General features: G+C 38.7%; 1 protein-coding gene and 1 long non-coding RNA gene across 4 annotated transcripts; both read left to right on the forward strand.

Moving 5' to 3' along the window:
- The first annotated feature begins 32,140 nt into the window (after positions 1-32,140).
- Positions 32,141-100,717, forward strand: LOC6494135 (39S ribosomal protein L3, mitochondrial). Of its 3 annotated transcripts, XM_001965935.4 has the most exons (4): positions 32,141-32,300; positions 32,359-32,464; positions 54,402-54,943; positions 100,263-100,717. In XM_001965935.4, exons 1-4 carry the CDS (start codon positions 32,263-32,265, stop codon positions 100,681-100,683), a joined length of 1,107 nt encoding a protein of 368 aa, XP_001965971.2. In that variant the 5' UTR covers positions 32,141-32,262; the 3' UTR covers positions 100,684-100,717. The 3 variants fall into 3 exon arrangements, with proteins under 3 accessions (XP_001965971.2, XP_032312002.1, XP_032312000.1); XM_032456111.2 differs by lacking the exon at positions 100,263-100,717 and having other exon boundaries at positions 54,326-54,530; XM_032456109.2 differs by lacking the exons at positions 54,402-54,943; positions 100,263-100,717 and adding an exon at positions 45,633-45,734.
- On the forward strand, positions 74,745-75,722 carry LOC123257574. Its single transcript, XR_006507682.1, has 2 exons — positions 74,745-74,898; positions 74,961-75,722. It is a non-coding gene; the product is annotated as an uncharacterized LOC123257574 (long non-coding RNA).
- Positions 100,718-144,179: the final 43,462 nt, after the last annotated feature.

Below are 144,179 nucleotides of genomic sequence, written 5' to 3' on the forward strand. Positions count from 1 at the left end.
AAGTTTGTGCTGCAAACGGACGCCAGCGACTACGGCGTAGGCGCAGTGCTGACGCAGGACACGGATGAGGGCGAGCGAGTGGTCGCTTACGCCAGCCGAACGCTAATAGGCGCGGAGAAGAATTACTCGGCAACGGAGAAAGAGTGCCTGGCAATAATATGGGCCATTCGGCAGATGAGACCATACCTGGAGGGGTACCAGTTTGACGTGATTACGGATCACATGGCGCTGAAGTGGTTGAACAATATAGAGAGCCCACTGGGAAGGATAGCGAGATGGGTCTTCAAGTTGCAACAGTACGATTACGTTATCAGCTACAGGAAAGGCAAGCTGAACGTAGTCGCGGATGCACTTTCCCGCCAGCCGATCGTGGAGAAGCTGAGGAGTGCCACAGCAACCGAAGACGCGGAATGCATTTGGATAGGCTCATTGAAGAAGAAGATAAAGGAAAACCCACAGAAATATCCGGAATACGTCGAGGAGGCAGGCCTGATTTACCGACATGTTCCACACAGAGCCGGGAGCGAGGAAGTGGCATCGTGGAAACTATGTGTGCCGATGGATATGAGGCAACAGGTGCTGAAAGAGAACCACGACGCACCAACGGCGGGACATCTAGGCGGAAGGAAAACGATTGCGAAAGTAGCAGCAAGGTACTTCTGGCCAGGGATGCAAAGGGACGTTAGGAACTATGTTAGAAAATGCGAGACATGCTTGCGCTATAAACCGAGCCAGATGCAGGCCGCAGGGAAAATGTTAACACAGGTCCCAGAGGAGCCATGGGCGACGGTATGAGCAGACTACGTGGGACCGTTGCCGAGGTACAAGGTAGGTGTCAAGGTAGGCACGCAGGTGTTTGGAGGCGAGTGGCGAACGCGACCGGGGGCGTGTCCTGCACGGTAGGAAGGCCCTTCGTGCCCTGATCCGGCCGCTAAGCAGCGAGGAGCATATCCTGCCCGGCGTATGCCTGGGAGGTGAGCCACTCGGTCTGTTAACACGGATTGGGTGCCGGCCACGGCGAAAGGGCAAATCCAGGCGAGCCAAAGGTTCCGAGTCCACGGCACCCCCAACGGAGAAACTGCGACGGCAGCAGCGACGACGAGGGAGCAGCGGCAGCAGTATAGCAGCGACGACGAGGGAGCAGCGGCAGCAGTATAGCAGCGACGACGAGGGAGCGGCGGGAGCAGCGGCAACGGTAGAGCAACGACGACGAGGGAGCAGCAGCGACGGACAGGCAGCGGCAGCAGAAGACGACACGCAGCAACACAGGCTCCGCAACCAGAGTCCGTGAATCCGAACGGAGGGAACCGAGAGCCGTTTCGGCGCCAGGTACCAAGACCGCACGACCTGCCGGGCGCAAGCTTTGGCACCAACCCGGAGCGGGGATCGGGGATCGACGGGAGGGCGAGCGGTCGGTCGGCTATGCCAGACAGCCGGTGAGATTCTCTTTATTCCTTTGTAAATTAATTACAATAAAGGGGATTTATTTGAAAAGAAGCAATAACGTGTTATTTCTGGGCTCGGGCAATCACGTCGAATCTATAAATTCGGTGGAACGTACCCTCAACCTCTGTGAGCTAGCCGCGGCGTTTGTTGCGAGCAAAACATAGCAAAACAGTTCGTTACAACAGGCATTTAAGAGAGCCAGACTAATTCTAGAATCTCATAAAATAAAACAAAAAATTATTTACGACAAAACTAGTTTAGATTTTGAGTTGAAAATAGGAGATAAGGTCTTATTAGAAAATGAAACTGGACATAAGCTAGATTTTAAATATACAGGCCCTTATAAGGTAGAACAAATAGGAAATAGGGATAATATAACTGTTTAGGAATGGACTATCGATACATAGTTTATAAGTTATCCCATATTGTCATCTTTTTATTTTCTATACCTACTAGCTTTAGAATCCACAATATGTATGCACACACACACTCCTATCGTTAAGTTCCACAAATGTAAATTTTCTTAGTACCAATTAGACAGCGAAACTGACAAGAACATATAATTCTACAGTCCACTGCTCATTCGTCTCATCGGTTGGGGATCATTGTTTGGTCCTTCGAGCCGGATTTGTTTTGTAGTTTTCTGTGCATTGGTTCTCATTTGTAATTGTTTCTCGGCATGGAGCAATTAAAAACATTGACAAAGGGGCGCGCCAGACTCAAGGCCAATATCACACGGAGCTTGGCTTGTGCTGAGGACGCGCAACATTCGAACGCCACACGGGCAGAGGTGTCTTCGCGGCTGGAGCATCTCAACACAACATGGAAAGAATTCAATAGATTTGGTGATGAAACAGCTATGCTCGACGAAGTAGATGGCTATGTGGATCCAGAGAATGACAACATATTCTACGAGGAAAAATATCTAAGGGCACATGCATTACTTTCGGCGATGGTAGGTACAAGACCTAGTCCATCATTTGTGAATAGTGAAAACGGCAGCGGCGTGCTGCAAAACAACGACGCAATAATAAGTTTCAACAACAATAACAACTCTTCGAGCAGTTGGCGGCAAATCGAGCCACTGCAAACATGTCGAGACCTGAAGGAGGAGACGCCTACGCGGCGAATTCAGGTAGTGCTCAAATGGTAGGGGTATCAGCTCAAAGCGAATTGCCTAAAATTCAAATTAAACGGTTCGCTGGCAATTATTCAGAGTGGCCAGCTTTCAAAGATATTTATGAGAGCACAATTCACAATAAGGCGAATTTAACAAATACGCACAAATTTCATCATTTGAAATCTCTTCTGATCGACGAGGCTGCGAATCTGGTACGACATTTGGCTATTACGGATTCAGCATACAACACTGCGTGGAAGCGACTTAATGAAAGATATAATCGTCCACGGCACATCGTGAATTCACTATTGGAGCAGTTTATGAAGCTGCCAACAACAACCAGGTCGGATTAAACAACATTACGGAAGGTGTCAGACGGCGCAAATGAAATAGTGCATGGTCTGGATGCCATAGAGGAAACAGGACGAGACTGTTGGATCATCTACTTGACGCTGGAGAAGCTGTCATTCTACAGAGCATCGTCTTTATGGATGCCAACAATTCTTGGATATGTCAGCAGGACAGAGGTTTTCGTTTGCCAAGGAACACGCTCTATGTTACAATTGTCTGAATCCTGGTCATGGGGTCAGAAAATGCAAATCCACGTTCAAGTGCAGACAATGTAAAGGTCAGCATCACTCACTGTTGCACCTGCAACGCACGCAACAGGCTATTGGAACAATCGCTCAAACTGGTGAGGATCAGGAGGATCCTAGCGCACACATCTCAACGGTGACTACGAGTCACATCGCACAAGCAGAAGGTTCTGCAGCAATGGTATGTGCACAAGGCTGTGCAAATTCGCAACAATCAACTGGATGGAACAGGAGCACCTTGCCTACGGCCATGGTCAACGTTCGCAACGCAAAGGGAGATTTGGTAGCATGCCGACTCCTATTGGACACGGGTTCAGAACTGTCGTACATATCTGAACGCTGTATACAAACACTTGGTTTGGCTCGTACGCCATCACGCATACTGATTACGGGAATTTCATCAACCAAAGCAGATACTACAAGGGGATGCAGCACTATACGCATCCAATCCCGTATTTCTCAAGATCAGCTGATGGTCCAGGCTCACGTGCTTGGAAAGATTACATCGTCATTGGAAAGGCAGGCCATCGACGAGTCTTCACTTCGAGTTTTCAACGATCTACAACTGGCAGATTCACAATTTAGCACAAATGCCCCAATTGACATTCTTTTGGGCAGCGAACACGTTTGGAGTGTTATAACTGGGAGAAAGATCTACGACGACAAAGGAAAGCTCATTGCTATATCATCAATTTTCGGATGGGTAATTACATCACTGCTTTCATCACGCGCATGCAGCGCTACGGCACTTACAACAACAATAGACATCGATGCTCATCTCAGAAGGTTCTGGGAACTGGAAGGCATACAACGCAAAGCAGAAGTTCAACCTGAAGACGAGGAGGTGGAGAAACACTTTCTTGCAACACACACTCGAGATGAACAAGATACACTTCAAGGAGCGCTGCAGAGGTTCAAATCAGTTGAACGACGTTTGGCACAAAATGAACAATTACGTAACGACTACGTAAAGTTCATGAGGGAATACCAGGAGCTAGGCCATATGCGAGAAATCTCACTGAGCGAAATTCCCAAGGGTAGGAATTTCTACCTGCCACATCATCCCGTATTGGGTCGGAAACTTCGAGTGGTTTTCGACGGCTCATATTAAGACGCCAAAGGCATGGCGTTAAACGACACGCTCTCGATCGGACCAAGTATTCAACGAGACCTATTTGCTGTGTGCTTGCGATTCCGTATGTACAAATACGTCTTTTCAGCGGACATAGTTAAGATGTTCCGTCAAATCTGGGTGAGCGAAAAACATAGAGACTATCAGAGAATAGTATGGAGAGAGGATCCGTCAGATCCTATCAAGCACTTTCAACTATGCACGGTGACGTATGGAACATCATGCGCACCATTTCTAGCAGTCAGAGTGCTAGAGCAACTAGCTGCTGACCATAAGCACGAGTATCCGAACGCAGCAAAAATCGTGTTGGAGGACTTCTATGTCGACGACGTTCTCACTGGAGCAAATAGTGAGGATGAGCTGCTACGCAACAGGGACGAACTCGTCCAACTGATCTCCTGTGCTAACCTAGAGCTCGGAAAATGGGTATCGAATACCAAACGCATCAAATCTGAGGATAACACGAATTCCTCACAATCACCAGTCAAAGTGCTAGGGCTGCATTGGCACCCTGGAGAGGACACATTGTCGTACAATGTAAACCTATCGAAATATCCTAGCCGAGTGGTTAACGACGATGGAACCATTTCGGTCGCCATACTTGCAGCAAAAACAAGAGTGGCACCTTTGAAGCAGCAGTCTTTGCCGCGCCTGGAACTATGCGGCGCACTTCTACTGAGTCAACTTCTGCAATCCATAAAAGCTGGACTAATGAACAACGACGAAACGATCTACGCATGGAGTGATTCGACGATAGTCCTGTCATGGTTATCGTATTTACCAGCCCAACTCAAGACGTTTGTTGGGAACCGCACTTCAGAAATCCTCGAAACCATTCCGAAGCACGCATGGCGGCATGTAGACTCAATGTCGAACCCAGCGGATTGCGCATCCCGTTGCTTGGGAGTATCCGAGCTCATTGACTTCCAATTATGGTGGAAGGGTCCGTCATGGCTGAGGGACAAGGATTAATTCTTGGTGAAATTGAACAATACTCACAACTGTACTTCTCTTTCAGACAAACGCATACAAGACGAAGTCAAAAATACCTGCCTAGCTGCGCAGACGATTGTCACGACGGACAACCCATGGGATAAGCTTCTCAATCGCAACTCATCTTGGCTGAAGCTTATACACACACTTGCTTACGTTTTGCGCTTCATTCATCGCATGAAGCACCCATCTTCGAAACAAACATCGAACTCCCTAACATTCGATGAGATCAAGGCAGCAAGGATTCGATGGCTGCAACACGCTCAAGCTGGTTTTCAACAGTTACTACGCGCAAACAAGGCTCTTGGGAACCAATCTCAATTGGTCAAGCTCTCATCGACAAGGACAACCTGCTAAGAGAGGGTGGACAAATCCAACCTTTGCAGTTGTCAGCAGAGGCGAAGCATCAGCAGCGTCCTAAGTGGACCACGACAACCCCTAACATTTCGATCGGCAGCTTTGCGCTCGTCAAGGGGTCCAACAAACCACCAGCATTATGGCATCTAGCGAAGGTGATCGACACTTTCCAAGGAAAGGACAATATGGTTCGAGCAGTCAGGATCATCCGGCTCAAAACCCGGCCAATAACGAAAATTGCGAAACTACTCAGTTCAGAAACCGTGTTTCAGGGTGGCCCGGGATGTTTAGGAATGGACTATCGATACATAGTTTATAAGTTATCCCATATTGTCATCTTTATATTTTCTATACCTACTAGCTTTAGAATCCACAATATGTATGCACACACACCCATCGTTAAGTTCCACAAATGTAAATTTTCTTAGTACCAATTAGACAGCGAAACTGACAAGAACATATAATTCTACAGTCCACTGCTCATTCGTCTCATCGGTTGGGGATAAATAACTATATCAGATAATAAAAATAAAAAAAAATAGTACATTAAGATAGATTAAAACTTTTTATTTCATAATCAATCAAAATTTTATAAACATATCACTTATGGCCATACATGAATAAATACATACATAAATAAATACATACATAAATAAATACATAAATACATACATAAAAAAAAAAAACAAAGACCAAATAAATAAAAAAATAGAGAAAAATAAGCATACCTAAAATAACCCAAAAAACAAAACAACAATTTTTTTTTTATTTTTATCTTATTGTTAATGTTATTTATTAAATTTTGTACAATCTATGTTAGAAAATAACTCCATTAAATTATGTTATTTTTCAAAAGGAGGGAGATGTAATATGCACATATATGCACAATTAATATCTTATATATATATATCAACCACCCACTGTACCAAGAGTACTTAAAGGGTACACACTGTCACACTTTGTCGCAGTGTTTATATTATTCAAGGTCTCGGTCATAAATCTAAGTGCACCGAAATATGAATCGCCCGCTGTGCCTTTGCTGTACGCCGAAAAGTGCATATGTCCGCATATACGTAACACGAGTGGACCTTATGCATGTTCACATACCTCCGCCTAAGCTAACATATATACATAACATAACAATATACTTAAGAATACATAACCGTCTCTCCGCTGCCGCTTTGGGTAGCGCAGCTACGAGACTTAGACCTCCTTTAACTCCTAAATAAATTTGTAAAATCAGAAACTCCTAAGAGCTCGGAGCGGCAACAACAGCTGCTCCTGACCCAAATATAATAAAGAAGAATAAACTAAACTCCGGCTGTTTATTACTTTAAAATCATTGGGACCTTTGATGGAACTTTGATACACCATAAGAGAATAATATTGGACATATGTCGAACTACAATGGGTAAGGAGTAGAGGACGAAAGTTTCTAGTTCTTCCACTAGGAACATTAAAATGTTAGCGTGTTAGTAAATTCTGGCTGTCTACATTACCATAAATAAGATTATATAGAAAAATGACACGCAGCATCGTTCTGCGGCTTTTTAGTGATGGTAAGTTAATTAATAAAAGTCTACTATGATACTATGAAAGGGGAGGTGAAAATTTGCATCCCAATTAAGTCCCCTAGGAGCGAAAGACAGTTTTTTTGTACAAATTCTACGTGATCTCGGCATACTCCGTATTGATGACTTCAGACACACGATCCATACTCAAGAATCGGACGGACCAATGATGTATATAACGTTTTAGTTATCTACGGGACATTAAATTCTTTTGACCTTCTTTTAATAAAACCCATAGCTTTATTAACCATGGTAGATATGTATATGGTCGGTAAATTTAAGCCTGGTGAGGACTAGATCGGTAAAAACACATAAGTTTTCGTTTCGATCCATTAAGCTTTAGGTTATTTGCTAAACACCAATTTTGAAGTTTATCCAAATCGAATTGAAGTCTAGGCTGGTTATACAGTGTAAAAAGTAAGGGTCCAAGATGGCTTGCTTGGGGCACCTCAGATGTGGCGCGGACTAAACGCGAGGTAACATCTTCAAAGAAAACACGTTGGGTTCTTCCAGATAAGTAGCTCGAAATCCAGATAAGATGAGTCGTTGGGAGTCCCAAAAGACTGAGTTTACTTATAAGAAGCGAATGGTTAACAGAGTCAAATGCTTTACTGAAGTCAGTGTATATGACGTCTGTTTGTAAGCCATTCCGGAAGCCATCCGTGATAAAAGATGTTAGCTCCAATAAGTTGGTAGTGGTGGAGCGAAGCTTCATGAAGCCATGCTGGCACGGAGTTATTATTGAACTACATAGGTGTTTCAAATGTGGAGTGATAAGTTTTTCAAAAAGCTTTGGAATCGCTGACAATTTAGAGATGCCTCTATAATTTTCAGCGTCGGATTTTGTTTTCTTTTTTATGCAGCATGAATAATGTAAGATTTCTTCCACATAAGAGGAAAGATCGAAGTCTTAAGCTATATATTAAAGAGTTTCACGAGCGGTTTAGGGCCTGGTGGAGCCGCGAATACGCGGGCTTTACCTTAAGAATATCCGATAACACACCACTTTGATCGAAAGATTGGCAAAATATAAGGTTGACTGATTGGATATTATAAGTGTAAGGCTGCAAGTGTAATTACTGCTGATAGGTGAATACGTTGTTGGAAAAAACTGAGCAAAGAGATCGGCCATTGCCTGATCAGTGTTCGCATATGAGTTTTCAAACGTAAGCAGTGAAGGAAAAGATACATGTTTGATCTTATTGTTTACAAAGTTATAAAACTGCTTCGGATCCTGAGTAAACTGAATCCAACAGCGGCGAATATAACTCCTATAACATCCTGCGTTATATACGGTGAAATTGGACCGAGCTACTAAGTATCTTTAATAACTAACTGTACAGCCACATAATTTATATTTATTTAAAGGTGTTTTGTTTACCAAGGTGAATTAGTTAAAGCGGACGGATATATCCACGGAACGCAATTGTCGAAAAATATGTTCAAGGTTTAATACAATTTTTGTAAGGCAAATTCCAAAATTAACCTACTTAATTTATTAAATTAAGCCTTACGGAAGAAACAAACTTATTGGGATTTAAGTGTAGACTTAAGGTCAATTAAGCTATTCATTTCGATTAAAACCTCAAGAGTAGGATGATATGTATCCTCAGGGCTAGAAAGGGGCAAAGTTCTGGAAAGAGTAATTCCATCAGGACCAGAAACGAAACATAGGTCCAGCAGCCGACCGGAAGACATGCTCGCAGGGAAGTCGCGGTTCGAGTTTAGCTGTAAAGACGGTGAATTATCAACATTAGACGATATGAGTTCTGGGATATTAAAGTCACCTAGAGCTATCAGTTGGTCACCATCAGACAGACGATCAAAAACGAAACGAATAGCGGACAAATGTTGCCAGTGGGGCGGTGGGAGCAGATCGGATTGACCGGACAAAATGATTTTAATACAAATGAGTTCAATGTCACCACACTCTTGTGATTTTACCTCTTCAGAAGCGAATTTGGAGTCTACAGAAATTAACAGTCCTCCTTCCTTTCGCAGAGTTCTATCACATATAAACGTGGTGTACCTACTAGGAAAAACTTCGGAGCTTAAGATCTCCGGCTTTAACCAAGCTTCTGTAAAGACTATAATGTGAGATTCAAAGGAACAACTATCAGAATACAGTTTAAGAAGTTCACTACGTAACCCTCTTGTATTCTGAGGTAAGTGTTAGAGAAGACATTAGTTTTTTAAAACAGAGGAAGATGAAGTGGAAGGTTGGTCAGTGGCCGTAACATGTGGGAGTTTTACACCCACAGGTTTGGTTATTTTTTTTTTCACCGTACTTGGCTGATGTTCTTGGACGAAAATATTGGCCAAAAGCTGGCGGAAAAAATCGTCTTGCACATCTGCAAGGGCACACGTATTTTGAAAGATGACGTGTGCCTGGTGTATGAATATTTAAATTTTGTAATATCAACCACCTTTATGTCGGCTTTCTTGGTGACTCGGTGACTCTTAAGGAGGTTTAAATTATTGGGTCTGGGATCACTTGAAGCGATGCCACAGAGAACATATCAAACAATTGCTCATTTATTTTTAACGATTTCATTTTGTCCTGAACAGCATGATAATCGCCACAGCAAAAGTGAAGACCAGACCTACGTGAAATAGCATCCGAAACTGAGGCCGTGTACCCGGCACACTTAGCGTGTAAAACGTTTCCAGAGCCAGCAATGGATGGGAAGAGGAGATTGTCTTATTACAACGCACAGACAAGTTTAAATTCCATGATTATTAAATAATTAAATAATGGATTGTTAATATTATTTTTTTTATTATTGACGCATCTTGAACCACTGTACCAGGGAAACGAAAAAGGGAGTTTAAAGATAGCGATTAGTGTGGGTTAGTAAACTGCAAAGAATAGAGATAAGAATCTCTATAGAGCGAGAATAGAAGCAACGCCGTAAAAGATGAAGAAACAGAGCTCGGCTATGTTTGGAAGAAATTTAATAAAATGGTTATTTTACCTCCAAATATATCACTGCACACGCGAAGCGTTACGGATGTTTGAAATGCAAAAGATTGTTTTTGTAAATGTAAATAAATAAAAATAAACCCAGGAATGTTTAAAGTTAATTTATAAAAGAATTTTTAATAAGACTTCTAATTTGAGAAGACTTTCTCTCTTTATCTTAAAGCGGACGGATAATAAAATTGATAATTAAAAAATTATCAAAAAGCGAATAAGCTAAAGAAAAATAAGTAAAGAAGAAGAAGAAGTAAAATAAACTATTAATACAAATAAATTATAGAAAAAAAAGTATTGCGATGAACAAAAAATTGTGTAGCCAAAATTTAAGAAAATATAAATATAAATCTGATAAGACCTCAAATATTAAATTTAGAATAGCTAAAAATAAAAGTGTGCAAAGACACGAGGTACAACATAGACTGGTAGAAAGTATGTAACCAAGACAATTAAAGTTCCAGCAACATAGAAACATAAACGAACATGTAGAACGTCATTTGTGAAACTTTGGCAGAACAATTGCCAGCATTGATCCAACGGTTGACTACTAAACAAAGGGACTTCACTCACTCTCTAAACCAGGGATATCCCGGATATCGTCAAGTGCATTCGTGAGTTCAATTTCGTGAGCTCCTGGAAAAAGGGAATAGATAGAATACTGGAGGCCTGCACAGGTCGGCCAACAGACTTGCCGTCTGCGCTGCACTTGGACCTCAAATTAGAAAACCAAACATATTATAACGTCGGCGATAGGTCGGCAGAGATGGCAACACGGGGGCGGGGGTTAAGTAGCCTACGTGGAAGCCCTATTTCATAGTAGGACTTTATTAAATTGCTGGCTTTAGCGATCTGGCAATAGGCATGAAGCTAAGTTTAGAAAACCGCGTGGAAATAGCTTTTACGTTTCTGCCACGAAGTGAAGAAGTTCATTCGGTCAATATAAGGCAACGAAGAAATAAAAAAAAAGTGCTCAAGAAAGTTAAAGGTTACCCGCTCAAGGATAATCGTGCTGAAAGGAGTTGTCGCGGGACTGGAGTCAGTCGGAAGACCACAAGCGGCTGATTTCTGCTGTACAGGTGTTTGGTGCTATGCCAGGGTGATGCAAGTGGTGAATCGCACAGGCAAGGTGAGTTGTTAGTCTAGGTTAGTCTAGGTAGTCTAGGTGTTAGTCTTTGGTTTATCAGGTCGAGGATCTCAGTGAAGGAAGAAAAAGATTTTTACCGGCATGGAAGCAGGTGAGCTTAGAGGACCGGTGGTAGCAAAGATCGTGTCTCGCTACTTGGTGTTCGTGTAAGCCAGCTTTGAGCTCGGCTAAGAGCGAGCCCAACAGGAGTAGTCATATAACGTGCAGGAGCGACAAGTACGATGGAGGAGTCGGTCCTAACCTTACGGAGAACATTGTGGAGTATTCAGAAAACAGGGACCTGGAGACCTGGAAACAAGATCGAAGTAATCGCGGCGCTTAAGGGGCGTTCTGCCGTGGAGAGGGGCCGATGTGTTTAGCTAACTGGTGGCCTAGAGGTGACGCATGACGAAATAATGGAGATAGTGTCCGGAGTTGTTCGACTTTTTAAAGTCCAATATAAATTGACAATGTATATTGTATTGTTGCTGTCCATGGGTTTGGCGAAAGCCTTCCCAACATATTTTTCCCTTCCAGCCTCAAGCACGTCGAAGCGCTTCAACAGCTTTTCGCTGATATAGAGGGGTGAGGAAACTTTAGTCGTTGCCCAGCCAATTGAAGCGATGCGGAATTCTCCGATCATTACCCCGTTTAATTTTCCGTACTCCGGCCCAAGGGGCTTCACCAACCAGATGATTGTCGTCTATAATACCTTTGAAACCGAAGCTGTGTCTTCCTTAGGAATGTATCGCGCAAAGAAGAAGGGGAAAGATCCTCCAAACTGGATTCCGACCGGATTCGAAAGAGATCAGCAATCTTACCCCGGCATATTTAGGGCGATGGTGGGCCTCGCCACTGAAATGAGTCGATCTTCTATATCTAGTGCTAAGAAATAGTGAATACCGTGCTGTCCCGCCACATTACGTCCTTTGTAATATCTCATATATTGGGCGCAACCAGTCCTTCACTATGGGATGGTTTAAGAAAGTGCATTAACTAAAAATCAGATGTATTCATTTTTCAAACACGATGATTATATTTGATCTTATTTAGCTTTTAGAGTTATACGTGATAGGATTAACCACACGTATATATCCACCCGTAATAAACTCATATTGCTTTTAAGTAAAAGTAGTGATAAGTTATAAATAAGCACAGATAGAGAAAATACTGGATTGTTGGTAGAGATAAGATATAGGGGAAGAATTCCCGTTAGAAACGTAAGGATCATTTTTAAGGAAAAATATGGAATTTATAATTTAGCTTTTAGAGTTATACGTGATAGGATTAATCCCACGTATATATCCACCCGTAATAAACTCATATCGCTTTTAAGTAAAAGTAGTGATAAGTTATAAATAACACAGTGTTACAAAATAAACAAAAGTGAATGAACTTTTGAAGTGTCATAGTAGGAATTGTTTATTGGGTCAAGTATATCACAAAACCATGTTTAAAATATTTGTAACACCCTCAAAATCTTGATTTATGGATAAAAACCGTTTTTCGGGACTTTTTTGAGCTTAAAAATTCCTGAACGCATTTTTTTCAACCGATTTCAAAACTTTCGGTGTTTTTCAATAGTTAAATGTTGTAGCTTTTGAAAAAAAATATATCTTCTATTTTGTTAAACAAAAAGGACAAAAATTTTACACCTGAAACTGAAGATTTCGACTTTTATTAGTGTAAAAATTCTATCATTTTTGCCACATATTAATGTTTTCTCATTAATTCTGAATAAATCGAGACAAATTTCATCAAATAATAATGAAAATTGTTGAAGTTATAACGCTTTTCCCAAAAAAAGTCATTTCAACCTTGCGTGCGCTTTGGAGACAAACGGGGGGCGTGTACCGCTTGAAATTCTACACTTATAACAGAAAGCTGATCACGCCTGAGGATTGACAGCTAGAGCCCGTCATCTCCTAGAAAAGAAGAAGGATGCGTGGAGTTCAGTCGTAGCGGTTACGAAATGACCACGTCCGAAGCGTTTCAACTAGGGAGTCGCATTGCATGGGAGTCAGCAGGACCTGCAATAAATAGCTGAAATGGAGAGTTTTTCGAGCAGTCTCCCGAACGGAGCTGAATGAGAAGCAAGGGTGAAAAAAGAAGAACTAAAGGCAAAGTGTAATGGCGGTAGCCAGACTAAAAACGAAAGCCAAAGTTTGGTTTCAGAGTTTCTGTGATCGAAAAGCGATTATAATCGCTTAAAATAATTATTTTTCAGCTTTTTTTTTATTTTTTGCAATAATATAAGCAGGGCAGCGATAGTCGTGAAGGTTCCAGTCTGCACGTTATATAATAAAGAAATGGCAGCTGGCAGGGCCAAGACCAAGAGCGGGCACAAATTTGACAAAGCGTGTATAACAACCCATGTCAAGTCGAAGTCGTCAAACATGTAAGGTAGTGTGCTTCGAAGAAGCACAAGCGGCCAGCGTTATGACCGCTGCAAGTACGAGCCAGCAGACTCGCAGGGCTCGCAGGGATTCACCGCAGATGTGCATCGATTATGTTATTAAAATTCGAGTTAAATTCGATTATGTCCTAATCGATTGGTGACATGTATGCGACGTTCCTGAAACTGCTGTCAGCACGGGTTCTCCAAGATGGTCGAAGAAGACGTATGAAAACGCCCAGAGATGGGAAGACAAAAGGTCACAGGTACGACTGCTGCGCAAGCAAGTGAAAAGTTTTCTGTTTCGAGTGCGGAGCACCATATCTTTACAAGTCATTGTACCCGAAATGTCTAAAAAGCGGCAAAGCGAAGGCGTCCGATCGTTCAGCACGTTCCGTAAGGTTTAAACAAGGACAAGTAAAAAATTATTTCAGAGGAGAGTAAGGCTAATGTAGAATGTAAGAATAGGTCTAGGAACACTAACAGGTTCGATAAAAATGATTGGTTGGAAAACCATTGGTGATGGTTTTGCCGAAAGAGTCATAAGAAGCGGGGCTGACTTTAAGCGTAAAGGAACGACCATGAGCACTCCCGATGGACAACGACAGAGTCAGCTGGGTCAGCTGTTTGAACTGTTCCATCGTTCGCCAAACTAGGATTATATTTGATAAGTCACAGCATTGACGTCGGGGAAACTAAAACGGTAAAGCAGATACCCGGTTTCTCCGGCAGTAGAGAAGCTGCTTTTCGGAGAGGTGGAGAGGATGATGAGACTAGGGGTGATCGAGGACTGCAAGGCGCTTGGTCGCCGCCAGGTAAAGTCCGGTTATGTCTGGACTGTAGAAAAGCGAATCACCCAAGGCGATGTTTATCCACTACCTTAAATCGACGCCATCCTAAGCAATCTTCCTTAAGCCATGTTTATCTCGAGTCTGGATTTCAAAGTACCAATTCAAAGTTATGCCATTTGGGCATACGAATGCATCTCAAACCATGACACGACTCATGGACAAAGTGATTACAGCCTAATTACGAAATGAGGTTGCGGAGTTTTTTGCCCATGACAGGGTGGTACAGCAAATTCATCAGTGATTACTCGGATATAGCAGCACCTATTGAGGCTTTCTCAAAGCGAATAAACGCGATGTGTCAGGCTCATGTTTTGCATAGCCCGGATTGCATAGCCCGGTTATTTATCCACTGCAATGCAAGCAATGCAAGCAGTTGGTTCAAAATACGGAAGGAGACAAAGGGGACGAGTATCCGTTTGCCTTTGCCTCAAAGAAACCGAGTAAAGCCCAAAAAACTACTCCGTCGCTGAGCAGGATTGCCTGGCCGCGATTGTTTGTATCAAGCGGTTCAGACCATACGTAGAGGGTCATAGGCTTACAATAATTACGGATCATGAGTCAGTAGGATGGCAACCTACAAATATATATTGAACATCGAAAGGGTAAACTGCATGTGGTTCCAGACGCGTTGTCTAGGGCATACGAAGGAAATATAAATGAGGAAGATAAAAAGGTATTTCAGCGGAAGAAACAAGTCCGAGGGCTATAGCTGACGAAGAATTTAGCTTGGAAGTATTAAAAGAGATGGGAAGGCCAGCAGAGACACAAGGATTCTTTCAGAAAACTTATGTGGATTTTCTGGGGTCGTATCCGAGATCAAAGAGTGGTAATATTGGGATATTCATCGCGCTATACCAAATTTTTATTCCTCAAGCCGATGAAAAAGCTTTCGACGGATGTAGTGGTGAAATACATGAGCCTGGATTTGTTCCACACGTTTAGAGTTCCGGAGACGATATTCTCAGATAACGGAACTCAATTCAAGGCATTTAGACATTTAGGACGCTGATGCGGGAGAATAAGGTGACGCATATTTTCACTTCTGTCCATTCACCGCACGCCAATGCATCGGAAAGAGTGATTAGGTCCGTTTTCGCAGCAATAAGATCGTACGTAAATGCAGACCAACAAAATTGGAATGAGCATTTCAGCGGGATCTGTTGTGGTTTGAATCCCTTCTTTACTTTAGAGATAGAAGCGATCGCTGCGTTTTAATTGGCGTTCCATCGGATAGAGGGATAAGAGCAATATTGGGTTGGGATAGCAATAAAGATCTGCACTTGGCCGTTCCCGCACTTGGGGTACATGATTATTAAGGAAAGAAAGACCTTATGAAGCATTTAACAATATAGTAACTAGAGTAGAGCGGAGATCTCTGGAACAGAGATCAGAAATACGATTTAGACCAACAAACGATAAACTTAGCAACAGACGCTGGCTCGAAGCTGCAGGATCTCATTAATGTGAGATTTGAATATTAAACGCCGATTACAAAAACGATTGCACAATTGGCCAGGAGCCACATCGTAGTTCGCGTCAGTAATTTCCAGTGCTCTCACCGAAGGCTGACTCCCGCAGGCATGAAATGAGCCACGGGAGCTTTTCCATTTTTGTTAGGTGAGGATGGCTGTCAATCGTAGTCTTAAAAAGGGCGTAGAAATGTGGCCAGTTGGCAAAGCCGCCGCTGAATGTTGGCATCGGCAACGGTGGCAAGAAGGGGGTTGGCTTGTATGGCGATAATTTCAATATTTGATACTAGCGCACGTCCCAACCAACCAAGTCACTCTTGCGGATAAATGTCCGATTCTTGAAATTAACGAAGTGCTTGCCCAATTGGGAAATAAAAAGCTCTTCTCTGTTCTTGACATTAGAAATTGATTCCGCCAAATACCAATAAAATTTTCGACAATGCGCCATCTCATCGACGCTTGTGACCGACTATTTGACCAAAAATCACATTTTAAGCATCAACCACTCCCCATATTCACATGATATTGCACCGTGCGACTAATACCTTTTCGGAAAAATGCATTTGCCAATGAATAGAAAGCGTTATGCAGACGTAGAGGCCATTCAAAAGGCTTGCACCGGCATACTGGCGGCCATACCGGGCAACGAGCTAAAACCCTCGTTCGATATGCTTTTGGACCGTGTAAAAAGCTGTATTAAAGCAGAGGGAGACTATTTTAAATAAAATAAATTGATTTTGCCGAAAAAATATGTGTTCTGTCTTTTTTTTTAAAGTCATGTTTACTTTGGAACGCACCTTGTATATAGAGGAATACGATTATGAACTATTGTACAATCCAGGAAAGAGCAACGTAGAGGCTGACTCACTATCAAGGGTCACCCATATAAATTGGATAGCATCCACTCAGCATAGTTAAGATAGCTCAGGGGAATATTGAATCCTCAACATGAACGTCCCCATCAATGTGTTCAAAAATCAAATGTTTTTGACTATAGGGAAAAAAGAAAATTATAAATTCAGCACTCCCTCTCCGACATACCACAGACATAAAATAACAGAACCAGAACATTTAAACGAGGAAATTTTAAAACTACTAAGAAAACACTTCAACCGTTCTGTAAAAAATAGTATCATTACTACATTACTCATTAATACCCCTGTTACTGCAGAAACATTAAATCTATATTCACACCAATGATAGTTCAGGATCTGCTATCAGAAACAGAGCAAGAGGAAAAGATCTTGGAATGTCACAATAGGGCGCATCGCAATGAGTAAGAAAATGAGAAACATCTTGTTGAAAGTTACTATTTTCTTCAAAATGAAGCTCAAAATTGCAAATTTAGTTGCAATGTCGGGTTTTTAAGAAATCCAAATATGACAGACATCCCCTTACCCGAAAATAAGAGAAATACCCATTTCAGAATTCGCCGGTCAGGAATCCGAAAACACACTTGTATTGACGGACATAGACAATTTTTTAAAATTAGCACAGGATAGGATTCTTAAATTAAAAGCCATACAAGACATAAAGAACCTTCTGTATGAAATGTCTTCTACTTCGGAGTGCCTATGTGCATCATGATGGATAACGAGAAGTCTTTGAATTCCGCGACCATAAAGATCATGCTGACGGATCAACTAAATATTCAAATTTATAAGGTACCTCCTTTTAGGAGTTCAGTCAACAGGTCGAAAGGTTGCACTCTACCTTATCAGAAATTATGAGGTGTCTATAAAAGGACGAGAGTACATTTCGAGGAGCTATTAAACAGATTAGTTTACGAGTGCAATTACACGATACACTCCGTTACGAATAAAAAACCACATGACGTATTCCTTGGTAGGACTAATACAACTGAAAACAGTATAAAACAAGAAAGGAAAGCTAACTTCGGGCGGAGCCGAAGTTTATATACCCTTGCAGTCCGCTAGGTGGCGCCACGCATCTTATATTATTAAATATATAGCGGATCGTATATAGTCGGCCGATCCTTATGAAATTTGGCATATTGAATTATTTTGCCCAAAGAGTAATCTGTACCAAGTCCCATCTTTCTAACTTAAAAAACACCAAAGTTATGCCAATTCCGATCGTTCTATGACAGCTATAGGATATAGTCGGCCGATCCTTATGAAATGAAATTGTATATAAGATATTTTTGTCAAATAAAACATGTGTGGAAAGTCCCAATCCTCTAGCTTAAAAAACACCAAAGTTATGGCATTTCCGATCAATAAGTTATATGGCAGCTATAGGATATAGTCGACCGATCCCGGCCGTTCCGACTTATATACTGCCTGCAAAGGAAAGAAGGGTGTGTGCAAAGTTTCAACTCGATAGCTTTAAAACTGAGAGTCTAGTTTGCGTAGAAACCGACAGACAGACAGACAGACAGACAGACAGACGGACAGACAGACAGACGGACAGACGGACATGCTTATATCGACTCAGGAGGTGATCCTGATCAAGAATATATATACTTTATAGGGTCGGAGATTTCTCCTTCACTGCGTTGCACACTTTTGACCAAAATTATAGTACCCTCTGCAAGGGTATAAAAAGCAGACAAGACATAATAGACAGTTAGAAAGTTGAATTAATAATCCTACTAGAATTTCCAATTCGCTTGCCAATTCAATAAAAAAAGATCATTTTTTGGGAGACGAGATAGCATTAGGATTACAAAATGAAGTTAGATTAATAAAAGAGGAAATTTTGAGAATCAGATACCCTATTAAATGGGCCAAGCTTAATTTAATTAACTCCGCGTTACTAAACGAAAACGAATTAAAATTAGTGTGATACATCAATTTTACGTAACTAAACTACACTCCTTCTTAATTAAAATTCCAAACATTGGTCCAACTAACCACCAAAATATAATAATAAATACATTAGTAAACAAAAATTTTATTGTTCACTAGTAGATAAAGTATTCTTTTTTGAAAAAAAATATTTGAAATTTTCAATAATTGTCAACTTTTTTTTTGATATTCTATTAAATTCCATTTTTTATTATGAGATGATAATTGTATCCTTAGCATTTCTTACCCTAGGTAAAAAAGCATTTTGTAGATTAAGTAACACAGTGTTTAGAAACCAAAGTCGTTCAGTAACCAAAGGTTGTAGAAATGGGCAATGGCATAATTTCGCTGAATGACTTCAATGGCAGCTTAACAAGGAATCATACCACGAACTAACTACAGGGCACTTATCTAATCCATTTCTGGAATACTAGACAGTTTGATGACGTAAAAACTACATTTTGCAAACCAGGTGCACCGCTCATTAGATGGTGACAAAATAAATCGCTCGACTGAGAATACTATCATTGGAAGCGCTGGAGGCACTTCATGTTAACAACACGGAACAGTTGCAATACCTCGGCTCTGCTCGAAGTTATCTTTCCTTCCTTTTTTGATATTCTTTTAAAGTTTTTTGCAAGAAAGTGCTCCACAGTTTCTTCCTCATCTTCGTTCCTACAGCTGCGGCAGAAGTCGTCGTGGGGTGAGTTCATTCGCCTAGCATGTGTTCCCACTTGTCAGTGCCCCGTGATGACTCCTTTAGCCGTGCTGATGCGGGTTCTATTCATCCTCAGTAATTGAATAGAATTGAAAAAAATATCGACTAAATGGTGAACTATTATAATAATAATAAAAACAATTACAAAATTCTTCGGGAAACTTCCAAAGACCATTAGATACTCAGCAGTACACGTCAAACTTCACTCTATCAATCTCAGTCTAAATACATTCGTAACCTTCGGAAATGTTGCAACGGGTAAAAGCTCATATTTTCAATAGACATAGGTGCCGAAATATCAATTTTAAAAGGAGAATCTGATGTCTTTCCATACGTTAAAGCTAATCATAAAATAAATATACAAGGAAAAAGCCAAGAAATTACCAAATGAAAGGGGTAAACTTCTCTTAAAAAAAAAAAACACTAAATATATAATTCAACCTTACTTTCATATTGTATATTTAAAATTCTTAAATAAATAATTCCTTGTGAGGGAATACCGGAAATCGATTCATTAAGATATTGAACTGTCGATTGGATTTTTAGCCAACCGAAGTCTTGCTTATTATTAGACCAAACTATTTAAAACTCCCCTAAAAAAAATATATTAATTCCAAACCCAAAAATTCACCACGGTATTTCCCGAAGCATTTTCCCGAAGTACCTTTATAAGTACAACTTTTAAGTACAACAAATACCAACCAAGTAGTCAATATTATTGGAAATTTTCAGAGTAAAACCCGCGGTTTGACTTCATAGGATAACCTCTTGTTATGCTCAGCGGCGATGTTTCTAACTCATGTTAAGTCGCCCTACCAGCGGTGTACACAGTTACGGAACGTGAGGACTCACGCGTTATTCTCCTTGTAGTACCGTTGGCTGATGGTCGTATTCACTTTGAATCTTAAAGATTTTTTCAAATTTAAAAAGTGAAAAGTAAAGTAAAAAGTGTCCTGATTTCCCATAAGTGCTGGTGACTTAAGTGCTCTTTAACGGCTTCTTTAATGGAAGGGAACCCTCTGGTCCTGGGGTTTGCGTATGCTACTCCTCCCTAGAGGGGATGCCAACTTTATAGTTTATGGTGGATTGATTGCCGGGGATACAGTAGTCTGTACCTCCTTCTGGCATGAAGTGGTGGTGGTCCAGCTTGGTGTGACCAAAACTGTTGCATAGGTTCGCCTCACGTAGTCTTATTGCCGAAAGTGTGGCAAGCTTAATCCCTATAAGTTCCACTGTAATTAAGGCTAGGATGGAGTCTAGGGCGTCGCTAGGCGTAGTGCACAGAATGACTGTGATGCATACCTCCATCGTGCGCTGTATCCTCCTAAACTTTTCTTAGCATAAGAAGTTTTCCAGGGCAGGTCACTATACCTGCTTTATTAAATTGGTCTAATGATCGGCGTGTAACCATCTGACTATCTTTGGGGACATTCCCCATTTAAGGCCTACCGTTTTGTGGCAGGTATAAATCGCATTTGCCGCCTTAATTACCTTATCTACGGTGTTGAGCTTCCAGTTCAGTTTCCTGCCTAGAGTTATGCCTAGGTTTTTCGCACTACCCGTCAAGGTTAGAGATTTCCCTAGGAGCTTCGGAAGCTTAAGGTTTGGTATTTTGTACTTCCTAGTAAACAGAACGAGCTCTGTCTTGGACGGATTAACTCCGAGCCCATTCTTATCCACATTACGAGAGCACTTTTATAAGGTGGCACAGCGTTTGAGGGAATTTCCCGACAAAGGCGATAGCAACATGAATAGATCGATCATCTATTCCAAGTCCTGTTAGTGCGTGGATGATTGAGCGTGGCAGGATGTTGTTAAAGGCACCTTCGATGTCTAAAAAGGCAATTATTGCAAATTCTTTGTTATCAAGCGCTTGTTCGGCGATCGTGGTAATCTCGTGTAGGGCTGTCTCTGTGCATCGGCCCTTCCTATAAGCATGCTGTGAGCATGAGATGTCGTTTGGGTTTCGTTTGGCCTCTCCAGTGTCTTAAGTTGTAAGAAAGACGAGAAACTTATAGGTCTATAGTCCTAGGGGGTGCAGTGGGACGGTTTTCCTGCCTTGGGTATGAAAACAACCTTATTACGCAGTCACGTCTCTGGTGCCCATGGTGCCCATGCCATAAGTGAATTCAGTGCTGAAGATCTTTTTTCTCTATCGCCGCAGATAAGCCCCGGTCATTAATAGCTGAGTAAAATTCCGTCCGAGCCCGGAGATTTGAAGGGTTTAAAACTTTTGATCGCCCATTTGAGATTCCTATTACTGAGGAGGTAATAAAGCGAGCCCTGCAGTACTTGGCTACGCATCTCCAGGGTTGTCCTGCCTTCGGAGCAACCTGGGAAGTGTGCGTCGGTAAGAGCCTCAAGGTATTCCTGGCTTAACGTAGTCCACCGCCCATCCGGCATTTTAATATAGCCTACGTTGGGGGCCGTGTTTGAGAGGATCTTTCTTCGGCGAGAGGCATCTGAATATCGGTGTCCCCTGGATATTGGCGCAGACACTAGATCAGGCAGCTCTTTTTGCCCCTCACAGTCCCTTGTTGTACCGCATGAGTTCACCCTTATATGTCTCCCCTCCTCGTCTGTATTGGTGCCATAGGCGTGGATGAAGGCCCTACGTGCATTTTTCTTGAAGGGTGCTAGCGCCGAGGTCCATTCTCTTTATGGGAAAGGCTTTATGGTACGCTTTGTTATATGATACTGTAAGTGTTTTTACCATGGTGTTAATTCCCATATAAGTCGCAGCAATCCCTAAAGGTGGTTCCCTTGGATTTCGTACTGCCAGCTTAGTGAAGTTTTCTAAGTTTACGGCTATCTCGACTTAGCGATGGTCCGAAAATGAATGCTTATCAAGGACCCTCCACCTGGTGACTGCGTCTGCTAAGGAGTATGAGCATTCGGTTATTTTAAGGACTTGTCTCTTGACGTTGAGCCAAGCAGCCAAAGCACACTAGCTTATCTTGCATTTGTGTGCTTTCCCTGCCTCGCCCCTTGCCAACGAAATGATAAACAAATGCATTGTTCTGACTTTCTATAGCTAAGCTTTCTTTGACTTGTATTTTGGCACTGATTTGAGCGGCTGAGAGTTTGTTGGTTAGATTGAACCCTCAAATTAAAAAATTGAAATTGATTGATGAACCGTGTCTATTTATTTGGGCGATATTACAAAATATTAGTAGCTTAACATTTTGGTGACTCCGACGTGATTTTATCCCGATTGATTATTGTGATCAGCATTAAAAGTGCCACTAAAATGCTGTTGTTTGTTGTCACAAAGTTGCATTTTAATTTTATTGCACCTTGGAGTCGAGAGCTGATGCTACTTTGTCTGCTGCGTCAAGTACGGAAAGCTGGCTACAGACGTGCACGTTGACATCTAGGTGGAGGTTGCCAAGCGTTCCATGAGAGTTGCTGCGCACTCTACGCTTTTGGATGGTACCAGTGGTGATGGGATTTCACCTACTCCGTTATGTATGCTCCCTCATTGCCCCCGATGCCGATGCCAACATTTTTTGGCGGCTATACCAAGTGCCCGGATTTCTGCGCCCTGTTTAGGACAATCATTGACAGTCATCCGCACTTTACCAAAATGGAGAAGCTTAGATGGCTCATTTCATGCCTGAGGGACTCAGCCCTGGAGACTGTAAGAGCGCGGGAAATTACTGACTTGATCTATTGCGCAACCGTTTCAGTAACCAATGGTTAATCTTCCAGTCTCACATCAACGGGATCCTGCAGCTAAGGGTGGTTGAGCTGGGATCCGTTGCAACTCTTCAGGAGTTATACGACCGATTCAATGGTTATATGCGGGCCCTCATGAGTTTCGGGACGTCGACCGAAATTCAAGGGTGCCTCCTCATGCAAAGCATCTTCCAAAAGATGGACCTTGCCACAAAGGCCAAGTGGGAAGACTCTCCGGCAGGAAGTAGTGATGACAGCCTGCCAACTGGGGAATCTATGGCTCGGTTCCTGGAACAAAGGTGCTGTACCCTTGAGACTGTGGATTTGGCCTTAGCTCCTCATTTACCAATGAACCAGGCGGGCCGCTCCACCTGCTTCGTGTGCCCTGTGCGGCACCCTGGTACACGCTGTTTCTTCTTGTCCAAGGTTCCTCGCCTTGTCAGTTGAGGAACGATACAAATCGGTCAGGCGTTTTGCCCTCTGCTTTATTTGCCTTAAGTCAAATCACTTAGCCCGCGGATGCTCATCCTCCTGCTGCTCAACGTGCAATCGTGCGAACAATTATGTCGCATTACTTCCGTTCCCGCTGCCGGTTTGGACCCGTAAGTGAAGATGTGGTTGCGAATTTTCCGGTTCCTCCTGCTAATACTCTTGTTACCCAGGATTGCTGCGCTAAAGTACTGTCCTTGCACACCACCAACATTCTCGTCCGTAGCCAATCAGGAGCTTTTCTTGCTTGTCGAGCACTATTTGACTCTGGCTCATAAGTTCATCTCATCACATCTCTGCTGACTAGCCAACTTCAGCTTAATCGGTTCAATTCTCTGTAGCAGTGACTCACCTTGGAGACACTGAACTCGCTACGGATGGAGCATCGGTTAATGTTTGCAGTTGTGGCGTGTCACATCATAGAACTTCAACCTGGCCTGAAGATAGACCTGGCCTGGCCTGCCACTGTAGTAATGGCTGATCTGAACTTCCACAGACTACAGCGTGTGGATTTCCTAATTGGAGCAAGCCTGTTTTTTGATCTGCCCTTAGTTGGGCAAATTCAGCTAGGAGACGATCTGTCTTTTGTGCAGAAGATGCGTTTTGGATAGGTAGTTTCTGGAGGAGGAGGCACCCCAGGAAAACCTCGATTGGCCGCTTCATGTAAGATGATTCCTGCTGACTCTGCAAACACTCTTGACGATCGCCTTGATTATCCAAATCCTTAGGAGGCCCTACAAGGTGGGCTCAGACAACCGGTGGTCTGTAGATCCCAAAAACAAAGCGGCGATCCGGTGCTGCGGGGCATTCATCCCAACTATGCACTCGATGTATGGTGGCGAGGGAGACGGCAGGGGAGAGATCAGTGGCACGTTAATGTATAGATGCTACCTTGCACCAAGCATAACTCTTAATTTTTTTCAACCAACACACGTTCAGCAGAGCAGGGTAAGGGTCAGACCTTACGTACGCCAGTTCCTCTATAACGGCCGATTTTAACTGGTGCAATTTTACAATCAATTACATCTAGTAATTTTACAGCTAGCGACCAAGAGGCATTACTCTGCTCAACCGAAAAATCGAGGTTTTAGAGCAAAAAACACCAAACAAGGAACTTTACCGAGATAGCACGCGACATCGGCCAAGTCGTGCCACCTGCCGGCGCTGTTATAATGTCTGACATTTCAGAAGCTAAGCTCGAAGCGGCCTGTACGGCGGGTTTACAACAACGAAGCCATAATCGAAGGCATCACTCCCCGGTGTATTAATAGAGCACCGAAAAAGCGAAATGCAGCGACAGTTGGAGGAATCGCTCCTAGCCTTTAGGGATCGGCGAAGAGACTTTAAGATTACTATATGGGATAGCAAGCGCAGGTGCTTGCCATGGGGCAACGCCTACAGACTGGTGGCATGTGGATATTCTTCACCGAGTCACACAGCTTCAGAAAGCACTTCCGCTGGCTATCCCGTATCTTCAGGTCTCCGAGTCAAAAGACTGTGCGTCGGAAACCAGGCCCCCACAGACCCGGACGTGTTCAGGAACATCGTGGCGTCGCTGTTCCCTGCCGGCAGCCTTGTTCCCCCACAGAGCTGGATTGCCTTGGTTATCTTCTCCACTAATTCTGGGAACTTGAATCCTGCACTGCGCCTATCGTTCAGACTACTAAGAAAGAGCTCGATTGCGATGCCCACTTTGCCATGCACTGCGTCCGTCTTGAATCAGGTGCTCATTCAGTTCGTCTTCCATTCAAGCACAGCGTGGTGCTGGCAGGAGAATCCTACACACAGGCCTTGCGTCGGTTCCATTCACTTGAGCGCAAGCTGGATCGTCATCCTAATTTAAGGACCCAATATACGTCGATAATCAAGGAATGCTTGGATCTGGGTCACATGTCTCTGGTGCGGCAGGAAATGCGAGGTAAGTGCCACTATATTCATCCCCATCACTGCGTCTTGAAGGAAGACAGCTCCACTACTAAGCTTAGAGTTGTGTTCGACGGTTCGACTGCTACATCCTCTGGTTATTCCCTCAATGATGTCCTGATATCCGGTCCCGTGATTCAACCTAAGATTTTCCATACTTTGCTTTTTTTCGGTCTCACCTTGTAGCTTTGACTGGAAACATGTGCAAGATGTACCGCTGCTGTTTTTAAGCTCGACACCGTGACTTATAGCACAAAGTCAGAGTCTTTTCTATCTTTTCGCTCAATGCACCAGCTGGCTAAGGATGAAGGTGCCGGTTTTCCCGTTGGCCGGCTCTCATGTCTCGTCTCCAACAGGACTTTTATGTGGACGACCTCATCTGGTGCCACAACGAAGACTGAAGCGATTGAGATAATGGCTCAGACATCGAGCCTGTTGAACACGGGTCAGTTTCCATAAGGGAAATGGTGCTCTAACATCCCAGAGATTTTGAAAGGAGTACGATGGTGATAGGGAGTCATACTTAAAATTTGATGATGGCAGTCGGTTCACAAAGACTCTTCGATTAGCATGGGATCCTTCTGCTGACCTTCTGTTGTTTTTTTTTTTAAGCTCTTCAGCCAACCGCAAAACCAACCAGGAGATCTATACTATCTAAAATCGTCGCAAGGTTTTATGACCCGATGGGCTTGGTAGGTCTTATCATAACCAGGGCAAAGTTCTTAATGCAGAAGCTGTTCAGAGAAAATTTTTCATGGATTGAAAGCTTTCCTCAATCCCTTCTCTCCGAGTGGTTGCAATTATGTTTCAGTTTTGACCAAACTCAGATAATTAAGTTTCCTCGTTTAGTCATTCCCTGCCAAGAAAGATTGGCAGTCCAGGGATTCTGCAACGTTAGCTTGGATGCGTATGGAGCTTGCGTATATGTATTGCCAGGGTCGGATTGAACAATACCGAAGCTGGAACTATCTGGAGCTGAGTCTAATGGCTGAAGTTGCTGATCTTGGAACATAAAAGGGAGATTATTATTGATGGTGTGACTTCTTGGTTGCTATGGATTCAAGACAAACTAGCTAGACTAGATCTAAACTAAACTAGATGACGTGTCAGGAGCTTACCAAGGCATTTAAATGGCGTTATGTTCCTGCTGCCTTTAACCCAGCCGATGTACTGTCCAGAGCTGCTCTTCCCACTGAGCTATTGAATTCCCAGCTTTTATCCTATGGCCCTCCTTTTCTTCGTGCCCAAGGATGATTGACCCATCGATATTGTGGCCGAAAGGGCAAACAGTGAACTTCGCGACAGGACCTTTCGGCCACGGCTCCATCCAGGGACATCGCCTCATTGTCAAAGCTTGCCAATTCATTTCCCGCCCTACGGAGAGTGTTCGCTTACATTTACAAATTTTTCCACCGCATCCGTCACGAAGGGATTTCTGTCTAGGATCTGCTGTTGCGCGTCGTCCAGCTTACCAAGTTTACGGAAGAGATAAGCTTACTAAAATCACGCAGATTGATTCCACCCTCAAGCCCGCTTGCCTCGCTTGCTCCCTTTTTAGTTGATGGGGTTTGCATCGTGTTGACGGGCTGAACTCTGCGCTGGATTTGATGGACGTCATCCGATCATTTTTCCAAGAGGCCATCCCGTAACTTCGGCTATAGTGATTCACTTTAAGGAGAAGAACCTGCATTCTGCCTCTCGGACTCTAATTGCGAAAATCCGTTCTCAATACTGGCCCATTGAGAGGAGGAAAACCCTTTTAACGGCTTGAACAAATGCATAGGCCTCGTCTACTTGCGAGGATGGTTGGCCCATCGATATTGTGGCCGAAAGGGCATCCATTGAACTTCGTGACAGGACCTTTTGGCCACGGCTCCATCCAGGGACATCGCCTCATTGTCAAAGTTTGCCAATTCGTTTCCGCCCTACGGAGAGTGTTCGCTTACATTTACAAATTTTTCCACCGCATCCGTCAGGAACGGATTTCTGTCCATGTCGTGGCTCACCTTGAGACCGGTAGAATTGAAGGATTCCTAAGCGTTGATGTAACAGGTGTGGATTTTTACGGACCGGTTTCTACAAGGCAGAGTTTCGGAATAAGGGCCCTATCGAACGTTACGTGAGCTTATTTATCTGTTTCAGTACAAGGGCAATCCATTTGGATTTAGTCACAGCTTCCACTTCCTTTTCACGGCTTCGTTTCTGAACTCCAACGGTTTACTTGTACCCAGATAGATATGGTCGGATAATGCTACCAATTTTGTGGGTGCCAAAAATGAGCTGATCGAATTGAAGCGAAGACTTCCCTGCACGAGTTTTGCCTGTGGGAATCTGTGCCTGTGTGGCGATTTATTCCGCCACGCTCTCCCCATTTTGGCGGTCTGTGGTGAGATGAGAATCTTCCCCCAATGAAGTGGCTTCTGGCCATAATACTGGAGTTGGTTCCTGGGCGTGACGAAGTGAACCGGGTAGCCATACTGAAGACAGCGGTTGGAGCGACTTAGAGTGCGGTGTCAAGGTTGTGTCTACTGCCCCTCAAGGATTCTGTTGATGGTCCAGTCTTCAACAGGGGGAGGATGTTGGGCCAAGCAGCCAAAGGCAAAGCTTTTTGAAATAATTTATAAATTCTGAAACGGAGAAACAGTGGCGGTTTTATCAGCAGGTTCTATTATTGTTTGTTTCTCCCCCGTTCGCATGCGCTTTGGTGGTATTTGTAGCGCATGCGATTTTGCACACTAACTCATCTTGCCTTTGTGTGCGTTTCCCCACCTCGCCTTTCGCCAACGAAATGATAAACAAATGTATTGTTCTGAGTTTCTATTACTAAACTTTCATTTACTTATATTTTTGGCACTTTTTTTGATTTGAGCGGCTGCGAGTTTAGGGTTAGATTGAACCTCGAAACTAAACATTGGATAATGTATTGTAACAGAAGGCTCAGAGCCTCTGTTACCCACTAGGCGCTTAAAGATTAGGATGAAATTGAAGATCGACTCACCCCTGTCAATTGTGTCACCCCTGTCATTGAAGGTAATCGTATCGGTTAGCGTCGCATCCTATAAGTAGGCTGATCTTTCTCCTTTCGTTGTCTTGTACAAGTTGTATGAGCAGCGTGTGTGGGGGAGGTCCAACATGGACGTGGCCCAAATTCTAAGAAGGCCGCCTGGGCCCTCTATATCTACGGCTACTATATCAACGTGGTCCTCATTATTAAAATTTGGTAGCAAGAAGGAGAAAAAGATGGAAGAATAAGGTTCTTTTTTGCGAGAATACAAACTCGCTTCTTACCTGTTACCAACCAAGAATCCAGGGCCCCCAAACCAAGAATCCAGGGACCGCAAACCAAGATTACAGGGCTCCCAAACCGAGAATCTAGGTTGGTTGGATGAGGGCCACAGGGTTAGCGGGTTCCTCCTTACTGTGGTGGAGATTGATCTGCATGAGTGTCAGGGACTTCCGTTAGATTCTCCCCCTTAGTAACTTCCGCCTCGGTGTCAGACCCCAGCAGCGAGTCCACCTCCATACCGACACCTCCAAGTGCCTTTGTCAAGTCACTTTTTTCCGAGGTATACCCCTCCAGAATGTCCTTCTGCACATCTGACATTCCTTCCAAGTCGATGCCTCCTAATTTACACCTCGCATCCGACTGGTAGATCCTTACTGCTACTTGCTCGAACCCGTATTTTATCCGGTTTGCAGCCATACGCGGGCCCTCAATCTGGCACCTGGGTAAACCTCTCCCAGTCCTCCTCCATGAAACACCCATGCAGCTCGTTAACCACCCTCCGCCTAACCTCTCTGGGGATCAGACCATCCTTGGAGCCATTATCAATGACCCCAATGATGGTCCTACCCTTGGTAACTTCAGCTAAGGATCTGTTCGCCGGTTTTGTCTGCACCTCCTTTTTCTTAGCTAGGCGCGTTCCACCTTCGGTCGACCTCTGCCATTCCGCACTCGGTGCGATGTCCTTGGTAGAGGCGTCTACTCCTGTCGGCTTCATAGGATCCAGCCTAACACCCGCCTTTGCCGGCTGAAAATCGGGAGGTATCTCTCTTGCCGATTTGATAATCTCAGCCAACCCCTACGGATTCCGTCGCCGGGTCCGCCCTCATCACAATAAAGGCCGCTTTTCTCCTTTCCTTGTAGGAGCCCTTCGGCTGTAAAGGGTGTAGCCAGCATCCTCGGCAGAGACATGACCTTACCGGGATCTGTTGCCAGCCGTTCTTACGAGGAGAGTATAGTCGCCCTACCAGCGGTGCACACAGTTACGGCCCATGATGATTCACGCGTTATTCTCCCTGTAGTACCCGTTGGCTGACGGCCGTACCCACTCGGAATCCTAAAGATGTTTTTCAAATTTACCAAGTAAAAAGTGAGCGCTTTTTGATCCGCGCCGTTCACTTGCGCCGCATTTGTGTATTTTTTTCAGCTGAACACTTTATATGGTGACTGCTATACATAAAAAAAAAAATTTTAAGATCAAATGGTACCACACCTATGTCCATACACAAATATACGGATCACTCTTTTTCTTACTCGACTCTTTTTTTTTATTTTCTGCAGCGGTGGCTTAACTTTTACAACCAGCTGATACAACGCTTTTCTTAGGAAAATATAAAAAAAAGTTTTTGAATTTCTTGGATTTGCAAACGTTTTGATACATTAATTTTATACAAATATAAAAATACATTTGATTGATTTTACTATTTTTAGAATTAAATTTGAGTATTTTTATTCATTAATTTTTCATCAAATTCATGCATTGCATTTGTTTAAAAAGCGAATTCACAAATGTAAACAAAGAATTATTATAGTGATAATGAAAATAAAGCGGGTACTCGGTAATTAGTTTGTAATGATTATCTTGATACCAATTAAAAATCTTTTCATTTCTACAATTATACTATTATAAATAAAATTCAAAATTTAGTTTTACAAATTTTTAGAGTATAAAAGATCCTTTTAATCAATATGAAACTTATATTATTCTCTCAATGAGAAAATCATGTTCTAGGTAGCCGGTATTCAAGTTCAAAAGGAATAGTATGTTACAATACAAAGCCAGAAAGTGAGATTTCCTGGCGGGCCCAATACATCGCTTGCTAGTGCATCTAACTCTCTTGCCATTTATCGTATACTATTTTTCTATATCCCCATTCTAAAGTACGTTCAATAAATAATGCTAATTAATAGAAGAGTGTTGTGAGTTACTGTACTGTGAAATTTTACTTTTGTAAAAGTCGGACTTTTGCCCGTCTTACTTTTGTATGTGTGCTTATGCATAGGCATGAAAATGTATACAAATAAAAAAAGTTTATTACATGTTATTCGTCGAAACAAATCTATGGAATCTAAAAAATTGAGAAAGATATTCTGCATATATTCTTAATTAGGAGTTAAGATACTATATTCAGGTTAAAACAATTGTGTTGCTATATGCACCAACCGATTGAAATAATCAACAATCCGCAAAAAATTTTTACCCAATCAAAACATGTATTTTGTTTTAACAAGTCTCGAAAATCCATGTTTCTAGAGAAAATAGCGGCCAGAAAACCATACTTTCGTGTGGGGCTTACAGCAAATTTCTCTAGCTCCAAACAAGCTCTAAGCAACTGATAGCGGTGAATTGATGTACTCGTGGTGAATCTTACGACCAACTATTCGTCGGCAGCTTCGTATGATTGTGTCGAAGCAAATAAGTTTTAGAAACAAATAAAAGAAAAGAAAGTTCAAGTAAAGACATTTACACATTTCTTTCATCAATAATGATATTATATTGGGAGTACAAGTAGAAAACAGGTTCGCACGTGAAGAGACGCCTCTCAATGTCCCTCGACCGCAACTCGTACGGTACCAAAGTTCCCTGCTTTTCCCTGCTTTTTAATCACCAAGCTTTTTAGGCGAAGGGAAATGGATTGTTGAGTCACACCCAAAGAATCCGCGAGTTCTTGTTGTGTCTGACAAAAATCTTCATCCAACAGAGTCCCGAAAGCTGCATCTTCAAACTTTTTCACGAGACCCGGCCGATCCTTGTCTTCCACGCCCAGTGGAAAACGGCGGTTTTCTACTTGTACACCCAATAGTTACACGCGAGTATGTGAATGCGTGAATACGCATATATGTATACAATGATAAATTTAACCGGAGACCAGCCTTTTTGTTGATGAAAACGTTAAATGAGAGAACCAGCCTAAGAACAAGAGTAACAGAAAGCCGAAAATGGATACGAATCTCTTTGGTTTCAGCTGGGATATGACCAAAAGATATTCCTGTGCTGATACATAATAATTATATATTATATTATAGTAGTTAAATACAATAATATATGTACCATATTTAATTGAAGTATTTTTTATTTTATACATAACGAAAACACTTGGTACTTTAGCAATAAATATTAATTAATGTAAAATAAATAGAATAAAAAACAATTATATTATGGAATTAACATGATGTAACATAAATAAGTACACTGTCCTTCTATTTCGCCGACTCATTTCAACATAATTTAATCGATGTTATGTTGACAGACAATGAAGCAAAATTAAAGCAATTCAAACTTGGTCACATTAATTATATTTTGCAGTCCCGGCTATTTATGTAATTTATAATGTTAGGCGGTGTCGTTTTTAAATTAAGAGATCTAGGGTACGTATTATTATTATGAATGTTATTATGAATTTTACAATTGTGTGTCCTACATCAGCCTAATGAAGTTAACCGGGTCTATGGTTATTCATGTCCGTGGTAAAGGCCACCTAAATCGGCCTCGAATTAGAAACCCACACTGGTTCCTGCGCAAAAAACTATCTGTAAGTTGTCGACAACTAAACTAAGAAAACTTATTTTCATATACTCTTTTTTTTAACTTGAAGGCCATTTTTAATAAAACATACATGTCGTATGTACATTTTTATTCCCTAACAAAAGGTATTATAATTTTGGTCAAAAGTGTGCAAGTAAAAGGTGCGCAGTAAAGGAAACATCCTCTACCCTATAAAGTCGTACCCCATAAAGAATATATATTTACATATTCTGTGTCAGGATCACCTCCTGAGCCTATATAAGCATCGACTTTGCAAACATCTTTCTTTTATTTGCTGGCAGTATACATATGTATATGTAAGTCGGAACGGCCAGAATCGGTCGACTATATTCTATAGCTGCCATATAACTGATTGATCGCTGCACTTTGTTGTTTTTTAAGCTTGATGGATGGGACTTTTTACGGATTCCATTTTGGGCAATTTACAATCTGCCGATCTGCCAAATTTTATAAGGGTCGGCTGACTATATCCTATAGCTTTCATGTAACTGAACGATCGGAAATGGCACAACCTTGCTATTTTTAAAAATGCTTGGCACTGTTTCCAACGTTTATATTAGAAAATTGATTTGATGGTAAAAATCTCATAAGGATCGGACAAATATATATATGATCCGATATATATATAATAATATAAAATAAAAAAATAATATAAATAAAATATAAGTTAGGTAGGAAGTAGTTATATATACTACGGCTCCGCCCAAGTTAGCTTTTCCTGAAATTGAAATATTAAACCGAAATGGTTATAAAATATGTGTCTCACACATTTATGTATAAATTTATATCCATAAGCCATTACTCTTCTATAACATTTATTGACGTATTTCCGTTAAAGTATCGTTTGTCGCTTATTACCATGCGAAAGTTGAATTTCAAATTATTACATTTTTATACCCTTGCAGAGGGTATTATAATTTTGGTCAAAAGTGTGCAACGCAGTGAAGGAGACATCTCCGACCCTATAAAGTATATATATTCTTGATCAGGATCACCTCCTGAGCCGATATGAGCATGTCCGTCTGTCCGTTTCTACGCAAACTAGTCTCTCAGTTTTAAAGCTATCGAGTTGAAACTTTGCACACACCCTTCTTTCCTTTGCAGGCAGTATATAAGTCGGAACGGCCGGGATCGGTCGACTATATCCTATAGCTGCCATATAACTTATTGATCGGAAATGCCATAACGTCGTTGTTTTTCAAGTTAGAAGAATGGGATTTTCAATGGGTTCCTCTTTAGACAAAATAATTATATATACGATCCGCTATATCTCTAATAATAAAAGATGCGTGGCGCCACCTAGCGGACTGCAACTCAACTGCAAGGGTATATAAACTTCGGCTCCGCCCGAAGTTAGCTTTCCTTTCTTGTTATTTATTATAACTGAAAACACAATAATTGCGCTGAAATTTAAAATTCATTATATTTTTGACATAAAATTTACGATAATTTTGCGGAAATGTTTCGTTATGTCAAAAAAGAAAAGAAAGCTAACTTGTTGCGTTGACTAGTTTTAGAAATTGACAAATTCATATAAGAAATTGATTTAACTTCTGATCAGAAATTCTCATTGGCACGCCGATATACACTGCGTGAATATCCTGCTAAAATTTGCAACAGCCATTAGAACACACCGGCCTTTTTTTTATTTTACATATTTTGTATACAAATTAATAAAAACCGCAAAAGTCGAAGACCTAGTACTCTTTTAGTATTCTCTTTTAGTATTCATGTTGTCTAGATGTTTGTAATGCATTGAAAGATGTATATTTTAATAAATGATTATCTATTTCCTAGAGACAGAAAAAATAATAATAAAACCCGCTAAAAACAGGCCACTATACGGGTCTTCCTTAGAGACACAACATCAAAAATTGCCGGTTGGTTCGCCAACTCTGGCGTCACATCTCAAATGGAAGAACATATTAGTTTTTATGAATGGAAAAGATACTCATCAGCAGTGCACTAGCTAATGGAAATGAACTCGCTCCACTACTGCCGTAGCTACAGGGGAAAAGGATGAAGAATAAACTGTAGAGCAGGGGTGTCCAGTCCCATTACTCTCGATCCGCCTTTGTTGTTGGATTGCTCTTTTATGTGTGCTTCCAGCATAGGCAAGGCAAATTACAAGAACAATTTGGCAAGGTTTAACAGTACTTAACATAGTTATGTTAAAACTTAACACTTTTCTGCCTAGTGCAACAGCATTTTGTTCTAGAATTGCCAAAAACTTTTCATTGCAAGAAATCACTGAAACCAATCAGTTTTTGAGAATCTTTTTTTGAGAATATATGTATACCTTGAAAGCAGGGGCGGATCCAGGATTTTGATAAGGGGGGGTCCTTTCCTTTCTTCTTTTATTTGATATTAGTTAGTTTTTGTTAAATACGTTATTCTTAAAATCAATTTTTTTGATAATGGTACTAAAACCATAAATATAAACAAAAATATTAAACGATGACCTGCTCTCTTCATCATCCGTTACGTTGTTCTTCTAAGACCCGAATTCTTTGCGCCGCCATTTTAATCTTGATTCTATTTTCCTAAGTTTTTTACACTTTTAATTTGTACAACTAAGAAATGCGAGTTTGGAGTTACACTATTACAGGTGACTACTACTTGTACTGTTGACTTTGCCATAATTGAAGTGACTGTACCGTGATGAGTTTTGAATAAGTTTTGATGCCAAAATATTTCTAATTTAACTAAACTAAAGAAAATTCAGCCAAATCTAGCTATTTTTAAAGGAGTTGCCACAGTTATCGCTTCCACTCAAAAACTCCCAAATTGATTTAGCTATGATTAAGTTTCCACTCTCCCTTGAACAAAATCTAATCAATGACTTAGGAAATTTAATCCGACAAGGTGTAAGTAAATGTTTGAAAAGGATTAACGTTTATATTTTGATTCCCATACTAGCTTGCTGTATTTTTCAACGAGTGGATCGCAGAAACTAAAAAAAGGAGAAAAATCAAGTTTATGTCAACATTAGAGATAGATACATTCTTTTTTCTCAGCCATAGAAAACATTCGAATGAAATAGAATGAATTTGTTTGCAAATTGTTAAAAAACATTGTTTTTTTTAAATCACAGTGCGTTTTTATTCAAATCTTTGTTTTTGTTTAAAAGCAACAATTTGTCGTCGACGGAAGAGGTGACGGTAGGAAATAATTTGACCGGCTTGCTAAATACGCGTTCTGATTCACAGGCGGGAATGCAAAAAAACTTCTTCGACACGATTTTGAAGAATCCTGCGGTGGAGACATCTGAAATAAGTGATATGGTGTTAAATTCATAGGAAAATGTATTTGCTTATACATTTTTACCTCCCGGAAAAAAAGAAAAGAGGGTCGCATTTTTCCATCTTTATGGCGTTCTGGGTGCACGTGCCTTACATGGTCAAAGAGGTTTGTTGTGTTTCAGTATCACAGTTTTTTAACATGGTTCCATGCAATGGAAGCTTCTCCCTTCTTTTTCGGACCCTGCTCCTCCACTTTCTTATCTGAATTTGATGTTTCTTTAAAATAAATATTTTCCGCGAAAACGTGAAAATGTAGGTAAATTTTTTGTATATTTACATACAGACATGCAATGCGCTAACGTGCAAGCCTGCAATGCAAGCACATACATTTACATAAATGAAATCATCGCTTTATTTTAAATGTTACTTCTTTCGGCATTTCTTTTTCGGCAAACACTATTTATTGTTTGCAACAATATAAGTAATTCGATGTTAAAATCCATGTTTCTTCACCTCTGGAATTGAGTAAGAGAGTAAGAAAGCATTTTGATTCATGGCCATTCTCTTGTTTTGAGTCCCGCTAAGTTGGAATGGAAAGGAAATAGAGTGCTGTTGGAATGCCGAAAGCAGCCGAATGACTCGAATGGTTTTTGAATAGCTATCCATTCGTACATTTTTGTTGTCTATACTTTTTTTTAGATGTCACAATGGATTGATGCGAAAAACCCAATATTTCTAATCTATTTCCTTAGTAAACTTTTTTAGTCTCAGTGCACACTATGTTTTCCGCCAACCAAATAAACGGAGCTAAAAAATATATTAATTCAAGGAATCAGAACACCTTTCCAGTATTCTTAATCAAGAAATTTAATTAATTTAAAAAATTATAGTTTTTCATTCAAATTTCAATAAATTAGAGGAAATCTCTAAATAAATGTAACAAATAAATCTCACCCAAAGAAAAAAAAAACCAATCGACGCGTATATTTTGTCTGGGGACGACAACAATGTCCCTACTATCTTAAATTTGGTGTATCAAAAGTGTTTTATATTTATACAAATTTCTCCCAAGCCGTTTGGCTTTTGGAAAATTTGTAGATAAAATTGATCTTATGAAAACAAAAACTTTCATTTGGTACATCTTTTTAAATCCCATACCTAAGAGAAGAAATTGATAAAATTTTACCATATATTGAATTATGTATGCATGTAATTGCGTGGACCATCTTTGTTTTTAGTACATATCATTTTACCAAATAAAATAAAAAAAATCATCATCTACTCATTCATCTACCAGTTATATATCTTTGGAATAATCATCCATTTACTTTTTGCTTTTATGATTTTTCCACAAAACATTTTCTTATAGAAGATTTGCTTTTCTTATTGAAATCAGTAGATCACACCATGTTTTAATTTTGGATTTAAGGAAAAACTCGAAATAAATTTTTTGAATTTATCATAGTTAATTAATATTTTCTTTCATTAAATAGGAGTTTTTAATCTCATTTTTTTACAAAGTCATGGCTATCTACAAAATCTGTAAAGACTAAACCAGCTGAACCTGCAAAAGATATGTTTTCAACATAGAAACAGTTTCGATAAAACAATTATAAACAAATTTAGATAAAAATGAATTGAGTGAGAGTTCAGGCTTATAGTCGAATGTATTCGAATGCATTTATGAATGTACGAATGTACGATGCATTTATGAATGTTTACGTGTATTTTTTGACACTAAAATAAAAATAGAAGAAAAATAGAGGCATGTCAATGTTATTTGGTTTGGTAATATTCATAATTTTTGATACAGAATGGTTTGTGACTTCTACAAAAATTTTCTTTACAAAATCAAAAATTAAAAATTTTTTTTACAGTAATATCCTGTGAAAGTTTCATGTCGATCGGACTAAAACTCGCTGAGATACCGATTATCTAATTACTTTCTATTTATATACATACAATTGCTTTTAAAAATTTAGACGTGTTTTACTCAAAACAACTTTTTCAAATCGGTGCGTAATGTAACTTCAAAAGTAATGCTCGGATCTAAATAAAATTTTTCACACATCTTTTATACAATAAATACTTGCGGATGAACGATCGCATTTATTAAATATTTTTTTTTACCATTTTTACTGGCAATAATGGGCTGATTTTTATGTAAAAATGGTACCTCCGACTTTAAAACCGCGCCAAAAATTCAAAATCGCATATTTTTCAATATTGCTTTGTTCATCCGCACAAGAAACTAATATTTTAAATAAATCATTTTAATTTTTTTATTTCCGATAAAAGGCCAGATTTTACGCACCGCAAGATAATAATTTTTTGAAGCGACTCCGGCTGACTGCCCGTCACAGGATAAATAATAATTATTTCTTAACACAAAAATTCCTAGATACTCTCCAAATATAGCCATTAATTGTTTAAAAAAATTTAATAATTATATTCACTTAGAAATGAAAAAAAATCGCAAAAATATGTTTTTTTTTCAGCTTTAGGATCAAAGTCAAGGGTTGGGCCGAACACGTCGAATACGGCGCATAACGCTTCAAAACTCCAAGGTAGACTCCAAGGTTACCGCATTATCGTTTTGGCCGGGTGAAACAAATTCTTTGTGGACAATACCCTTGGAAACATAAAAACAAATCAGCATTGTCTTCACTTTTGACTTCTCCAGGCGCGATTTTTTGGGTTCGGCTCGTCCGGCGCCTTCCATTCAGCACTCTGGCGTTTCGTTTCGGGATAATATTGAAAACACCACGTTTTGTCACCAGTCACAATCTTGTACAGGAAGTTCGGGTCTTTTTTTGCCTCTTTAATAATGTCCATCGAATGTTGAATTCTGAGCAATTTTTGGACGTCAGTCAATTTGTGCGGAACAAACCGTGCACACACCTTTTGTAAGCACCTTTTGTAAATGTTCGGTCAAAATGCGATAAATCGATATTTTGGAGATGTTCAATTCTATTACCATGAATTTCAATAATGATTTCGTCCGATTTTTTATGAATTCACGCCCAGTTTCAATGGAATTTTCGGAGATCACGGATTTTGGTTGTCTCACATGTTCGTCGTCAAATATGTCCTGACGACCACTTTGAAAACGCTGAAACCCCTCGTGCACTCTGCTACGGGATAGGCAATCATCACCATAAACTTGATTCATCAATTGATTCGGTTTCGGTAAAAGTTTTATCAATTTTAAAACAAAATTTAATGTTGGCTCTTTGTTCGAAGCTCATTTTCGCACCGATGACAAAAACATACTGACACTTAAAACGCAATAACCTCACTTCCAATAGATGAAATGTCATGCAAATTTTACTGGAAGTCGATAACGGATAGCACCCGTTGACATATAGATGGCGACACTAGAGAGCGCTAGATTCAAAAAGTCCTGTTTACTTTGGAACGCATCTTGAATTGGAATCTTGAATTGCGAGCTTACGCACTTTTATGTTTAAAATGATTGCTTGATTTTCTGTTTTTTCTAATTTTTAATGGTTTGGAGGAGTGATTGCGGACAAATCAGAGGGTTAATTTGGACCTGTAAACTTGATCTATGGTCATTTTTTATTTTTATTTTTTCGCTCAGAAAATAATAATTATTTTGTGATTTTTAAAATTAATTTACAAATTGTACTTAATTTAAATTTAAATAAAAAAAAAACTATGTATCATTTTGATAAAATACCTAGATTAGTTGGGGTACAAAAAAATTTATTTTGAGTAATTGAATTTCTTGAATAAAAATACTGGAAAGTTTTTCTGATTCCCTGAAATAAAATATTTTTTAGTTCCGTTTATGATTAAACTGTAAACATAATGCGCAATAAAACTTAAAGGAAAAGAGAAAATAGAGCAGAAATATCTGTCTGTTATGCTTACTCAATATTATGTTTTCCATTGTGACATCTATCAGTGTGCCTAAACAAAACAAAATTTACGTGCGTCGAAAACCATTTGAGTCATTCGGCTGCTTTCGGCATTCCGAAAGAACTCTATTGGCTTCTCACTCTCACTCATTTGGACTCAAAACAATAGAATGAAAATGAGTGAGAATGTTCTCTTTCCCGCTCTCCCCCACTCACTTTAATCGTTCTGTCTCTTGCACTCATTTATTCTTTTCTATTCGAATGTATCTATGGCTGAGGTAATAAGAATTTATCCTTATCCTTAGACCTCTATTAGGTATGAGCCAGATCTCCCAAGGCTCGAATCTAAGCGCGCTGAAAACGCATATTTCAGTTCTAAGGGAATTGCTCGAAATTTATTCTGACTCTCGGAGTCACCAAGACGGTTGTCTGCATCAAATCGCAGTTTATCGGACTTTGATAATATAATATAATTTTTCTAGTCTAGATAAAGCCCCTAGTTTTGACTCTATCTTGACTAGAAAAATGTTTTTCTTTCATTAACGTTACAAGTGACAAATGGTAGAAAGGAGCTACTGATCGACATAAGCGTGCACTTTAAAGCTTTATAATCTAAGCTTACACATAACTGTTTGTCAAGGATGCTTCTACTTAAGTATATATGAATATATGTATAAGTATGTATACGCATGTGGAAGACATACATAAATACAAGCCTGATAAATACTCAGTTTTAAACATAAATACTCAGTCCCTTATCTTTTCTGATTCTTACAATGTGTCTAAGCCTATAAATTTCAACCAGGAACGTCAAATTATAGTATTTACAATACTTTTTATCATTGTTTTTATTTATGTTAAAAATCACAAAATAATCATTATTTTCTAAGCGAAATAAAAAAATCAAAAATAATCATTAGAAAAATCAGAAAACAAGCAATCCTTTTTAATATATTTTCAATATTAAAAAATGTATCAACATTGCTTTCATCATCATATTGTATCATACAGTTGTTTTCAAAATAATAGGAGTGCCCATTACAAATGTGAAAAACGGTGAAAAAAACTATGTCAATACGATTTAAATTTTTTAAATTTATTTTTTTTAACAAATATGACTTGTATTAAAAAACTTAAAACTAAAAAAAACTTACTTCATTGAATACATACTTAGTAAAAAAAATAAAAAGGGAATAACACCCAATATGGGTTTCTCAAAATAATAGGAGTGTTCAAGCAAACTCGCTCAAAACTTATGAAAATAATATATAACGACAAACTATGGTTATATGAAGTAATTTAATGTTAAATGCAATAAAAAAAACTATAATTAGTACTTCGTGGCACCACCTTTATTGGCTATCACTGCCGCACAGCGCCTTGGCATGGAATCCACCAATTTCTGGCATCTTTCGGGACTAATCGAGGTCCAAGAGGCCTTTACAATTTCCCAAAGCTCGGAAACATTAGTTGGGTGCCTTTGTGCGACCGCCTTTTTAACGTCTGTCCACAAATTTTCGATCGGATTCAGATCGGGAGACTGGGCGGGCCATTCTAGTACTGCAATCTTATTTTCTGCAAACCACTTCTTAGCCACTTTACTTGTGTGCTTTGGGTCATTGTCTTGCTGGAAGACCCAAAGCAGTGGCATTTCTTCGCTAGCATAAGGCAGCATTGTTTCCTGCATTATTTGGACATATCCAGGACCATCCATAATATTTTTAATCCAATATATGGGACCTACGCCATAATACGAGAAACATGCCCATATCATTATATTATGTCCGCCATGTTTAATCGTTTTAATGCAATATTTGGCATTAAATTCGGTGTTAGGTGGTCTTCTAACGTATTGTCGAGATCCTTTCCCACCATAAAGGACTATTTTCGACTCATCCGACCACAAGATGTTACGCCATTTTTCAACTGACCAGTTGACATGGCTCTTTGCAAATTTCATTCTTGCGGCTATGTGCTTCTTGGTGTGGAATGGAATTTTCCGTGGACTGTGGGCTTTCAAATTTTGCTTCTTTAAAAGACGACTTATTGTTGGGATACTTGCGTCCAAGTTAAGCTCATCCTTAATTTCTTTGCAGCTTGCAAAAGGATGCTTTTTGGAGTACCTTGCGACACGTGTAGCCAGTTTATCGGCTAGAACTTGGGGTCGGCCGCGGGTTTCCGTCTTGGGTGAAAATTTTATTGCATTTCGGATCATGGAAGCACCGTATCCAATTATTTTTTGCACTTCCTTGTACGTTTTCCCACTTGAAATCAAGTTTTTGATCAACTCACGCCGCTCAGGTGTGCAGTGTTTGCCACGACCCATTGCTTTAAGTTTTCGATCTTAAACGTTAAATTTGTAGTTGGAAATTAATCTTTCTATACTTTTAAACCGTTTTTTTAAGAATAATTACCTATTTTTTCGCTCTGAGCAGATTAAAATGCCACACTCCTATTATTTTGATGAACGCAAAATGAAGTTTGTTTACGAATTTGCGTAATTCTCAGAAAACGAAGATAGTAAAACGAAAAAATAACGGTACCTTAGAATGTGTACCCATAAACAAATTTGGAAAAAGAAATAAAATTGAAAAAAATGAACGCCTAACATTGCTACAGAAGGGACAAGTGCATATGCAAAAGCACTCCTATTATTTTGAAAACAGCTGTATGTATCATATTGCAACCTGGCTTTTGGGTCATAGTCACGCTTTTTACTTCATCATAACATTTTTTCGTTAATTTAGGTGAGGATTTGAGGTGTCTATCGATAAAGTCCTCAAATGTTAAAAGTTTCCTCAAATGTCTTGTACTACTACCACTCCATTTTGAGTTTTTGATAGGTTTTGAGATAACAGAAAGCTATGAACATTCTTTAACAAATATGATATTTTGTAAAACTTTCGGTCCTTTATTTTCTGTATTAATTCTCTTGAGCACCTGCCGTGCTGTCAAAGTATTCTTACCCCGCGGTTCTTTTCTTGTTATTCAGAATACCTCTTATTTCTTTCCTGCCACACACTGTTACTCCTTCAATTTCTTTTTCTAACTTTTCTCAGATCATCGCTGGTTTTTCCTTTATGCTCCATTATAAAATAAATAAAGGATTTGTCTATAATACTTCATTCTCAATAACGGATTTAAAAACTGGATGAAAGGTCAAGTCCACCATCCTACCACAATCGGAAGCTCAAGCCCCCTATATATTATAACTTAAAGATATCAAATATATAGAATATATAGAATCAAATTATATAGAATATCAAATAAAAAATCTTTTGGCGAGGTCGAATACCGGTGATGACCTGCCAAAATACGATAAATTATACATACAATGGCGAGCACATGTGGATACATGTTTGCCATTTCTAAGTTCAAAGTGTTAAAAGTTTATTAATCTTCAAAATTTATTTTTTTTGCGAATAATCTCTATTTATTTCTACTATACATAAAAACAAACAAAAATTCAAATAATAAATTATTTATATTTTATATTATTTTTTATTTAAAACAAGAAAGGAAAGCTAATTTCGGGCGGAGCCGAAGTTGTATATACCGTTGCAGTTAAGGTTGTGCCATTTTCCGATCGTTCAGTCATATGGCGGCTATAGGATATAGTCGGCCGATCCTAATGAAATTTGGCAGAAAAAATAAGATTGCCCAAAATGGATCCGTAGAAAGTCCCATCATTCTAGCTTAAAAGACAACAAAGTTATGCCAATTCCGATCGTTCAGTTATATAGCACCTATAGCATATAGTCGGCCGAAGTTATACCAATTCCTATCGTTCTATATAAGATATAGGATATAGTCGGCCGATCCCTATGAAATTTTGTACGTCAGATATTTTGGTCAAATATAACAAAATGTGTGGAAAGTCCCAACCCTCTAACTTAATAAAACACCAAAATTGTGGCATTTCCGATCAATCAGTTATATGACAGCTATAGGATATAGTCGACCGATCCCGGCCTTTCCGACTTAAATACTGCCTGCAAACAAAACAAGGATGTGTGCAAAGTTTCAACTCGATAGCTTTAAAACTAAGAGACTAGTTTGCGTAGAAACAGACTGACAGACAGACAGACGGACATGCTTATATCGACTCAGGAGGTGATCCTGATCAAGAATATATATACCAAAATCGGAAGCTCAAGCTTCCTATATATTATAATTTATAGATATCAAATATATAGAATATATAGAATCAAATTATATAGAATGTCAAATAAAAAACCTTTTGGCGAGGTCGAATACCGGTGATGACCTGCCAAAATACGATAAATTATACAATTGCGAGCACATGTGGATACATGTTTGCCATTTCTAAGTTCAAAGTGTTAAAAGTTTATTAATCTTCAAAATTTATTTTTTTTGCGAATAATCTCTATTTATTTCTACAAACAAACAAAACATCAAATAATAAATTATTTATATTTTATATTATTTTTTATTTAAAACAAGAAAGGAAAGCTAATTTCGGGCGGAGCCGAAGTTGAATGTACCGTTGCAGTTAAGGTTGTGCCATTTCCGATCGTTCAGTCATATGGCGGCTATAGGATATAGTCGGCCGATCCTAATGAAATTTGGCAGAACAAATAAGATTGCCCAAAATGGATCTGTAGAAAGTCCCATCATTCTAGCTTAAAAGACAACAAAGTTATGCCAATTCCGATCGTTCTATATCAGATATAGGATATAGTCGGCCGATCCTTATGAAATTTTGTACGTCAGATATTTTGGTCAAATATAACATATGTGGAAAGTCCCCACCCTCTAATTTAATAAAACACCAAAATTATGGCATTTCCAATCAATCAGTTATATGGCAGCTATAGGATATAGTCGACCGATCCCGGCCGTTCCGATTATATACTACCTGCAAAGGAAAGAAGGGTGTGTGCAAAGTTTCAACTCGATAGCTTTAAAACTGAGAGACTATTTTTCGTAGAAACCGACAGACAGACAGACAGACGGACAGACGGACATGCTCATATCGACTCAGGAGGTGATCCGGATCAAGAATATGTATACTTTATAGGGTCGGAGATGTCTCCTTCACAGTGTTGCACACTTTTGACCAAAATTATAATACCCTCTGCAAGGGTATGAAAAGTCAATCTATCTACTTTTGCACGTTTGTGCTTTTTGTGCCAAATATTAGTACTTTATCCAAAGGCCCTTAGCTTTAATGACACTTTTAATGCGCCTAGGCATACCTACAACCAAATTCTGCAACATTTCTTTTGAAATATTTTTCCATCCTGTTTTCAACCTGACCCACATTTCCCCAGAGCCCTTCGGTGCAATATCGTACATTGCCAGTCGTGTTTTAGCAGATTTTAAATCGGATTCAAATCTGGGCTCTGAGCTGGTCACTGCATAAGCTGAATCTTCGATTTCTTCGCCAATTTTCTTCGATTTTAGCAGTCTGCTTGGGGTCTCCACCTTATTGAAAAATGATTTCTTCAATGGGGTAAGCACATTTGTTTCCGAAGTCTGGGAGATTGGTCGCCATAATATTAAGATAATGCTACTTTGAATTGAACATCCGGCATCGATTATTTAAATTTTTATTATTTGGACTACATTTTATTAATTTGACTTAATGTTGTAAATGATATTTTTTATAAATGAAATAAATTATTCCAAATAGAAAATTACATCGTCGTTATGCTGCTGGCAGAAAAATATCTCCCAAATAAAAAAAATTTTCATATTAGAGACTATACGTTTTACAGAACAGACTATTCCGTATGCTAAAGCGCACGATGCGCTTTCTAACATCAATAATAAATGTGGTAAACAAAGTGGATTTTATCTGTCCGGATAGCCGAACTTACTGGCCTGCAGACTTAAAAAAACTGCCTGACCACATAGACTTTGGTGTGACTTACAACATCCCATCCAACTTAATATCCTGATCATTCCTGGACCTCTTAACATACCAAACCTGTACTAATAGACAAAATAGTCTATTCTGTAAAACGTAGCCTCTAATATGAACATTATATTTTTTTTGCGATTACAGAATAGACTATTTTGTCGGAAAAGCGAACAGTGGAGACAAATTTGTCGGCTCAGCTACCACCGCAGACCACTACGCCGTCTCCGATAAACCATCGGCGTAAAAATCTAGTGCGAGTTAGGCTTGCGAATGAAAAAACCAAAATTCAAACTAAATGAAAAACGCAAACGAAACTTCGCTGTTAAAACAACGATCTGGTTTTGTGTTTGAATCATAACATACAGATCATATATGAACAAAAATCACAAGGTAGACTTGATAGCAGAATGAATATATAAGTACATATAAGTGTAGAATATTTTAGAAAATTGTGATTAAAAAAAACTTAAAAAAAAAATCATAGAATAAATTCATTCCTCAACGACCAAAAGGATATTATCAGACGAGAGAGACAGAGAAATCTCGCTCGAAATCTAACACATTTACAACGCAACGACCTGCAAACCCATCAATAAATATTACATATAAGAAGCACATGTAAAATACAAACTGTCAATCAAATATGTAGTTAGGTTATACATTTAAGATTTGATAACTTAATGTTAGTCTCCAAAGGAGAAATTCCATAAAAAATAGAAAAAAAATGTATTAAAAATTTCCCAAAATAATACATTGCAACCAAAATTTCTTTAGGGCCGCTATCTTACTATTCTCCAGTGCTAAAAGCTTCGATACTTATCAAAATGGCATTTAAGTCTTGGAAGGAAAATTTTTTTTACACTAACAAGTGTGTTCCCGCCGTAATAGATTTTTTGCGTAATTTTAAATCATTAGAATAAGAGTGGCTAAATGTTAGAATAAGCATATAATATAAACTTGTCGATAGCTTTGCAACGGCCGAGAACAAGGCAAGGCCATCGCCAGGCAGAAAGAAAAACACTATGAAGAAAACCACGACCTTTTTTAGCACACACTCTCAGATATTGAAACTAATAAAGATTACAAAAAAAGAAAGATTGGTGTTCACTAAAGAAACGTGAGAGCCACATTGCAACCCCGCGACGATAGGATAGCAGCAGTTAAAGCATTCAGCTGCCTGCGATGTACGCAATAGATGCCGAACCGGCAACTGTGGAGTTAACGGATGTACAAGGAGGCACCATGAGCTACTTCACACGGAACAAGTCAGAAAACAAAGTCTCGTGAGTACGCATCAAGACGACAACCACGGAATTCAATTTTTTCGCATCATTCCTGTTAAGCTACGATCGAAATCTATGCATTCCTAGACGAAGGATCATTCGTGACCTCAGTAGACTCATCTGTATTCCAAAGATTAGGAATACAAGGCCAAGCTGCGCCAATATGTTTACAGTGGACCGCAGAAACAACTCGATTTGAGAGTGAATCCGTGAAAGCATCAGTCCAAATTTTGGAAATCAATTCCGATAGATTTTATACGCTGAACAACGTCCAGACCGTTCAGATCCTAGCATTGCCAAAAGACGTAGGTCAAGGTCAAAGGTCAAAGGTCAAAGGACAAAGGTCAAAGGACAAAGGTCGAAAGTCAAGATCAAGGTCAAGGTCAAGGTACGCAACAGATTCCAGAATTTGAAAGACTTACCGCTAGAGTCCTATTCTGCCCAGCCGACATTGCTAATCGAGTCGAATAATTGGAAGCTAGCAGTCCCTCGCAGGATCCGAGAATAGAAATGGAACGAACCGATAGCATCGAGGTGTATGCTAGGATGGACCATCCAAGGATCGACGAACCCACAACGATCCATTGTCATGCATCACTGGGACTGCGATTGGCATGAGCTTTATGACGACATCAGGACCATTAAATCCTTGAGACGCTCGTACCACGTAAGCTATATTCAGCCGAAGATAAGCTATCAGTCAAAATATTAGAGACCACCTGCCAAGAGAAGTCAGGAAAATTCGAAGTCGGTTTTCCGTGGCGTGGTGGCATCGACAAACTGCCAGAGAGTTGCGGTAACTCTCTGAAGCGCCTAACCTGCATAAAGAAAAAGGTCCCTCAGGAACCTGATATGTACGAAAAGATTGACGCCCAAGTCAGGAACCTTCTAGACAAAGAATACGCGGTTAAGCTATCCAAGGAGGGAACCTGCCGTGTGAACAGCTGTACATGGTATCTGCCGATATTCAAAGCGCCGAGTAAGCTAAGGCTGGTATGGGATGCAGCCGCGAAGGCACACAGACTACTTACTCAGGGGACCACATTGCCTGAACCTACTCATAGAGGTCTTACTAGCCTTTCGTGTCGACAAGATTGCGATTTGCGGAAATGTTTTACAGGATTAACATCCACGAGGAGGATATGCACGCGCAACGATTACTATGATATGACAGAAGCAGCGGGATTTTGGGATCAGTTGCGCACCATTCATAGCTCACTTTGTTCGAGATAAAAATGCAGAAGCCCATCAAAAAGATTTCCCATTGGCATTAAACGCCAATATAACGGCATTAAGGCTTGGGTTTACATCAGACGCCTCCGAGTGTTGTACAAATCTGTGCGGAGTACATGCCAACAATGCGAGGTTGACAGTGCAGTTCCCAGGCCACCCCAGATGGCACTGATTCCGAGAACGAGAATAGGAAGCTTCCAGAGACCGTTTACCTACACAGGCGTCGATTATTTTGGCCCGTTATTGGTGAACGTCGGCAGACGCAAGGAGAAGAGATGGGTAGCTTTGTTCACCTGCCTCACGTTGCCCGCAGTGCATTTCGAGATCGCCTATAGTCTTGACACAAGTTCATGCATCATGTGCCTATCCAATTTTATGGCGCTTCGAGGGACACCAAAGGAAATATTCTTAGGCAATGGTACGAACTCTTCAGAGCCACGGAAAAATCCGTGCGAGAAGAGCTGAAAAAGATAGAGCTTGATAATATCACCATTAAGTTTGATGGCATAAATATATTCAACCCACCAGGAGCACCACATATGGGTGGAGCATGGGAAAGACTCGTCCGGACAAAAAAAGGAATTTTGAAGAATATTGCCCAAATTACTCCTTTAACGACGAGGGCCTGAGAAACGCATTGATGGAGGCACAATTTATCATCAACTCGCAACCGCTCACGTTCTTAATTCTGGGCAATAAGGATGACGCTGCTCTGACCCCGAACCACCTTGCTGTTGGGGTCAGCGAATGGATACAAGCCACTGCCAAAAGAAAGGATGAATCTGCAGGGTAGATGGAATAAGTCTGCTTAGATGTTGGTAACTGACCACGAACCGGGATTAATTACGAGGGAGGGAATATTGCCGCCTTAATATATTTTTTGCGTAAATTTGAATTATTAGAATAAGTGTGGCTAAATGTTAAATAAGCATATAAAAACTTATCGATAGCTTTGTAACGCCCGAGAAGAAGGTAAGAAAAACACGGTGAAGCTAACAAGTGGAAAGAAAAACACGAAGTTTTTTAGCACACCACACACACACTCTGAGATATGAAACTAATAAATATTACAAAAAAAGAAAATTGCGTCCCGGCAATAACAAAGTGGATGCTATCAAGAAGGGTCTTGTCTATGTTATATGTATACAAGCAAATAAATTCTTTGGAATTCGCTCATGTATATTCTGTTAATTTTCTTGTGTCCAGGTTAAATTACAGTGCCCTGTTAAACGTACACATGCTTTCTAATTTGTTTTGCATTGCAAAAATCAGTGTTACCAAAATAAATATAATATAATCTTATCTTTTTTTTTTAAGAAACTTGAGAAAATATCCACAGGCAGGGTCCCACGAAAACGCTTTCCTGGTACTGCGGCTAAAATTTAATTTTTTATCGGATTTTAGTCTCTCTAAGGGATGCTTCACTTTAAGGGATCAACTCCTTTGCAATGAAAAAAAACAACTTTTTTTTTGCTAATTCGATTAGAAATATACCTAAAATAATATGGTGAAAATTTCAGCTTCGAATTCGAATTAATTCCGGAAATATTTATTCTTAGATATATATTTTCTAATAGTATATAATTATATTCTTTTGAAACTTTGAAGCGCGTTTTCTCGAAACCATGTTTTTTGCAATTTGTGTACACGATTATGCAAAAACTATTATACCAAGAATTCTGAGTTTACTTTTATTTTGTGAAGCAAAAAAAAAAAGAAACAAAAATTTATTTTTCATATGTTCAAAAGTAATTTTTGGCTTAAAGTTACTTGGTGTATTCGCTATAGATTTGTTTCTTTGTTTGTCTATTTATATTTTGTTTCTGCTTCTAGCCTATGTATTGATCTATTCCATCGCGACTCAGCTTTGTGAGGGTTATACCGAAGCCGATTCTATAGACTCCTTTTACTGGACTAGCCAATCGTGGATCACGGTTCACTAATCACTCGCGCTTAAGTCCCGTACTGCTAGCAGTCAGCAGTCTCTTAGAGTTAGTGCTTTTCGGATCGCGTTGTTTGTATTCCACCTTATGGAAGGCCACTCCATAGGTCGTTAGGTCACATCTTGCTTAACATCTAAAAATTGCTTCTATTCATATATTTGTAATCAAATTTTACTTTAAACATAAGCATAGAATATCTTCGTTTATATTATTTATTACTATTTATCGTAAAGCGTGGCCTGAGCGTTTTCATAGCGGCCGAATTAAATAGACGAGGTTTAATTTCCATTTCAATATTTATTATGGGTCAATTTAATCCCAAAACAAATGCAGCGACTGATTCAAAAAATACCGAATAACAAGTGCATAAAACTAAGAGCTTGCGAAGAAGCTCCACCAAAGCTCGCAAAGGGCATGCGCTGCAAAAGAACAACAAAGCGCATGCGAATCTGGGAGAATTAAAGAATTTGAAACTGCTGATAACGGGCAATTAGTGGACCGCTGCAGCTAGTTACACTGAGAGAATAAATTAGTAATAACTACGGTATTTGATGCTGGCACAAGTGCCAACAATCTACTAGGAGACACACAGGTAGCCAGTTCTGCTGTTACACTGTTCGTCCGTAGAGCGGTGTGCGGCCACTACGTCGAATTTGACCTCGCGTGCAAACAGGTAGGTCCCGGAGTCCTTGTCATATTCTGACTAAATGTACCTGGATTCTTCAAGGGACTGATCGGGTTGCTGTGATCAGGATAGAGTTGATGTGAGATACTTGAAGTCCTGGGTTGGCTGATTCCGTATCGGCAAATCCTACTTGTGGTCCGTTTCACGGGAGCAACACTCGAAGTAGATTAGATACCGAAGGTCTACTTGTGGTCCGTTTTACACGTTTTACACGAAGTAGGTTCGATGACGTAAGTTCTACTTGTGACCCGTTTACACAGGAGCCACTCGAAGTAGATAGTTTTAAGAGAGTCCTACTAGGTTTGTTTTTAGAGAGTCGTACTTGTGGTCTGTTTTACACAGGATCACTCGAAGTAGGTTGGTTTTAAGTGCTGTACCTTGACACTGAGTATCAAACCGATGTACTTTGTATTCGCAACTATCTTTATTTCAGAAGAACAATTCTTATATAAGGTGCTAAATTATACATAAAATAAGTCTAGGAAAGGTCAAAGTTATAAACGTGTTAATACCAGTGTCACCCACCTCTGAGTCTGCTCAGGTTGCTGCTTCATGCATTTCGGCTAAGCTAGCAGGCTTTGCTTGCTTCGGTCAGTCGGTCATTCTACCCGCTGATACTGCTGATTTCTGCTTCTGGCGCCGTCTACTAGTGCTGGGTTATTAAGTTGGATATTGTTTCATGCTTATTGCTAATTATTACTAGGTGTGCCAATAGGTTAGTGGGTCTGATTATTGTTTGTTGCGACATGCTGATGGCCGATGATAAGATCAGATTACTAAGTGTGAAGTAAGTAGTAAATAGTCTTGGCACTAGGTGCATGTACTTGCATGCACATGCACTTTAAAACAAGAAAGGAAAGCTAACTTCGGGCGGAGCCAAAGTTTATATACAGTTAATTATTAGATATATAGCGGATCGTATATAGTTGGCCGATCCTTATTAACTTTGGCATATCGAATTATTTAACCCAAAAAGGAATCCACTAAAACTCCCATCCTTCTAAGTTGAAAAACAACGAAGTTATGGCATTTTCGATCAATCAGTTATATGGCAGCTATAGGATATAGTCAACCGATCCCGGCCTTTCCGACTTAAATACTGCCTGCAAACAAAACAAGGATGTGTGCAAAGTTTCAACTCGATAGCTTTAAAACTATGAGACTAGTTTGCGTAGAAACAGACAGACAGACAGACAAACAGACAGACGGACATGCTTATATCGACTCAGGAGGTGATCCTGATCAAGAATATATATACCAAAATCGGAAGCTCAAGCTTCCTATATATTATAATTTATAGATATCAAATATATAGAATATATAGAATCAAATTATATAGAATGTCAAATAAAAAACCTTTTGGCGAGGTCGAATACCGGTGATGACCTGCCAAAATACGATAAATTATACAATGGCGAGCACATGTGGATACATGTTTGCCATTTCTAAGTTCAAAGTGTTAAAAGTTTATTAATCTTCAAAACTTATTTTTTTTGCGAATAATCTCTATTTATTTCTACAAACAAACAAAACATCAAATAATAAATTATTTATATTTTATATTATTTTTTATTTAAAACAAGAAAGGAAAGCTAACTTCGGGCGGAGCCGAAGTTGAATGTACCGTTGCAGTTAAGGTTGTGCCATTTCCGATCGTTCAGTCATATGGCGGCTATAGGATATAGTCGGCCGATCCTAATGAAATTTGGCAGAACAAATAAGATTGCCCAAAATGGATCTGTAGAAAGTCCCATCATTCTAGCTTAAAAGACAACAAAGTTATGCCAATTCCGATCGTTCTATATCAGATATAGGATATAGTCGGCCGATCCTTATGAAATTTTGTACGTCAGATATTTTGGTCAAATATAACATATGTGGAAAGTCCCCACCCTCTAATTTAATAAAACACCAAAATTATGGCATTTCCAATCAATCAGTTATATGGCAGCTATAGGATATAGTCGACCGATCCCGGCCGTTCCGATTATATACTACCTGCAAAGGAAAGAAGGGTGTGTGCAAAGTTTCAACTCGATAGCTTTAAAACTGAGAGACTATTTTTCGTAGAAACCGACAGACAGACAGACAGACGGACAGACAGACAGACGGACAGACGGACATGCTCATATCGACTCAGGAGGTGATCCGGATCAAGAATATGTATACTTTATAGGGTCGGAGATGTCTCCTTCACAGCGTTGCACACTTTTGACCAAAATTATAATACCCTCTGCAAGGGTATAAAAACAAATTAAACTCTTCTCCATTTGCTATCAGAATGTGCCCCTTTCAATTTTGAAGCTATAGCTCTAACCGAAAACTGGCTTATTAATATGTTAGAAAAACGTACTTTTCCCCCTAGTTGATTTTTTGCCATAACACACCTGAAATCGAATTTGTCTCGGTTAAGATTCGCGTTCGTTTCTCAAAATAGTTTGTTGGTTAAAATAGTCCAGCACAACAGCAGTTCTTTTAAAAATTATTTTCATTGGTATCAGATAGTGTTTTATGAGTATGGATTGGAATTTTCTTTTCAGTATTAGTAACATAAAAAATGTCACTGAAGCTTTTAATGAAGTTCTCCTTGATACTATTATAAACAATTGTGTGCCTGAATCTTCGTCCACGACGTCATCTAAACCACCTTGGTTTTCTAAGTAACTTTGAAGGCTTAAAAATATTAAAAGGGTTCTGATTTTAAAATCCGAATCCGAATCCGACTCCATTATTCTGAATATATGTCTGTCCGTTACCACTATAGGGTGCGCCATCTCGAGCTTCGGTATGACAATATTGAATAACTTTGGAAAAAAATAAAAATTCATGGAAAATGTTTTATATTCCTTTACAATTCCGACTCCATTATTCTGAATATATGTCTGTCCGTTACCACTACAGGGTGCGCCATCTCGAGCTTCGGTATGACAATATTGAATAACTTTGGAAAAAAACAAAAATTCATGGAAAATGTTTTATATTCCTTTACAATTCAGTTAAGTTAGTTTTTGAACACAATATCGAATAAAAGACTACCTTTGTTCTTGATGGCAAAAAGTGTCCTTTTTTCGAGCATTTTGCATGAATTTCTGGAGCATATCGGCCGAGTTTTCTAGACCCTTTCGACGCATCTCCGGGCACACCTTTCGACACATCTGCCGTGGACGGTTTCGCCATTTTTTAAAAAGAAAGGGCCGATGATGGTTGAGACCCGCCCAAACTCTCTCTCTCTTGTCGTATAATGGTTCCTCATGAATGACGTTACGATTTTCAGTGCCCCAGATACGGCAGTCAGTTCTGTTTATTGACGCCATTAGACAGGGTGAAATGCGCTTCGTCTGTTATACAAATGACATTCCAAAAATTTGGCTCAGTTTCTGTATTTTTTACGGGAACATTCCCAATGCCTTCAAAATATTCTCAGCCAAATGACGAATAGTATTGTCGGAAGGCGCTTCCTCTGTACTTTCGTCGATACGCACGCTGCGTTTTCACTATTGAACGCTCATTTTCGATAAACAAAGTCGCCACTTCGATATGTTCTTTTGGTGTTAAGTTATTCATGGTTCAAATTGAACTGAATTGACGTGTTCAAAACATACCTACAAAAGCCAATCGCTTCACAAACATCAAAGCTATTCTATTTTTTTTCTCAGCTGTATATCTTATTAGCGTTAAAATATTTTTTTTCAGGCGCTGTGCAAACTATTTTTAGTGACTTTGACTACATTTTAAAGTTCTGCTGAAACATTTTTATTCTATATTGCAGAATATCGGAGAATTAACAACATCCGACAACAAAGTTTTTATAAATCAATTAGTTCGTGAAAACTACAACGAAGCAGATGTTTCCAACAACTTAAAAGTTTATGAACAAAATTTGATGAAAACCGAAGCCTCCATTTCAAGTCCTAGTATCGTGATTTCTCAAAATAGAAGATGTGGAACAATAGCACGTAAAATCGGAGAGTATCCGCTCTGGCTTAATAACGGCGAAAAGATACGTACTACGTTGTTGCAGATTATAGACAATCATATTATTAGCTACATTCCACCAGAAAAATATTCACCAGCTCATTATCCAAATGTAAAAAATGTTAATAAATTTGGTTGCCTTCTTGTTGGAGCTGGCACTATAAACCCTACTTGGCTAACTAAAGAATACTGTGGAATATTTCATGAATCTAGAGTGATGCCAAAGAAAATGTTAGCACGATTTTTAGTCTCGCCGGAAGCAGCCTTACACCCAGGAACGGCGCTGAATGTCGCTCATTACCGCGTTGGTGAATTTGTTGATGTTCGTGGCAAAACGTAAGTAAATTTTTAGTATATATTTTTAAAATGAAATTGATCACTGTTCAATTTTTATGCAGTTTTATTCGAAATGTACCTCTCTCTCATTATAACCTCTATATGTTAATAAATAATAGCCATAATATATCCCAACCTTCTTTTAACATTGCTAAGGAGAGGAGGATTGCTGCACCATTATCTCTTCTAGGATTAAGGATGGGGTTTACAAGTACGTTGTTTGAGTGTCTTGCTGCCGATTATCGGACTCAGAAGCTTGTTTCTACACGACAGCCAATACTCTTCATAAATGGGGAGAGACCATGACTCCGTAATGATGTTATATACGGTCAAAATTGACAAAGTTATGAATACGCTATGTTATGAGTTATGAGTATGAGTTAGTATGAGTTCTGAGGGGCTTTTAGTAAGTGTTAAAAACTTTGAAGCGATATAACTTATGTTTTCAAAGTAGGTGGCCATCATTGCGCCAAAACTTCGGGACCTATTGTTTCGAATTGAGGAATACAGTTTCTGTATAATGCTGGAGTTTATATTAATTTATATTAAACCCTATTTGTACATCAATCCATAAGGACTTGTGACAAGGCGGAGTTGAAGCACCATCTACTTCGTTTATCATCACCTTGGTAGCAGGTCATGTAACTTAACGAAGCACTCCCTGTTTTAGATACCATAAATCTCGGGGATCACCCCGGCGGTGCTCGAAATCTGTTCCATGCACGTATTTTGTCGATCCTAATTTAATCACAATTCGCCCTGCTCTAAGGACATAAAAGGAAATAAAAAAGGACACATAAGGACACAAAAATTACCGCAAAAAAAACTTGCAGTGCCTTTTTAGGGACAGTGCGACACACAGGCATGCACCCCAACTAAATCACACTATGGATTCTCATTCTGCCCATAACTCTTAATACTGTCCTGCTTCACACAAGCGATCCGCTTGTTTCTCAATCGTTTCTGCAGATTGGCAAAGTTTGGTGCGAAGCATAACCGTTCACCAATGGTCACGCCCAGTTATTTTACCTGTGCTTATGCTGGAGACGTCGAGCCTGATATTCGGGGGTCTAATGCCTCCCAGACTTCGACTGGACAAGCAGCCTTTTCACAGCATTGACAATAATATGAATAATCTCTAATAAAATTTGGGTAAATAAAGTTAATTAACCTTAGAACGGGATATAAAGTTTAATATTCGCCAAATAACATCTTGCATCGCAGTACCGAAAAAATACCGATTGAAATGTTGTTTGGGGTAGAACCGAAACAAGTGATAATTTCAAAGACAAGTTCGAGAAATGTAATAGCACGAAAGACAAGCTTACTTAGGGTAGAGTTGAAGTTGATATGCCTCTGTAGTTAATTGAGAGTTTATATTTAAAGTTATATATTGGATTCGTTTCTTTGAAATTCAAAAATCAAAGTTTGGTTTGGAATAGTATCAGTATTGAAATTAAGCTCATTGGAGTAGTACAGTTTCTTTATTGGAGCTCTTTTTAACATATCTCTATCGACCCCTTTTTGCCAAATGACGGCGGTTAAGACCATTTTTGTCCAAATTGACTTTTTGCAGCAATATTCATTGTTGAGCTATCAGCGTTTTGATAGCGTCCGAATTAACAAGACGAGGTTCAATTTTAATATTCAATTTATTATGGGTCAATTTAACCCCAAAACAAATTCCGCGGCCGATCCAAAACAATGCCGAGTAAAAAGTGCATAAAACCTAAGAGCTTGCACAGCAGCTTCAACAAAGCGCCCAAAGTGCATGCGCTACAAAAGAACAACAAAGCGCATGCGAATCTGGGAGAAACGAAGAATATGGAACAGCTAATAACGGGCAATTAGTGGACCTCTTCGGCTAGTTACACTGAGAGAATTAAATAGAAATAATTATGATATTTGATGCTGGCACAAGTCCCAACATCCTCCCCCCGTTGAATTCCATCTTTCAATAAAAAATTTTTAGGGGCATGGGACAGCTTCATCACATAATATTGCTGATGATCTCAAGGTCCATAATTCTCAGTTGCAGGTTGTCGTGTCCATCCAGACCCAGAGAGCGCTCGAGCCAGGCGCCAATAGAGTGGCGAGAGTGGAGGGAAACTTCTTTCCGAAATTGCGCGTAGGCGCACCTTTCGATTGCAGGATTGGCAGCCTTAACGGCTGGAGCAGCAGCCACTTTGGCAGCTGCAAACGGCGGCAGCAGCGATGCGGACCCCCCCCATTGGAAGGGTGCAGGCTAGAATCCAGAATGGAGTCAGACCTGGGCGCTGACTTAATCGGCAACGGTGACAATAAACCAAATCCCGGCCCAGATGAGGAATTAAGAACAGCAGGTTTAGAAAATCCGCTTGGATGTCGCGGGCCAGCGGGGAATCCTGACTGCATGAGCGACGATTTTTCAACAGACCACCATGCACCTTCATAGCCGCTATGGTTGGTTCTGTCAATGTCGAAGCAATGGGACCATTGGTGCCGTCGAGACGAGTGGAGTGTGCAGGTACCCTCATGGAGTACTTTGCCATTCCCACCTGAATATCAACGCGCACATCAGCGGCGAGCTGGGAGAACTTCCAGAATAATTCGCTCCCAATTTCACTAGAGCTCAATTGCTCTAACTCATCCTGGAGTGTGGTGAATTTCTTGCGCAACACAATTTCCAACGGCTCCAGTACCATGATGGTCAAATCGTCCTTTTGCCCTGCATCCTTGACCTTTTTATGCAGGGCTTCCATCTCCTGGTAGGTCACCTCTGCTCTGCGCGCCAACAGCCTTTCCCTGCTTGCAGGAACCGAGGCACTAAAAACGTCTCCAGACTCCATTATGTAAGATTTTGTGTAATGTAATGGAAACAACAGCAACAAATTTTCCATTACAAGGTTTCCTTTATGCACTTTAATGATCACAAATCAAACCGGGCGCGATCACGTCGGGGTCACCCATTGTTGAGCTATCAGCGTTTTGATAGCGGCCGAATTAATAGACAAGGTTCAATTTTAATATTCAATTTATTATGGGTTAATTTAACCCAAAAACAAATTCCGCGGCCGATCCAAAAAAATGCCGAATAACAAGTGCATAAAACCTAAGAGCTTGCGCAGAAGCTCCACCAAAGCCCCCAAAGTACATGCGCTACAAAAGAACAACAAAGCGCATGCGAATCTGGGAGAAACAAAGAATATGGAACAGCTAATAACGGGCACTTAGTGGACCGCTGCGGCAAGTTACACTGAGAGAATTAAATAGAAATAAATATGATATTTGATGCTGGCACAAGTCCCAACATTCATAATACTTTACTAACTTAAACTTATATACTTACATACATACGCCGACTTATGCTGCGTGTAAAAGAAAGAAGGTTGTGTGCAAAGTTAAAAGGTGATAGCTTTAAAACTGAGAGATAAGTTCGCAAAGAAACAGACAGATTGACAGCTTATATTGACTCAGGAGGTAATCCTAATCAAGAATGTATATACTATATAAGCTCTGGCTACACAATAATACCCTCTGCAAGATTATAAAAATACATAACAGGTTGAAATAAATGTTGTGCAGACTTTTGTAATGCACTGAAGGAATCGTCTCCGTAAATCGTCTCCTACATAAATATATTCTTAATCAGGACGACGAGATGATGGAAATAAAGCATGTCTATCTGCTTCTATTTTGTTCCATACAATTTAAATAACAAAATTTACTAATAACTACGTTTTGTTCTAGGTTTTTTTTAAATGCCTAATGTATACGTTAAAAAATTAAAAAAAAAAAACTTTGTTATTTAAATTATGCATATTTGAACATGCAACCCAACGATTAACTATTTAAATCCACTCTTGGACTGTCGCATAAAGCATGGCGTATCGTTTTAGACAGCCCTTTGCAAGAATAGCGAAAGCCAATTTGCCAAATAAATGATACCAGCTACGCACAACTCGTAGTGCTATGGACACAAATGTGTAATTTATCACAAAAAGCCCTAAAAAATAGTTCAAAGTGAAAATGATATTTCCGATTGATTTCATTTCTTTTAAACGAATGGAAAGGTTAGGGGTTCGACCACTCATTTCATAAAACGAATATGGTCGCAAAAATTTCTTGCGACAGGCCCCAGAGAGCATCTTACTCTCTTTCTTGTTCTTATTCTTATTGAAGGTTGTTCAGTCGCAGAGAAGCGATTTTTTACTAACAAAAAATCATCTGATTTTGTATATTACCCCTAACAATCATCCTTTAGAAGGGGATGCAAGCACCACCCGCTTGCAGAAGAACAACTACTTTTCCATTATTAATATTATTATTATTTATTGGATGTAAAAATTAACTGTTATTTATACAACCATTAAAATTAATTATAATTAAGAGTTAGGCAAATTATTCTAATAGAAAAACAATCAGTTTAGATTTTATTACATCTAGGGATAATTCAGGCGAAAATATATGTGACAATAGGTTATAATTTTTATAGATAACGTAAAAAGGATCATGATCCGCAAAATTAGATCTGCAAATTGGTAACCAAAGGGGTCGGAAGGACCTGGTTGACCTGTTTGAAACACAGAAAAGTATCTTTTCGAGTAAAAGTTTCAAGTCAACTTGACCAAGAATAATTTTATGAAGGAGCATGGCCCCAGCACAAGTACGAAGTACCTGCAATGGTGGCAAGTCTAATAACTTTAGCCGACAACGATATGGTGGAACAAGATCATCTGAGTCCCAGTTTAAATATTTTAAGGCAAATAAAAGAAACTGATTTTGCACTGATTCAATACTTCTTTGATGAACCATATACTGCGGACTCCAAACGCATGATTAGTATTCCAGGATCGGTCGAACCAAAGAGATATAGAACGTTTTAGTGGTGAAGGGATCATCAAACTCTTTTGACCAACGCTTGATAAAAGCAAGTACTCCTCTGGCTTTATTAACTGTTACAGAAATATGTTCGTTAAACGACAGCTTGTGATCGAAAGGAACTCCAAGATCATTCATTAAGGAAACCCGATCTAAAACGAAATTCCCGAGTACGAGATGACATGAGGCATGCTACGATGAAACGTCATAACCTTGCACTTTGAGCAGTTTAGTGAGAGGAGATTGTTAGAGCACCACAAGAAGACTTCATCAATGTCAAATTACAGATGTCTATGAAGGACACTTCCTTCAGAGAAAAAAAAACAGAGCTAGCCATCATCAGCATACATAAGTGTGTAGTAGCATAGCTTGCGACACTAGGTAAGTCGATAACAAAAAGGATAAACAGAAAAGGTCCTAAGTGGCTGCGTTGCGGAACACCAGCTGTAACGTTTATAACTTGTGATGTGATGTTCTTGAACAAAACACGCTGCGTACGATTTGAAAGATGTGAAGTCCTCCACTGTATGATATTTGGAGAAAAACCCATAAGATACAGTTTCTAGAGAAGGAGACGATGATTTACAGAATCGAAAGCTTTGCTAATATCAGTGTAAACAACATCGGTTAGCATTCTCTTTAGATAACCCTTTTGGACGATCGAAGGGAATTCAAGCAGATTGGTTGTAGTTGAACGAAGCTTGAGAAAATTCGGGGGTCTAAAGCCTCCCAGACTTCGACTGGACAAGCAGCCTTTTCACAGCATTAACAATAATATGAATAATCTCTAATAATATGGGTAAATAAAGTTAATTGACCTTAGAATGGGATATAAAGTTTAATATTCGCCAAATAACATCTTGCATCGCAGTACCGAAAAAATACCGATTGAAATGTTGTTTGGGGTAGAACCGAAACAAGTGATAATTTCAAAGACAAGTTCGAGAAATGTAATAGCACGAAAGACAAGCTTACTTAGGGTAGAGTTGAAGTTGATATGCCTCTGTAGTTAATTGAGAGTTTATATTTAAAGTTATATATTGGATTCGTTTCTTTGAAATTCAAAAATCAAAGTTTTGTTTGGAATAGTATCAGTATTGAAATTAAGCTCATTGGAGTAGTACAGTTTCTTTATTGGAGCTCTTTTTAACATATCTCTATCGACCCCTTTTTGCCAAATGACGGCGGTTAAGACCATTTTTGTCCAAATTGACTTTTTGCAGCAATATTCATTGTTGAGCTATCAGCGTTTTGATAGCGTCCGAATTAACAAGACGAGGTTCAATTTTAATATTCAATTTATTATGGGTCAATTTAACCCCAAAACAAATTCCGCGGCCGATCCAAAACAATGCCGAGTAAAAAGTGCATAAAACCTAAGAGCTTGCACAGCAGCTTCAACAAAGCCCCCAAAGTGCATGCGCTACAAAAGAACAACAAAGCGCATGCGAATCTGGGAGAAACGAAGAATATGGAACAGCTAATAACGGGCAATTAGTGGACCTCTTCGGCTAGTTACGGCTCGGCTCATGATGGCTTCGGCAACGGCTCCAGTACCATGATGGTCAAATCGTCCTTTTGCGCTGCATCCTTGACCTTTTTATGCAGGGCTTCCATCTCCTGGTAGGTCACCTCTGCTCTTCGCCGCAACAGCCTTTCCCTGCTTGCAGGAACCGAGGCACTAAAAACGTCTCCAGACTCCATTATGTAAGATTTTGTGTAATGTAATGGAAACAACAGCAACAAATTTTCCATTACAAGGTTTCCTTTATGCACTTTAATGATCACAAATCAAACCGGGCGCGATCACGTCGGGGTCACCCATTGTTGAGCTATCAGCGTTTTGATAGCGGCCGAATTAATAGACAAGGTTCAATTTTAATATTCAATTTATTATGGGTTAATTTAACCCAAAAACAAATTCCGCGGCCGATCCAAAAAAATGCCGAATAACAAGTGCATAAAACCTAAGAGCTTGCGCAGAAGCTCCACCAAAGCCCCCAAAGTACATGCGCTACAAAAGAACAACAAAGCGCATGCGAATCTGGGAGAAACAAAGAATATGGAACAGCTAATAACGGGCACTTAGTGGACCGCTGCGGCAAGTTACACTGAGAGAATTAAATAGAAATAAATATGATATTTGATGCTGGCACAAGTCCCAACATTCATAATACTTTACTAACTTAAACTTATATACTTACATACATACGCCGACTTATGCTGCGTGTAAAAGAAAGAAGGTTGTGTGCAAAGTTAAAAGGTGATAGCTTTAAAACTGAGAGATAAGTTCGCAAAGAAACAGACAGATTGACAGCTTATATTGACTCAGGAGGTAATCCTAATCAAGAATGTATATACTATATAAGCTCTGGCTACACAATAATACCCTCTGCAAGATTATAAAAATACATAACAGGTTGAAATAAATGTTGTGCAGACTTTTGTAATGCACTGAAGGAATCGTCTCCGTAAATCGTCTCCTACATAAATATATTCTTAATCAGGACGACGAGATGATGGAAATAAAGCATGTCTATCTGCTTCTATTTTGTTCCATACAATTTAAATAACAAAATTTACTAATAACTACGTTTTGTTCTAGGTTTTTTTTAAATGCCTAATGTATACGTTAAAAAATTAAAAAAAAAAACTTTGTTATTTAAATTATGCATATTTGAACATGCAACCCAACGATTAACTATTTAAATCCACTCTTGGACTGTCGCATAAAGCATGGCGTATCGTTTTAGACAGCCCTTTGCAAGAATAGCGAAAGCCAATTTGCCAAATAAATGATACCAGCTACGCACAACTCGTAGTGCTATGGACACAAATGTGTAATTTATCACAAAAAGCCCTAAAAAATAGTTCAAAGTGAAAATGATATTTCCGATTGATTTCATTTCTTTTAAACGAATGGAAAGGTTAGGGGTTCGACCACTCATTTCATAAAACGAATATGGTCGCAAAAATTTCTTGCGACAGGCCCCAGAGAGCATCTTACTCTCTTTCTTGTTCTTATTCTTATTGAAGGTTGTTCAGTCGCAGAGAAGCGATTTTTTACTAACAAAAAATCATCTGATTTTGTATATTACCCCTAACAATCATCCTTTAGAAGGGGATGCAAGCACCACCCGCTTGCAGAAGAACAACTACTTTTCCATTATTAATATTATTATTATTTATTGGATGTAAAAATTAACTGTTATTTATACAACCATTAAAATTAATTATAATTAAGAGTTAGGCAAATTATTCTAATAGAAAAACAATCAGTTTAGATTTTATTACATCTAGGGATAATTCAGGCGAAAATATATGTGACAATAGGTTATAATTTTTATAGATAACGTAAAAAGGATCATGATCCGCAAAATTAGATCTGCAAATTGGTAACCAAAGGGGTCGGAAGGACCTGGTTGACCTGTTTGAAACACAGAAAAGTATCTTTTCGAGTAAAAGTTTCAAGTCAACTTGACCAAGAATAATTTTATGAAGGAGCATGGCCCCAGCACAAGTACGAAGTACCTGCAATGGTGGCAAGTCTAATAACTTTAGCCGACAACGATATGGTGGAACAAGATCATCTGAGTCCCAGTTTAAATATTTTAAGGCAAATAAAAGAAACTGATTTTGCACTGATTCAATACTTCTTTGATGAACCATATACTGCGGACTCCAAACGCATGATTAGTATTCCAGGATCGGTCGAACCAAAGAGATATAGAACGTTTTAGTGGTGAAGGGATCATCAAACTCTTTTGACCAACGCTTGATAAAAGCAAGTACTCCTCTGGCTTTATTAACTGTTACAGAAATATGTTCGTTAAACGACAGCTTGTGATCGAAAGGAACTCCAAGATCATTCATTAAGGAAACCCGATCTAAAACGAAATTCCCGAGTACGAGATGACATGAGGCATGCTACGATGAAACGTCATAACCTTGCACTTTGAGCAGTTTAGTGAGAGGAGATTGTTAGAGCACCACAAGAAGACTTCATCAATGTCAAATTACAGATGTCTATGAAGGACACTTCCTTCAGAGAAAAAAAAAACAGAGCTAGCCATCATCAGCATACATAAGTGTGTAGTAGCATAGCTTGCGACACTAGGTAAGTCGATAACAAAAAGGATAAACAGAAAAGGTCCTAAGTGGCTGCGTTGCGGAACACCAGCTGTAACGTTTATAACTTGTGATGTGATGTTCTTGAACAAAACACGCTGCGTACGATTTGAAAGATGTGAAGTCCTCCACTGTATGATATTTGGAGAAAAACCCATAAGATACAGTTTCTAGAGAAGGAGACGATGATTTACAGAATCGAAAGCTTTGCTAATATCAGTGTAAACAACATCGGTTAGCATTCTCTTTAGATAACCCTTTTGGACGATCGAAGGGAATTCAAGCAGATTGGTTGTAGTTGAACGAAGCTTGAGAAAATTCGGGGGTCTAAAGCCTCCCAGACTTCGACTGGACAAGCAGCCTTTTCACAGCATTAACAATAATATGAATAATCTCTAATAATATGGGTAAATAAAGTTAATTGACCTTAGAATGGGATATAAAGTTTAATATTCGCCAAATAACATCTTGCATCGCAGTACCGAAAAAATACCGATTGAAATGTTGTTTGGGGTAGAACCGAAACAAGTGATAATTTCAAAGACAAGTTCGAGAAATGTAATAGCACGAAAGACAAGCTTACTTAGGGTAGAGTTGAAGTTGATATGCCTCTGTAGTTAATTGAGAGTTTATATTTAAAGTTATATATTGGATTCGTTTCTTTGAAATTCAAAAATCAAAGTTTTGTTTGGAATAGTATCAGTATTGAAATTAAGCTCATTGGAGTAGTACAGTTTCTTTATTGGAGCTCTTTTTAACATATCTCTATCGACCCCTTTTTGCCAAATGACGGCGGTTAAGACCATTTTTGTCCAAATTGACTTTTTGCAGCAATATTCATTGTTGAGCTATCAGCGTTTTGATAGCGTCCGAATTAACAAGACGAGGTTCAATTTTAATATTCAATTTATTATGGGTCAATTTAACCCCAAAACAAATTCCGCGGCCGATCCAAAACAATGCCGAGTAAAAAGTGCATAAAACCTAAGAGCTTGCACAGCAGCTTCAACAAAGCCCCCAAAGTGCATGCGCTACAAAAGAACAACAAAGCGCATGCGAATCTGGGAGAAACGAAGAATATGGAACAGCTAATAACGGGCAATTAGTGGACCTCTTCGGCTAGTTACGGCTCGGCTCATGATGGCTTCGGCAACGGCTCCAGTACCATGATGGTCAAATCGTCCTTTTGCGCTGCATCCTTGACCTTTTTATGCAGGGCTTCCATCTCCTGGTAGGTCACCTCTGCTCTTCGCCGCAACAGCCTTTCCCTGCTTGCAGGAACCGAGGCACTAAAAACGTCTCCAGACTCCATTATGTAAGATTTTGTGTAATGTAATGGAAACAACAGCAACAAATTTTCCATTACAAGGTTTCCTTTATGCACTTTAATGATCACAAATCAAACCGGGCGCGATCACGTCGGGGTCACCCATTGTTGAGCTATCAGCGTTTTGATAGCGGCCGAATTAATAGACAAGGTTCAATTTTAATATTCAATTTATTATGGGTTAATTTAACCCAAAAACAAATTCCGCGGCCGATCCAAAAAAATGCCGAATAACAAGTGCATAAAACCTAAGAGCTTGCGCAGAAGCTCCACCAAAGCCCCCAAAGTACATGCGCTACAAAAGAACAACAAAGCGCATGCGAATCTGGGAGAAACAAAGAATATGGAACAGCTAATAACGGGCACTTAGTGGACCGCTGCGGCAAGTTACACTGAGAGAATTAAATAGAAATAAATATGATATTTGATGCTGGCACAAGTCCCAACATTCATAATACTTTACTAACTTAAACTTATATACTTACATACATACGCCGACTTATGCTGCGTGTAAAAGAAAGAAGGTTGTGTGCAAAGTTAAAAGGTGATAGCTTTAAAACTGAGAGATAAGTTCGCAAAGAAACAGACAGATTGACAGCTTATATTGACTCAGGAGGTAATCCTAATCAAGAATGTATATACTATATAAGCTCTGGCTACACAATAATACCCTCTGCAAGATTATAAAAATACATAACAGGTTGAAATAAATGTTGTGCAGACTTTTGTAATGCACTGAAGGAATCGTCTCCGTAAATCGTCTCCTACATAAATATATTCTTAATCAGGACGACGAGATGATGGAAATAAAGCATGTCTATCTGCTTCTATTTTGTTCCATACAATTTAAATAACAAAATTTACTAATAACTACGTTTTGTTCTAGGTTTTTTTTAAATGCCTAATGTATACGTTAAAAAATTAAAAAAAAAAACTTTGTTATTTAAATTATGCATATTTGAACATGCAACCCAACGATTAACTATTTAAATCCACTCTTGGACTGTCGCATAAAGCATGGCGTATCGTTTTAGACAGCCCTTTGCAAGAATAGCGAAAGCCAATTTGCCAAATAAATGATACCAGCTACGCACAACTCGTAGTGCTATGGACACAAATGTGTAATTTATCACAAAAAGCCCTAAAAAATAGTTCAAAGTGAAAATGATATTTCCGATTGATTTCATTTCTTTTAAACGAATGGAAAGGTTAGGGGTTCGACCACTCATTTCATAAAACGAATATGGTCGCAAAAATTTCTTGCGACAGGCCCCAGAGAGCATCTTACTCTCTTTCTTGTTCTTATTCTTATTGAAGGTTGTTCAGTCGCAGAGAAGCGATTTTTTACTAACAAAAAATCATCTGATTTTGTATATTACCCCTAACAATCATCCTTTAGAAGGGGATGCAAGCACCACCCGCTTGCAGAAGAACAACTACTTTTCCATTATTAATATTATTATTATTTATTGGATGTAAAAATTAACTGTTATTTATACAACCATTAAAATTAATTATAATTAAGAGTTAGGCAAATTATTCTAATAGAAAAACAATCAGTTTAGATTTTATTACATCTAGGGATAATTCAGGCGAAAATATATGTGACAATAGGTTATAATTTTTATAGATAACGTAAAAAGGATCATGATCCGCAAAATTAGATCTGCAAATTGGTAACCAAAGGGGTCGGAAGGACCTGGTTGACCTGTTTGAAACACAGAAAAGTATCTTTTCGAGTAAAAGTTTCAAGTCAACTTGACCAAGAATAATTTTATGAAGGAGCATGGCCCCAGCACAAGTACGAAGTACCTGCAATGGTGGCAAGTCTAATAACTTTAGCCGACAACGATATGGTGGAACAAGATCATCTGAGTCCCAGTTTAAATATTTTAAGGCAAATAAAAGAAACTGATTTTGCACTGATTCAATACTTCTTTGATGAACCATATACTGCGGACTCCAAACGCATGATTAGTATTCCAGGATCGGTCGAACCAAAGAGATATAGAACGTTTTAGTGGTGAAGGGATCATCAAACTCTTTTGACCAACGCTTGATAAAAGCAAGTACTCCTCTGGCTTTATTAACTGTTACAGAAATATGTTCGTTAAACGACAGCTTGTGATCGAAAGGAACTCCAAGATCATTCATTAAGGAAACCCGATCTAAAACGAAATTCCCGAGTACGAGATGACATGAGGCATGCTACGATGAAACGTCATAACCTTGCACTTTGAGCAGTTTAGTGAGAGGAGATTGTTAGAGCACCACAAGAAGACTTCATCAATGTCAAATTACAGATGTCTATGAAGGACACTTCCTTCAGAGAAAAAAAAAACAGAGCTAGCCATCATCAGCATACATAAGTGTGTAGTAGCATAGCTTGCGACACTAGGTAAGTCGATAACAAAAAGGATAAACAGAAAAGGTCCTAAGTGGCTGCGTTGCGGAACACCAGCTGTAACGTTTATAACTTGTGATGTGATGTTCTTGAACAAAACACGCTGCGTACGATTTGAAAGATGTGAAGTCCTCCACTGTATGATATTTGGAGAAAAACCCATAAGATACAGTTTCTAGAGAAGGAGACGATGATTTACAGAATCGAAAGCTTTGCTAATATCAGTGTAAACAACATCGGTTAGCATTCTCTTTAGATAACCCTTTTGGACGATCGAAGGGAATTCAAGCAGATTGGTTGTAGTTGAACGAAGCTTGAGAAAATTCGGGGGTCTAAAGCCTCCCAGACTTCGACTGGACAAGCAGCCTTTTCACAGCATTAACAATAATATGAATAATCTCTAATAATATGGGTAAATAAAGTTAATTGACCTTAGAATGGGATATAAAGTTTAATATTCGCCAAATAACATCTTGCATCGCAGTACCGAAAAAATACCGATTGAAATGTTGTTTGGGGTAGAACCGAAACAAGTGATAATTTCAAAGACAAGTTCGAGAAATGTAATAGCACGAAAGACAAGCTTACTTAGGGTAGAGTTGAAGTTGATATGCCTCTGTAGTTAATTGAGAGTTTATATTTAAAGTTATATATTGGATTCGTTTCTTTGAAATTCAAAAATCAAAGTTTTGTTTGGAATAGTATCAGTATTGAAATTAAGCTCATTGGAGTAGTACAGTTTCTTTATTGGAGCTCTTTTTAACATATCTCTATCGACCCCTTTTTGCCAAATGACGGCGGTTAAGACCATTTTTGTCCAAATTGACTTTTTGCAGCAATATTCATTGTTGAGCTATCAGCGTTTTGATAGCGTCCGAATTAACAAGACGAGGTTCAATTTTAATATTCAATTTATTATGGGTCAATTTAACCCCAAAACAAATTCCGCGGCCGATCCAAAACAATGCCGAGTAAAAAGTGCATAAAACCTAAGAGCTTGCACAGCAGCTTCAACAAAGCCCCCAAAGTGCATGCGCTACAAAAGAACAACAAAGCGCATGCGAATCTGGGAGAAACGAAGAATATGGAATAGCTAATAACGGGCAATTAGTGGACCTCTTCGGCTAGTTACGGCTCGGCTCATGATGGCTTCGGCAACGGCTCCAGTACCATGATGGTCAAATCGTCCTTTTGCGCTGCATCCTTGACCTTTTTATGCAGGGCTTCCATCTCCTGGTAGGTCACCTCTGCTCTTCGCCGCAACAGCCTTTCCCTGCTTGCAGGAACCGAGGCACTAAAAACGTCTCCAGACTCCATTATGTAAGATTTTGTGTAATGTAATGGAAACAACAGCAACAAATTTTCCATTACAAGGTTTCCTTTATGCACTTTAATGATCACAAATCAAACCGGGCGCGATCACGTCGGGGTCACCCATTGTTGAGCTATCAGCGTTTTGATAGCGGCCGAATTAATAGACAAGGTTCAATTTTAATATTCAATTTATTATGGGTTAATTTAACCCAAAAACAAATTCCGCGGCCGATCCAAAAAAATGCCGAATAACAAGTGCATAAAACCTAAGAGCTTGCGCAGAAGCTCCACCAAAGCCCCCAAAGTACATGCGCTACAAAAGAACAACAAAGCGCATGCGAATCTGGGAGAAACAAAGAATATGGAACAGCTAATAACGGGCACTTAGTGGACCGCTGCGGCAAGTTACACTGAGAGAATTAAATAGAAATAAATATGATATTTGATGCTGGCACAAGTCCCAACATTCATAATACTTTACTAACTTAAACTTATATACTTACATACATACGCCGACTTATGCTGCGTGTAAAAGAAAGAAGGTTGTGTGCAAAGTTAAAAGGTGATAGCTTTAAAACTGAGAGATAAGTTCGCAAAGAAACAGACAGATTGACAGCTTATATTGACTCAGGAGGTAATCCTAATCAAGAATGTATATACTATATAAGCTCTGGCTACACAATAATACCCTCTGCAAGATTATAAAAATACATAACAGGTTGAAATAAATGTTGTGCAGACTTTTGTAATGCACTGAAGGAATCGTCTCCTACATAAATATATTCTTAATCAGGACGACGAGATGATGGAAATAAAGCATGTCTATCTGCTTCTATTTTGTTCCATACAATTTAAATAACAAAATTTACTAATAACTACGTTTTGTTCTAGGTTTTTTTTAAATGCCTAATGTATACGTTAAAAAATTAAAAAAAAAAACTTTGTTATTTAAATTATGCATATTTGAACATGCAACCCAACGATTAACTATTTAAATCCACTCTTGGACTGTCGCATAAAGCATGGCGTATCGTTTTAGACAGCCCTTTGCAAGAATAGCGAAAGCCAATTTGCCAAATAAATGATACCAGCTACGCACAACTCGTAGTGCTATGGACACAAATGTGTAATTTATCACAAAAAGCCCTAAAAAATAGTTCAAAGTGAAAATGATATTTCCGATTGATTTCATTTCTTTTAAACGAATGGAAAGGTTAGGGGTTCGACCACTCATTTCATAAAACGAATATGGTCGCAAAAATTTCTTGCGACAGGCCCCAGAGAGCATCTTACTCTCTTTCTTGTTCTTATTCTTATTGAAGGTTGTTCAGTCGCAGAGAAGCGATTTTTTACTAACAAAAAATCATCTGATTTTGTATATTACCCCTAACAATCATCCTTTAGAAGGGGATGCAAGCACCACCCGCTTGCAGAAGAACAACTACTTTTCCATTATTAATATTATTATTATTTATTGGATGTAAAAATTAACTGTTATTTATACAACCATTAAAATTAATTATAATTAAGAGTTAGGCAAATTATTCTAATAGAAAAACAATCAGTTTAGATTTTATTACATCTAGGGATAATTCAGGCGAAAATATATGTGACAATAGGTTATAATTTTTATAGATAACGTAAAAAGGATCATGATCCGCAAAATTAGATCTGCAAATTGGTAACCAAAGGGGTCGGAAGGACCTGGTTGACCTGTTTGAAACACAGAAAAGTATCTTTTCGAGTAAAAGTTTCAAGTCAACTTGACCAAGAATAATTTTATAAAGGAGCATGGCCCCAGCACAAGTACGACGTACCTGCAATGGTGGCAAGTCTAATAACTTTAGCCGACAACGATATGGTGGAACAAGATCATCTGAGTCCCAGTTTAAATATTTTAAGGCAAATAAAAGAAACTGATTTTGCACTGATTCAATACTTCTTTGATGAACCATATACTGCGGACTCCAAACGCATGATTAGTATTCCAGGATCGGTCGAACCAAAGAGATATAGAACGTTTTAGTGGTGAAGGGATCATCAAACTCTTTTGACCAACGCTTGATAAAAGCAAGTACTCCTCTGGCTTTATTAACTGTTACAGAAATATGTTCGTTAAACGACAGCTTGTGATCGAAAGGAACTCCAAGATCATTCATTAAGGAAACCCGATCTAAAACGAAATTCCCAAGTGAGTACGAGATGACATGAGGCATGCTACGATTAAACGTCATAACCTTGCACTTTGAGCAGTTTAGTGAGAGGAGATTGTTAAAGCACCACAAGAAGACTTTATCAATGTCAAATTACAGATGTCTATGAAGGACACTTCCTTCAGAGAAAAAAAAAACAGAGCTAGCCATCATCAGCATACATAAGTGTGTAGTAGCATAGCTTGCGACACTAGGTAAGTCGATAACAAAAAGGATAAACAGAAAAGGTCCTAAGTGGCTGCGTTGCGGAACACCAGCTGTAACGTTTATAACTTGTGATGTGATGTTCTTGAACAAAACACGCTGCGTACGATTTGAAAGATGTGAAGTCCTCCACTGTATGATATTTGGAGAAAAACCCATAAGATACAGTTTCTAGAGAAGGAGACGATGATTTACAGAATCGAAAGCTTTGCTAATATCAGTGTAAACAACATCGGTTAGCATTCTCTTTAGATAACCCTTTTGGACGATCGAAGGGAATTCAAGCAGATTGGTTGTAGTTGAACGAAGCTTGAGAAAATTCGGGGGTCTAAAGCCTCCCAGACTTCGACTGGACAAGCAGCCTTTTCACAGCATTAACAATAATATGAATAATCTCTAATAATATGGGTAAATAAAGTTAATTGACCTTAGAATGGGATATAAAGTTTAATATTCGCCAAATAACATCTTGCATCGCAGTACCGAAAAAATACCGATTGAAATGTTGTTTGGGGTAGAACCGAAACAAGTGATAATTTCAAAGACAAGTTCGAGAAATGTAATAGCACGAAAGACAAGCTTACTTAGGGTAGAGTTGAAGTTGATATGCCTCTGTAGTTAATTGAGAGTTTATATTTAAAGTTATATATTGGATTCGTTTCTTTGAAATTCAAAAATCAAAGTTTTGTTTGGAATAGTATCAGTATTGAAATTAAGCTCATTGGAGTAGTACAGTTTCTTTATTGGAGCTCTTTTTAACATATCTCTATCGACCCCTTTTTGCCAAATGACGGCGGTTAAGACCATTTTTGTCCAAATTGACTTTTTGCAGCAATATTCATTGTTGAGCTATCAGCGTTTTGATAGCGTCCGAATTAACAAGACGAGGTTCAATTTTAATATTCAATTTATTATGGGTCAATTTAACCCCAAAACAAATTCCGCGGCCGATCCAAAACAATGCCGAGTAAAAAGTGCATAAAACCTAAGAGCTTGCACAGCAGCTTCAACAAAGCCCCCAAAGTGCATGCGCTACAAAAGAACAACAAAGCGCATGCGAATCTGGGAGAAACGAAGAATATGGAACAGCTAATAACGGGCAATTAGTGGACCTCTTCGGCTAGTTACGGCTCGGCTCATGATGGCTTCGGCAACGGCTCCAGTACCATGATGGTCAAATCGTCCTTTTGCGCTGCATCCTTGACCTTTTTATGCAGGGCTTCCATCTCCTGGTAGGTCACCTCTGCTCTTCGCCGCAACAGCCTTTCCCTGCTTGCAGGAACCGAGGCACTAAAAACGTCTCCAGACTCCATTATGTAAGATTTTGTGTAATGTAATGGAAACAACAGCAACAAATTTTCCATTACAAGGTTTCCTTTATGCACTTTAATGATCACAAATCAAACCGGGCGCGATCACGTCGGGGTCACCCATTGTTGAGCTATCAGCGTTTTGATAGCGGCCGAATTAATAGACAAGGTTCAATTTTAATATTCAATTTATTATGGGTTAATTTAACCCAAAAACAAATTCCGCGGCCGATCCAAAAAAATGCCGAATAACAAGTGCATAAAACCTAAGAGCTTGCGCAGAAGCTCCACCAAAGCCCCCAAAGTACATGCGCTACAAAAGAACAACAAAGCGCATGCGAATCTGGGAGAAACAAAGAATATGGAACAGCTAATAACGGGCACTTAGTGGACCGCTGCGGCAAGTTACACTGAGAGAAATAAATAGAAATAAATATGATATTTGATGCTGGCACAAGTCCCAACATTCATAATACTTTACTAACTTAAACTTATATACTTACATACATACGCCGACTTATGCTGCGTGTAAAAGAAAGAAGGTTGTGTGCAAAGTTAAAAGGTGTAAAACTGAGAGATAAGTTCGCAAAGAAACAGACAGATTGACAGCTTATATTGACTCAGGAGGTAATCCTAATCAAGAATGTATATACTATATAAGCTCTGGCTACACAATAATACCCTCTGCAAGATTATAAAAATACATAACAGGTTGAAATAAATGTTGTGCAGACTTTTGTAATGCACTGAAGGAATCGTCTCCGTAAATCGTCTCCTACATAAATATATTCTTAATCAGGACGACGAGATGATGGAAATAAAGCATGTCTATCTGCTTCTATTTTGTTCCATACAATTTAAATAACAAAATTTACTAATAACTACGTTTTGTTCTAGGTTTTTTTTAAATGCCTAATGTATACGTTAAAAAATTAAAAAAAAAAACTTTGTTATTTAAATTATGCATATTTGAACATGCAACCCAACGATTAACTATTTAAATCCACTCTTGGACTGTCGCATAAAGCATGGCGTATCGTTTTAGACAGCCCTTTGCAAGAATAGCGAAAGCCAATTTGCCAAATAAATGATACCAGCTACGCACAACTCGTAGTGCTAAGGACACAAATGTGTAATTTATCACAAAAAGCCCTAAAAAATAGTTCAAAGTGAAAATGATATTTCCGATTGATTTCATTTCTTTTAAACGAATGGAAAGGTTAGGGGTTCGACCACTCATTTCATAAAACGAATATGGTCGCAAAAATTTCTTGCGACAGGCCCCAGAGAGCATCTTACTCTCTTTCTTGTTCTTATTCTTATTGAAGGTTGTTCAGTCGCAGAGAAGCGATTTTTTACTAACAAAAAATCATCTGATTTTGTATATTACCCCTAACAATCATCCTTTAGAAGGGGATGCAAGCACCACCCGCTTGCAGAAGAACAACTACTTTTCCATTATTAATATTATTATTATTTATTGGATGTAAAAATTAACTGTTATTTATACAACTATTAAAATTAATTATAATTAAGAGTTAGGAAAATTATTCTAATAGAAAAACAATCAGTTTAGATTTTATTACATCTAGGGATAATTCAGGCGAAAATATATGTGACAATAGGTTATAATTTTTATAGATAACGTAAAAAGGATCATGATCCGCAAAATTAGATCTGCAAATTGGTAACCAAAGGGGTCGGAAGGACCTGGTTGACCTGTTTGAAACACAGAAAAGTATCTTTTCGAGTAAAAGTTTCAAGTCAACTTGACCAAGAATAATTTTATGAAGGAGCATGGCCCCAGCACAAGTACGACGTACCTGCAATGGTGGCAAGTCTAATAACTTTAGCCGACAACGATATGGTGGAACAAGATCATCTGAGTCCCAGTTTAAATATTTTAAGGCAAATAAAAGAAACTGATTTTGCACTGATTCAATACTTCTTTGATGAACCATATACTGCGGACTCCAAACGCATGATTAGTATTCCAGGATCGGTCGATCCAAAGGGATATAGAACGTTTTAGTGGTGAAGGGATCATCAAACTCTTTTGACCAACGCTTGATAAAAGCAAGTACTCCTCTGGCTTTATTAACTGTTACAGAAATATGTTCGTTAAACGACAGCTTGTGATCGAAAGGAACTAAAGATCATTCTTAAGGAAACCCGATCTAAAACGAAATTCCCAAGTGAGTACGAGATGACATGAGGCATGCTACGATTAAACGTCATAACCTTGCACTTTGAGCAGTTTAGTGAGAGGAGATTGTTAGAGCACCACAAGAAGACTTCATCAATGTCAAATTACAGATGTCTATGAAGGACACTTCCTTCAGAGAAAAAAAAAACAGAGCTAGCCATCATCAGCATACATAAGTGTGTAGTAGCATAGCTTGCGACACTAGGTAAGTCGATAACAAAAAGGATAAACAGAAAAGGTCCTAAGTGGCTGCGTTGCGGAACACCAGCTGTAACGTTTATAACTTGTGATGTGATGTTCTTGAACAAAACACGCTGCGTACGATTTGAAAGATGTGAAGTCCTCCACTGTATGATATTTGGAGAAAAACCCATAAGATACAGTTTCTAGAGAAGGAGACGATGATTTACAGAATCGAAAGCTTTGCTAATATCAGTGTAAACAACATCGGTTAGCATTCTCTTTAGATAACTCTTTTGGACGATCGAAGGGAATTCAAGCAGATTGGTTGTAGTTGAACGAAGCTTGAGAAAATTAGGGGGTCTAATGCCTCCCAGACTTCGACTGGACAAACAGCCTTTTCACAGCATTAACAATAATATGAATAATCTCTAATAAAATTTGGGTAAATAAAGTTAATTGACCTTAGAATGGGATATAAAGTTTAATATTCGCCAAATAACATCTTGCATCGCAGTACCGAAAAAATACCGATTGAAATGTTGTTTGGGGTAGAACCGAAACAAGTGATAATTTCAAAGACAAGTTCGAGAAATGTAATAGCACGAAAGACAAGCTTACTTAGGGTAGAGTTGAAGTTGATATGCCTCTGTAGTTAATTGAGAGTTTATATTTAAAGTTATATATTGGATTCGTTTCTTTGAAATTCAAAAATCAAAGTTTTGTTTGGAATAGTATCAGTATTGAAATTAAGCTCATTGGAGTAGTACAGTTTCTTTATTGGAGCTCTTTTTAACATATCTCTATCGACCCCTTTTTGCCAAATGACGGCGGTTAAGACCATTTTTGTCCAAATTGACTTTTTGCAGCAATATTCATTGTTGAGCTATCAGCGTTTTGATAGCGTCCGAATTAACAAGACGAGGTTCAATTTTAATATTCAATTTATTATGGGTCAATTTAACCCCAAAACAAATTCCGCGGCCGATCCAAAACAATGCCGAGTAAAAAGTGCATAAAACCTAAGAGCTTGCACAGCAGCTTCAACAAAGCCCCCAAAGTGCATGCGCTACAAAAGAACAACAAAGCGCATGCGAATCTGGGAGAAACGAAGAATATGGAACATCTAATAACGGGCAATTAGTGGACCTCTTCGGCTAGTTACGGCTCGGCTCATGATGGCTTCGGCAATGGCTCCAGTACCATGATGGTCAAATCGTCCTTTTGCGCTGCATCCTTGACCTTTTTATGCAGGGCTTCCATCTCCTGGTAGGTCACCTCTGCTCATCGCCGCAACAGCCTTTCCCTGCTTGCAGGAACCGAGGCACTAAAAACGTCTCCAGACTCCATTATGTAAGATTTTGTGTAATGTAATGGAAACAACAGCAACAAATTTTCCATTACAAGGTTTCCTTTATGCACTTTAATGATCACAAATCAAACCGGGCGCGATCACGTCGGGGTCACCAAATGTTGAGCTATCAGCGTTTTGATAGCGGCCGAATTAATAGACAAGGTTCAATTTTAATATTCAATTTATTAAGGGTCAATTTAACCCAAAAACAAATTCCGCGGCCGATCCAAAAAAATGCCGAATAACAAGTGCATAAAACCTAAGAGCTTGCGCAGAAGCTCCACCAAAGCCCCCAAAGTACATGCGCTACAAAAGAACAACAAAGCGCATGCGAATCTGGGAGAAACGAAGAATATGGAACAGCTAATAACGGGCAATTAGTGGACCTCTTCGGCTAGTTACGGCTCGGCTCATGATGGCTTCGGCAACGGCTCCAGTACCATGATGGTCAAATCGTCCTTTTGCGCTGCATCCTTGACCTTTTTATGCAGGGCTTCCATCTCCTGGTAGGTCACCTCTGCTCTTCGCCGCAGCAGCCTTTCCCTGCTTGCAGGAACCGAGGCACTAAAAACGTCTCCAGACTCCATTATGTAAGATTTTGTGTAATGTAATGGAAACAACAGCAACAAATTTTCCATTACAAGGTTTCCTTTATGCACTTTAATGATCAAAAATCAAACCGGGCGCGATCACGTCGGGGTTACCAAATGTTGAGCTATCAGCGTTTTGATAGCGGCCGAATTAATAGACAAGGTTCAATTTTAATATTCAATTTATTATGGGTCAATTTAACCCAAAAACAAATTCCGCGGCCGATCCAAAAAAATGCCGAATAACAAGTGCATAAAACCTAAGAGCTTGCGCAGAAGCTCCACCAAAGCCCCCAAAGTACATGCGCTACAAAAGAACAACAAAGCGCATGCGAATCTGGGAGAAACAAAGAATATGGAACAGCTAATAACGGGCACTTAGTGGACCGCTGCGGCAAGTTACACTGAGAGAATTAAATAGAAATAAATATGATATTTGATGCTGGCACAAGTCCCAACATTCATAATACTTTACTAACTTAAACTTATATACTTACATACATACGCCGACTTATACTGCGTGTAAAAGAATGAAGGTTGTGTGCAAAGTTAAAAGGTGATAGCTTTAAAACTGAGAGATAAGTTCGCAAAGAAACAGACAGATTGACAGCTTATATTGACTCAGGAGGTAATCCTAATCAAGAATGTATATACTATATAAGCTCTGGCTACACAATAATACCCTCTGCAAGATTATAAAAATACATAACAGGTTGAAATAAATGTTGTGCAGATTTTTGTAATGCACTGAAGGAATCGTCTCCGTAAATCGTCTCCTACATAAATATATTCTTAATCAGGACGACGAGATGATGGAAATAAAGCATGTCTATCTGCTTCTATTTTGTTCCATACAATTTAAAAAACAAAATTTACTAATAACTACGTTTTGTTCTAGGTTTTTTTTAAATGCCTAATGTATACGTTAAAAAATTAAAAAAAAAAACTTTGTTATTTAAATTATGCATATTTGAACATGCAACCCAACGATTAACTATTTAAATCCACTCTTGGACTGTCGCATAAAGCATGGCGTATCGTTTTAGACAGCCCTTTGCAAGAATAGCGAAAGCCAATTTGCCAAATAAATGATACCAGCTACGCACAACTCGTAGTTCTAAGGACACAAATGTGTAATTTATCACAAAAAGCCCTAAAAAATAGTTCAAAGTGAAAATGATATTTCCGATTGATTTCATTTCTTTTAAACGAATGGAAAGGTTAGGGGTTCGACCACTCATTTCATAAAACGAATATGGTCGCAAAAATTTCTTGCGACAGGCCCCAGAGAGCATCTTACTCTCTTTCTTGTTCTTATTCTTATTGAAGGTTGTTCAGTCGCAGAGAAGCGATTTTTTACTAACAAAAAATCATCTGATTTTGTATATTACCCCTAACAATCATCCTTTAGAAGGGGATGCAAGCACCACCCGCTTGCAGAAGAACAACTACTTTTCCATTATTAATATTATTATTATTTATTGGATGTAAAAATTAACTGTTATTTATACAACTATTAAAATTAATTATAATTAAGAGTTAGGAAAATTATTCTAATAGAAAAACAATCAGTTTAGATTTTATTACATCTAGGGATAATTCAGGCGAAAATATATGTGACAATAGGTTATAATTTTTATAGATAACGTAAAAAGGGTCATGATCCGCAAAATTAGATCTGCAAATTGGTAACCAAAGGGGTCGGAAGGACCTGGTTGACCTGTTTGAAACACAGAAAAGTATCTTTTCGAGTAAAAGTTTCAAGTCAACTTGACCAAGAATAATTTTATGAAGGAGCATGGCCCCAGCACAAGTACGACGTACCTGCAATGGTGGCAAGTCTGATAACTTTAGCCGACAACGATATGGTGGAACAAGATCATCTGAGTCCCAGTTTAAATATTTTAAGGCAAATAAAAGAAACTGATTTTGCACTGATTCAATACTTCTTTGATGAACCATATACTGCGGACTCCAAACGCATGATTAGTATTCCAGGATCGGTCGATCCAAAGGGATATAGAACGTTTTAGTGGTGAAGGGATCATCAAACTCTTTTGACCAACGCTTGATAAAAGCAAGTACTCCTCTGGCTTTATTAACTGTTACAGAAATATGTTCGTTAAACGACAGCTTGTGATCGAAAGGAACTCCAAGATCATTCATTAAGGAAACCCGATCTAAAACGAAATTCCCAAGTGAGTACGAGATGACATGAGGCATGCTACGATTAAACGTCATAACCTTGCACTTTGAGCAGTTTAGTGAGGGGAGATTGTTAGAGCACCACAAGAAGACTTCATCAATGTCAAATTACAGATGTCTATGAAGGACACTTCCTTCAGAGAAAAAAAAAAACAGAGCTAGCCATCATCAGCATACATAAGTGTGTAGTAGCATAGCTTGCGACACTAGGTAAGTCGATAACAAAAAGGATAAGCAGAAAAGGTCCTAAGTGGCTGCGTTGCGGAACACCAGCTGTAACGTTTATAACTTGTGATGTGATGTTCTTGAATAAAACACGCTGCGTACGATTTGAAAGATGTGAAGTCCTCCACTGTATGATATTTGGAGAAAAACCCATAAGATACAGTTTCTAGAGAAGGAGACGATGATTTACAGAATCGAAAGCTTTGCTAATATCAGTGTAAACAACATCGGTTAGCATTCTCTTTAGATAACCCTTTTGGACGATCGAAGGGAATTCAAGCAGATTGGTTGTAGTTGAACGAAGCTTGAGAAAATTCGGGGGTCTAATGCCTCCCAGACTTCGACTGGACAAGCAGCCTTTTCACAGCATTAACAATAAGATGAATAATCTCTAATAAAATTTGGGTAAATAAAGTTAATTGACCTTAGAATGGGATATAAAGTTTAATATTCGCCAAATAACATCTTGCATCGCAGTACCGAAAAAATACCGATTGAAATGTTGTTTGGGGTAGAACCGAAACAAGTGATAATTTCAAAGACAAGTTCGAGAAATGTAATAGCACGAAAGACAAGCTTACTTAGGGTAGAGTTGAAGTTGATATGCCTCTGTAGTTAATTGAGAGTTTATATTTAAAGTTATATATTGGATTCGTTTCTTTGAAATTCAAAAATCAAAGTTTGGTTTGGAATAGTATCAGTATTGAAATTAAGCTCATTGGAGTAGTACAGTTTCTTTATTGGAGCTCTTTTTAACATATCTCTATCGACCCCTTTTTGCCAAATGACGGCGGTTAAGACCATTTTTGTCCAAATTGACTTTTTGCAGCAATATTCATTGTTGAGCTATCAGCGTTTTGATAGCGTCCGAATTAACAAGACGAGGTTCAATTTTAATATTCAATTTATTATGGGTCAATTTAACCCCAAAACAAATTCCGCGGCCGATCCAAAACAATGCCGAGTAAAAAGTGCATAAAACCTAAGAGCTTGCACAGCAGCTTCAACAAAGCCCCCAAAGTGCATGCGCTACAAAAGAACAACAAAGCGCATGCGAATCTGGGAGAAACGAAGAATATGGAACAGCTAATAACGGGCAATTAGTGGACCTCTTCGGCTAGTTACGGCTCGGCTCATGATGGCTTCGGCAATGGCTCCAGTACCATGATGGTCAAATCGTCCTTTTGCGCTGCATCCTTGACCTTTTTATGCAGGGCTTCCATCTCCTGGTAGGTCACCTCTGCTCTTCGCCGCAACAGCCTTTCCCTGCTTGCAGGAACCGAGGCACTAAAAACGTCTCCAGACTCCATTATGTAAGATTTTGTGTAATGTAATGGAAACAACAGCAACAAATTTTCCATTACAAGGTTTCCTTTATGCACTTTAATGATCACAAATCAAACCGGGCGCGATCACGTCGGGGTCACCAAATGTTGAGCTATCAGCGTTTTGATAGCGGCCGAATTAATAGACAAGGTTCAATTTTAATATTCAATTTATTATGGGTCAATTTACCCCAAAAACAAATTCCGCGGCCGATCCAAAAAAATGCCGAATAACAAGTGTATAAAACCTAAGAGCTTGCGCAGAAGCTCCACCAAAGCCCCCAAAGTACATGCGCTACAAAAGAACAACAAAGCGCATGCGAATCTGGGAGAAACAAAGAATATGGAACAGCTAATAACGGGCACTTAGTGGACCGCTGCGGCAAGTTACACTGAGAGAATTAAATAGAAATAAATATGATATTTGATGCTGGCACAAGTCCCAACATTCATAATACTTTACTAACTTAAACTTATATACTTACATACATACGCCGACTTATACTGCGTGTAAAAGAAAGAAGGTTGTGTGCAAAGTTAAAAGGTGATAGCTTTAAAACTGAGAGATAAGTTCGCAAAGAAACAGACAGATTGACAGCTTATATTGACTCAGGAGGTAATCCTAATCAAGAATGTATATACTATATAAGCTCTGGCTACACAATAATACCCTCTGCAAGATTATAAAAATACATAACAGGTTGAAATAAATGTTGTGCAGATTTTTGTAATGCACTGAAGGAATTGTCTCCGTAAATCGTCTCCTACATAAATATATTCTTAATCAGGACGACGAGATGATGGAAATAAAGCATGTCTATCTGCTTCTATTTTGTTCCATACAATTTAAATAACAAAATATGCTAATAACTACGTTTTGTTCTAGGTTTTTTTTAAATGCCTAAGGTATACGTTAAAAAATTAAAAAAAAAAACTTTGTTATTTAAATTATGCATATTTGAACATGCAACCCAACGATTAACTATTTAAATCCACTCTTGGACTGTCGCATAAAGCATGGCGTATCGTTTTAGACAGCCCTTTGCAAGAATAGCGAAAGCCAATTTGCCAAATAAATGATACCAGCTACGCACAACTCGTAGTGCTATGGACACAAATGTGTAATTTATCACAAAAAGCCCTAAAAAATAGTTCAAAGTGAAAATGATATTTCCGATTGATTTCATTTCTTTTAAACGAATGGAAAGGTTAGGGGTTCGACCACTCATTTCATAAAACGAATATGGTCGCAAAAATTTCTTGCGACAGGCCCCAGAGAGCATCTTACTCTCTTTCTTGTTCTTATTCTTATTGAAGGTTGTTCAGTCGCAGAGAAGCGATTTTTTACTAACAAAAAATCATCTGATTTTGTATATTACCCCTAACAATCATCCTTTAGAAGGGGATGCAAGCACCACCCGCTTGCAGAAGAACAACTACTTTTCCATTATTAATATTATTATTATTTATTGGATGTAAACATTAACTGTTATTTATACAACTATTAAAATTAATTATAATTAAGAGTTAGGCAAATTATTCTAATAGAAAAACAATCAGTTTAGATTTTATTACATCTAGGGATAATTCAGGCGAAAATATATGTGACAATAGGTTATAATTTTTATAGATAACGTAAAAAGGATCATGATCCGCAAAATTAGATCTGCAAATTGGTAACCAAAGGGGTCGGAAGGACCTGGTTGACCTGTTTGAAACACAGAAAAGTATCTTTTCGAGTAAAAGTTTCAAGTCAACTTGACCAAGAATAATTTTATGAAGGAGCATGGCCCCAGCACAAGTACGACGTACCTGCAATGGTGGCAAGTCTAATAACTTTAGCCGACAACGATATGGTGGAACAAGATCATCTGAGTCCCAGTTTAAATATTTTAAGGCAAATAAAAGAAACTGATTTTGCACTGATTCAATACTTCTTTGATGAACCATATACTGCGGACTCCAAACGCATGATTAGTATTCCAGGATCGGTCGAACCAAAGAGATATAGAACGTTTTAGTGGTGAAGGGATCATCAAACTCTTTTGACCAACGCTTGATAAAAGCAAGTACTCCTCTGGCTTTATTAACTGTTACAGAAATATGTTTGTTAAACGACAGCTTGTGATCGAAAGGAACTCCAAGATCATTCATTAAGGAAACCCGATCTAAAACGAAATTCCCAAGTGAGTACGAGATGACATGAGGCATGCTACGATTAAACGTCATAACCTTGCACTTTGAGCAGTTTAGGGGGAGGAGATTGTTAGAGCACCACAAGAAGACTTCATCAATGTCAAATTACAGATGTCTATGAAGGACACTTCCTTCAGAGAAAAAAAAAACAGAGCTAGCCATCATCAGCATACATAAGTGTGTAGTTGCATAGCTTGCGACACTGGGTAAGTCGATAACAAAAAGGATAAACAGAAAAGGTCCTAAGTGGCTGCGTTGCGGAACACCAGCTGTAACGTTTATAACTTGTGATGTGATGTTCTTGAACAAAACACGCTGCGTACGATTTGAAAGATGTGAAGTCCTCCACTGTATGATATTTGGAGAAAAACCCATAAGATACAGTTTCTAGAGAAGGAGACGATGATTTACAGAATCGAAAGCTTTGCTAATATCAGTGTAAACAACATCGGTTAGCATTCTCTTTAGATAACCCTTTTGGACGATCGAAGGGAATTCAAGCAGATTGGTTGTAGTTGAACGAAGCTTGAGAAAATTCGGGGGTCTAATGCCTCCCAGACTTCGACTGGACAAGCAGCCTTTTCACAGCATTGACAATAATATGAATAATCTCTAATAAAATTTGGGTAAATAAAGTTAATTAACCTAAGAACGGGATATAAAGTTTAATATTCGCCAAATAACATCTTGCATCGCAGTACCGAAAAAATACCGATTGAAATGTTGTTTGGGGTAGAACCGAAACAAGTGATAATTTCAAAGACAAGTTCGAGAAATGTAATAGCACGAAAGACAAGCTTACTTAGGGTAGAGTTGAAGTTGATATGCCTCTGTAGTTAATTGAGAGTTTATATTTAAAGTTATATATTGGATTCGTTTCTTTGAAATTCAAAAATCAAAGTTTGGTTTGGAATAGTATCAGTATTGAAATTAAGCTCATTGGAGTAGTACAGTTTCTTTATTGGAGCTCTTTTTAACATATCTCTATCGACCCCTTTTTGCCAAATGACGGCGGTTAAGACCATTTTTGTCCAAATTGACTTTTTGCAGCAATATTCATTGTTGAGCTATCAGCGTTTTGATAGCGTCCGAATTAACAAGACGAGGTTCAATTTTAATATTCAATTTATTATGGGTCAATTTAACCCCAAAACAAATTCCGCGGCCGATCCAAAACAATGCCGAGTAAAAAGTGCATAAAACCTAAGAGCTTGCACAGCAGCTTCAACAAAGCCCCCAAAGTGCATGCGCTACAAAAGAACAACAAAGCGCATGCGAATCTGGGAGAAACGAAGAATATGGAACAGCTAATAACGGGCAATTAGTGGACCTCTTCGGCTAGTTACGGCTCGGCTCATGATGGCTTCGGCAATGGCTCCAGTACCATGATGGTCAAATCGTCCTTTTGCGCTGCATCCTTGACCTTTTTATGCAGGGCTTCCATCTCCTGGTAGGTCACCTCTGCTCTTCGCCGCAACAGCCTTTCCCTGCTTGCAGGAACCGAGGCACTAAAAACGTCTCCAGACTCCATTATGTAAGATTTTGTGTAATGTAATGGAAACAACAGCAACAAATTTTCCATTACAAGGTTTCCTTTATGCACTTTAATGATCACAAATCAAACCGGGCGCGATCACGTCGGGGTCACCAAATGTTGAGCTATCAGCGTTTTGATAGCGGCCGAATTAATAGACAAGGTTCAATTTTAATATTCAATTTATTATGGGTCAATTTACCCCAAAAACAAATTCCGCGGCCGATCCAAAAAAATGCCGAATAACAAGTGTATAAAACCTAAGAGCTTGCGCAGAAGCTCCACCAAAGCCCCCAAAGTACATGCGCTACAAAAGAACAACAAAGCGCATGCGAATCTGGGAGAAACAAAGAATATGGAACAGCTAATAACGGGCACTTAGTGGACCGCTGCGGCAAGTTACACTGGGAGAATTAAATAGAAATAAATATGATATTTGATGCTGGCACAAGTCCCAACATTCATAATACTTTACTAACTTAAACTTATATACTTACATACATACGCCGACTTATACTGCGTGTAAAAGAAAGAAGGTTGTGTGCAAAGTTAAAAGGTGATAGCTTTAAAACTGAGAGATAAGTTCGCAAAGAAACAGACAGATTGACAGCTTATATTGACTCAGGAGGTAATCCTAATCAAGAATGTATATACTATATAAGCTCTGGCTACACAATAATACCCTCTGCAAGATTATAAAAATACATAACAGGTTGAAATAAATGTTGTGCAGATTTTTGTAATGCACTGAAGGAATCGTCTCCGTAAATCGTCTCCTACATAAATATATTCTTAATCAGGACGACGAGATGATGGAAATAAAGCATGTCTATCTGCTTCTATTTTGTTCCATACAATTTAAATAACAAAATATGCTAATAACTACGTTTTGTTCTAGGTTTTTTTTAAATGCCTAAGGTATACGTTAAAAAATTAAAAAAAAAAACTTTGTTATTTAAATTATGCATATTTGAACATGCAACCCAACGATTAACTATTTAAATCCACTCTTGGACTGTCGCATAAAGCATGGCGTATCGTTTTAGACAGCCCTTTGCAAGAATAGCGAAAGCCAATTTGCCAAATAAATGATACCAGCTACGCACAACTCGTAGTGCTATGGACACAAATGTGTAATTTATCACAAAAAGCCCTAAAAAATAGTTCAAAGTGAAAATGATATTTCCGATTGATTTCATTTCTTTTAAACGAATGGAAAGGTTAGGGGTTCGACCACTCATTTCATAAAACGAATATGGTCGCAAAAATTTCTTGCGACAGGCCCCAGAGAGCATCTTACTCTCTTTCTTGTTCTTATTCTTATTGAAGGTTGTTCAGTCGCAGAGAAGCGATTTTTTACTAACAAAAAATCATCTGATTTTGTATATTACCCCTAACAATCATCCTTTAGAAGGGGATGCAAGCACCACCCGCTTGCAGAAGAACAACTACTTTTCCATTATTAATATTATTATTATTTATTGGATGTAAACATTAACTGTTATTTATACAACTATTAAAATTAATTATAATTAAGAGTTAGGCAAATTATTCTAATAGAAAAACAATCAGTTTAGATTTTATTACATCTAGGGATAATTCAGGCGAAAATATATGTGACAATAGGTTATAATTTTTATAGATAACGTAAAAAGGATCATGATCCGCAAAATTAGATCTGCAAATTGGTAACCAAAGGGGTCGGAAGGACCTGGTTGACCTGTTTGAAACACAGAAAAGTATCTTTTCGAGTAAAAGTTTCAAGTCAACTTGACCAAGAATAATTTTATGAAGGAGCATGGCCCCAGCACAAGTACGACGTACCTGCAATGGTGGCAAGTCTAATAACTTTAGCCGACAACGATATGGTGGAACAAGATCATCTGAGTCCCAGTTTAAATATTTTAAGGCAAATAAAAGAAACTGATTTTGCACTGATTCAATACTTCTTTGATGAACCATATACTGCGGACTCCAAACGCATGATTAGTATTCCAGGATCGGTCGAACCAAAGAGATATAGAACGTTTTAGTGGTGAAGGGATCATCAAACTCTTTTGACCAACGCTTGATAAAAGCAAGTACTCCTCTGGCTTTATTAACTGTTACAGAAATATGTTTGTTAAACGACAGCTTGTGATCGAAAGGAACTCCAAGATCATTCATTAAGGAAACCCGATCTAAAACGAAATTCCCAAGTGAGTACGAGATGACATGAGGCATGCTACGATTAAACGTCATAACCTTGCACTTTGAGCAGTTTAGGGGGAGGAGATTGTTAGAGCACCACAAGAAGACTTCATCAATGTCAAATTACAGATGTCTATGAAGGACACTTCCTTCAGAGAAAAAAAAAACAGAGCTAGCCATCATCAGCATACATAAGTGTGTAGTTGCATAGCTTGCGACACTGGGTAAGTCGATAACAAAAAGGATAAACAGAAAAGGTCCTAAGTGGCTGCGTTGCGGAACACCAGCTGTAACGTTTATAACTTGTGATGTGATGTTCTTGAACAAAACACGCTGCGTACGATTTGAAAGATGTGAAGTCCTCCACTGTATGATATTTGGAGAAAAACCCATAAGATACAGTTTCTAGAGAAGGAGACGATGATTTACAGAATCGAAAGCTTTGCTAATATCAGTGTAAACAACATCGGTTAGCATTCTCTTTAGATAACCCTTTTGGACGATCGAAGGGAATTCAAGCAGATTGGTTGTAGTTGAACGAAGCTTGAGAAAATTCGGGGGTCTAATGCCTCCCAGACTTCGACTGGACAAGCAGCCTTTTCACAGCATTGACAATAATATGAATAATCTCTAATAAAATTTGGGTAAATAAAGTTAATTAACCTAAGAACGGGATATAAAGTTTAATATTCGCCAAATAACATCTTGCATCGCAGTACCGAAAAAATACCGATTGAAATGTTGTTTGGGGTAGAACCGAAACAAGTGATAATTTCAAAGACAAGTTCGAGAAATGTAATAGCACGAAAGACAAGCTTACTTAGGGTAGAGTTGAAGTTGATATGCCTCTGTAGTTAATTGAGAGTTTATATTTAAAGTTATATATTGGATTCGTTTCTTTGAAATTCAAAAATCAAAGTTTGGTTTGGAATAGTATCAGTATTGAAATTAAGCTCATTGGAGTAGTACAGTTTCTTTATTGGAGCTCTTTTTAACATATCTCTATCGACCCCTTTTTGCCAAATGACGGCGGTTAAGACCATTTTTGTCCAAATTGACTTTTTGCAGCAATATTCATTGTTGAGCTATCAGCGTTTTGATAGCGTCCGAATTAACAAGACGAGGTTCAATTTTAATATTCAATTTATTATGGGTCAATTTAACCCCAAAACAAATTCCGCGGCCGATCCAAAACAATGCCGAGTAAAAAGTGCATAAAACCTAAGAGCTTGCACAGCAGCTTCAACAAAGCCCCCAAAGTGCATGCGCTACAAAAGAACAACAAAGCGCATGCGAATCTGGGAGAAACGAAGAATATGGAACAGCTAATAACGGGCAATTAGTGGACCTCTTCGGCTAGTTACGGCTCGGCTCATGATGGCTTCGGCAATGGCTCCAGTACCATGATGGTCAAATCGTCCTTTTGCGCTGCATCCTTGACCTTTTTATGCAGGGCTTCCATCTCCTGGTAGGTCACCTCTGCTCTTCGCCGCAACAGCCTTTCCCTGCTTGCAGGAACCGAGGCACTAAAAACGTCTCCAGACTCCATTATGTAAGATTTTGTGTAATGTAATGGAAACAACAGCAACAAATTTTCCATTACAAGGTTTCCTTTATGCACTTTAATGATCACAAATCAAACCGGGCGCGATCACGTCGGGGTCACCAAATGTTGAGCTATCAGCGTTTTGATAGCGGCCGAATTAATAGACAAGGTTCAATTTTAATATTCAATTTATTATGGGTCAATTTACCCCAAAAACAAATTCCGCGGCCGATCCAAAAAAATGCCGAATAACAAGTGTATAAAACCTAAGAGCTTGCGCAGAAGCTCCACCAAAGCCCCCAAAGTACATGCGCTACAAAAGAACAACAAAGCGCATGCGAATCTGGGAGAAACAAAGAATATGGAACAGCTAATAACGGGCACTTAGTGGACCGCTGCGGCAAGTTACACTGGGAGAATTAAATAGAAATAAATATGATATTTGATGCTGGCACAAGTCCCAACATTCATAATACTTTACTAACTTAAACTTATATACTTACATACATACGCCGACTTATACTGCGTGTAAAAGAAAGAAGGTTGTGTGCAAAGTTAAAAGGTGATAGCTTTAAAACTGAGAGATAAGTTCGCAAAGAAACAGACAGATTGACAGCTTATATTGACTCAGGAGGTAATCCTAATCAAGAATGTATATACTATATAAGCTCTGGTTACACAATAATACCCTCTGCAAGATTATAAAAATACATAACAGGTTGAAATAAATGTTGTGCAGATTTTTGTAATGCACTGAAGGAATCGTCTCCGTAAATCGTCTCCTACATAAATATATTCTTAATCAGGACGACGAGATGATGGAAATAAAGCATGTCTATCTGCTTCTATTTTGTTCCATACAATTTAAATAACAAAATATACTAATAACTACGTTTTGTTCTAGGTTTTTTTTAAATGCCTAAGGTATACGTTAAAAAATTAAAAAAAAAAACTTTGTTATTTAAATTATGCATATTTGAACATGCAACCCAACGATTAACTATTTAAATCCACTCTTGGACTGTCGCATAAAGCATGGCGTATCGTTTTAGACAGCCCTTTGCAAGAATAGCGAAAGCCAATTTGCCAAATAAATGATACCAGCTACGCACAACTCGTAGTGCTATGGACACAAATGTGTAATTTATCACAAAAAGCCCTAAAAAATAGTTCAAAGTGAAAATGATATTTCCGATTGATTTCATTTCTTTTAAACGAATGGAAAGGTTAGGGGTTCGACCACTCATTTCATAAAACGAAAATGGTCGCAAAAATTTCTTGCGACAGGCCCCAGAGAGCATCTTACTCTCTTTCTTGTTCTTATTCTTATTGAAGGTTGTTCAGTCGCAGAGAAGCGATTTTTTACTAACAAAAAATCATCTGATTTTGTATATTACCCCTAACAATCATCCTTTAGAAGGGGATGCAAGCACCACCCGCTTGCAGAAGAACAACTACTTTTCCATTATTAATATTATTATTATTTATTGGATGTAAACATTAACTGTTATTTATACAACTATTAAAATTAATTATAATTAAGAGTTAGGCAAATTATTCTAATAGAAAAACAATCAGTTTAGATTTTATTACATCTAGGGATAATTCAGGCGAAAATATATGTGACAATAGGTTATAATTTTTATAGATAACGTAAAAAGGATCATGATCCGCAAAATTAGATCTGCAAATTGGTAACCAAAGGGGTCGGAAGGACCTGGTTGACCTGTTTGAAACACAGAAAAGTATCTTTTCGAGTAAAAGTTTCAAGTCAACTTGACCAAGAATAATTTTATGAAGGAGCATGGCCCCAGCACAAGTACGACGTACCTGCAATGGTGGCAAGTCTAATAACTTTAGCCGACAACGATATGGTGGAACAAGATCATCTGAGTCCCAGTTTAAATATTTTAAGGCAAATAAAAGAAACTGATTTTGCACTGATTCAATACTTCTTTGATGAACCATATACTGCGGACTCCAAACGCATGATTAGTATTCCAGGATCGGTCGAACCAAAGAGATATAGAACGTTTTAGTGGTGAAGGGATCATCAAACTCTTTTGACCAACGCTTGATAAAAGCAAGTACTCCTCTGGCTTTATTAACTGTTACAGAAATATGTTTGTTAAACGACAGCTTGTGATCGAAAGGAACTCCAAGATCATTCATTAAGGAAACCCGATCTAAAACGAAATTCCCAAGTGAGTACGAGATGACATGAGGCATGCTACGATTAAACGTCATAACCTTGCACTTTGAGCAGTTTAGGGGGAGGAGATTGTTAGAGCACCACAAGAAGACTTCATCAATGTCAAATTACAGATGTCTATGAAGGACACTTCCTTCAGAGAAAAAAAAAACAGAGCTAGCCATCATCAGCATACATAAGTGTGTAGTTGCATAGCTTGCGACACTGGGTAAGTCGATAACAAAAAGGATAAACAGAAAAGGTCCTAAGTGGCTGCGTTGCGGAACACCAGCTGTAACGTTTATAACTTGTGATGTGATGTTCTTGAACAAAACACGCTGCGTACGATTTGAAAGATGTGAAGTCCTCCACTGTATGATATTTGGAGAAAAACCCATAAGATACAGTTTCTAGAGAAGGAGACGATGATTTACAGAATCGAAAGCTTTGCTAATATCAGTGTAAACAACATCGGTTAGCATTCTCTTTAGATAACCCTTTTGGACGATCGAAGGGAATTCAAGCAGATTGGTTGTAGTTGAACGAAGCTTGAGAAAATTCGGGGGTCTAATGCCTCCCAGACTTCGACTGGACAAGCAGCCTTTTCACAGCATTGACAATAATATGAATAATCTCTAATAAAATTTGGGTAAATAAAGTTAATTAACCTAAGAACGGGATATAAAGTTTAATATTCGCCAAATAACATCTTGCATCGCAGTACCGAAAAAATACCGATTGAAATGTTGTTTGGGGTAGAACCGAAACAAGTGATAATTTCAAAGACAAGTTCGAGAAATGTAATAGCACGAAAGACAAGCTTACTTAGGGTAGAGTTGAAGTTGATATGCCTCTGTAGTTAATTGAGAGTTTATATTTAAAGTTATATATTGGATTCGTTTCTTTGAAATTCAAAAATCAAAGTTTGGTTTGGAATAGTATCAGTATTGAAATTAAGCTCATTGGAGTAGTACAGTTTCTTTATTGGAGCTCTTTTTAACATATCTCTATCGACCCCTTTTTGCCAAATGACGGCGGTTAAGACCATTTTTGTCCAAATTGACTTTTTGCAGCAATATTCATTGTTGAGCTATCAGCGTTTTGATAGCGTCCGAATTAACAAGACGAGGTTCAATTTTAATATTCAATTTATTATGGGTCAATTTAACCCCAAAACAAATTCCGCGGCCGATCCAAAACAATGCCGAGTAAAAAGTGCATAAAACCTAAGAGCTTGCACAGCAGCTTCAACAAAGCCCCCAAAGTGCATGCGCTACAAAAGAACAACAAAGCGCATGCGAATCTGGGAGAAACGAAGAATATGGAACAGCTAATAACGGGCAATTAGTGGACCTCTTCGGCTAGTTACGGCTCGGCTCATGATGGCTTCGGCAATGGCTCCAGTACCATGATGGTCAAATCGTCCTTTTGCGCTGCATCCTTGACCTTTTTATGCAGGGCTTCCATCTCCTGGTAGGTCACCTCTGCTCTTCGCCGCAACAGCCTTTCCCTGCTTGCAGGAACCGAGGCACTAAAAACGTCTCCAGACTCCATTATGTAAGATTTTGTGTAATGTAATGGAAACAACAGCAACAAATTTTCCATTACAAGGTTTCCTTTATGCACTTTAATGATCACAAATCAAACCGGGCGCGATCACGTCGGGGTCACCAAATGTTGAGCTATCAGCGTTTTGATAGCGGCCGAATTAATAGACAAGGTTCAATTTTAATATTCAATTTATTATGGGTCAATTTACCCCAAAAACAAATTCCGCGGCCGATCCAAAAAAATGCCGAATAACAAGTGTATAAAACCTAAGAGCTTGCGCAGAAGCTCCACCAAAGCCCCCAAAGTACATGCGCTACAAAAGAACAACAAAGCGCATGCGAATCTGGGAGAAACAAAGAATATGGAACAGCTAATAACGGGCACTTAGTGGACCGCTGCGGCAAGTTACACTGGGAGAATTAAATAGAAATAAATATGATATTTGATGCTGGCACAAGTCCCAACATTCATAATACTTTACTAACTTAAACTTATATACTTACATACATACGCCGACTTATACTGCGTGTAAAAGAAAGAAGGTTGTGTGCAAAGTTAAAAGGTGATAGCTTTAAAACTGAGAGATAAGTTCGCAAAGAAACAGACAGATTGACAGCTTATATTGACTCAGGAGGTAATCCTAATCAAGAATGTATATACTATATAAGCTCTGGTTACACAATAATACCCTCTGCAAGATTATAAAAATACATAACAGGTTGAAATAAATGTTGTGCAGATTTTTGTAATGCACTGAAGGAATCGTCTCCGTAAATCGTCTCCTACATAAATATATTCTTAATCAGGACGACGAGATGATGGAAATAAAGCATGTCTATCTGCTTCTATTTTGTTCCATACAATTTAAATAACAAAATATACTAATAACTACGTTTTGTTCTAGGTTTTTTTTAAATGCCTAAGGTATACGTTAAAAAATTAAAAAAAAAAACTTTGTTATTTAAATTATGCATATTTGAACATGCAACCCAACGATTAACTATTTAAATCCACTCTTGGACTGTCGCATAAAGCATGGCGTATCGTTTTAGACAGCCCTTTGCAAGAATAGCGAAAGCCAATTTGCCAAATAAATGATACCAGCTACGCACAACTCGTAGTGCTATGGACACAAATGTGTAATTTATCACAAAAAGCCCTAAAAAATAGTTCAAAGTGAAAATGATATTTCCGATTGATTTCATTTCTTTTAAACGAATGGAAAGGTTAGGGGTTCGACCACTCATTTCATAAAACGAAAATGGTCGCAAAAATTTCTTGCGACAGGCCCCAGAGAGCATCTTACTCTCTTTCTTGTTCTTATTCTTATTGAAGGTTGTTCAGTCGCAGAGAAGCGATTTTTTACTAACAAAAAATCATCTGATTTTGTATATTACCCCTAACAATCATCCTTTAGAAGGGGATGCAAGCACCACCCGCTTGCAGAAGAACAACTACTTTTCCATTATTAATATTATTATTATTTATTGGATGTAAACATTAACTGTTATTTATACAACTATTAAAATTAATTATAATTAAGAGTTAGGCAAATTATTCTAATAGAAAAACAATCAGTTTAGATTTTATTACATCTAGGGATAATTCAGGCGAAAATATATGTGACAATAGGTTATAATTTTTATAGATAACGTAAAAAGGATCATGATCCGCAAAATTAGATCTGCAAATTGGTAACCAAAGGGGTCGGAAGGACCTGGTTGACCTGTTTGAAACACAGAAAAGTATCTTTTCGAGTAAAAGTTTCAAGTCAACTTGACCAAGAATAATTTTATGAAGGAGCATGGCCCCAGCACAAGTACGACGTACCTGCAATGGTGGCAAGTCTAATAACTTTAGCCGACAACGATATGGTGGAACAAGATCATCTGAGTCCCAGTTTAAATATTTTAAGGCAAATAAAAGAAACTGATTTTGCACTGATTCAATACTTCTTTGATGAACCATATACTGCGGACTCCAAACGCATGATTAGTATTCCAGGATCGGTCGAACCAAAGAGATATAGAACGTTTTAGTGGTGAAGGGATCATCAAACTCTTTTGACCAACGCTTGATAAAAGCAAGTACTCCTCTGGCTTTATTAACTGTTACAGAAATATGTTTGTTAAACGACAGCTTGTGATCGAAAGGAACTCCAAGATCATTCATTAAGGAAACCCGATCTAAAACGAAATTCCCAAGTGAGTACGAGATGACATGAGGCATGCTACGATTAAACGTCATAACCTTGCACTTTGAGCAGTTTAGGGGGAGGAGATTGTTAGAGCACCACAAGAAGACTTCATCAATGTCAAATTACAGATGTCTATGAAGGACACTTCCTTCAGAGAAAAAAAAAACAGAGCTAGCCATCATCAGCATACATAAGTGTGTAGTAGCATAGCTTGCGACACTGGGTAAGTCGATAACAAAAAGGATAAACAGAAAAGGTCCTAAGTGGCTGCGTTGCGGAACACCAGCTGTAACGTTTATAACTTGTGATGTGATGTTCTTGAACAAAACACGCTGCATACGATTTGAAAGATGTGAAGTCCTCCACTGTATGATATTTGGAGAAAAACCCATAAGATACAGTTTCTAGAGAAGGAGACGATGATTTACAGAATCGAAAGCTTTGCTAATATCAGTGTAAACAACATCGGTTAGCATTCTCTTTAGATAACCCTTTTGGACGATCGAAGGGAATTCAATCAGATTGGTTGTAGTTGAACGAAGCTTGAGAAAATTCGGGGGTCTACTGCCTCCCAGACTTCGACTGGACAAGCAGCCTTTTCACAGCCTTAACAATAATATGAATAATCTCTAATAAAATTTGGGTAAATAAAGTTAATTGACCTTAGAATGGGATATAAAGTTTAATATTCGCCAAATAACATCTTGCATCGCAGTACCGAAAAAATACCGATTGAAATGTTGTTTGGGGTAGAACCGAAACAAGTGATAATTTCAAAGACAAGTTCGAGAAATGTAATAGCACGAAAGACAAGCTTACTTAGGGTAGAGTTGAAGTTGATATGCCTCTGTAGTTAATTGAGAGTTTATATTTAAAGTTATATATTGGATTCGTTTCTTTGAAATTCAAAAATCAAAGTTTTGTTTGGAATAGTATCAGTATTGAAATTAAGCTCATTGGAGTAGTACAGTTTCTTTATTGGAGCTCTTTTTAACATATCTCTATCGACCCCTTTTTGCCAAATGACGGCGGTTAAGACCATTTTTATCCAAATTGACTTTTTGCAGCAATATTCATTGTTGAGCTATCAGCGTTTTGATAGCGTCCGAATTAACAAGACGAGGTTCAATTTTAATATTCAATTTATTATGGGTCAATTTAACCCCAAAACAAATTCCGCGGCCGATCCAAAACAATGCCGAGTAAAAAGTGCATAAAACCTAAGAGCTTGCACAGCAGCTTCAACAAAGCCCCCAAAGTGCATGCGCTACAAAAGAACAACAAAGCGCATGCGAATCTGGGAGAAACGAAGAATATGGAACAGCTAATAACGGGCAATTAGTGGACCTCTTCGGCTAGTTACGGCTCGGCTCATGATGGCTTCGGCAATGGCTCCAGTACCATGATGGTCAAATCGTCCTTTTGCGCTGCATCCTTGACCTTTTTATGCAGGGCTTCCATCTCCTGGTAGGTCACCTCTGCTCTTCGCCGCAACAGCCTTTCCCTGCTTGCAGGAACCGAGGCACTAAAAACGTCTCCAGACTCCATTATGTAAGATTTTGTGTAATGTAATGGAAACAACAGCAACAAATTTTCCATTACAAGGTTTCCTTTATGCACTTTAATGATCACAAATCAAACCGGGCGCGATCACGTCGGGGTCACCAAATGTTGAGCTATCAGCGTTTTGATAGCGGCCGAATTAATAGACAAGGTTCAATTTTAATATTCAATTTATTATGGGTCAATTTACCCCAAAAACAAATTCCGCGGCCGATCCAAAAAAATGCCGAATAACAAGTGTATAAAACCTAAGAGCTTGCGCAGAAGCTCCACCAAAGCCCCCAAAGTACATGCGCTACAAAAGAACAACAAAGCGCATGCGAATCTGGGAGAAACAAAGAATATGGAACAGCTAATAACGGGCACTTAGTGGACCGCTGCGGCAAGTTACACTGGGAGAATTAAATAGAAATAAATATGATATTTGATGCTGGCACAAGTCCCAACATTCATAATACTTTACTAACTTAAACTTATATACTTACATACATACGCCGACTTATACTGCGTGTAAAAGAAAGAAGGTTGTGTGCAAAGTTAAAAGGTGATAGCTTTAAAACTGAGAGATAAGTTCGCAAAGAAACAGACAGATTGACAGCTTATATTGACTCAGGAGGTAATCCTAATCAAGAATGTATATACTATATAAGCTCTGGCTACACAATAATACCCTCTGCAAGATTATAAAAATACATAACAGGTTGAAATAAATGTTGTGCAGATTTTTGTAATGCACTGAAGGAATCGTCTCCGTAAATCGTCTCCTACATAAATATATTCTTAATCAGGACGACGAGATGATGGAAATAAAGCATGTCTATCTGCTTCTATTTTGTTCCATACAATTTAAATAACAAAATATGCTAATAACTACGTTTTGTTCTAGGTTTTTTTTAAATGCCTAAGGTATACGTTAAAAAATTAAAAAAAAAAACTTTGTTATTTAAATTATGCATATTTGAACATGCAACCCAACGATTAACTATTTAAATCCACTCTTGGACTGTCGCATAAAGCATGGCGTATCGTTTTAGACAGCCCTTTGCAAGAATAGCGAAAGCCAATTTGCCAAATAAATGATACCAGCTACGCACAACTCGTAGTGCTATGGACACAAATGTGTAATTTATCACAAAAAGCCCTAAAAAATAGTTCAAAGTGAAAATGATATTTCCGATTGATTTCATTTCTTTTAAACGAATGGAAAGGTTAGGGGTTCGACCACTCATTTCATAAAACGAATATGGTCGCAAAAATTTCTTGCGACAGGCCCCAGAGAGCATCTTACTCTCTTTCTTGTTCTTATTCTTATTGAAGGTTGTTCAGTCGCAGAGAAGCGATTTTTTACTAACAAAAAATCATCTGATTTTGTATATTACCCCTAACAATCATCCTTTAGAAGGGGATGCAAGCACCACCCGCTTGCAGAAGAACAACTACTTTTCCATTATTAATATTATTATTATTTATTGGATGTAAACATTAACTGTTATTTATACAACTATTAAAATTAATTATAATTAAGAGTTAGGCAAATTATTCTAATAGAAAAACAATCAGTTTAGATTTTATTACATCTAGGGATAATTCAGGCGAAAATATATGTGACAATAGGTTATAATTTTTATAGATAACGTAAAAAGGATCATGATCCGCAAAATTAGATCTGCAAATTGGTAACCAAAGGGGTCGGAAGGACCTGGTTGACCTGTTTGAAACACAGAAAAGTATCTTTTCGAGTAAAAGTTTCAAGTCAACTTGACCAAGAATAATTTTATGAAGGAGCATGGCCCCAGCACAAGTACGACGTACCTGCAATGGTGGCAAGTCTAATAACTTTAGCCGACAACGATATGGTGGAACAAGATCATCTGAGTCCCAGTTTAAATATTTTAAGGCAAATAAAAGAAACTGATTTTGCACTGATTCAATACTTCTTTGATGAACCATATACTGCGGACTCCAAACGCATGATTAGTATTCCAGGATCGGTCGAACCAAAGAGATATAGAACGTTTTAGTGGTGAAGGGATCATCAAACTCTTTTGACCAACGCTTGATAAAAGCAAGTACTCCTCTGGCTTTATTAACTGTTACAGAAATATGTTCGTTAAACGACAGCTTGTGATCGAAAGGAACTCCAAGATCATTCATTAAGGAAACCCGATCTAAAACGAAATTCCCAAGTGAGTACGAGATGACATGAGGCATGCTACGATTAAACGTCATAACCTTGCACTTTGAGCAGTTTAGTGAGAGGAGATTGTTAGAGCACCACAAGAAGACTTCATCAATGTCAAATTACAGATTTCTATGAAGGACACTTCCTTCAGAGAAAAAAAACACAGAGCTAGCCATCATCAGCATACATAAGTGTGTAGTAGCATAGCTTGCGACACTAGGTAAGTCGATAACAAAAAGGATAAACAGGAAAGGTCCTAAGTGGCTGCGTTGCGGAACACCAGCTGTAACGTTTATAACTTGTGATGTGATGTTCTTGAACAAAACACGCTGCGTACGATTTGAAAGATGTGAAGTCCTCCACTGTATGATATTTGGAGAAAAACCCATAAGATACAGTTTCTAGAGAAGGAGACGGTGATTTACAGAATCGAAAGCTTTGCTAATATCAGTGTAAACAACATCGGTTAGCATTCTCTTTAGATAACCCTTTTGGACGATCGAAGGGAATTCAAGCAGATTGGTTGTAGTTGAACGAAGCTTGAGAAAATGTGCTTTCGCAATGATGTTGCAGTTGCGATGTTAACAGTTTTTTGTGAAGCAGCTTGGGAATCGCAGAAAGTTTAGCAATTCCGCGGTAGTTTTCTATAAGTATTTTCAAACCTTTCTTATGGAGTGGAATAATAAAAGATTCATTCCATTTCTTGGGAAGGCATGAAAGGTACAAAGATAAATTGATAGGGTAGTAAGAGGATAACATAGGATATCGGAGCAGAACCTGGGAATATAGCTCGAGATGTTATCAGAACCATCAGAGTATTTAGAATTTAATTCATTTGAATCGGACGAATAGGTTGATTGAAAAAATGAAGTAAAGGGGTTATCAATACATACCTTGTTCTGAAGAATCGAAAATATTTTTATAAGTTAGGGAAGGGGGAAAAAGACTGGATTTACGTTTCATATTGAGAAACGAATAGAAGGAGCTCGGATAATTTCGGAAAATTGCCTTACAATTCACGATGTAACGGTTATAAAGTTGACTATTAAGAATAATTAACTGGTTGCGAATGTAAAGAAAATTATGTGAGAAGAAACAAAGATCCCGACTTAAGAAACATATTTTTAACTCTAGATTCCCTGAGACCAGTCAGAGGCCTAGGTGACGGTACAACAGGAACTTGCAGGTTTCCAACGATGGAGGATCCAAGACGATAGGTGGACCAAGACTCCTTGACGATTCCATTAGCTGACTTGGTGAACGGATCACTTCCACAGGATCATCAGTAGGCGATGATGTATTAGGCCTTAAAGATGTATCTTTATTTATTTTATGAGCAGGAGACCATGTCATGCCAATATTCTTTATGATAAGATCACTTATCTGTCCATTGTGCCCACCACCAGCACATTTAATATGTGAGCAGTTGTTGCAAAGCCAGTGATGCATCCTCCAAACTCGCATTTCTTAGCAGTGCAAATTAGACTCATTACACAGCCACACAAAAAAAAAGTGTCCGGGTTGGGAGATCAGAGTACCCTATCCCCATGTATTTTGGACCGCTGAACACGAATCTGAAGTCCGTTTTGGTCCTGCACGTGTACGTTTCTTCCTAACCTCAAAAAAAGTTTTACGTTTTTGGAGGTATGCGGTTTTTGGGGTCGCTGATTACGAATTTGAAGTCAGATTTTCAAAATTCAATATGGCGGATCCAATATGACGGACGAATTTTTGAAAAATTTTTGGATTATCATGAAACTGGGTACTTAGGGGTTTTTGGGGTCGCTGATTACGAATCTAAAGTCAGATTTTCCAAATTCAATATGACGGATTCAATGGGGCGGACGAATTTTCAAAAAATTCGTGGAAAAATTCCGCCATATTGGATTCGCCATATTGAATTTTGAAAATCTGACTTCAAATTCGTAATCAGCGACCCCAAAAACCCCTGGGTACCCAGTTTCATGAAAATCCAATAAATTAAAAAAAAAGTCGCATACCTCCAAAAACGTAAAACTTTTTTTGAGGTTAGGAAGAAACGTACACGTGCAGGACCAAAACGGACTTTAGATTTGATCTCCCAACCCGGACACTTTTTTTTTTTTGTGTGGCTGTGTAATGAGTCTAATTTGCACTGCTAAGCACTGCTTGTTCCCATGTTACCACCAATCCTGAGGATTGATTTTGTCCACCACCAACACTGAGGCATATTTTAAGAAGGCACAAATAATCACAAACTCCAAAAAAGCACATAGTTTTAAAGTATTCTTAAAAAAAATAATATTTAAAATTTATCTTTTAAAATTTGAACATTTTTTTTTCAGAATCGATTACGGATTTCAAGGTGTAGTAAAGAGATTTGGTTTTAAAGGAATGCCTGCGTCACATGGTGTTACCAAAACGCATCGTCGAGTAGGCAACATAGGTGGAGGTGGTGAAAAGGGTCGTGTTTGGCCTGGAACAAAGATGCCCGGACGTATGGGTAGTCGATGGCGTATCAACAAAGGATTACAAGTGTTGCGCACTTATTTAAAGTATAATGTCATGTGGGTTCAGGGCAGCGCTGTGCCTGGACCCACCGGTGGTATTGTATATTTATATGATACAATTTTGCCACACCGAAAAAAAAAAATTTCATCGATAGCTTCATTAAGTTATGAAAATATAGATAAAGTCACGGATGATATATGGTCTGAAAAATTGCATAGATTTAAAGACATAAGAATGACACATAAAAACGAATAAACTTGGAAATAAATAAGTTTCATATTAAAAAAAACTCTCGGAAAAATTTGTGGTTTAATTTCCTTCGTATTATTGGAGAAAAGGAAATGGGGAAAAAATCTAAAAAAATTTTTTTTTCGTAATTCGATATTTAAGATCAGGAGAGCTGAATGCTGCCTAACTGCGGGGCCCGTACGAACACATAAATTAAATCACAGCACTCATATAAAAAGAGTTATATTATTTTATTTTGTGTGTTATTTTATATCTTTTACCCAATTATTATACCCTTGCAGAGGGTATTATAATTTTGGTCAAAAGTGTGCAACGCAGTGAAGGAGACATCTCCGACCCCATAAAGTATATATATTCTTGATCAGGATCACCTCCTGAGCCGATATGAGCATGTCCGTCTGTCCGTTTCTACGCAAACTAGTCTCTCAGTTTTAAAGCTATCGAGTTAAAACTTTGCACACATCCTTCTTTTTTTTGCAGGTAGTATATAAGTCTGAACGGCCGGGATCGGTCGACTATATCCTATAGCTGCCATGATGGAAATGCCATAACTTCGTTGTTTTTCAAGTTAGAAGGATGAGATTTCAATGCATTCTAATTTGGGCAAACTTATACGACCCGTCAAATTTTATAAGGATCGGCCGACTATATACGATCCGCTATATATCTAATAATATAAGATGCGTGGCGCCACCTAGCGGACTGCGACTCAACTGCAAGAGTATATAAACTTCGGCTCCGCCCGAAGTTAGCTTTCCTTGTTCTTGTTTCTTGTTTTTTATCTATTATAATTTTGGCCAAAATTCTAAAAAATGATCAGTCAGAAGGATGTGATTTTCTTGACATTGTATTATTAAAGTAAATTCATCCAATAGACCAGATTTCACAAAGACCGATTGACTATAGCCTATAGCTGATATATGATTGAACGATCCGAAATTGTACAACTCCTTATCTTTAATGATATAGGGTTGGGATTATTTTTACATTTTGTATTATAAATAAATTGATTTAATTAATTAGAATTATTTTTTTGAAAATTCATTTTAAAAATTAAATTCTCTCATGAATCGTCTAACAATAGCTAATATTTGCAAAACTATAGTGTTTTTTATAGTTGGCCGATCCCTGCAAGAATTTTATTATAAAGGAATTGTGTCAAAATATGCCGAGTAATAGTTATTATTCAGTAATATTATGCGGCTTGTCATTAAAAAGTTAGAAAATTGATGAAAAAATGCGTTTCCATGTTGTTTTAAACGTAATTGTTTAATTGTAAGCATTGTTATGTAGTAGTAATACGGACAAGTATGTTTTTGAAAAAGAATCTATTTTTTTTTTATTATTTGTTTAAGAGATATATTAATGCGCTGGATCTATTCTTGAAGCCCATTTGTTCTCTCCCGTACCGCTTAGGACTCACCCTATTTTTGTTCTTATCTCTGCATTATCTTTGCATTTTTTACTAGCTCGCACTAATCGCTCTTTTTAAGCTCGCTTTTTTCTTTTCCTTGAAACAGTGGTTCAACGTACTTCCTATAAAAAACAAGAAAGGAAACCTAACTTCGGACGGAGCCGAAGCTGATATATCCTGAAGTTTTATAGCAGCTTATATTATAATATATATATCGGATCGTATATAGTTGGCCGATTCTTATGAGAGTTAAAATTATATATTTCCATGAAATCAATTTTCTAATTAAAAATGTAGAAAATAACCAAGCATCTTTGAAAATAGCAAGGTTGGAATTTTCGAAAATCACCCAATAGGGTAATCAACCATCCGAACCCCCGGTACAAATTGATGCAGTGTTAGTAACTGCGACACCAAAACCCTTGCAGGTGATCCCACCATCGAAACACATTTTTGTTCCGGCTTGCCCCTGATACTTCTGAGATTGATATCTCGGCTTACATCAAAGCCAACACAAAAGCCGATATAAAGGTGGTGGATATTATAAATTACCAGACACACGGTCATCTTTCAAAATACGTGTGCCCTTGCAGATATTCAAAACGATTTGTTCCGCCAGCTTTTGGCCAGAGAACATTTTCGTCCAAGAACATCAGCCAAGAACTGTGAAGAAAAAAATAACCAAACCTATGGGTGTAAAACTCCCACATGTTACGGCCACTGACTAACCTTTCACCTCATCTTCCTCAGTTTCAAAAAACTAATGTCTTCACTTAAACTTTCCAATCAGAATACTAGAGGGTTACGTAGAAAACTTCCCAAACTATATTCCGATAGTTCTTTCTTTGCATCTCACATTAAAGTGCTTACAGAAACTTGGTTAAAGCTGGAGAAGCCAAGCTCCAAAGTTTATCCAAGTAGGTATATCACTTTAAGATGTGATAGAACTCTGCGAAAAAGAGGAGGACTGTTCATTTCTGTAGACTCTAAATTCGCTTCTGAAGAGGTAAAATCACAAGAGTTTGGTGTCATTGAATTTCTTTGTATTAAAATTATTTTTTCCGGTATACTGTTTTTACATACCACTTTCGTCCGAACCGCCCACATACTGGCAGCATTTTTCCGCTATTCGCTTCGTTTCTGATCGTCTGTCTGATGGTGACCAGCTGATAGCTCTGGTGGACTTTAATATCCCAGAACTCATGTGGTCTAATGTTGATAATCCACCGTCTTTTTTAGTTAACTCGCACCACGACATCCCTGCGGGCATGTTCGACATGTCACTCGGGAAAGTTAAGCACGTTAAGATCCTTATGGAATCCTTATGGTCCTGACGGAATTACTCTTTCCAGAACTTTGCCCCTTTCTAATCCGGAGGATCCATATCATCCCACTCTTCAGGTTGTAATCGAAACCAATACTTTAACTGACCTTAAGCCTCTACTTAAATCTCGTAAAGGTCGTTTCTTTTGTAAGGATGACTTTACGAAACTGAATAAATAAATTTTTGATTTTGACTGGTCCGATCTACTGACATGTGAAGATATAAACATTGCCTTACTTAAATTTTTTCACGTTTAAATATATTTTTCGACGCTTGCGTGTCGTGAAAATATCCGTCCGCTTCAAATAATCCGCCTTGGTATAAAAAGCACCTATTAAATTTAATGAACGTCATGAATAGATAGTTCAGCAGAATAGCAGTTTTATAACTTTGTAAACACTAAGCGCAAACATGTATCTTTTCCTCCTCTGATCAGGCAATGGCCGATCTCTTTGCACAGTTTCAATTTTTATTATACCATGATACAGAGTCGTCCATATATGTTTGACCACATAAAAATAAAATCAAATACTTATTACTCCTTATTTTAGCTGATCGCCGCTTGACATTGTACAAGCTCAGTGAAAAGAAAGAGCGGTATTCATATATCCCGTCAATTTGTGGGCTCTTTGGGCGTTATAATTCAAGCGAGAATGATCCAATGATTATGCAGAAGTATATTTTTTTTATACCCTTGCAGATGGTATTATAATTTTGGTCAAACGTGTGCAACGCAGTGAAGGAGACATCTTCGACCCTTTAAAGTATATATATTCTTGATCAGGATCACCTCCTGAGTCGATATGAGCTTGTCCGTCTGTCTGTTTGTCTGTCTGTCTGTCTGATTCTACGCAAACTAGTCTCTTAGTTTTAAAGCTATCGAGTTGAAATTTTGCACACAACCTTGTTTGGTTTTGCAGGCAGTATTTAAGTCGGCAAGGCCGTGATCGGTCGACAATATCCATATAACAGATTGATTGGAAATGCCATAATTTTGGTGTTTTATTAAATTAGAGGGTTGGGACTTTCCACACATGTTATATTTGACCGAAACATCTGGCGTACAACATTTCATAGGGATCGGCCGACTATATCACATATCTGATTTAGAACGATAGGAATTGGTATAACTTTTGTGTTATAAAGATGGGATTTGGTACAGATTTTATTTTGGGCAAAATAATCCGATTTGCCAAATTTCATAAGGATCGGCCGACTATATGCTATAGCTGCTATATAACTGAACGATCGGAATTGGCATAACTTTGGTGTCTTTTAAGCTAGAATGATGGGACTTTCTACGGATCCATTTTGGGCAATCTTATTTGTTCTGCCAAATTTCATTAGGATCGGCCGACTATATCCTATAGCTGCCATATGACTGAACGATCGGAAAATGGCACAACCTTAACTGCAACGGTATATTCAACTTCGGCTCCGCCCGAAATTAGCTTTCCTTTCTTGTTTTAAATAAAAAATAATATAAAATATAAATAATTTATTATTTGAATTTTTGTTTGTTTTTATGTATAGTAGAAATAAATAGAGATTATTCGCAAAAAGAAATTTTGAAGATTAATAAACTTTTAACACTTTGAACTTAGAAATGGCAAACATGGATCCACATGTGCTCGCCATTGTATGTATAATTTATCGTATTTTGGCAGGTCATCACCGGTATTCGACCTCGCCAAAAGATTTTTTATTTGATATTCTATATAATTTGATTCTATATATTTGATATCTATAAATTATAATATATAGGGGGCTTGAGCTTCCGATTGTGGTAGGATGGTGGACTTGACATTTCATCCAGTTTTTAAATCCGTTATTGAGAATGAAGTATTATAGACAAATCCTTTATTTATTTTAAAATGGAGCATAGAGGAAAAACCAGCGATGATCTGAGAAAAGTTAGAAAAATAAATTGAAGGAGTAACAGTGTGTGGCAGGAAAGAAATAAGAGGTATTCTGAATAACAAGAAAAGAACCGCGGGGTAAGAATACTTTGACAGCACGGCAGGTGCTCAAGAGAATTAATACAGAAAATTAAGGACCGAAAGTTTTACAAAATATCATATTTGTTAAAGAATGTTCATAGCTTTCTGTTATCTCAAAACCTATCAAAAACTCAAAATGGAGTGGTAGTAGTACAAGACATTTGAGGAAACTTTTAACATTTGAGGACTTTATCGATAGACACCTCAAATCCTCACCTAAATTAACGAAAAAATGTTATGATGAAGTAAAAAGCGTGACTATGACCCAAAAGCCAGGTTGCAATATGATACATATGATACAATATGATGATGAAAGCAATGTTGATACATTTTTTAATATTGAAAATATATTAAAAAGGATTGCTTGTTTTCTGATTTTTCTAATGATTATTTTTGATTCTTTTATTTCGCTTAGAAAATAATGATTATTTTGTGATTTTTAACATAAATAAAAACAATGATAAAATACATAAATAAAAACAATTGTAAATACTATAATTTGACGTTCCTGGTTGAAATTTATAGGCTTAGACACATTGTAAGAATCAGAAAAGATAAGGGACTGAGTATTTATGTTTAAAACTGAGTATTTATCAGGCTTGTATTTATGTATGTCTTCCACATGCGTATACATACTTATACATATATTCATATATACTTAAGTAGAAGCATCCTTGACAAACAGTTATGTGTAAGCTTAGATTATAAAGCTTTAAAGTGCACGCTTATGTCGATCAGTAGCTCCTTTCTACCATTTGTCACTTGTAACGTTAATGAAAGAAAAACATTTTTCTAGTCAAGATAGAGTCAAAACTAGGGGCTTTATCTAGACTAGAAAAATTATATTATATTATCAAAGTCCGATAAACTGCGATTTGATGCAGACAACCGTCTTGGTGACTCCGAGAGTCAGAATAAATTTCGAGCAATTCCCTTAGAACTGAAATATGCGTTTTCAGCGCGCTTAGATTCGAGCCTTGGGAGATCTGGCTCATACCTAATAGAGGTCTAAGGATAAGGATAAATTCTTATTACCTCAGCCATAGATACATTCGAATAGAAAAGAATAAATGAGTGCAAGAGACAGAACGATTAAAGTGAGTGGGGGAGAGCGGGAAAGAGAACATTCTCACTCATTTTCATTCTATTGTTTTGAGTCCAAATGAGTGAGAGTGAGAAGCCAATAGAGTTCTTTCGGAATGCCGAAAGCAGCCGAATGACTCAAATGGTTTTCGACGCACGTAAATTTTGTTTTGTTTAGGCACACTGATAGATGTCACAATGGAAAACATAATATTGAGTAAGCATAACAGACAGATATTTCTGCTCTATTTTCTCTTTTCCTTTAAGTTTTATTGCGCATTATGTTTACAGTTTAATCATAAACGGAACTAAAAAATATTTTATTTCAGGGAATCAGAAAACCTTTCCAGTATTTTTATTCAAGAAATTCAATTACTCAAAATAAATTTTTTTGTACCCCAACTAATATAGGTATTTTATCAAAATGATACATAGTTTTTTATTTAAATTTAAATTAAGTACAATTTGTAAATTAATTTTAAAAATCACAAAATAATTATTATTTTCTGAGCGAAAAAATAGAAATAAAAAATGACCATAGATCAAGTTTGTCCGCAATCACTCCTCCAAACCATTAAAAATTAGAAAAAACAGAAAATCAAGCAATCATTTTAAACATAAAAGTGCGTAAGCTCGCAATTCAAGATTCCAATTCAAGATGCGTTCCAAAGTAAACAGGACTTTTTGAATCTAGCGCTCTCTAGTGTCGCCATCTATATGTCAACGGGTGCTATCCGTTATCGACTTCCAGTAAAATTTGCATGACATTTCATCTATTGGAAGTGAGGTTATTGCGTTTTAAGTGTCAGTATGTTTTTGTCATCGGTGCGAAAATGAGCTTCGAACAAAGAGCCAACATTAAATTTTGTTTTAAAATTGATAAAACTTTTACCGAAACCGAATCAATTGATGAATCAAGTTTATGGCGATGATTGCCTATCCCGTAGCAGAGTGCACGAGTGGTTTCAGCGTTTTCAAAGTGGTCGCGACGACATAAATAACGATTAATATGTGGGCCAACCAAAATCCGTGACCACCGAAAATTTCATCGAACCTGTGCGTGAATTCATAAAAAATCAGCTGAAATCATCATTGAAATTCATGGATATAGAATTGAACATCTTCAAAACATCGATTTATCGCATTTTGACCGAACATTTACAAAAGGTGCTTACAAAAGGTGTGTGCACGGTTCCACAAAGAATGTGTTCCACCCGGCCAAAACGTTATGCGGTATTCTACCTTGGAGTTTTTAAGTGTTTGGTGCGTCGTATTTGACGTGTTCGGCCCGAATATCGGGAAGATGCAAGTTTTCGTTTGTTGCACGACAATGCGCCATCTCATCGACGCTTGTGACCGACTATTTGACCACACATGACCACAATCACATTTTAAGCATCAACCACTCCCCGTAATCACATGATATTGCACCGTGCGACTAATACCTTTTCTGAAAAATGCATTTGCCGATGAAAAGAAAGCGTTATGCAGACGTAGAGGCCATTCAAAAGAGCTTGCACCGGCATACTGGCGGCCGTACCGGGCAACGAGCTCAAACACTTGTTCGACATGATTTGGACCGCACAAAAAGCTGTATTAAAGCAGAGGCAGACTATTTTAAATAAAATAAATTGATTTTCCCAAAAAAATATGTTCTGTCTTTTTTTTTAAAGTCCTGTTTACTTTGGAACGCACCTTGTGCATGCAAAGCATAGAATCCTCAGAGGTTTCCGAGGCTGAAAAAAAAACAAATTTGCGATTTTTTTTCATTTCTAAGTGAATATAATTATTAAATTTTTTTAAAACCTTAAATGGCTATATTTGGAGAGTATCTAGGAATTTTTTTGTTAAAAAATTATTATCTATCCTGTGACGGGCAGTCGGCCGGTGCGTAAAATCTGGCCTTACAGTGTTATCGGAAATACAAAAATTGAAATGATTTATTTAAAATATTAGTTTCTTGTGCGGATGAACGAAGCAATATTGAAACATATGCGATTTTGAATTTTTAGCGCGGTTGTAAAGTCAGAGGTACCATTTTGACATAAAAATCAGCCCATTATTGCCAGTAAAAATGGTAAAAAAATATTTAATAAATGCGATCGTTCATCCGCAAGTATTTATTAAGTATGTTGACTGATACAGAGTTAGACGGCCCTAAAAATCGATTGCTGGGTTGGACGGTCTTTGCGTCGCAGGCGAGATCTGCTAGAAACCCGAGTCAATCCCCGAGCTACGAAATTTGGGTGCGAAGACAGTTTTTCTTTGTAGGACTTTTTTCGCTTCTGGATTTCGTCTTTCCCGCTGGATGTTTTCGTTACGAACATACCATGGTGACCCAGTGATAGTTCTCAAGATTTTTGATTGTGCGTGCTGTATGGTGTCTGCGTTGCTGCTGCTTGCGTTCCCCCACAGCTGAGCCATACGTCCAGATTGTCTTCAGGACTGAATCTATTAGATGATGAGCCAATTGGTTTGTTGCTTGCGTTGGGCATCTGGAGCGACTCAGGATAGCGGTATCGTCGGCGAACGTTGACGTTGTTAGTTGTGCATTCGTAGTATAGAAAACATATAGACATGGGCCGAGTGCGCTTCCTTGTGGAACTCCAGCTTCGATGATATAGTCGTCCGAAGTAGCTGCGTTGCAGCTACCCTATTGTTGAGGTATGATTCCAGTTGCTTGGAGGGTGTATGTTGGAAAATACGTTTTAATTTTGTGCATGAGTCCATTGAGCCAAACTCGGTTGAAAGCTTGAGTTACGTCGAGAAAAATACCGTTACAGTATTCTCGCTGTTCGAAGGCGTATTCCTGATGTTTATCTGGCCACTTGCTCGATGGTTACGTGGTTTTTTCAGAAGCCAAATTGGTGTGCCGGGATAATTTTGCAAGCTTCCAGATGTTGTATTATGCGATTTAGCAAGAATTTTTCAAACAATTTAGACAAACAAGACAGAAGGCTTATTGGTCTGTACAATGACCGAGTTGTGTGGTCTTTTCCAGGCTTCGGCATCATTATAATGATGGATTTCTTCCACTTTTTTGGGAAATAGCCAAGATTAATGATACCAATAAATATTTTAACGACGACGTCTATAGCGCATTTTGGAAGTTCGATCAGCATCTTTGGATCGAGTTCTATGTGGGCACTCACGTACTTTTTGTATTTAAGCCAATTCGTTTTGGCGACGTCAGGCTGAGGGGGTTATTTCTTCGGTTATTCGGTTCGGTTATTTCTGGGCTTTGAATAAGCGTTAAAAGCGCAGGCGAGTGGTCTGATGATAAGTCCGAGACTGTTTTGGCATTTGTTAGATAGCAAGGTATGTTTTTTGTCACCGCAAATTCAATAAGATCTGGCAGCTTGTGTTGGTCGGTTAGCCAGTATGTGGGACGTCCAGGGGAAGCATAGTCCCGTTTATTTCTCATGCTTATAATGGCATTGTACAATTGCCTTCCTCTGGGAGTCACTAAACGTCATCCCCAGTGCGTGTGTTTGACGTTGTAGTTTCCTGCGGCTATAAAACGATCCCCAAGTGAATTGTAGAAGTCCATAAATTGTCCTTCCGAGATTAAGAAACGAGGAGGGCAGTAAACGGCAGCGATTGAAAGGCTTCCGTTTCTTGACTTAATTTGTATCGATGTGGCCTGCAAGAAGTTTGTTGCAATCCTTTGGTGAAAATGGTGCTTAAAGCATTCTCTGATTATAACTCCAGTTCCGCCGTAGGCTTTCCCATCTGGATGATCTGTGCGTAGATTGTATAGCCTCTTTTTTGAAAGTTTTAGTTGCTTGTAAGATGCGTTTCCAGCAGTAGCATAACGTCAATATGGTTTTCGATCAAGAATTGTGACAAATCTAGTTCATGCCGTGAGACACCATTTGCGTTCCACATTGATATTCGTGGAGTCTGCACAGATTATTGTGCATAGACTGTTGTTCCACGAGCAGTTGTATTACCATGTTCAGGTTTTGAACAAGTGTTTGCATGGTCGTTTTCATGAATGACATAAACTCCATCATACTTTGTTGGAGGGTAAGCATCATAGTTTCCGTTCTGGAGCTGTTCTGGTGCCTGTTGAGCGCTTTGTGAGCTAGGCTGAGTTGGATTTTCCATTCCAGATCGTAGAGCATCGGCATAGGAGAAGCCGTTGGTGGTGTTTAAGGGACCAAATGAGGACCTCGCAGCTTTGGCGAAGAAGACATCTAGCCTAGCTTTTGCTTGAAGCTAGGCGCATGACGCATGCGACTCTTCAACTCCTTGTACACCATACATCCTCTATAGTTTGCCTTATGGTTACTGTCCTTGTTTGTAGTGCAGTGAGTAGAGTTTTGGGCGTCCCCGCAGACTACACAGACAGCCCGAAGTGTGCAGTATGACCTAGTGTCTCCATACTCTTGGCAGTTAGTGCATTGCACTGGACCGTTTCGTTTATGTGGCTCTTCAACTGTGATTCTCCGATACAAAAGATATTGCAGCTTGTAGATTGGGTGAAGATTGGATGAACTTCGTTCTTTTTCAGCGACCTGCTTGCTGGCTCGAGCTCGACCTTGAGAGAGGTGGTGGCTTTTTTTCTTTATTTAGAATGTGAACGTTCTTGGCGGCAAAGCCCTTTTCTTTAGGGGCAGTTTTTATTTTCGCGGCGGTAACATCGGGTTCGATTCCCTTTACTACCACTTGTATGCCCTTGCTGCTTTTCAGCTGGTACCTGTAATAGTTTTTCTGAGCATTGTCCAGATTTGGACACGATTCTGAAGTGCTTGGTTTGTCTTCAATCTTCAATCTTGGTTTGCACCTTTGTTCCCTTTGATAAGCGGGAACATGCCAACATGAAAGTTGTCACCGTTTCCGATTAACACCGCAATTCGGTTGATCAGGGCACTCGAGTTTTTCTCCCTGATATAGATTGGAGGGGCTTGGGTTTTTTTGCGGTGTATTGGGCTGGTTGGTTTTTGTCAACCTCCGCCAGTAGGGTAAATCTGTTACTACTGGATTTGCCTGGTTCATTGTCGATTTTATAGACGCTGTTAATTTTTGTTTTATTGCCTGCCGGATTACTCTGCCGGCTGAGCTTGCCCTTAATTTGGATGTAGCGATCCATTCCAGTCTGTGTGACCGGGGCCGTTTTGGCATTTTCCTAAGTTGTTGTTCGCTGTATTTGCTGTAGTCGTTGGTTCCGACCATCTAGACCTTTCTCACGCATTTGCAGGCAGACATAATGAGACAGAATGAGCGCAGAAAAAAGGAATCATTTTGTAATTGCTAAAAAAGTTGGCTACTTAATTGATATTGTTTTCAAAAACTAGCCCAAAAAAATTGTAAGGAACCAAACTGAATAAAAATACATTACTTATAGAAATCGGTTGTTTTTTCTCAAAGTTATTCCATGTTTACATGTTTACCGATATAAAAGATAGAGCACCGTGTAGTTCTAGATAATCATATGAAATACGACGTTTTGATTCGTTGCGAAATTTTGAGTCGGGGCATCGGACCCCACCGACCCGCGTGACTACGAGACAGCTAGAAATTCGCTTGATTGATCAAAATAAGACGGTTCAGAAGCAATAATCGTTTGAGTGTGAAGGAAAGGAAAATAAAAAGAGAAGGTTAGACATTCTATTCAAGCGCTGTTGGATGCGAATATTATAAGACCCAGATCCTCTCCACTTGCAAGTCCGATGTTACTTGTATGGAAGAAAAATGGTACAGACCGTCTCTGTGTTGATTCCTAGGAAAATACAAGCTCTAGTAGACTTACCGCCTCCACAATCCGTCACTCAACTGACACTATTCTCGTATTGGACTGGTATCATATCTTCCTCAGTTTGTACCAAAGTTTTCACAGTTTCGAATTATAGAATATGTTGGGACTTCTGCCATCATCAAATATCGTAATTATTAATAATTTGTTCTGTCAGTGTAACTAGCCGCAGCGGTCCTCTAATTGCTTGTTATCAGCAGTTCCATATTCTTTGATTCTCCCAGGTGCGGATTCTCCAGGATTCTCGCGTGCGCTTTGTTGTTCTTTTGTAGCACATGCACTTTGGGAGCTTTGGTGGAGCTTTTGCGCAAGCTCTTAGTTTTATGAACTTGTTATTCGGCATTGTTTTGGATCGGCCGCGGCATTTGTTTTGGGGTTAAATTGACCCATAATAAATATTGAAATAAGAAATTGAACCTTGTCTATTTAATTCGGCCGCTATCAAAACGCTAATAGCGTAACATTAGGTGACCCCGACGTGATCGCGCTCTGTTTGATTTGTGATCATTAAAGCTTAAAGGAAAAATTGTAAAGGAAAACTTGTTTTTGTTTCCATGACTTTGCACCTTGCACAATTATTTAAATAATTGAGTCTGGAGACGTTGCTAGTGCCTCCTGCAAGCAGGGAAAGTCTTTTGCGGCGAAGAGCAGAGGTTTCTTACCAGGAGATGGAAGCACTGCATCATAAAGTCAAGGCTGCAGTGCAGAAGGACGAGTTCACGATCATGGTACTTGAGCCATTGGAAATGTTGTTGCGTAATAAATTCGCCACGCTTTAGAATGAGTTAGAGCAATTGAGTTTAAGTTGAAGTTGGGAGCGAATTATTCTGTAAGTTCTCCCAGCTTTTCGCTGATGTGCCCGTTGATATTCAGGTGGGAATGGTAAGGTACTCCATGAGGGTGCCGGTTGGGTGGTCTGTTGGAAAATCGTCGCTTAAGCAGTCAGGATTCCCCGCTGGACTGCTGGAATTATGGACCTTAAGATCATGAGCAATATTGAGCAATATTTGGGAGCTTTGGTGGAACTTCTGCGCAAGCTCTTAGTTTTATGCACTTGTTATTCGGCATTGTTTTGGATCGGCCGCGGCATTTGTATAGGGGTTAAATTGACCTATAATAAATATTGAAAATAGAAATTGAACCTTGTCTATTTTATTCAGCCGCTATCAAAACGCAAATAGCGTAACATTTGGTAACACAGCACAGAGCGCCGACACATCCCGTGATAGTTCACCGCGTCCAGAAAACAGCCGGCCAAGAATCGAGTATTCTTAGCAATGGGGAGCGAGTGGACCTGCTGATTGAAGCCAGCTTATTCTTTGACCTGTTGGCGGCTGGCCAAATCCAGTTAGGTCAGGGGCTATCCATCAAAATCTCCATCTCCCTTATCAAAACATCGAATCAAGTCAAAAGGTATAGTGGAGAAACATATAAATTTGACAGAGATCACTGACAATTGCTTTTTAACTGTGCAGCAACTCGACGAAACATCGTCAATTGTTTCTAAATTGCGTAACGATGATCTTTCTGAGGATTTGGCCAAAACGTATGAACTCCCATTCAAACTGTCTCCTAATTGTGCGCCCAATAAAGTGACTAAGGTTAGCCCTTTAGAAATGCTTATTGGCAAAGAAGCAAGGCCATTTGGTTTCGTACCTGTCGACGAAAAAGAGAATGTTGTTGATATTGACCGAGTTAGAGAAATGGCGAAGCAAAACATGCTAAAGAATACCCATTACGATAAGGCTAGATTTGATAAAGCTAAGATTACTATTGTAAGACACAAGGTCGGTGCCTACGTATTGCTTAAGAAAGAAGAGCGACATCAGACAAAACTAGACCCTAAGTTTTAAGTTTTTAGTGACCAAAATATTAGAAGGAGATCGGTATAGACTTAAGGCTTTAAATAGTAATAGGACATATAAGTATTCTCACGAATTTTCGAGACGTATGCGTGGGAAAGGAAACCACAGAGGATGTTAGGGATGGGATGATGAGTGTGATGATGAAAAAGCCCCGAAGATGAATGATGAAGGTGGTGATGAAGATGCCACAGATCAAGCCGGTGAGAGCTGTGATTTTGAAAGGGAATGAAATTTTGGAAATGATCCGTGAATTGTTATTTTGCTGGCTTATGAACCAAACTGCTATTCACGATGTCCGGTTTGGCTGGATATAAGCTGTGGTCTAAAGTAACTCACTTATTGACTGGCCAGTTTATCTTGCGGATGACTGTGTGCTAATTGTTGGCGTGGTTTTTTTAAACTGATGAAGGTTATGATCGCCATATGAAAGAAAAAGCTGAATAATTGAAATTGTTTGAATTTAAGTTAGTGGTAATCCGGATATCATGGCAAACGTTGTATAAGGATAAGACATAAATTTTGTAAACCTTTATTCTGGTATAAGCGCTAGCTTCTAGCTGGTATAAGCGCTAGCTTCTAGCTGGTATACATCTAGCGCCTAGCGCCTAGCGCTAGGTGTATATATGTACACAATTTTATACGTCACTTGAGTTTTTAAAGCACTAATAGGGGTTAAGCCAGGCTCAGAGCTGATTGCTTCCTTTTTCTTATGGGAAAGGGACGACAATTATTACTTGGACCTGAAACTGTCACTAAATTAAATGTTCTGCGCCGGGGGTAATAGTGGGGGTAAATCAAATTGACGAAGTCACGCCGTTTCCTAAATGGACCCGGTGAAACAACCTTTGAGATGCATTCCTGTCGCGTTTGAAGATAAAGTCAACGCCAAGCTGGAGGAAGCGCGCATGCTGGCGAAATCTGACAGTGTTTGGCTATGGGACAGGTCAATCGGAAGATCTGCAGGAAAAATTACCCATTACCTACAAAGCATTTCGAAGCATTCATGACCAGGTTGATGGATGCAGAATTGTTTTCACGGTTGGATCTGAAAGACGCGTGCCATCAATTGGAACTAGAGGAGTCAAGAAGACCAATTACAACCGTCATAACACATTGAGGATTGTTCAGATACAAAAGATTGATGTTTGGCATAAACGCAGTTTCAGAAATTTTACAACGACGAATCGAAAAGCTCTTGGCGTCGTGCTCCAACGTCATGACCTATATCGACGACTTTATCATTTTTTGGAGTAATGAGGCAGTCAAAGCAGTAATGAGGCGACAAAGCAGTCTGAAAGGTTGTATTTGGAAGACGATTAAGATAATATTCCTGGGTCATATTTTAACAGACAGGGCAATTGAAGAAGATCCTGAGAAAATATCGGATAGGTAAGTTGGTTTATTTAAAAATGACCTCGACCAAAATATTATCGCTCTTGCCAGTCGTAGCTTAACGGATGTAGGAAAATGTTACTCTCAAACTGAGAAATAGAGTTTGGTTTTAGTCTGGGCAGTCCATAAAAGGGAAAAGGACAATTTAGCTGATTGTTTATCCCGTTTGTGTGAAGGAGGACCTTCTACTTGTTATGATATTAAAGGCGAACTACTGCTATTTTTTGAGAATGCCGCACCCACACTAATAGCTATATCCGAAAAGAGCGCTAAGGATAAAGAAATCGTCGACGCATTGATGTTGCTTCAACATCCCATGTTTCGTGACTTTTTTCGTGACAAACAATTGGAACCATCATGCTAAGAGGAGTGCGCATTGTCATCCCCACGGCACTAAGGCACACGGTGTTGGTTCTAGCCCATGAAGGCCACCCTGGGGACTCGGAAGCGACGACTACGCTTGAACTGAGAAATTTGTAAAGGATTGTCCCGAGTGCATCTTAGTAACCCAGGCGACAAATCCACCGCCATGAAGAGAACAGAGTTTCCAAATGGTCCGTTGCTTTCAGTCGCTACAGACCTACAGATACAAATAAGTTCTAATAAACTATTACTCTAAGTACATGGAGTTTAAGCTTCTGCCCTTAATTAAATCTCAATCAATTATTGAAGAATGCAAGGAAATTTTAAGTAGGCTGTGTTACCCAAAGGAATTGCGGACTGATAATGGTAGGCAATACGTGAGTAGGGACTTTCGAAACTATTGCCAATCGTGCTGCATTGAGCAAATCACAACACCAACTTATTGGCCACAGTCAAATGGCCCTTAAAGATGATATCCAAACCTTTACACTCATGTACTTTGTCACTCCTCATGGGAAACAGGAACGGCTCAAACAGAATTAATGTTCGACAGAGTCATTCGGGATAAGATCCTGGGAATACAGGATTTAGTAGGAGAGTTTGCCGATGCAGCGGAAATGGATAAAGATTATGCAAATAAAGAAAAAGGAAGGGAAATGGAAGACAAAAGAAGGGGTTCAAAGGAGTTAAATGTAAACGTTGGAGACAAAGTGGTTCTTAAGAATGTAGTTTTTCCTCATGAACTAACTCCTAACTTCGACATCGCGGTATTGAGGTGGCAAAAAGGACAGGTGATATAGTTCAAGTAGTAGGTAAAGGTTGAATGCTGATGAGGTTTTAGCAGAAACGTGCTCAGAACGTTTTGACGTACGGCCATAATTTATGTTGTTTACAGGGACTTGATAAAATCAATTTGGCAGAAAATGGAATTCGATAGATGTGGCGCGGACTAAACGCGAGGTAAAGTCCTTAAAGAAGATACGTTGAGTTCTCCGACATAAGTAGACCGAAATCCAGATAAGAAGATTAGTTGGGAATCCCAAAAGTCTGAGTTTACTTATAAGAAGCGAATGGGTAAAAGAGTAAAATTCTTTACTAAAGTCAGTGTAAATGACATCTGTTTGTAAGCCATATCGGATCCCATCCGTGACAAAATATGTTAGCTCCAATAAGTTGGTAGTGGTGGAGCGGCGCTTCATGAAGCCATGCTGGCACGGAGTTATAATTGAACTACATAGGTGTTGCAAATGTGGAGGGATAAGTTTTTTAAAAAGCTTTGGAATTGCTGACAATTTAGAGATGCCTCTATAATTTGCAGCGTCGGATTTTTTCCCAGGGGCAAAGTTCTAAGAATGAGTAATGAGCAAAGAATGAGTATTTCCATCAGGATCAAAAACGAAACATAAGTCCAATAGCCGGCCTAAAGAATTTCTACCGTGGTTAATTTGCCCGAGTGACATGTATAACATGTCCGCAGGGAAGTTGTTGCCAATTTTGCCAGTATGTTGGCGGTTCGGACGAAGGTGGTATGTAAGAACATACAAAGATACAAAGATTGACCGTACAAAGTGATTTTAATGCAAAGAAATTCAATGTCACCAAACTCTTGTGATTTTACGTCTTCAGAAGATTTTGAGTCTAAAGAAATTAACACTCCTTCTTCCCTTCGCAGAGTTCTATCACATCTAAAAGTGGTGTACCTACTTGGAAAAACTTCGGAGCTTAATAAAAATAGAAACTTGGCTTTAACCAAGTTTCTGTAAAGACTATAATGTGAGATGCAAAGGAAGAAGTTTGGAACAGTTTGGGAAGTTTACTACGTAACTCTCTAGTGAAGACATTAGTTTTTTGAAGCTAAGGAAGATGAGGTGGAAGGTTGGTCAGTGTCCGTAACATGAGGGAGTTTTACACCCATAGGTTTGTTAATTTTTTTCTACACAGTACTTGGCTGATGTTCTTGGACGAAAATGTTCTCTGTCCAAAAGCTGGCGGAACAAATCGTTTTGAACATCCCGGGAAACAAAAATGTTTTTCGATGGTGGGATCATCTGCAAGGATTTTGGTGCCGGCGTAACTAATACTACGGCATCATTACGTACCGGGGGTCTAGATGGTTGATTACCCTGTTTGGTGACTGTTACGGGGGTTTGAATTATTGGGTCTGGGATCACTTGAAACGATGTCACAGAGGACGGATTGGACAATTTCTCATTAATTCTGAGATATTCGGAGCAGAATTTTTCTCAGGTCCGGCCCTTGGGGTGGCCAGAGATATAAGCGGCTGCATAATTGTCGGCTGAGTAGGCTGAGGATTATTCGCCACAAGCACATCACTAAAAGAGGATTTCTTACGCTTAGGAGACTCATTTAGTAGTTGAAGACTACTAAACTGTTACAATAAGTGGTTGCAATTGAATTAATTCGACTGCATTCACGCATGTTAATAACAATAATGTTTTGTTGTATTTTTAATATAGGAATAAAAATAAAAGATAAGTGAATGAAAGTCATTGTAAAATGTATTGGTAATAGTCATTATGAATTTTGGTGTGATAACATCACGCCAATAACTAATGTTAAATTTATTATGTGCAAGTATTAGGTTGATTATATTACAAAGTTTATAAAACAAGGAAGAAAGCTAATTTTGAACGGATCTGAATTTCATATACCCTTGTAACTTCAAGTGGCAGCTTTTATTAAAAGATTTATATCGGACTGTAAATATATTGAATACAGTTTGCCGATCTTTAAGAAAATTTCTTTATCAATTGAATTTTGTTACATGGGTATCACCGGAACCGTTGCCGCAATCGATATAGGGGAAAACAATTTCGCATGAAAATTTTAGTGGTGCCACAGGATTAATGGTTTTTAGCCCAGTCCTAACCCTTTTCAAAAATTTCTGTTTAGGGTTGACACCTTATAAGATTAAACTCCAGTATTTTATTAGCAATTTTTTAAGTTCTATCTTAGAATTTTAAACAAAGTTTTAACCTTTCATCTTCAAAAATACCAAAGTTGTGTTATTTCCCCTCGTTTAATTATATGACATCTATAGGATATAGTCGGCAGATCCTAATAATATTTTTTAGTTTGGATTAGATGGCTTAAAAAAATGCATAAAATGCATAAAAAGATCTATCCGCCTAATTAAAAAAAACAAAGCTATGACATTTCCGATTAATCAGTTATATGGCAGATATAGGATATAATCGACCGTTCCGACTTATTTACAGCGTTCAAGGAAAAGATGAATAAAAAAGTCGTAAAAAAGTGAGGTCGATAGCTTTAGAACTGAGGGATTAGTTTTCGTAGGAACAGAGCGCTAAATCGTCTTTGGAGGTGATCCTATTCAAGAACATAGGGAATATTTGAATATATGTATACCTTATAGGGTCGGAGATGTCTCCTACATTGCGTTGCACACTTTTTAACAAAATTAGAATATCCTCGCAAAAATATAAGTAGGTCAAAGTGCCGTTACTTTTTAGTTGGTCCTATAGCTACTCCTGCTTCCATTAAAATGAATTGCGCTGTGGCTCCGAGTTCCCCCAAAGCTGATCCGGCTATGGTCCCTACTCTTTCCATAGTTTCTTTGGCTCCTGCTTTCACGTGCCTATGGCCACTTCTGCTTTCGCTAAAATTGCATGAGCTTTTCCATAGAGCAGCATAAAATAAAATCACAGACGACTTTGATAAAAAAAAATATTGCATTGCTGTTTAACTGGACATTGCAAAGGCATTTGAAGGAGTATGCTACAAGCGATTCCTTCATAAGCTGAAAAACGTCCTATTCAACAATATTAAAAGTTAAATTTTTTATTTATTTTTTTTTTTTTTCTCCTTATTTACTCCTCCTGGGAGCTTAGGGCTTCTACAAGGGTTTTCCACCGGACTCTATTTGGTGCTGTTTGCTTTGCTGTGTTTCTTTTCTTTAACTGTTGGTGGATTGGGACCTCACCTGTGCAGTGCCACAAGTCTTCGTTGGATATTCTGGTAGGCCAGAATATACCACATATTATTCTTAGGCACTTATTGATGAATGATTGTATTTTCATCAGCATTCTTTGTGTGGTCAGCCACGTCTCCGATCCGTACAGTAGTATGGATTTAACACACGAGTTGAAGATGCGTAACTTTGTTTTTCTATTTATTTGCTGGTTTCTCCATACTCGGTGTAGTCTTCCAAATGCAGATCTTGCTTTGCTCAGTCGACTGTCTACATCTCTTTCCACTCCACCATTGGCTGCTATGACACATCCCAGGTAGTTAAAACTGTCGACGAAATCGATAGTTTTTCCTCCAATGGTTATGTTGCTTTGGCTGGAATTATTGATGCGCATCGCCTTTGTTTTTGATGCGTTGATTGTTAGTCCGACTGAGTTGGCTCGGGTCTCGAGGTCATTTGCTTTAGCTTGGATATCTTCGAATTTATGAGCGAGAAGGCAGATGTCATCCGCGTAGTCCAGATCTTCAAGCTGTCGGGTGAAGCTCCATGTGATTCCGCGCCTGGGTCTGCATACTTCTCTCATAGTTTCGTCAATTACCAAATTGAACAGAAGTGGTGATAGGGGGCATCCTTGCTTTACTCCAGTGTTTGTCTGAAAGGGTGCACTTATTTTTCCGTTGTGCAGTACGGCCAGATCCGCATCATCGTACATAGCTTTTATTATGCTGATGATCTTCACTGGCACTCCCTTCCTTGCAAGTGCTCGCCATATCGCTGCTCTGTCTATTGAATCGAATGCCTTTTGGAAGTCGATGAACAGGAGATACAAGGGTGATCGCCATTCCACAGCTTGCTCGGTAATTGCGCGTAGTGTGTTTGCCTGATCTACGCAACTCCTATGTGGTCTGAATCCTCCTTGCTCATCTCGCAGTGTTGTCTCGATTTTTTCCTGAAGACGTTCGTTTAATAGGGTGGCAAGTATTTTGTAGCTTGTGTTCAACAGGGTAATTCCTCGCCAATTGTTGCAGTTACTGAGGTCTCCTTTTTTCGGTAGCTTGACGATGATTCCTTTTTTCCAGGATGCTGGGATTCGCTCACTTTCCCATATGTTGGTGAAATGTGGATGCAATGTTTCGGCCATTAGTTGCGAGTCTATCTGGAGAAGCTCGGCCGATATGCCGTCATCTCCAGCCGCCTTGTTGTTCTTAAGTTTCCTGATTGCTTCCTTGATTTCTCTAACTGATGGTGCGGTGGGTGATATCCTGATGTTATTGCTTGACATGCCACTTAAGGAGTCTTCTTGTATGCTGCTTGGTTGTTCTGTGCAGCTGATCTCCATGAAGTGTTGTCGCCATCTTTGGATTTGTGCCTCCTCTTCTGTAAGGAGTTTTCCGGTTGAATCTCGCACTGGATGGGTTTGCCTTTGACATTTTCCGGATAGTTGTCCAATTATCTGGTACAGTGCACGCATATTGTTTGCGTTTGCTGCGCTTTCTGCGTTTTCAGCAAGCCTGTCCAGTAATTTCCTCTTATCATTTCTAGCAGATTTTTTCACCAACTTGCATAGCTCGTTATATTCACCTCGAACTCTGCAGTCGTGATCCGCTCTAGATTTGAGGCTGTTCCGTCTGTTGATAAGGTCCCATGTGTGTGTCGATATCCAATCCACTTGTCTGCGTTGTCGGGTGCCAAGCACCTCCTCCGCTGTGCTTCTCAGTATTCTGCATGTCAACTCCCATGAGTGCTCCTCCTGCTGCGGCCCTAGTTGCTCACGTAGCGTTGTTGCCATTCTGGTAGATAGAGCGGAGTCGCCAAAAGTTACATTACCCGCAGCTATTTTTTTTATAACGGCAGACATACCAAAGCAACCATCTACACGATCTGTGGCAGTGACTTTTGCAACGATACTTTACTAATGGCTTCTAAAACCTCAAAACATAATATTCACAAAATTCTATTAGTTTGACAAATTGCACCACCATACAAACGACGAACAGGCTTAGACATAAAATTAAATATGAAATTCCGTACCATTTAGAACAATTTCTAAATTTTAGTAGTATATTTTCGCTTGGGTTTACCATACGACTATAACTGCATTGTTTCAATTTTTACAATCGCTGATTTAATTGAGCAGAGAAGTGTCATCAAATTTTGTTTGCAGAATGAAACTTTGGCTGTGGAAACGCTGACGGTGGTGCGATAGACCTTTGGTGATTCTACCATGTGTAGAAAAATGTTAAAGTGGTACAAAGACTTCAAAGAGGATCAAGGTTAAGCGTCACGTTTCGAGTCGATTAAGCAGGTAAGTGGAATTGAAGAAGAGGCTGAAGCAGAATCGAAGCGGAAGAAGACGACGATTCCTATAATTTCTAATTTATTAACAAAGAACTGCTTATTTTAATTAAATTAAGGATAACTATATTAACAGATATTAAAATATTTTAGATTAAAATATATTTGGGTAATATTTAGATGATATGAGATGGGATAGATGATTATAGGTTTTACATACAATACGAGACTGATCATTTTCAGCGTAATTAGATTTCAGGATTGATAGCCGCAGGGGTTGAAAGGTCCTGTTTATCCTGCCTGGTAATGTAAAGTGCAATTGATTCAAACGGAATTTTGGGTCATTCAAACCATTTACTAACCTATGGAGCAACATGACGCCAGCACAGAAATAATATATCACGCATTCCCCTTACCGGGAAGGCCGAAAGATCAACCGATATTTTCAATGGAAAAGTCATTGAAAAGTGGTTGACAATAATACTTTAGTATGCAGCTTGCTACATTGCCAGGTTCCGCTAAATATGCATTTTAAAGTGATGATAAAGCAACTAACACATCATTTCAATGAAATTTAGATAGATAAATGTTGTTAATACGTGTTAACACGTACGTGTAATTGGAAGATAAATTTAAATTGAAAGAACGGCAAATTAAATTGAAGAAAGCAAAGAGATTAGCAATACCCTCACATGAAGAGGACGACGATATTCAAAGTTCAATGTTGCTCTTCATTCTTGTGTTGCTTCTATTTTCGTTCAATCGAAATTCTTTTTTCTAATCTTTTACACTTGTTACTTTCTTTCACTAGTCACTCTCTTTAAACATCCTTTATCGATTCTCTGCCACAATGGTTCAAGGTACTAATACCTTGGAAAAATTTGGCTTCCGAATATCTATGAGTATAAATGAGCAATGAGCTTTAAGTGATAGCACCTTATTTTGAACACCCTTAAAAGGCACTGAAAAGGATTACCCTAACGGTTCGAACCCCCGATACCAACTGAATTTGCAGTATTAGTAACTATGACACCAAAACCCTTACAGGTGATCCCACCATCGAATCATATATTTGCTTCCCGGCTTGCCCCTGACACTTCCGAGACTCTTTCATGAGTCGCTTATTGTTTCTGACTTTATAGCATGCCTAACCAAAATAACATGTACAAATAGATAAACTATGTCAATAACCATTCGAATCATTTGGCTTAATTCGGTATATCAAAAGCTTTCCATTCGACCTCTTTCGGACTTAAAGTAAGAGAATGGTAATGAATCATAATGATGTCTTACTCTCTTATTCTTACTCAATGAGTAAGAATATGTTTCTTGCACTTATTAATTTTTTTTGTATTCAATTGTTAATGGTTGTGACAATAAGCATGTGCCCTGCAAACCTCTAATACAAAGGATGGGGTCAAAAAATGGTTACATTGCAAACTTCCTAAACTCTACTCTGATAGTTTTGTCTTCGCATCCCATATTTAGTCGTGAAAATTTTCATTTTTCTTTTCGGATTGATTAGATCATTTTATGAAGCACAAAAATAAATGTAGCAAATCGGAGATTTCAACTTTGGATGAGTATTCCAACTGCTAAATAAAATTTTTCTCATTTCAATATTTATATGTTATAAAAACAATTATGGTCAACGCAACTACACGGTATACATAATTCAATATATGGTAAAATTTGATAAATTTCCCCTCTTAGGTGTAACCGCTGAAACTGAGGGTGATGGAACCCATGTTTATTCTGGACTTTGGTTCAGATGACACTAAAGGTTATGGAGCAATTGAAATTTTTCGTGGAGAAAAAAAAATTGGAAATTGTCGGCCTGTGTTATTTTCAATAATTCAACGCTAAGCTTTACAGCACATATAAGCGATATATTAAAAGTTGTTTCATCTCTTGAGCTATCCTGTTACAGCCAATAAAATAAAATAGTTGTAGCCAATTATAAAAAAAGTTTTTGTAAAAGAGGAAAATGTATTTTTCGTTTATTTTCTAATAGCACAGGCCAATGCGAAAAATCTCCACGCATATTTTTACCTGCTCCAGATTTTCTACATTTATTTTTGTGTTTTTATGATTTTTTTTCCAAAAACTTTCTTAGGAAGATTTTTTTTATTGATATCAGTAGATCATACCATGTTTTAATATTTGATTTAAGGAAAAACTCGAACTTATTTAATTGGATTTATCATAGTAAGTTAAAACATATTTTTATACCCTTGCAGAGGGTATTATAATTTTGGTCAAAAGTGTGCAACGCAGTGAAGGAGACATCTCCGACCCTATAAAGTATATATATTCTTGATCAGGATCACCTCCTGAGTCGATATGAGCATGTCCGTCTGTCCGTCTGTCCGTCTGTCCGTCTGTCCGTCTGTCTGTCTGTCTGTCTGTCTGTCTGTTTCTACGCAAACTAGTCTCTCAGTTTTAAAGCTATCGAATTGAAACTTTGCACACACCCTTCTTTCTGTTGCAGGCAGTACATAAGTCGGAACGGACGGGATCGGCCGACTATATCCTATAGCAGCCATATAACTGATTGATCGGAAATGCCATAACTTCATTATTTTTTAAGATAGAGGGTTGGGACTTTCCACACATGTTATATTTGATCAACATATCTTATGTACAAAATTTCATAAGGATCGGCCGACTATATCCTATAGCTGTCATACAACGATCGGAATTGGCATAACTTTGGTGTTTTTTAAGTTAGAAAGATGGGACTTGGTACAGATTCTATTTTGGACAAAATAATCTGATTTTCCAAATTTCATAAGGATCGGCCGCCTATATACGATCCGCTATATATCTAATAATATAAGATGCGTGGCGCCACCTAGCGGACTGCGACTCAACTGCAAGGGTATATAAACTTCGGCTCCGCCCGAAGTTAGCTTTCCTTTCTTGTTCTCAATTAAATAGGTGTTTTTAATCTCATTTTTTAAAAAAGTTATGGCTTTATTAAGTAAGAGGGTTGGAAAATTATATATGACCCGATATATATATAATAATATAAGCGGCTTTATAACTGCAAGTGTATATCAACTTCCGCACCAGTTAGCTTTCCTTTCTTGTTTTTATGAGATATTGCCAAAAAACTGAAAAAGGACCACAAAAACACGATTTTCAAAAATATCTCTGAAATGGTTCTAAAGAAAAATACACGGATGTCATTTTTGTGATCTCCGACCCTAAATAACTGTAAAACAATCATAAATTACAAGGTTCACTCGATTACCCTTAAATTTGTAAACTGGAGTTATCGAATTTTAATATATCCCATTCTAAGGTCAGTATATTGACACAGATTTTATTCAAAAAATCAAGTCGAATGCTATTAAAAATTCTTTAAAATAAAAAAGGGGAAATATCCGCCAACTATAGAGGTATCTTTAAATTGTCAGCAATTCCAAAGTTGTTCACCTCCTGATCAATCCGAGCAGGTATGCAAGTGTTGGGCGTATGCTGACGACTTGCTCATCAAAGTTGAAGACCAGTCGTGCCAATGCTGTTAAAAGGCTGCTTGTCCAGCCGAAGTCTGGGAGGCACTAGACCACCGATTATCAGGATCGACGGCTCCAGTATAAGCACACAATTGGTGAACAATTATGCTTCGCACCACACTTTCCTGCCATTGCAATGAATTGTTGCAAAATGAGTGGCTGTATCGTGAAATGTCTGGGGGGAGCATGGTCAAGTGAATGAAAGGTTTTGTTGCATGAATGTGTCCTGAAAGACTGTCAAGACCGGTGGGATGGGAGTGTGAATGGACTGGTTACTTATGTGTTCATTCCAAATGTCTCTTAGTCGACCGACCAGACATTGGGTTTAACCCCAGTGCCGGGTTCGTATTGAGCGAGGTTTCATAGGCTAAATATGTTTCATATGCTGAATATGTTTGTAAAAGCTGTAAGTGTTATGAGAATAATGGTGTAATTTTAATATGCCCTTAGAACAGGGCGAATGGTGATTGAATCAGGATCGACTGAATACGTGCATGGAAAAGTTATCGCGCACCAAGGGTTTTTCCGGCGGGGTGATCACTCCCCTTTTATGGTATGGTAGCTTTATGGTATCTTAAACTGGGAGTGCTCCGTTTAGTTGCACGACCTGCTACCAAGGTGATGACAAACTACGGAAATGGTGCTTCAACTCCGCCTTGTCACAAGTCCTTATGGATTGATGTACAAATAGGGTTTTTAATAAAAATTAATATATTAACAAATTGATATAAACTTCAGCATTATACAGAAACCTTGTTCCTCATTTCAGTACAATCGGTCGCGAAGTTTTGGAGCAATGATGACCACCGACTTTGAAAACATGATTTATAGGAAAATCTCTCTCTGTGTTGAACACTTACTAAAAACCCCTAAAAACGCGTATACTCATAAATTTGTACATTTTGACCCTATTCAACTCTATTAGGGAGTTATGGTCTTTCCTCATTTATGAATATTATTGCCTGTCGTGTAGAGAAAAGCTTTTTAATTCGATAATCAGCAGCAGGACACTCAAGCAACGCACGTGTAAGCCCCATCCTTAATCCCAGAAGAGATAATGGTGCAGAAATCCTCCTCTTCTTAGCAATGTTAAAAAAGGTTGGGATATATTATTGCATTAAATAAAACTGCATTAAATTGAAAAATGATCAATTTCATTTTAAAAATATATACAAAAATTTACTTACGTTTTGCCATGAACATCAACAAATTCATCAACGCGGTAATGAGCGCGCGGTGTAAGGTTGCTTCCGGCGAGACTTAAAATCGTGCTAACATTTTCTTTGGAATCTCTCTAGATTCATGCAATTTTCCACAGTATTCTTTTGATAGCCAAATAGGGTTTATATTGCCAGCTCCAACAAGAAGGCAACCAAATTTATTAACATATTTTAAATTTGGAAAATGAGCTGGTGAATATTTTTCCGGTGGAATGTATATATTTTGATTGTCTATAATGTACAACACCGTAGTACGTATCTTTTCGACTTCCCGTGCTATTGTTCCACATAATTGATTTATTCAAAATTTGTTTGTTGGGTGTAGTTGGTTCTCCGATATTCTCCGCTTCCCCAAGTGAAAAGAAGAAAGTACAAATTGAATGTGAACATTTTTGTCGACGTGCGTTCGCGGCCAGTTCTTAACAATGAATATTAAAGAGAAAAATTAAACTCATTTGTATACCCTTGCAGAGGGTATTTTAATTTTGGTCAAAAGTATGGAATGCAGTGAAGAAGACATCTCCGACTCCATAAAGTATATATATTCTTGATCAGGAACACCTGCTGAGTCGATATGAGCATGTCCGTCTGTCTGTCTGTTTTTACGCAAACTAGCCTCTTAGCTTTAAAGCTATCGAGTTGAAACTTTGCACACATCCTTCTTTTGCTTGCTGGCAGTATATAAGTCGGAACGGCCGGGATCGGTGGACTATATCCTATACTACAGCCATATAATTGATTGAGCGGAAATGCCATATCTTTGATGTTTTTTAAGTTAGAGGGTTGGGACTTTCCTCTGGATATGTTATATTTGAGAAAAGTATCTTATCTATAAAATTTCAGAAGAATTTATTAGCTATTTTTGAAGATGCTTGGGACTGTTTCCAACATTTTTAATAAAAAATTGATTTGTTGGTGAAATTCTCAAAAGGATCGGCCAACTATGTACGATCCGATATATACATAATAATATAAGCTGCTACCTAACTGCAAGGGTGTAACGAGGGGTTGCAGTTCGGAGGCAGCATCGTTGGGGTATCGGGTGAGGATTAGGGTTGCACGCGGTGACCGGCTAGGTCTCGTCGGCTAATGAGTGGATTCTAGACAGCTCCCTTATCTCTCTCCCTAATGCTGCCTCGGTGATCACAAATTTTGTCAAAATTGAAGCGTGCACGACCACACGGACTGCGTAGGTCAAACAAAGTTTCCGCCGAACGTTGAACGACCTCCTCTAGGGTCCTCGAGAATGCGGGGTGATTTTATTTCTTTACTTCATTATAATTTTCATGTTTATTCTTTAATACAGTCTTCGACTAACTCTCGTTGCGAGCGGACGTCTCTTATCTCCCAACAGCGGTTCTCGATCGATCTCTATTCTTATCGACCCACATGGTCCATATTTTTCCCTCCTCTTCATCCTATCTTCTCGCGTTAATTTTTGAAACAATCACTTACATAAAACACGAAGCCATAATCTTGTAGCTTTCATATGGCCCCAGGGCCGCCCAACCTGGGAGACAACCAGTTCGCACCGCTTGCCATCAGTCCCCCATCGAAAAAAGAAGACAACCCCAAAAACTGGATATGGCATTTCCCGACCTTCCTTCAACCTCATCTAACAATCCGAAGTATATAATAATTGCCTCCCCCAACACCGAAAAGACTATCTCCCAATTCCCATGCTTTGCCGTCCACCGTGCCTTAAAAATGATCTCCAAAAACATTGTGACAATTTCGAATTTACTAATGCTAGTAAAAACCCAAGCCGATGCTCACAAGTTTATAAACACTACGGAACTTAATGGTTTCTGCAAAATAAAGTGCAAGCTTCATGCGGCCCTCAATTTTGTAAAAGGAACGGTTTATGCTCCTTATTTCTCTGAGATCCCCGATGAAGAAATTGTCAACGAACTTAAATCACAAAAAGTGACGGAAGTGTACAAATTTATTAAGTCATACGATGGTGTTTCCAAGCCGAGTGGAGTCATCCTATTAACCTTTGAACTCTACAGCCTCCCAGCTAAAGTCGAAATTTCCTGGCACTCCGTTAAAGTTCGCGAGAATAAGTTAACAGGCGCAGGAAGAATTTATGAAAAGTGCCAAATTGCACACCGGATCCGGTGGCCCGCACGCGTAACGAAAGAGGGGCTGACTACGCATTCCAAGGGCAACTGTCCGCGGACCGGCTCGGGCACTTGCGCAACAAATGATCGTTGCTGGCCGCATACGGAATGCTGACACTGCAACTGGGCAACTGCGCCGCAGCCCAACGAAGGCTTCGAAGTACAGCCCGGGTAGTATTCTAGTTTAGTCTTAAGTAGAACTCCGCAGTCTTAGCTCGCGTTATATTTTATTCTTTGTCAGTAGCACTAGCCCAACGGGCTTGTGTGAAACAAATTATTAATAAATTCAATCTTAATTAGAACTCCGCAGCCTTAGCTCGCGTTATATTTTGTTCTTTGTCAGTAGCACTAGCCCTAACGGGCTTGTGTGAAACAAATGATTAATAAATTAAATATTTTAAAACCCACACAACAATAACTAATATTATTAACTGGCGCCCAAACGTGATAAAAAACCCGCACCCAATTCGGAAGATTATAAAATAAGTAGTCGAAAATAAAATAAATAAACAAGTGGAAAAAGAAAGAGAGGCTGAGAAGAAAACCAACCCCCAAAAGCTTCTAAGACATTCCGGACAAAAATATATTTTTACATTAAAAGTTGTAGAAATAGTGAAAAATAACATAAAAAACGAAAAGTTCTAAAATATAACAAAATTGTATGCAAGATTTTAGATCTTGAATAAAACTCAAAAACCAACGAAGCAGTGAGAAAGGGAGCTGTAGGGACAACCCTCGCCCCCCTCCGTAGGAATCAACAAGCTGAAGCGAAGGAAAGCCGACGGCAACTTGCAAAATACTTTAACAAATAAATATAATAAAATGTAAGTAGGCTGTTTGTGGTAATACAGAAAATAAAATTAAAAAAAAAAACAAATAAAAAGGATTCGCTAGGCTTGTAGTGACTACATGATTTAAAAAAAAAAGAGAAAATATTTAAATTTCTTTTTTTTCCTCCTCTTACAATTTTTTCCCTTTCCTAAAAAGCTTAAAACTTATCAAACCTATTGTTCAAGAAAAATAAAACATTATTACAATAGGAAATACATGATTTAAAAAAACATATACATTTTTTTTTTGCCTGAAATCTGAGTATGCAAAAATAAATTTTTCTCTGAAATTTGAGTACGAATAAAAGCGTTTGCGCAGCTAACTCATTTGTACTTTTCATAAAAAGTGCACTGGAAATAATTTTTTTTTTAATAAAAACGAGCAAAATATTACAAAAAATAGATAAATACATTACAATTCTTTTTTAACAAAATATTACAAAATTATATAAAAACCCGCAGCAATTTTTATTATTAATTTTGACCCATGTCCACGATTTTTTAGAAGAGTATAGGAAATCTCGGGGGTCAAGGGCTCACCAAGAGGACTTTCATCCATCAACCAGTAGGGCCGCAACCAACACCCTTGTTCGAAAGAGTGTCCTTAAAACTAGAACCTCTGAATTTTCCAGTCAAAAATTATAAATGTCTCAAGAGCAGCTTCTAGCCATCGAGAACGCCATGAAAGGCGCACTTGAAAGGCAACAACGATAATTTCGGCAACGGCAGAAATAAACTCATTAGAAATCAAAACTCCAGATATCAAAACGTATCAGGAGATTAAAATTGTACCAGGAACAAAGCTCGAAATTTGGGGGCAATGCAAAAAAACCCCTTACTTTGCCAGACCTCAAAAAGGAGGCAATAATCAACCCGTTTCTTTTAAACATAAACCATATAGTAATACGGGAAACGCGCAGAAACCAAGAGCGGAGCTCTTTTTAGACAGCCTTTGGCATGGGTAGCAGGGCAATCGACAAGGACCCAACAGAAAATCATCTTCATGCCCGAGGAGCAGTCCGGCGAAGAAGACTCCGATTCCGTTGCGCAAGCATGCGCCACAGAAAACGCAAGTTGGTGACCACCCTTAAGTTCCACCACAGGGCTACTAGAAGTATTAATTTAATTGGTACGGCTCTCAAGGATATTGCAGGTATGCCTGACTTTAATGATTGGGAGCAGGTAGATTTAATCAGAACCAGTCAATGAGGGCAGATGAAGGTCAGACAGAACTAAATATTAAATTTCAAGAACGTCTTAATGAGCTCGCTAAAGCAATGAATCAGATTCTAAAATACGAAACAAATAAAGAAACACACTTGTTAGAAATAATTTTAGCAAAGAATAGAATCATCATTACAGACCTAGAAAACATCCTTATGGGCCTAACTCTAGCAAAATTAAATATTGTAAGCCCAGCTATTCTAGATGGTGCCGACGTAAGCGAATTCAGAGACAAAAAGCCTATTAATATTAATATTAGTTCAGAAAAAATATTAGAAGTATCTAGCATAAGCGTTTTTCAAAATTCTGACATTCTGCCTGCTGACATTCTGATAACAGTCTACCCGGTTCAACGCCATAATAGAATCCTGAACTTCGAGAGCGGAAATTTAGTTGCCGAATGCCCAACACGGAACCTCGTGTCAATATCGGTGACTGCAAGACAACGGTAGGTGCCGCATTCTGCAGGGAACTAAAGAACGGCACATGTGCTCAACAGATAGTTTCTGAGGCCACCGCGCACTGCTCCACGCTCCCAGGCCATCTAGACCCAATCACCATTGTGGACCACGTCATTAACGATGCCAACGTAACGGTGACTGACGACCAAGGCCGGGAACAAAAGGCATCCGGAACATACCTTTTAGCGTACTCTGTAGCGTACAAGTTAGCGCTCAACGGAACCTGGTTCATAAACCAGCTGGGGAGCGCACTGAAAAAACCTGCTGTGTCGGCTATGACAATAGTAAACGTCACTGCTCACCACAACCGGCTCAGCCTCCCGTTTCTCCATGAGCTTAGCCTAAGTAACCTACACCACATCGGGGCCCTCAGAGAAAGACTGTCATTGGGATCCGGTCCCAACATTTGCCTTATTCTACTGGTTGCCCTTTCACTATGCGCAATCCTGTGGATTGCCAAATATCACCTGAAGGCCAATCGCTGGAAGAAATCGAGGGCCGACGACCATTTAAAGGAGGGAGGAGTTAACACGCGCAGGCAGAATTTAGGAAAAAGGCCAAATTGCACACCGGATCCGGTGGCCCGCACGCGTAACGAAAGAGGTGCTGACTACGCGTTCCAAGGGCAACTGTCCGCGGACCGGCTCGGGCACTTGTGCAACAAGCAATCGTTGCTGGCCGGATACGGAATGCTGACACTGCAACTGGGCAACTGCGCCGCAGCCCAACGAAGGCTTCGAAGTACAGCCCGGGTAGTATTCTAGTTTAGTCTTAAGTAGAACACCGCAGCCTTAGCTCGCGTTATATTTGATTCTTTGTCAGTAGCACTATCCCTAACGGGCTTGTGTAAAACAAATTAGTAATAAATTCAGTCTAAAGTAGAACTCCGCAGCCTTAGCTCGCGTTATATTTTATTCTTTGTCAGTAGCACTAGCCCTAACGGGCTTGTGTGAAACAAATTAATAAATTCAGTCTTAAGTAGAACTCCGCTGCCTTAGCTCGCGTTATATTTTATTCTTTGTCAGTAGCACTAGCCCTAACGGGCTTGTGTGAAACAAATGATTAATAAATTAAATATTGTAAAACCCACACAACAATAACTAATAATATTAACTTATACACCAAACCCCATGCGTTGCAAGATGTGTCAATTGCTTTGCCACACAGCCAAGCACTGTCAAAACTCTCCTCTCTGCTCAGAATGTGCCCTTCCCCCGCATACTCCAAGTAAATGCAAGAAAACTAGCTGTGCCAATTGTAATGGTGGGAACTCGGCCTCCTCCCGGCCAAATAATAAGAGGCCAAAGCAATTTTCCAGACAACAAAAAATTTTTCGGGTAATACCGCTTCCTACTCTTCGGTAGCTAAATTATCACAACAACGCAGCGAAAATGCAAACCAAAACAAAAAATGACAAATTAAAAAACTATCCCCTTCCCCTCCATCTTCCACCATCCCCCCACCCCTTATCACAAGCTCTTATCAGTCCAACCCAACCGTTCTACCTGATCAAAACAAACATAACCTGTCCTCTGCATCTTTTACACTATTTTACAAAAATTTCATGCAGAACATGAAGCAAACAGTCCGACAACATCTTCTAATCATAATTTTTTTAATTTCACACACAAATAAATCGAATACCCATAAACATAAAAATGACTCTTCTGTCGATTCTATGAGTGATTCATAATTTCGTCTATCCCAGATCTCAACGCTTCAAAATATCCAATTTCTTTTCCCGCTTATGTCCATTACACTCGTACAATGTAGCATGAATGGTTACTTTAGCAATTATCACGAACTACAACTTTTGATTAACGATACCAACCCGAATGTTATTTGCCTGCTGGAAACGCATATAATAGCTAGAAAAGCTAGCATATCAAAAAGTTAGCCGAGAACGTTGCCATACAATTATATCTGGAGTACAGCAGGACATCTGGAAAAATATCAAAAAGATACTGCTCGACATCGAATTGGAAGACTGGCCTTCATTTATCCACTGGTATAAACAATTTAACCCTAAAAAAAGGCAACCATATACCCTGCGTCATACGACAGAAGGGAATGCGCCATTATCACTCGATTAAAAACTGGACACATAAAACTCACACACGAGGACATTCTAAACGGCGAAAGAAGCAGAGCTGACCTAACTGTTCATGCAGATACTATCATAAAATTAGGGCCAACCTTTTCGGATCCCGCCCTCAAACTTATTAGCTACCCTAACAACTACTAATTTAAACCTAATTATATCTTTCTTAACGAAATCATACACCTAATTTAAACAGCACGACATGTATAACTCTTATTAATTGTTAAGCCATAAATCCTCACTGAAACAAATTGTTATATTAATTATCGAGTCGATGGCTTTAGTAGCTAGTTACTCCTCTCTATAATTAGTTATTATATTATAAATAATTTTATGTATAATAGCTAATAGTACATCAATGGATAAAAAATATTCTTTAATAACTATCCTTGCGTTCATAAATTTCCCCCTATTTCTTACTTATTCTAACAATTCAATATCCCCATTTGCTGGGCTTATATATCGCTGATCGCTACAAATACTTCAGAGTGATGAGAACATAATAGGCTAGAAACATGTATGCATGTTTTGGTCTTATCTTTATACAGGATCTGAACTATAGTTCAGATAGTTAAACAAGATCAAATATAAAAATTGTATTTGAAAGAAATATAAATTAAATTTTCAATTGGTGCGCCTTCTGAAATCATTCTATAAGAGAAAGAAAGTCTGCCCCAAATATGTGCGCCTGTGCGAAGGATTTATTTGTCGTTGTGGCGGAATAATTTTACATTTGTTGAAGTCTAGGATTGGATGCAGAAGTTCTGGACAATCGCACGATAAGCCCTACTTATTCAATTCGTTTTCTTAGCGTGAGACTTTTCTTATTTCAAAGGAGTCATGGAGTATATGCATCTAATTGGCAGAGCCCCTTGAGCTGATGTACGAAGGACGTGGTAGGCTTGATATCGAATAAGGTTTACTCACCCCTTACATCTGGAAGGGAAAAATATATTGGGACAAATATAATATAATATAATATAATAAAAATATAATATAATATAATGAAATATATCGGAACAGCCATGAGCCGTCTCCTGTCTCTTGATCACTGAAAGGTTCCTCCAAAAGGTTAGGACTGGCTCATATCTTTGGCGGAACGCCCCTTGTCGCTCCTTCTTATGGACCAACGACTCTTGCTGGGTTCCCTCGCAGCTGCGCCCCTCGCTTATAATATGAAGAGTGTAATGATATTATAATATGAAGAGATAATATGTAAGTGTTATGAGAATAATGTTGTAATTTTAATATGCCCTTAGAACAGGGCGAATGGTGATTGAATCAGGATCGACTGAATACGTGCATGGAAAAGTTATCGCGCACCGGGGGTTTTTTCGCCGGGGTTTATGGTATGGTAGCTTTATGGTATCTAAAACTGGGAGTGCTTCGTTTAGTTCCACGACCTGCTACCAAGATGATGATAAACTACGGAGATGGTGCTTCAACTCCGCCTTGTAAAATAAATATGTTTTTTAATAAGAATTAATATATTAAGAAATTGATATAAAGTACAGCATTATACAGAAACCTGGACTTGATGACCTTGACTTGAGGCAATGTCGTTGTGGCGGAATAATGACCACCGACTTTGAAAGCATGATTTATAGGAAAATCTCTTTAAAGTTTTCAACACTTTCTAAAAACCCTTAAAAACGCGTATACTCATAAATTTGTACATTTTGACCTTATTCAACGCCATTAGGGAGTCATGGTCTTTCCCCATTTATGAAGAGTATTGGCTGTCGTGTAGAGACATGCTTTTTAATCCGATAATCGGCAGCAGGACTCTCAAGCAACGTACGTGTAAGCCCCATCCTTAATCCCAGAAGAAATAATGGTGCAGGAATCCTCCTCTTTTTAGCATCTATATCCTCTATAGAGGTTATAATAAAACTGCATAAAAATTGAACAATAATCAATTTCATTTTAAAAATATATAATATATATAATATATTTGCTTACGTTTTGCCACGAATATCAACAAATTCATCAACGCGGTAATGGGCGACATTCAGCGCCGTTCCTGGGTGTAAGGCTGCTTCTGGCCAGACTAAAAATCGTGCTAACATTTTCTTTGAAATCACTCTAGATTCATGCAATATTCCACAGTATTCTTTGGATAGCCATATAGGGTATATATTGCCAGCTCCAACAAGAAGGCACCCAATATATAATACATTCGCTACTTTAGTTGATTCTCCGATATTTTCCGCTTCCCCAAGTGAAAAGAAGAAAATACAAATTGATTGCGAGCATTTTTATCCGCGTTCGGTTGCGGACAGTTTTTAACAATGAATATTAACGAAAAAAATTATACTCATTTGTATACCCTTTCAGTAATATTGGTCAAAAGTGTGCAACGGAGTGAAGAAGACATCTCCGACCCCATAAAGTATATATATTCTTGATCAGGAACACCTGCTGATATGAGCATGTCCGTCTGCCTGTCTGTCTGTTTTTACGCAAACTAGACTCTCAGTTTTAAAGCTATCGAGTTAAAACTTTGCACACATCCTTCTTTTGCTTGCTGGCAGTATATAAGTCGGAACGGCCGAGATCGGTGGACTATATCCTATACTACATCCATATAATTGATTGAGAGGAAATGCCATATCTTTGGTGTTTTTTAAGTTAGAGGGTTGGGACTTTCCTCTGGATATGTTATATTTGAGAAAAGTATCTTATCTATAAAATTTCAGAAGAATTGACCACTATATCCTATAGCTGTCATAAAACTGAACGATCAGAAGTGGCACAACCGTGCTATATTTAAAGATGCTTGGGGCTGTTTCCAATATTTTTATTAGAAAATTTATTTGATGGTGAAATACACACTAGGATCGGACAACTATATACGAACCGATATATATAATATAATAATAATATAAGCTGCTGCTTAACTGCAAGGGAATATCAAATTCGACTCCGCTTGAAGTTAGCTTTCCTTTCTTGTTTTTTTTTGTTAATTTATTATATAGTGAAACTCTCATAAGGATCGACCTCTCATCTATCATCTATTTATTTGTTTAAACAATTTGGTTTCCCACAACCACGAAACCACAACCACAAAAAAAAATCAGGCACGTACCGAATAAGAATTATAACTGTTACATTCAATAAATAAATAAAAATTGAATTTGCCTCTGTTAAGATTCGCGGTTGTTTCTGATATGTTCTTACATGAGAATATTGTATATTTCTCTTTTTTTTCTGCCATTAATTCTATATTATCAATGGTTAATGACAGTGATAATACATTAGTCCTGGCAGATTTTAACATGCCTCTTATCACTTGGCTCCCATGCGATGATGATAACTCGTTGAAATAACAAATATTCATGGAAAATGTTTTATATTTATTTAGATTGATCTTTTACAATTTATTTGAGTTAGTTTTTGAACACAATATCAAATAAGTGTTCGATACCTTTGTTGTTGATGGCAAAAAGTGTTCTTTTTCGAGCATTTTCCATTTCCACAACATTAACAGATAATTATGTATCTGTTATTTTAAATTAATTATAATTAAGATTAAGGCTAAATCAAATTACATTTAATTACACCTAGAGGTAATTCAGGGGAAAATAAATGCGATAATAGGTTATAATTTTTACAGATAACACGAAACGGATCATGATCCACAAAATTTGATCTGCAAATTGGTAACCAAAGGGGTCGGAAGGATCTGGTTAACCTGTTTGGAACAGAAAATGGTATCTTTTCCAGTAAAAATGTTGAGTCAACTTGACCAAGAATGATTTTATGAAGGAGCATGACCCCAGCACAAGCACGACGTACCTGCAATGGTGGTAGGTCTAATAATTTTAGACGACAACGATATGGTGGAAGGAGACCTTCTAAGTCCCAGTTAAATATTATAAAGCAAATAAAAAAACTGCTTTTGCACTAATTCAATACTCTTTTAATGAACCATGTACTGCAGACTCCAAACGCATGAACAGTATTCAAGGATCGGTCGATCCAAAGAGACATATATACAATGTTTTAGTGGTGAAGGGATCATCAAATTCTTTTGACCAGCCCTTGATAAAAGTAAGTACTCCTCTGGTAAGTGGCTCCTCTTATTAAACGACAGCTTGTGGTCGAAAATAACTCAAAGATCATTCATTAAGGAAACCCGATCTAAAACGAAATTTCCATGTGAGTAAGAGATAACATGAGGCATGCTACGACGTCATAACCTTGCACTTTTAGCAGTTTAGTGAGAGGAGGTTGTTAGAGCACCACAAGAAGACTTCATCTCTATGACACTTCCTTCAGAGAAAAAAAACAGAGCTAGCCATCATCAGCATACATAAGTGTAGTAGCATAGCTTGCGACACTAGGTAAGTCGTTAAAAAAAAGGATAAACAGAAAAGGTCCTAAGTGGCTGCCTTGCGGAACACCAGCTGTAACGTTTATAATTTGTGATGTGATGTTCTTGAACAAAACACGCTGCGTACGATTCGTAAGATGTGAAGTCATCCACTGTATGATATTTGGAGAAAAACCCATAAGATACAGTTTCTAGAGAAGGAGACGATGATTTACAGAATCGAAAGCTTTGCTAAAATCAGTGTAAACAACTTCGGTTAGCATTCTCTTTAGATAACCCTTTTGGACGATCGAAGGGAATTCAAGCAGATTGGTTGTAGTTGAACGAAGCTTGAGAAAATGTGATTTGCAATGATGTTGCAGTTGCGATGTTAACAGTTTTTGAAGCAGCTTGGGAATCGCAGAAAGTTTAGCAATTCCGCGGTAGTTTTCTATAAGTATTTTCAAACCTTTCTTATGAAGTGGAATAATAAAAGATTCATTCCATTTCTTGGGAAGGCATGAAAGGTACAAAGATAAATTGAATAGGGTAGTAAGAGGATAACATAGGATATCGGAGCAGAACCTGGGAATATAGCTCGAGATGTTATCAGGACCATCAGAAAATGATATCCAAGGTTGAAAGAGCATTAGAAATATCGAGATGATTAAATTTGGACAAGTAAATATTGTTTTTGTTCGAAATTTTACAAGAGTATTTAGAATTTAATTCATTTGAATCGGACGAATAGGTTGATTGAAAAAATGAAGTAAAGAGATTATCAATACCTTGTTCTGAAGAATCGACAATATTTTTATAAGTTAGGGAAGGAGGAAAAAGACTGGATTTACGTTTCATATTGACAAAAGAATAGAAGGAGCTCGGATCATTTCGGAAGATTGCCTTACAATTCGCGATGTAACGGTTATAAAGTTGACTATTAAGAATAATTAACTGGTTGCGAATGTAAAGAAAATTATGTGAGAAGAAACAAAGATCCCGACTTAAGAAACATATTTTTAACTCTAGATTCCCTGAGACCAGTGAGAGGCCTAGGTGACGGTACAACAGGAACTTGCAGGTTTCCAACGATGGAGGATCCAAGACGGTAGGTGGGCCAAGATGACTGAGATTTGTCCGCTGTAGTGAGAGCGAGAAGGGTTCAGTTAGAAACTCTGTGGTAGAGGGGCACGTTCGGATCAGGCACGTTGAAGAGAAGACGTAACAAAAGAGATATGCATTTTAGGCTGGACGCAGTGACGAATAACCGCTTCAGAGTAACAACGATGTACCGGGTTACACGACCAGAGAAGGGAACTCAGGAAGAGAATATATGTATATATGAATATTTTTAAAGAGCGGCAGAAATAATATTGAAGAATAATATTATATTTCGAAGTGTATGGTTCAATGAACTATATAGGTCCAATATACTCCGAAAATGATACAGTATATTTAGATTGTCGCGAAAAGATTAAGCTTGTATCAAAGATGAAAGATATAGGCAATCTGATGAGATTAATCACAAAAATACGTCCGGATACGGCGCGGAATCAACTCGGGGAAAAAGTACGATTTTTTATCATAATAATAAGCCAGCTTTCGGATAGAGCTATTGCGTCAAAATCGAAAGAGGCATATTCTGATAGAAAATGGAGAAAACATTAATTAGTTCTTTGAAAGTTTAATTGCAGAACTGGGTATCTGTGTGTCTTTCGGTACGTATTCGTGAACAATATTGTGGACAATATTAACGATGGCTCAGGCCACGCTTTAGGATGAGTAGTATACATACTTTTAACGAAGATATTCTATGCCTATGTTAAAAGTTAAATTTGGTTAAAAATGTATCAAAAGGCAGTTTCTCTGCGGACAAGATCGCGCTGCCCATCGCTCGTATGAGTAGGTGGCACGGATTCGATCTATGGGTAAATCTCTCATGATTTGAGTCATAAGATGATTTATGCATTTAAAACCGTGTGTACTTTCTGACTGCAGACTTTTTGCGCATTTACTATGCAAACACGCTGTCGCAAAAGTCATTCGGCTAGAAATCTTCGTTTCGTTCAGTCTGTTACTTTTACTTGCTTATCAATACATTCATATTTTTGTTTTGCTCAATTCGTACACACCCCTGATATGAAGCTACCAGGACTTGATCCAGGGGGTCTGGCTATACGCGATTTTTCATTTTCTATTGTGAACCAAGCCCTTGTATTGCGAACAAGCTTTCTAGCTTCGAGCATAACATTTCAATGATTTTGATTGATGGTATATTTGGAAATTGAATTTTTTTTTATACTGAATGAACCTTGCTTGTATAGTCTTGCACGTCATTTTGTGAGTATATATGTGTTGTGATGCTAAATTTAGAAGTTTTCGTTAGAGTCGGGAGTGCTCCACTTAAGTCAAACAAATCTAGATACTCTACTATACTATAAATTGATTAAGATACATAATTGTACATTGATATAATGAGATATCCTATTATCTTTTAGTATGACAGAAATAATAAGAATAATAGTTTAGTTTTAATAAGCCCGTGAAAGAGCATACACTAAAGTATTTAAATTGCGTAAATTGATTCGCCTCTAACCATAAGTTATAACCGTTTACCCGCACTGCAACCCTATGTACCGATAGCTATAGAAAGAAACACGGAAAACAAAAACTCTCTGGATAGGGATTGGGAGACCAAACCATATGTACCTATTCTTAATAAAACCACCATAGATATACTGAGCGGTCTATATAACAGCGTAATAAATGTGTCTTTATGTCTTGTGTACTAACACCTATATAAACATTAAATCTTTAAATTAACGTTTTATATGAAATAAACTTAGTCTCGAACGGCAACCGTGCAAGATTCGTTGTGCAGTACCTGCTGTGCTTCATAATTCAGTAATTAAATAAAATTGATAATTAATCTATTGATTAATAACACTGTGCGCCAAAAAAAAATAAAAGTGAATGAACTTTTAAAGTGACATAGAAGGAATGGTCCATCTGATCTAATATAACATAAACCCGTTTTTGAAATATTTGCAGCACCATAAAAATTTTTCTTTATTGTTAGAAACGGTTTTCTGGGAAATTTTTGAGCTTAAAAATTCCTACACTCGTTTTAAATTTCTTGCATTTTTCAATAGTTTAGGGTTTTAGCTTTTGGAAAAAATAGATCTTTTATTTTTTTTTAATAAAAAGGATAATATTTTTACACAAGAAACAAGAAACCACTTCATTGGGGGAAGATTCTTATCCTTCACGAGGACTATGTCACCAACAGAAACTACTGGGCCAGGGGTATGCCATTTGGAGCGCTGCTGAAACAGCGTAAGATACTCCTGATTCAAACGCGGCCAGAAAACTTGCTGCAAGAAGGAGACTCTCTGCCACCCATCCAGACGGTTGAAGTTTAGGGCAGTAACGTCCGGTTCGATGAACGTTGAGGCCGGCCCGCCATTCAGAAATGAGCCAGAGTTAGCACATCTAGGTCCGCAGGATTTTCTGAAATCGACACAAGGGGTCTAGAATTAATGAATGAGGCCAAGCGGCATAATGTCCCAGCCCAGGACTTCAAGTACCCTACATCAACTCCAGCCTGATCACAGCAAGCACCTGGTCAATCGAGCAGTCTATATTGAAGCAATATTTTCGGATGGAATCCCATCAGTGTCAGGCCCGTTACAAAGGCCCCGGAAAACAGGCGAAAATCTCTAGCCTAAGGCACAATCATCACGAGGAAACGAAGGAGAAGACCTTCGATTAAAATCATTAAAACGAAGACATGAAGGACGATTAGACGATATGGAAGACTTTCTGTGCAACCGCACCGAAGGACGTGAAGTGTCCACACACGTCAGACATTAAGGAGCTCATCGGACACATCGATGACAGATTTCTGGTGGTACGAGCAGAATTCGTTTCGTTTCTGAGCAAAGAATCGCAATCGACTTCAGCATCAACACAAAAACCCGCGATCGCACCTCCGTTTGTAATACCACCAGTAGAAGTTCCAAAGTTTGACGGAGACTACCGACATTGGCTACGATTCTACGAAATTTTTACGGAATGCATCCACAATCAAGACTACAGCGATGCAGTAAGATTCCATCATTTGGAGAATCATGTAACAGGTGAAGCAAAAAACCTAATCTCAATGTCAATTGGCGGACAGACCAGTTACCAGGATGCCTGGCAACGACTAAAAAATCGATACCAAAATGAATGGCTGTTGATTAAATCCGTGATCCAAGAGCTTTTCGGACACTCCAGAACAAATGGATCAGCGGACCAGCAGCGCAGCCTACATGATACCGTGCTCCGAACGATCGCCACTGTCAACGCACTCAAGGTGTCAACAGACAACTGGGAGCCAATCTTGATACACATCATTGAGGAAAGATTGGACCCACACACGCTGTCATCTCTCGAACTAGCCGTTACCGATCCAACCAATCGACAATCTCTGAAGCAGATGTTAGAAAACTTTGAGCGTCAGGCAACCAATCAAGTAACAATGCAGAAAAATACGTCGGCTGCTCCACTTCGATCCAGTTCATTACGATTGGTGTGTTCAGCCACAGCTCTGCTTACAGATAAGCCCACCGTTCTGTTACCAACCGCCCAAGTAGCAATACATGGACCAACTACTTAAAAATACCTCGCTTGGATGGATTGTGATGGGGCCAGTGGCAGAACAAGTCATCGGTAATACGTCGGCTTGGACACCGGAAGCTAACGAGCCACGACAAAGTTTGATTGCATGCCAGGAGCCAATAGTAAAATCCGGAAGATTACATATTTCCTCACAAATGGCGGATCAACAAGGAGAGCCGCAGACGGACCCCGAACCACAAGCCCAAGGTTGTCAACTCACAACTGAAGAGCACAGAGTGCAAGGGCCAGTAACCAAGAAAGTTCAAGGAGTAGAAGTCACCTCCTATCTGGCATGGGTAACATGCATCTCCAAAAGGGAGCAAGAAGCAAGGTCAAGAGAGGACCAAGAATCCTGTATGCGCACTGACCAACCAGAAAGAAGGTCTAGTACTTCATGGGATGCCCAAGGAGAATGGTTATGAGGGCGCGCAACAAGGCGAAGGAGGCAACAGGTCGGATAGAATTATCGTTTGTATCTTATCAATCTTGGAGATCTCACCCACATGATTCGAAATTTTTTTGGTATTAACATTAGATTTTTAGTAATTAGTTTTAAGATCCACAATATTTTCTAGTGCAAGGGTACACATCGGTTCACTGAGACGGTCCAACAACAACGCACAGCCGCATTGGATTGAGTCCCTCAAGCTCCCACCTAGTGCCAAGACATACTACCCTATATGCACACTTAGAAATTTGATCCAATCAAGATGCATCAGCATGTCACAATATACAAGCATCAGACCCACTACCCTATTGGCACACCTAGTAATAAATAAGCGATAAACATAAAACAATATCCTACCTACTAACCCGGCACTTGTCGACGGCGCCGGAAGCAGAATCAGCATTATCAGCGGGAAGAATGACCGACTGACCGAAGCAAGCAAAAACCAGCAAGCTAAGCCGAAATACGTGTGAAAGCAGTATATGAACAAAAAATCTGAGTCAGCAGACTCAGAGGTGGGTGACCCTGGCATTAACATTAGTTTAGCACGTCCATAACATTGACCTTTCTTAGATTTAATGATGTATGATTTAGCATCTTATATAAGAGTTGTTCTTTTGAAATAAAGATAGTTGCGAAATCAGAGCGAATCGTCTCGTTACTCAGTGTCTGAACCACTGCACTTAAAATCAACCTACTTCGAGTGATCCTGTGTAAAACAAGTAGGTTCACAAGTCGGACTCTTTGAAAGCTATCTACTTCGCGTGGCTCCAGTGTAAACGGACCACCAGTAGAACTTTCATCATCGAATCTACTTCGAGTGGCTCCTGTGTAAACGGACCACAAGTAGAACCCGCGGCATACCAGTCTACTGCGAGTGTTGCTCCCGTGAAACGGACCATGAGTAGTCCCCGCGTCATCCAACCTACTTCGAATGTTGCTGCCGTGAAACGGACCACAAGTAGGACCGGCCGATACGGAATCAGCCGAACCACCATACCACCTGTACTTGAGGAGAACCAGCCCAGGACTTCAAGTACCCCACATCAACTCTAGCCTGATCACAGCAAGCACCTGGTCAACCGAGCAGTCTCTTGCAGCATCCAGGTAAATTAGTCAGATGTTATACATTCTTTGACTACGACTCCGGG

The sequence above is a fragment of the Drosophila ananassae genome, chromosome XR, assembly GCF_017639315.1.
Source record: "Drosophila ananassae strain 14024-0371.13 chromosome XR, ASM1763931v2, whole genome shotgun sequence".
Lineage (NCBI taxonomy): Eukaryota > Metazoa > Arthropoda > Insecta > Diptera > Drosophilidae > Drosophila > Drosophila ananassae.

Excerpts from the sequence above, each read along its gene's own strand:
- LOC6494135 (XM_001965935.4), top strand. The coding sequence starts at position 32,263 with ATGTTAGGCGGTGTCGTTTTTAAATTAAGAGATCTAGG. Across the intron at positions 32,301-32,358 it reads TTTAAATTAAGAGATCTAGG|CCTAATGAAGTTAACCGGGT; the intron begins GTACGTATTATT and ends GTCCTACATCAG. Across the intron at positions 54,944-100,262 it reads GTTGATGTTCGTGGCAAAAC|AATCGATTACGGATTTCAAG; the intron begins GTAAGTAAATTT and ends TTTTTTTTTCAG.